The 144,179-nt window shown below is 42.5% G+C and overlaps 2 protein-coding genes and 1 long non-coding RNA gene across 11 annotated transcripts; 2 read left to right on the forward strand and 1 right to left on the reverse strand.

The window, feature by feature from the left end:
• Positions 1-6,561: 6,561 nt before the first annotated feature.
• USP54 (ubiquitin specific peptidase 54) lies at positions 6,562-78,517 on the forward strand. Of its 6 annotated transcripts, none has more exons than XM_072131188.1 (23): positions 6,563-6,864; positions 29,369-30,544; positions 42,476-42,568; positions 47,811-47,945; positions 48,277-48,390; positions 49,830-49,912; positions 51,096-51,201; positions 51,298-51,444; positions 51,571-51,720; positions 53,163-53,331; positions 54,072-54,242; positions 57,438-57,569; positions 57,691-58,071; positions 59,330-59,567; positions 60,895-61,034; positions 61,176-61,349; positions 62,791-62,910; positions 64,385-64,574; positions 66,853-68,246; positions 69,641-69,759; positions 71,838-71,978; positions 73,150-73,336; positions 76,684-78,517. In XM_072131188.1, the coding sequence occupies exons 2-23, from the start codon at positions 30,395-30,397 to the stop codon at positions 77,316-77,318; spliced, it is 5,169 nt and encodes a 1,722-aa protein (XP_071987289.1). In that variant the 5' UTR covers positions 6,563-6,864; positions 29,369-30,394; the 3' UTR covers positions 77,319-78,517. The 6 variants fall into 6 exon arrangements, with proteins under 6 accessions (XP_071987294.1, XP_071987289.1, XP_071987290.1 ...); XM_072131189.1 differs by having other exon boundaries at positions 61,179-61,349; XM_072131190.1 differs by having other exon boundaries at positions 57,438-57,554.
• Positions 78,518-129,462: 50,945 nt separating this feature from the next.
• On the reverse strand, positions 129,463-136,592 carry LOC140105842 (uncharacterized). 4 transcript variants are annotated; one of them, XR_011850655.1, is made up of 5 exons: positions 136,548-136,592; positions 135,519-135,650; positions 133,769-133,944; positions 132,584-132,736; positions 129,463-129,658 (listed from the first exon to the last, which is right to left on the reverse strand). It is a non-coding gene; the product is annotated as an uncharacterized lncRNA (long non-coding RNA). The 4 variants fall into 4 exon arrangements; XR_011850653.1 differs by having other exon boundaries at positions 134,429-135,650; XR_011850656.1 differs by having other exon boundaries at positions 132,584-132,769; positions 134,429-135,650.
• A 4,697-nt stretch (positions 136,593-141,289) lies between these two features.
• On the forward strand, positions 141,290-141,955 carry NEUROG3 (neurogenin 3). Its single transcript, XM_072130741.1, has one exon. The coding sequence runs from the start codon at positions 141,290-141,292 to the stop codon at positions 141,953-141,955; it is 666 nt and encodes a 221-aa protein (XP_071986842.1).
• The last annotated feature ends 2,224 nt before the right edge of the window (positions 141,956-144,179 follow it).

Below are 144,179 nucleotides of genomic sequence, written 5' to 3' on the forward strand. Positions count from 1 at the left end.
ATAATACTGCCCCCTATGTACAGGAATTTAACTACTATAATAATGCCCCCTATGTACAAAAATATAACTGCTATAATACTGCCCCCTATGTACAAGAATATAACTACTATATTACTGCCCCCTATGTACAAGAATATAACTACTATATTACTGCCCCCTATGTACAAGAATATAACTACTATAATACTGCCCCCTATGTACAAAAATATAAGGGCTATGGATTGTCTGGGATTTAAAAAAAAAAGATAAACCTCTTTTTTTCTGTCGGTCTCTGGGGTTTTCTTTGCAGGGGCCAGTGGTGCCGTCCTGACCGCTGCTGCGAAACTGCTACAGCTTGTATTGCAGGCTGTAGTAGTAGGCATGTGCCTGTGCTTGGGACTGGGGAAGCTGGGGAACCGGAAAGAGGTGAGTATAAGAGATTTTATATTTTTACAGCATCTCAGTCAATATATTAAAATAAAATCCTGGACAACCCCTTTAAGCTTTTTGGTGATAAATATGCCCCATTATGACTTTGTGGGGGTACCTGAAGGAAATGTTGGAAAAATATCAAAGCTCTATGCATATTCTGTTTGGGGCTGATCCCATAATTTTGGAAATATATTTCCATAAGATTTTTAGTTAAATGTCATTGGTAAATTTCTGCTCATATCACAGTCGCTGATAACTGTATAGTTGCTAATTACTACCTCGCCCTCTTACTTGAGTCTTCTTTTTCAGGCCATCAGAATGTTTTTGTGCTGCAGTTTTCCTATGCGGCTCCTCTTGGCTTCTACCTGAATTACACCTCCTCTTTTCTCTGTTTTGCTACTCACAAATAAGATTAAGTAGGAATGCTTTGAGTTATGCTGAGGATCAGGGAGGTTAGCTTTAGGTTGCACCGAGGGGGCTAGAGATAGGCCGTGAGAAAGGGCATGTTAGGATAAGGCAAGCAATCATTTGTCAGTGCCAGGATCTACGAGTAATTGTTTGGGAGCTATAAAGTACAAGCTGACAAACATCATCAAAAGCTAACCCAACATTTCACCCCATAAAACCCTATAAGCTTTAATGGATTTTGTTCTCTGCTTAGACAGTATTATTTACAAGTCTAACTACATGCTTCAGCTAATTCTGGAAATTTTCAGTGGGCACAAGCCATGTGCACAGGGTTCTGCTGTGTGTATGAGTCCAGAGGCTAAACCACACTTGTATGATGACTGATAAAACATTTTCATAGTATCTTAATGAGAGCTCAGTGCATCAATCTTTTGATCAGTCTCGGGCTACCTGCACACGAACATGGCCGAAACCGGGAAAAACTATTTTTTTCTTTTTGATTTGTATCTAGCCAACATCTGTTTTACACATATCCTCATTAACTATGGGGTTCATTTATCTTATTTCCCCCTCCTCTGCGCTCTTTTTACGCCTGTTGTGAATCTATTTTTTGCACCTCATTTGTCTTTGTTGTTTTGGCTTTTTGTCAAATGCAGGGTTTTTTGCGCCAATTTGTTGCGCAATTCCTACCCCTGTCTTTCCTAAGCATTTTCAGGACTTACATGTTATTGTGCTATTACTTCCGCCCATATAGGAGCTATAGTAAAATAAATTAGGTGCAAACATCTGTAAAGAGTCGCAATTTAATGTCAAATAGGGCGCAACAACACACAATAGGTGTGTAACATTCAAGCGCAAAATAGGTGCAAAACAGCCATTACGCAGCATGAAGGTCCCCAATGAGTAATCCGTGAAAAACGGTTCTGACCAGGACTCGCTCTCATTTTAAGGAATATTCAACCATTCAACAGACATGTGCCTGGATCGATCGAAAATTTTAGCTTTGAGTGCAACCATATGGTTAATTTTTACTGTCAAGTGCATCTAATAACCTTATTCATTTTCTTCACTGGCACACAATTTTTATTTTTTTAATTTTAGGAGGATCATATGTAACTGCCCCGATCTAACACTGCGCCTTAATTGTGCCTACAGTAAAGTGATTAGAAAGAGGCAGGAACACAACGCATCACAGATGGTTGTAGCTTGTGATAATTATGGCGCCAGAATTAAGATGCCACTTAAGCGCAGAACAGTGTTACATCTGGTGTAAGGTGTTTGGCCATTTTGTACGTAATATTGTGTATGGCCAGCATTGCCTTATGTGGTAAGTCACACAAATGTCCATATGAATAGTCTTACACATAGGGTCATGAACAATGACCGACTCAATTTACTACTGAAGCCTTTGTCCTGTACCGGCATTTTTCTCCCATTGTTTCACCTAACAGCGGTAGGATGTGACTCTTCCTGTAGATTGTGGAGGAAGCATTTCAAGTTCTTGTGAAAGAAATCTAATGGACATAGGACAGCATTGTGGGGACAAGTTACTGTTCTATAGTTGCAGCTGTAGGGCCGGGAATGGACTTTGATCATCAGTTTAGCAGGATAACTAAGAAATGTGAAAAAGTTAAAGGGGTTGTCCAAGTTTTTAATTTTTTTAGCAGATGATGAAATAAAATATACTTACCGTGTTTTTCCAGCAGTGTCTCATTGATGTCACCTGTCACAAGGCTATGGACCAAACTTACCCCACATAGGAAAGACTAATCTATTCATCAATGAATAAGGACGTCTTAGGGAAAAGTTTTTATGTGCAAAATGTATGTTTATTTCTGTTATTTTTTACAAAAATGGAGCAAAGATATTCCTTCTTTTGTTCTTTGTAACACTTGTACTGCTCTGCCTTCAGGAATAAATACGAGAATAATAGAGGAAAGTTCCTGGGAAGCTTCTATTGTGCGGATAGTCCATGACACAGCACTGGCCAGTTTCACTACAAGATATTTAACAATTGAGGCTTTTCTACCAGAAACTGTGGGAGGAGGGGAGGTCATCACTAGCCAAGGGGCACAATGTTATGGGGTAGATTAGTCAAAAGTGTTTTATTGTATTTAGACAATATTTAGGCAGATTTGGACTAGACCGTCTTATGCTGCACCAGATTTATCACGGCTGCTGGATGATAAATCTGTCACAGTATAACACTGTGGAGTTGTACTATGAGTTGGCTTAGTTTAGGCTTAGTTTATGTCAGAAACCTGCTCTAAAATTCTGTCGCTTTATCATAATTTTTGACATGAGACCAAACCCCCTTTATACAGGCCACAGCCTTTTTGTTAATACGGACGGTCCCCTACTTAAGAGACTGACTTACAGACAGCCCCTATTTAAAGACGGACTACTCTGCCCACTTTGACCTTTGGTAAAGTTCTCTGCATACTTTACTATAGTCCCAGACTGCAATGATCAGCTGTAAGGTGTCTGTAATGAAGCTTTATTGATAATCTTTGGTCCCATTACAGCAAAAAATTTTGAAACTCCAATTCTCACTGGGGCCAAACAGTTTTTTTTGTCTGGATCTACAATGATAAAATATACAGTTTTGACTTACATACAAATTCAACTTAAGAACAAACCTATGCAACTCCGGACTGCCTGTATAGTCATAAAAGAGTCTTAAACCAAACCCCCCAAAGACTGGTAAACTAACTTATCCCAATGTGATTTTTAGCTGGTGACAGGTTCCAGTAGCCTGTGCTAAGCTGGTTAGAACAATGCTTTTGTCATCATTCTGAGTATTTGTTTCACATTACCTATCTCTGTGCCAGCAGTGTGTGTTGAGTCCTGGGGAGAGGCAGATGCAGCCTTTGTGTGCCTGTGTCACTCACCTATTCTTCATCTCCTCCGCACCAATCCCCTCCCTGCCTTGCCTGCTCAATGCACATGACGGGATGTAGGGAGGGGGAGGGAGATGAATGAGTGTGAAGGAGAGGAGACTGACACAGGCACACACACGTACCCCCAGGACTCATGTTTCATCTGCATTTTTCACATTCCCATAGACTTCTACGGGAAGGCCTGAGCCGCAAACACGGGCAGGAATAGGACCTGCTCTGAGTTTTCTGCAGCGTCCACATGAATCCGTTTAGTTAAATGAATGGGCCAGATGTATCACAGTTGTGGCGCACTAGTTTTGGTTTTGAGCCTACATGAGGCGCCTTGTGGTGCCAGAATTATTACTAGCTAAAACCACCTCAATCATCATATTAACCATTTGTGAGTGCTTGCATAATTTTGCGACTGTACTATATTTAAGGCACACAATATTTACAATTCCTGGTTCTGGCACTTACATGGAAACCTATTACGAGCTTGTCTCTGCTTCTCACCCTTCACAGCAAGAAAATAACATTCACAGCAGAGCCCAGGTGTCTGACCATCTGCACCCCAATGATCCTCCTCTCACTGCTTTTCTATCCTACTACATGGGACACTTCTCTGTACTGTCTCTCCCCGATCCTTCCCTGTTTTTCTATACTGCTAGACAAGGACACTTTTCAGTACTGTCTCTCCCTGATCCCTGCTTTTCTATACTGCTACACGAGGACACTTCTCTGTACTGTCTCTCCCCGGTCCCTGCTTTTCTATACTGCTACACGAGGACACTTCTCTGTACTGTTTCTCCACCTCTCCCTGCTTTTCTATACTGCTACATGGGTCACTTCTCTGTACTGTTTCTCCACCTCTCCCTGCTTTTCTATACTGCTACATGGGTCACTTCTCTGTACTGTTTCTCCACCTCTCCCTGCTTTTCTATACTGCTACATGGGTCACTTCTCTGTATTGTCTCTCCCCCTCCCCCTGCATTTCTATAGGGCTACATGGGATGCTTCTCTGTATTGTCTCTCCCCCTCCCCCTGCATTTCTATAGGGCTACATGGGACGCTTCTCTGTACTGTAGTGATCTTAGAGTAATCTCTACCTTAGTTTGAACCTTCCATTAGCGTCTCCAAGACTTCTCCTGAGCTGCACCCAATCTATGGAATGCTCTGCCCCAGATTAACACCCAGCCTCAAAAGTTTCAAACGTGCTCTTAAAATACATCTCTTTAGGCAGGACTATCGTTCTTGCTAGCTGTATGAAATGTAAACTGTCTCTTTATAACCCATCCTATGTCCTCCTCCCGTCTGTTATACAGCAACCACCAGACACCAAGCTTCAGGCTTCTCTGCCGACCCATTCATCCTGGACTTTGTATATAAGATGGCGGCTGATGACTGGGTCAAGCAACAGCACTTCTATTCATTATATTATATTTTGTTCTATTCCAATATGAAGAATGGCTGGACCATTACGTAAGCTTTATACCTCTTGTGTCACCCCATTCTTCCTCATAGACTGTAAGCTCTTGCGAGCAGTGACCTCACTCCTTTTGTTCCATATGAATGTTTGTGCTCTGTCATGTTTTATTATGGTTGTATTTGTCCCCTATGATTTGTAAAGTGCTATGGAATATGATGGCGCTATAGAAATAAAGATTTTTATAATTATCTCTCTCCTTCACCCTGCCTTTCTATCCTGCTACATATCTCTGTACTGTCTCTCCTCCTCTGCCTGCTTTTCTATCCTGATACAAAGGACACTTCTCTGTACGGTCTCTCCCCCTCTTCTATCCTGCTACAAGGGGACACTTCTTTGTACTTTCTATCCCCCCACTCGCTGCTTTTACATCCTGCTACATGGGGACACTTCTCTGTACTGTCTATCCTCTTCCGCTGCTCTACTGTCTCTCCCTGTTTTCTATCCTGCTACACAGGACACGTCCACGTACTGTCTCTTCCCCTCTAAACCTCACTGAGTTTGATCCGAAAGTCACTGAGCTATTCTTTCAGAATGAACCATGAATCACTGAACTGAACGGACACGCAGTCATTCACGATCTGGTCCAGGAAATTTTTTTCGTACCAAACTTGTTGAAGCGTCTTTGTAGACCTAGACTGGTCTCAAATGAGTTATCATGGGTATTGTATGTCCTGCAGATGTCTGGTTCATGGTCACTGAGGGGGAATTTATCGGGCGCATTGTGCCACGTGGCAGCATGCCATGCTCCAGGAATTACTACTTTTTCAAGGCTTGTATTTGTATGTATGACGGTACAAGCCCTGATAACTCCCCTTCAGTGTTCCTGTTCATACCATGAGGTTGGGGGTCAGACAATTACAGGACTTTTCCTTCTATATGAGGAATTGGGGGTAAATGCGTGATTATTGGGCTAGTATTACTGTATTATATTACTGTGTATATTTGGACTTCTCCAATGATTCCCCATGGGCACCGATGGCTCCCAGCTTATACATATGACTGCATTAACAATTTACATGTGGTAAAGGGGCAACATTAATGACTGGGGAGTATTTTCAGCCAAAATGAGATCCATCACTCCAGTCTGGGTCCCCAAACCTTTACATTAATTGCATTTCTGCCATTTCTTATAGCCAAGAGCTGGCGAGTACATGGGAAGCATCGGGATAGCAGAAGAGGGCAATTGGTGAGGTGATTACTGGGGCATCATGGAATGACATCATGGAATTTCTGGCTATAAATCCTGACAGAAAATTCTCATTTCACACAAGTTTTTATTTTAATGAAACACAGTTTTTTTTAATTTGACTCCTCTCTGAAGCCACATCCCGGGCAGGGAGTGATGCTGAGCAGCATAGCCCGTCCTCCCGCGCCCCCTCCCTCCTCCCGCCGCACCGCTGTGTGTGCACACAGTCACACTCTCCCGCCGAGCCGCACAGGAGCCGCAGCCCCTTTAAGAAGCACAATGACCTGTGTGTGGGAGGAGGGGCCGCATCCTGACAATCAGGTGCACGTCTGAAGGAGGGGATGATGTCATCTCTGTAACGAGACCTGCCCGGGAGGGAAGGAAGGAAGGGACGGACGGACTGACGGACTGACGGACACAGCCGAGATTCCCTATAACCGCAGCCTCTTCCAGATGGGAGGATGACAAGCCGCCCCGGAACCGCAGCGCTGACGGTGAGTGTGAATTCCCGCCTGAAGGTGACACACAGCGCAGCTCCCTATCTATGGGGAACTTGTTATATAAGGAGGCCAACACTGGCACTGCCCGCCGGGCCTAGGGGCAGGGTGCCCATATATACATATATATAGCCATGTTACTAGGCGGTGCTGCAGCTCTGCCACTGCTGGATGCACAGGCCCGGGAGAAGGCCCTGCAGCATGGCACAGCATGGCATGCTGGGGGTAGTAGTGCCCCAGCTGCTGAGATATGCCCTCTGTAAATACAACTGCTCATATACATCCTTCCCTCTTCCAGGTTATATCTGTATCTGGGAAAGCTGAGTGCTCCTAATATGGTGATTACAGCACCAGCACATGAAGCAGGATGCTATCTGGGATAATCACGGCATAATGGAGTAGAATTGACAATCAGGACCCAGGGAAAGTTGGGTCATAGACTACAGGTAGATGTAGTCACAGTCCGTCACTTGTCTTTCTCAGAGGCCTGAATGGCAAAGTGTCTGTTTAAGCATCGCTATGGAATCTGGGATGTGACAAGGAGAATTGGGACAGAACTGACGGCCAGGACACTGGAAAAGTTAGGTGACTACAATGCGTATCTCATTATGGAAAAGTTGTGTGCTTATGAAGTATTGTCACTGTTAAGTCATGGGATATTGACATTGCGCCCACAATATGGTCAAGACTAGTACAATGCCAGCGTGCACCTTCACTAGGTGCTGATCAGGACCTTAGAAAAGCATGGTCCCAGTCAGCATAGATTATGTGGGTGATGTTATGTGACTATTGCCTTGGGGTAGGCGGCTGTAGTATATTCCATGGCATAATCTAGGGATTCTGCGCCACATGTGATTATTATTATTGGTGTATCTGCTTCTAGGAAAGTTGGGTGACATTGAATCTCCTTGTAGTTACTACTCCAGGAAATGTCCCTAGATGAATCCTGTAGACACTATTCTCGGACACATCACTGCTTGTCTTGACCGCTATGAAATCTTTGTTTCCTTATGTAATATATCTCTATGATCGGCAGCAGGGTCCAGGATTTATGGACCGACCGCGGACTTGGGTTTTAGTCCTAAATCCGCAAGAAAATCTGTTCAGATTTACTGTAAATTTAACCCCTCCATTGAAGGTGTCCGGGTGAGTGTTAGCCCACATCTGGATATCCTCCATGTACCCGTCCCATGTGCACAGGCACCAGGTGCATCTAGCCTCCATCCATCATAGGTTTTCAGCTCTTGTTCCTCAGAAATGCACATCATTCTTCCATCCTAATAATAACCCACAAAACATTTGGCAGATTTGGCAGCGGTGACACTTGGGTTTAGTCTCGCTGTCTATGTCAGTGTATATCTACGTGTGTCGATGCTTATGTTGCAGCAGATGTCCTCGGATCCTGCAGATGATCACCCATCGTGGTGGACGGCAGTAGGGAATCGCTCTTAGTATTTTCTACTGTTTATATTTGGGTGATGAGGATAGAAAGACATTTTGTTAGAAGCAGATGAATAAATTGGATTCCAAAACTGGATTCCAATCATGAAGTTACCATATGTTCTAATAAGGTAAATTTATCTTCCAGACTAAACACACAGTAATAAGATCCAGAAGACGCAGATCAGATCTGTTCTTAGCAGGAAGTCAATGTAGATTCTTGTATAGCGGAGTTGTAGGGTGTCTTTTACTTGGCCTTGCTGAGTGTGCATGTCCTCACATGGGACAGAGGAGTAAGCTGCTGCCATTCACCCTTTGTACACCGCTCATACATTGGACATGGTGAATTCCATCATAGAAGACGGATTAATAGGTCCTGTAAATGTACGTTTGGTGGGACTGGCAGACCAATTTCCAATGTGTATGTAATCATAGAGGACATGACAAAATTATTTTATATTTTCCATGGATTTTACTCTAAAAGGGTATATCAACAGCATTTCCAGAATGGGTGGTCCTATCCAAAATGCAGAAACTACATCTACTATTTTGAATAATTAGTTGGCCCTTTATGTGACTCTATTGAGGCTGTTTGGGCGGAAGGGCTGGAACGGGCTGCAGGTTACAATTATTGCATGAAACTTTTTAGGGGCCAAAGGGGGTGTACCAGGGTTGTGGAGAAACCTAGGATCTAGAGGCCACTGCTCTGGTTTCCGGCTTCATTTAGGAAAGGTCTTTGGGGAGGGAGTTGCCTGGAACCAACAAACCCTTCTGCCATGGCCAAAGGAAATCTACCATCAAAATCCAGCAGATAAACCTAGGACACTTAGTCAGATCCAGGCACCGTGACTGCAGTAATCTTCCTATATCTGTTATTCATGTCCTCCTTCCTTCTAAAATCAACTGTAAATTAGCATAAACATGTGCTAATCAGCCTGAAGGACTCTGGAGGTTGTTATCAGAGCCTCTCCATGCTGCAACTTCACAGCCTTTTACATGTCTCCTCTCCCCCTCCCTCTTCACTGCAGCACACTGTGGGAGGGGAAGTGCTGCTTGTACAGTGTAACAGCCTGTTAAGTTAGAACACTGAGAGGCTCTGGTAACACCCCTTAGAGCCACTCTAACTAATTAACATAGAAAATATAAGAAGATTTCTGCAGTCACGGTGGCCTGGTTCTATGAGTAGGTGTGAGTGGTTTATCATGATGGTAGATTTCCTTAAATTATAATAGAAACTTCCTAACACGGTTCTAATTACATTTCAGCCGACTATCCCATTAAAAATATGGGATAGCCCGAAAATAAATGTATTTCTGGGATTGTAGGTTTTAAAGATAATAATGAAAAAGTGAATCTGTGTATTCTCTCGATGTCTTCACATGGCAATGACATTACCCGGCACTGCATTTTTTCCCCCCTACGTTTGGCATCCATTGATAAACAAGGTTTTGGAGGTGCCCGGTGTAGAATGAGAGCGTAGGTGTTTATCCAGATGGAAACGTGGCGACGTGACGTGTGCGAATGTGCCTACTGGATCCGTGACAAGTCAGTGCTATAGGATCGGAGAACCAACCAGAATATTTGGCTCGGGTGAACGGAAAATATGTTTTGATATCGTTAGGTAATGTAATTGAGAGGTAAAAATAGAACAAGATTAGCGCAAAAACCTTTAAGGGAGAATACACAGATAAGTCGGGAATATAATGTACATTGAAATGTGACCCCATAGAGTGAGTCCTGTTTCCATGCCCCTTATACAATTGTCATCTTTTGTATCTATAAACACAAAAGGTGCAATTTCTTTATTGCAAATCTTTTCCCTGGAAATCCCCTAGAATCCATTCTGGAGCGTGGCGTCGGATCCTGCAGGTCTGACTGGTGGAGTATGTTGTGCAGAAGCCATCACGTGATTCCAGGCCCTCTCCAATATTCCCATTCGGTGACCCACTTACTGCAAAGCAAAAGGCGGCACTGTGTCTCAACTCCAGCTGCCTGCACGGTGCTGCTAATACGTTGCTGTACAAAGCTGCCAGTGTCGGAACGGCTATGGTTAATACGAGAGGAGGGGGGGGGGGGTGAGGATGCATCCTATTGGCTGACTATTTTAGGTATTAACGGCTATTGCTTGGTGTGATGCTGATAAGACTTTGAACAGAGATTCCCGTGGAGGATGCTGCACTGTATTCTAGATCACAACGAGGGGAAATCGATTGTGACAGATGTGGATTCTTCTACGTTTGTACAATGCATATTATAATACACACACATACATTTTTAATATTTTCTATATATGTAACATCTGAAAATTTGCAAAACCAAAAAAATAAATAAAAAAATAGCAAGCTAAGCTATTGGCATGTGCTGGATAGGAAAATAAAAGGCACAGGTGTCTGCGTGGCCAGGTTTGTGCGCCTGTCAGCTCGTGGGATATCGGCGTTATCATTAGCAGAGCTGTCACTTGCTTCAGCCTCGGGGACTGCAGTCCTGGGCCCCAGCGCCGCTCTCTGTCTTTATTTAGCCTGCTTTTTTTGTTTTTACTAGCAGAATAATCTTTACAGCAAATCAGGAAGATACAGCAACCAATCGGAACGCGTAGATTTAGGAATGGTTGTAAGTTGTCATGAAAACAAAGAATTTGCTTTAGCCTTGATATGCAAATGTCAATCCTTTGATATGTTCTGTCGGCTCATATGCAGCTGAGCTGGGGGGGAACCTAAATGTATAGACTGTGTGCATACACTGTATGGATGTATAGGCTGTGGGCATACACTGTATAGAGGTATAGGCTGTGTGCATACACCGTGTAGAGGTATAGGCTGTGGGCATACACCGTGTAGAGGTATAGGCTGTGGGCATACACCGTGTAGAGGTATAGGCTGTGGGCATACACCGTGTAGAGGTATAGGCTGTGGGCATACACCGTGTAGAGGTATAGGCTGTGGGCATACACCGTGTAGAGGTATAGGCTGTGGGCATACACCGTGTAGAGGTATAGGCTGTGGGCATACACCGTGTAGAGGTATAGGCTGTGGGCATACACCGTGTAGAGGTATAGGCTGTGGGCATACACCGTGTAGAGGTATAGGCTGTGGGCATACACCGTGTAGAGGTATAGGCTGTGGGCATACACCGTGTAGAGGTATAGGCTGTGGGCATACACCGTGTAGAGGTATAGGCTGTGGGCATACACCGTGTAGAGGTATAGGCTGTGGGCATACACCGTGTAGAGGTATAGGCTGTGGGCATACACCGTGTAGAGGTATAGGCTGTGGGCATACACCGTGTAGAGGTATAGGCTGTGGGCATACACCGTGTAGAGGTATAGGCTGTGGGCATACACCGTGTAGAGGTATAGGCTGTGGGCATACACCGTGTAGAGGTATAGGCTGTGGGCATACACCGTGTAGAGGTATAGGCTGTGGGCATACACCGTGTAGAGGTATAGGCTGTGGGCATACACCGTGTAGAGGTATAGGCTGTGGGCATACACCGTGTAGAGGTATAGGCTGTGGGCATACACCGTGTAGAGGTATAGGCTGTGGGCATACACCGTGTAGAGGTATAGGCTGTGGGCATACACCGTGTAGAGGTATAGGCTGTGGGCATACACCGTGTAGAGGTATAGGCTGTGGGCATACACCGTGTAGAGGTATAGGCTGTGGGCATACACCGTGTAGAGGTATAGGCTGTGGGCATACACCGTGTAGAGGTATAGGCTGTGGGCATACACCGTGTAGAGGTATAGGCTGTGGGCATACACCGTGTAGAGGTATAGGCTGTGGGCATACACCGTGTAGAGGTATAGGCTGTGGGCATACACCGTGTAGAGGTATAGGCTGTGGGCATACACCGTGTAGAGGTATAGGCTGTGGGCATACACCGTGTAGAGGTATAGGCTGTGGGCATACACCGTGTAGAGGTATAGGCTGTGGGCATACACCGTGTAGAGGTATAGGCTGTGGGCATACACCGTGTAGAGGTATAGGCTGTGGGCATACACCGTGTAGAGGTATAGGCTGTGGGCATACACCGTGTAGAGGTATAGGCTGTGGGCATACACCGTGTAGAGGTATAGGCTGTGGGCATACACCGTGTAGAGGTATAGGCTGTGGGCATACACCGTGTAGAGGTATAGGCTGTGGGCATACACCGTGTAGAGGTATAGGCTGTGGGCATACACCGTGTAGAGGTATAGGCTGTGGGCATACACCGTGTAGAGGTATAGGCTGTGGGCATACACCGTGTAGAGGTATAGGCTGTGGGCATACACCGTGTAGAGGTATAGGCTGTGGGCATACACCGTGTAGAGGTATAGGCTGTGGGCATACACCGTGTAGAGGTATAGGCTGTGGGCATACACCGTGTAGAGGTATAGGCTGTGGGCATACACCGTGTAGAGGTATAGGCTGTGGGCATACACCGTGTAGAGGTATAGGCTGTGGGCATACACCGTGTAGAGGTATAGGCTGTGGGCATACACCGTGTAGAGGTATAGGCTGTGGGCATACACCGTGTAGAGGTATAGGCTGTGGGCATACACCGTGTAGAGGTATAGGCTGTGGGCATACACCGTGTAGAGGTATAGGCTGTGGGCATACACCGTGTAGAGGTATAGGCTGTGGGCATACACCGTGTAGAGGTATAGGCTGTGGGCATACACCGTGTAGAGGTATAGGCTGTGGGCATACACCGTGTAGAGGTATAGGCTGTGGGCATACACCGTGTAGAGGTATAGGCTGTGGGCATACACCGTGTAGAGGTATAGGCTGTGGGCATACACCGTGTAGAGGTATAGGCTGTGGGCATACACCGTGTAGAGGTATAGGCTGTGGGCATACACCGTGTAGAGGTATAGGCTGTGGGCATACACCGTGTAGAGGTATAGGCTGTGGGCATACACCGTGTAGAGGTATAGGCTGTGGGCATACACCGTGTAGAGGTATAGGCTGTGGGCATACACCGTGTAGAGGTATAGGCTGTGGGCATACACCGTGTAGAGGTATAGGCTGTGGGCATACACCGTGTAGAGGTATAGGCTGTGGGCATACACCGTGTAGAGGTATAGGCTGTGGGCATACACCGTGTAGAGGTATAGGCTGTGGGCATACACCGTGTAGAGGTATAGGCTGTGGGCATACACCGTGTAGAGGTATAGGCTGTGGGCATACACCGTGTAGAGGTATAGGCTGTGGGCATACACCGTGTAGAGGTATAGGCTGTGGGCATACACCGTGTAGAGGTATAGGCTGTGGGCATACACCGTGTAGAGGTATAGGCTGTGGGCATACACCGTGTAGAGGTATAGGCTGTGGGCATACACCGTGTAGAGGTATAGGCTGTGGGCATACACCGTGTAGAGGTATAGGCTGTGGGCATACACCGTGTAGAGGTATAGGCTGTGGGCATACACCGTGTAGAGGTATAGGCTGTGGGCATACACCGTGTAGAGGTATAGGCTGTGGGCATACACCGTGTAGAGGTATAGGCTGTGGGCATACACCGTGTAGAGGTATAGGCTGTGGGCATACACCGTGTAGAGGTATAGGCTGTGGGCATACACCGTGTAGAGGTATAGGCTGCGGGCATACACCGTGTAGAGGTATAGGCCGCGGGCATACACCGTGTAGAGGTATAGGCTGCGGGCATACACCGTGTAGAGGTATAGGCCGCGGGCATACACCGTGTAGAGGTATAGGCCGCGGGCATACACCGTGTAGAGGTATAGGCCGCGGGCATACACCGTGTAGAGGTATAGGCCGCGGGCATACACCGTGTAGAGGTATAGGCCGCGGGCATACACCGTGTAGAGGTATAGGCCGCGGGCATACACCGTGTAGAGGTATAGGCCGCGGGCATACACCGTGTAGAGGTATAGGCCGCGGGCATACACCGTGTAGAGGTATAGGCCGCGGGCATACACCGTGTAGAGGTATAGGCCGCGGGCATACACCGTGTAGAGGTATAGGCCGCGGGCATACACCGTGTAGAGGTATAGGCCGCGGGCATACACCGTGTAGAGGTATAGGCCGCGGGCATACACCGTGTAGAGGTATAGGCCGCGGGCATACACCGTGTAGAGGTATAGGCCGCGGGCATACACCGTGTAGAGGTATAGGCCGCGGGCATACACCGTGTAGAGGTATAGGCCGCGGGCATACACCGTGTAGAGGTATAGGCCGCGGGCATACACCGTGTAGAGGTATAGGCCGCGGGCATACACCGTGTAGAGGTATAGGCCGCGGGCATACACCGTGTAGAGGTATAGGCCGCGGGCATACACCGTGTAGAGGTATAGGCCGCGGGCATACACCGTGTAGAGGTATAGGCCGCGGGCATACACCGTGTAGAGGTATAGGCCGCGGGCATACACCGTGTAGAGGTATAGGCCGCGGGCATACACCGTGTAGAGGTATAGGCCGCGGGCATACACCGTGTAGAGGTATAGGCCGCGGGCATACACCGTGTAGAGGTATAGGCCGCGGGCATACACTTTATGTAGGCGACATTGTGAAGGGAGACGACCTGTCAGGATTATGACACGGTGTTATGTAAATAATGGAGATTTTCTGGTTGGCTCGTCCTATTATGGAGCTGATTATTGATCAGTGAGGAAGGATCAATAAAGACAATCTGATGAGCAGAGCCTGGGGGTGGCCATCCTGTGAGCGGCGCACACCAATGCTTGCTGTCTGGTGTATACGTAAGACTAGATAAATGTGGTGGAAGTATCATTTATTATTAAATTATAAGCCCCACTTTATTTACCACTAAACTCTTTTAAAGGAAATGTCTGGCCAGATTTTACCTTATTAAATTAGTAGCCCCCTCAGGAAGGGTAGGAAACGTCCTTTCTAGTATTCCCATGATAAGTGACCCCCCACTTCCCATACACCTATAAAAATCACCCCAAGAGAGTGAAAATGAGCAGTCTCATTTTGCCTGAGATGAGTCAAGTTTAGAGGCTGCAGGGGAACAACCCTATTTTCACTTGTGTAGGTAGGATTTGGATTTTTTACTTCGGCTTGCATTTCCAACTTTGTATTTGGCTTCCTGTATTTCGTAGATCCTAGAACTGCACGTATGATGAGAATGGCATATTTCTTAATACAATATTACTGAAGATAGGATAGTCTGAAGTGGCGCTTCGATTGAAGCCTCTAAGCATGACTCGTATCATGTGAAAATGACTAATCTCTGCTTATTTTCTCATCATTTTGTGGGAGTTTTTTATTAAAAGTAAACTCCTTAAAGTGGGAATTCTAGAAATGATATTTCATCCCATAACTAAGTGAATTAGTAGTTTAATGGGGTAAATTATGATGATGGTTTACCAAAGTGTAGTCTACGCCAGAAAACTCGACACTTTGCACTGCACATCTGTGGCAGAAGTGGCGTAAACCCCATAGACACTAGCAAGGGTGACCCTCCCAACTAGCATAGCATCAAACTCACAGCGTGTACTGGCTGCAATGTCCAGAACTGGACCGACAACATGTGGGAGATGTCTTGAGGTAAAACTGAAAACCAATCAGACCTCAGCTTAAATTTTATGTACAGCTGTGGGAAAATAAAAGCTGAGCTCTGATTGGTTTCCATGGGCAACTAAAAGAGTTCTGCTCTTAGACACTCCTGATAAGTCTCCCTCATGGGGTGAGTTGAGTTCTGGTTGTCAGCGTTCGGGCCAGATGTAGCAGCTAACACGTACCGCGAGTATGTAAGGGGCCTTGCTTCTGCTGAAATATGTGACCCTCACTCCACGTGTAATGTTTTCCTATGAGGAGAGCTCCACCATGTTATCCGGTTACATATGTCGGAATGTTTGTACTGTCTCTTCTGTTTGTTGAGGGAATTCCAAGTGTTTGGGGATGGGTAACGGACGTTACTAGGGAGTGTGTGTTTATGTAAATTAAAGAGGAATTATCAGTTCTCTTGACATTTCTGTTCCAAGAAATACTTGGTATTCTACAAGGAATAACAATTCAGGCGCACCTTTTTTTTTTTTTAAATAAAAATCTGACATCTGTCAATTAATTGCGAATTGTAACCAGCATCTGTTGGGAAAGGAAGATCAATGGTGGTGACACATGTAAGGGGTTATTTATCAGGACTTCTATGCCACAGGCGTGTGTGAAGGGTGGTGCGTCAGGTAGGACTTGGCATAGAATAAAAGCACTGCACAGCCACTCGCCAGATACACCAAGAGGCCAAAGACTTTTGATGTTTCCAAATGCGGCGTGGCTATCGTATGCCGGTGCACAGTAAATAACCCCTTAGTGTGTAACATGTAGATGTATACAGTAGCAGTGTCGTGTAGCACGTTTTGGTTAAAAATGTAATTTAATCTTGCCTTGGTAAAATCACAGCATTATATGCATCAGAAACAAAAAAATTTGTCTGGTTTCTGATGGATGTGACATTACTGCTAGTCGGCTACATGTACAGATACTCTGACACCCAGTTATCTGTTTACATCTAGTTGTCACCTTAATCCGTTTTTTTTTTTTTTTTTTTTTAATTAAACAAAGCATATGTCTGAGAAAGGACGGTACGTAACAATTTTATCATAAATATAATATAAATAATGTACCGTATATACTCGAGTACAAGCTGAGTTTTTCAGCACAAAATGTGTGCTGAAAAACCCTAACTCTGCTTATACTTGAGTCTAAAAAAATAAACCCACTGTACTCGCCTTTCCGACGTCCCCCGTAGGTCCTCTTTTGCATCCGATGCTCCGCTGCCACCTCTGGTCCATCCGATCCTCTTTGGGTTCTTCCACTCCTCTTCGGGTTCCCTCGTTATGCCGGCAGCTAACAAACAATGACGTTGGCAAGCTGCTGACGTCATTTTGTGTGCTGGCTGACTGCAAAGACCCAAAGAGAATTGCTGAACTGAATGGATATTATGGGGAGGGTTTATCAAGGCTTGTAGTGGTGTACAAGTCGCCAGGAATTGCCCTCTTTCCCATGCCAAGTGGGCAGGGATGGTCATGCATCTGATATACTAACACCAGAGCCTCTTGTTTGGGGCGGGGGCCCTTGATAGATAACCCCTTGCTGTGTCCAATTCGGTGATTCTCCCTTCAGTAAAGTAAATCCTGCAGCCTCACAAAGTGAGTTTCTCCGATCAAACGTGTTTGTGAGTTCTGGACTTAAAGGGTTTGTCCAAAATTTAGAAGTTATCCCATATCCACAGTTACATTTACTGACTATGTACTTGTCGGAGATTGCCAAACGTTGTGCTTGGATAAATTGGCAATCCCATAGAATAGATTGGAGTGGCAGGGAGTAGTCATTAGTAAGAACACGACCCCTTTCTCTGGATTAATGGGGGTCCTGTTCTTGTATTTGGTAGGGGTCCTAAAAGTCAGACCCACACAGATAACCTTAATATGTCATTTCCTGTCCATAGGGGATAATCTATGAGCTGGCTGTGGCTTCCAGGTTTTAGTATTGAGTATAGAAGATGGGGCAGTTTCAAGTTGCCAGCAAACTACGGTAGCCTGCCATGTCCAACCTGCAATGATAACATGAACTAGGTGCTATACTGATGGACTACATACAGCCTTGTGTGAAGGTAGCTGGGATGGGAATGCTGGATATGTTGAAGTACATTTTATCAGATAAAACTCCATAAACACTCATACTTTGAATTTTTTCACTGAAGAATTTCCACATAAATGTTAGATATAATTGAGTGGCAATATTTTATTTTGCCATTTGTTGTGAATAGGATATAGTGATGTTGCAATGTTAGTTGTTAGTTGGAACAGAACCACCAATATGTGAATTCTTCCATTCTGACCACTGATCTGCATGTTACTTCCTTTCCTGTGATTGGTAACATTGATTATTAGAATCCGGGATTCAAGACCAATACCAAAATTTTACGTTATTAGAAAAAATAGCATGGATGTGAGCCTTTTTGTGATGTGGGCACTGTACCTGATAGTTTTGCCGCTTTTTCAAGATGTAAAGGGTACATAGAGTTAGTAAATTTAATTTTGAGTCCATTCCACTAGGCTAGGGATATTTGCCTTGTCTCCCTGGACTTTGGGAAGTTTTTTTTTCCGTGAGGCTCCAACATAGTTGGCCTGTATAATTTACCATATACAGGCAGTCCCCGGGTTACATACAAGATAGGGTCTGTAGGTTTGTTCTTAAGTTGAGTTTGTATGTAAGTCGGAACTGTATATTTTATCATTGTAATCCCAGCCAGAACTTTTTTGGTCTCTGTGAAAATTGGATTTGAAAAATGTTGTCTTGTCATAAGAATCAAGATTAACACTAAAGCTTCATTGCAGACACTGTTTCAGCTGTTTATTGTAGCCTAGGAGTAAAGTACAATAAATTACCAATATCCAGAGGTCCGTTTGTAACTAGTGGTCGTATGTAAGTCGAGTGTTCTTAACTAGGGGACCGCCTGTATACGCGAGTATAAGCAGAGTTTTTCAGCAAAATTTTTGTGCTGAAAATTCCCCACTCGGGTATATAAAAACGAATAAACTCCATACTCCATACCGACGTCTTGCGGGCCTTCGCAATGGTGAGTACTGAGTTTATTTTACGGGCTGGGCAGGCTGTATACTACTGGGGGCTGGCCAGGCTGTATACCACTGGGGGGCTGGCCAGGCTGTGGCCAATGCATTTCACACCCTTGGCTTATACTCAAGTCAATAGGTTTTTCCATTTTTTGGGTTAAAATTGGGGGTCTCCGCTTATATTTGGGTTCGCTGCTACTCTAGTATATAAGGTATAAAGAGAATGTACAGTTGCTACGGAAATATTCAGACCGTTGGACATTTTTCACTTTGTTTCGTTGCATTGGTAAGATCCAAAAAGTTTTTTTTTTTTTGCTCAATAATGTCCACTTTGTCATCATAGCATGATGCTGCCACCACCACCGTGTGTTACTGTTGGGATTATATTTGGCAGGTGATAAGCAGTCCTTGGGTTTTCTCCACACACAAACTGCCTAGAATTAACACCAAAACGTTTAATCTTTGTCTCATCAGACCACAGAATCTTATTTCTCATAGTCTGGGAGTCCCTCATGTCTTTTGCACACTGTATGTGGCTTTCATATTTCTTGCACTGAGGAGAAGCTTCCATCGCCATAAACCCGTGACTGGTGGAGGCTGCAGTGATTGGTGACTTTGTGTTACTTTCTTCTCTACTGCATCTCTGGAGTTGAGCCACAGTGATCTTGGGGTTCTTATTCACCTCTCTCACCAAGGCTCTTCTCCCATGAATGCTTGGTTTGGGTGGACAGCCATGTCGAGGAAGAGTTGTGGTCTTCCCAAACTTATTCCATTCAAGGGTTATGGAGGCCACTGTGCTCTTTGGAACCTTGAGTGCTGCAGAGGGTCTGAATACTTATGACCAAATGATATTTCAGTTTTTCTTGTTTAACAAATTAGCAAACATATGTACATTTTCTTGTTTTTTTCTCTGTCAAGGTGGGGTGCAGAGTGTACATTAATGAGCAAAAAAAAAAAAAGAAAAATATTTAAAGGGGTCTGAATACTTTTATTACCCACTGTATATCTACACATGGAGACAGCACATTATGACATTCAAACGTAGAGTAATACAGACTAGCAGATATTGCTAAAGTCTGACTTGGTCATTTATAGTGCAAAATGGCTGCAGTCTCGTCACCAATGGGATAAAAATAGCTTTTAATTAGGCTGAGCATTTAGTGTGATCAGACCATCCCAATGATTCTGGTGGATAATTATAGACTCTACATGACCCAATCAATGCTGACTATGCATATAGACAACATATACACCATACTGCTTTATTGTGTGTGTGTGTGTATATGGAGTCACTAAAACACTATTTCCGCTTCTTTTTGAGAGAGTTATCTGATGATTCCAGTGGTGGGACCTGCACCTATGTATATTAAATGGAGATTTTGTGACATACATTCAATTTAATTCTAAACCTGCGCAGCTCATGTGGAAAAAGACCCTTGGAGGTTGTGTAATGGTCACAACAGTTTCAGCTTTTTGATGGTGATCCATGGGGCAGCCCTCGGTAATCCCACAGTTTAGTGGGTGTAGTAGATCCAAGGATTGTGAGCATATAGCTCCTTGTGAAATAAATTCTGTTTGGCGCCCAAAATGAGTATAAATACTGTTTTTATTATTTCATAAAAAAATGTGCAAATGCACAGTAAAAACACTTAAAAACACATAAAAAAAAAAATGTGGCGACGCGCTTCGTGGCTCGTACCGAGCACGTCATCAGTCCAACTGGTGCACCTGTCTTTGACCAGGTCTTTATCCACATGAAGCTTCCTAGTGGATGACAACAAGCAGAGATCTAGAATAACGCTGATAAACTGATAGAGAAAGTATATTGGAAAATTGTTGACCTTTTCATTACACAAAATAATATAATATACATCCCTTTTAAATATCCAAACCGATCCCCTTCTGAATGGGAGACTTCTGTAAAGTTGGTAACAAATAATGAGGTAGCTAGACCTCTGATATCTGTGTAGAAGAGCACAGAGCCCAGGATTGGGACACTTGGTTACTCTCTGTTTTTCTATCCTCTATGTATCTCTATGTATTGCTTGTCAATGTACAAAGTGCAGGAGTAGTAAATACATAAGTACACCTGTTCTGTAAGCAAATGGAGCTGCCATAGGTACTAATGCTAAACGCTAGGAAAAGCCTTGTGTGCGGTGGGAGTCTGGGGAGGGGGTGACTGGGAAGGAGCAGGTTGGGAGTGGGTGATGGAGAAGTCATTGGAGGAAGCTGGAGCACATGGATGTAATGGAATAAATGCCCAATCTACTAGATGCAGCATATTATGCTTTCATATGCACCTGTACAGCCACGGCCTTAATCACACTTATCATACTTTATCACCTAATTCACTTGGTTTGCGATTAAATGCTTATTCACACTAGGTCATAAGATAACAAAACAGTTTCTGATAAAAAGTAGAGCTTTTCTTAATCAGAACTGTTTGTAATTGATCGCTCATAGACTGTAGTTAATGATCTGTAAAAAGCTGATGTCTGTGATCGGCTGTGAAACACGGACCTTAAAGTCCTTTGTCATGACTGATTTTTGAAACATTGAACTACAGCTTGTCTTATGCTCCATGTACACATATGGGGGACGTATATACAGCCTCAGGCTTGTGGTCGTGCATACGCCCCCCCCTCCCCCCTTTAGGCGGCAATGGCTGTGGCTGTACTCAGGACTTGTCCTATCTCTTTCCCCATCTTTTCCTGTGTTAGGGCCCCATGACACCCATGATCCACCTCTTCATGGCACCAGACACATGCCCGGCTATGCCCTGGCAAGCATACGTTCGTGTGCATGTGGCCTTAGACAGTAGAATGCAAATCAGTTTTCCAAGGTGTTACATTTAAAACAATACCTCCTTTTGCTACTGTTTTCCATTTAACACCTTGGAAAACGGATTTGCTTTCTTCCCAGAATCCCTAGTGGAGCATCTATGGCTTTAAGTCTCCACATGCCTTTAAGGTGGTCTTAATTGGCAATCTCTCCTTAAGAAGAACACCTACTGTCTGACCCTAGTCAATAGCCTCTCACACAGCCAAATCAGTCCGTGATTCATGGACCAACCACGGTTGTCTGTTTTAGCCCCAACTTTTTTCACTTGCCCCTCTGTTTCCAAATTGCGTGGGGGTGAGGGGGAGATTCAAGCAACCCTCTAACCACACCACACACTCGTCTCCACACACGACCGGGTTGAGTCTGGGAATTTCCGTCTCCCTGTCGAACGTCTTTACTTAACTAAGTTGCGAATATTTTTGTAAATTGTCGGGTTAATAATCCAGCCTGTGTGGGTGCAGAGGAAGATTGACAGATTTACTCTAAACTTGCAGACGGCAGCCGTAGGTTTCAGATTTGTGAAATGTTGGGTGATTCCTGTTTGTTTTCCTTGGTTGTGGGTTTTCATTGTCCGTCTGACATCATCGCATTAGTTATTTATAAAGCTACATTTCTCCCTGACATGTGTAATGTGTTATGTAATAGAACAGGTTGATGTATTTGTGGGATTTTCTCAGTCTTCCTGGACTGCCCTTTGGCAGCTTGTCATGAAACTAGAGATAAGAGCTCCCGGAGCTGGCCTCCAGTCTAACAATAAAGCCTTTGTAATTTTTTCCTTTTTATCCCATTTCTTTCTGTTTTGTATTAAAAATATGTTATATTTGTTGGAAGCCTTTGCCCTTTCCTTACATTGTTAATCAAAATGTTTAGATTACTGAAAAGTTGAATTTGTTTAAAATTTTTGGATATATATTCTCTTCTTCACCATAAGTAATTATTAATAATAATTCTTTAATTACATGGCACACAGATTACGCAGCACTGCACATAGCTTGTCAAATCAGTCCCCAATAAGGCTCACAATCTAATATACCTAGCAGTATCTTTTGCGGTGTGGGAGGAAAACTGAGGACCCGGAGGAAACCCACGCAAACACGGAAAGAATATAATGCAATGCTGACCACTAGGCCACCATGCTTAGATCCCATATAATAATGATATAATTTATAGCAGTCTGGTGCCGGCTGGATTTCACGGATCAACCACAGTGCAGAGGATGGCACTGCAGGGAAGCAGGGACTCTTTAGATGGTATATGACTATGATACACATATGGGGACTTTTATCATCCCCCAGTGCATTGTGTCGGATGCTTCAGAATTGCATTATGACCAGAGGGCTTCAATGGTCGCAGGCTGTAAGGAGTGTGCAGGAGCAGTGTGATAACGCTACCCACTGGCCTACTCTGCCGCCTATGGTGCCCCACTTCACGCCTCTTCATGCCTTGTGGCGTAACGGAAAAAATAATCTCAATTCTTGGCTCTTTGCAAGGAATTGTAAATATTTCAGCACTTTTATGGCAGAAAAATGATGTACAGGCTATGATAATGTCCCCCAAAGGGCTCTCCTCCTCTGCGATGGCCCGTGAAGTCTGTGTAGTGATAGTCCTGCACCACTGGCTTTACACCATGAACCAGAAGACTTTCCTTAGTCAAAGAATATTTCAAATGGATTTTCCAGAAATTACTATTGATTATTGATTGCTTATCCTTAAAGGATAAGATTAAAGCATCAGATTTACTGATGTAGACTTTCCACAATGTCATGCGCGTTACGTGGAGTAGGGGATGGCACCTTCTTTGCCTGGTTCTGAGAGAGTAAGGCGCTGAGGCTGACGTCCTTGAGCACCCCCCACGCAAATTAATATTCCCTTGTCCCCAGAGTCAGAGAAATAGAAGAATATTGAACTTTTTGGTGTTCAGTATTGGTAGTGGTATGTGTGGAGATAAACAGGCACTGCTCATCACCTGCCAAATGAAGGCAGAGACAGACGCGTGGCACCGTAATGCCACTGGGTCACCTTAGCCGTCTGTGGGGGTGTATATACATGACCGCTGTGTGAATGAAGCTTTAGTAATTTTCCATGAACATGCTTCTGCTCCCATGTCACTCTGTTCCTGTGGTTTAGTCTCTGGACCTGACCAGAAGTTCAGTAGGTAAAAGGAACAGTTTCATCCAATATTTGGACATTGAGTTTTACTCAGATCCAGGCACCATAACTGTAAAAATCCTGCCTTCTAAATTTTTTGTAAATTATGCTAATGAACCAGAAGGGCTTCTGGGGTGTTAAAAGCCCCTCAGTGCTGTAGCTTCACATGCTGTTACACTCTTGCGCTCCCCCTCTGCTCCCTCAGCGGTTGCCTGCTGGAATCTTGATGCAGTAGAGGAAGTTACAGCAGTGACATCCTGTGTCCGAGGATGAACTTGCACTTTGGTGAAGGTCGCGATGTATATGTTTGTGGCCTGACCACGTAGCCTTAAACCAAGCCAATTGGTTGTTACTGCATATACTTTGTCAGTACAATGCTGAAAAGATAATCAGCGAATAAGAAATTCCAGATAAAGCCCTTAAATTGCCCTTGTGTATGTTTAGGAGTCCAGTGGGCAGTCCTTATCAGCAGCCGCCTGCTGTTATGTTGTACATGCACTTGCCAATAATTTGTCTTGCGAATAAAAAAGCATTTTAACATTCAGTTGTGCTGAATTTCTTTCTATAAAACCTATATATTAATCTACTCATTTCCTCCTGATCTGTAATCTGACGCTGACAGATTAGACTACACATGCATTCTGAATGTTTTATAATGGCTTGGATTATTTTTATGTACTGTATCCAGTTTTATTAGATGTTTCTGTGCGGAGGACTGGGTGATCTAACCGCTAAGCTGTCACTGGATGTTGTGTAACGGCTGAAGCATGTAACGTAATCCTCTTAGTGTTTTTTTCCAAATGTAGACAAAGCTGTTGAAACTAAAAGGTTACCTGTAACTTAAAAAATAAATCACTAAAGCTGCCCATACCCATTAGACGCATACACATTCAGCTGAATACTTTCCCAATCCCTCCCATATACTAGTGCCCTCAGCTCGACTATCTGTTCTTAAAGGGAACCTGTCACCAGGAACCTTATTTTCACTAAAGACAGGTTGCCGAATAGGACAATGGAAATGCTTAGAGAAGGCAGAAAGGCATACAAGGTGCAATGCAGGTGTGATTGGCTTCTGCAACATGTTCTCTTTAATTGGGAAGCAGAGCAGAAGCTGTACATGTGAGTTATACACAGCAGATAACATGTGCCAGGGAACCCCAGACAACCAAGACTCCAAATTCCAAAAAAGATACAATGTGGAAATCGTGTTTCTGAAAATGTGGCAAAAATGGCATCTTATTTTATGACTAAGAATATATGTGGTTAAGCATTTCTCATGCACAGAGGTGCCCATAGCCTTTAAGCGGCTGCTGGTAATACTTTTCTGCCTGTGCCAGTAAATGTGAGTCCTGAAGACAATCCTGGTCATGGCTGTTTTCACTCTTTCATGATAGCACCTCTTGCCCTTTTGCATGGCAAAAGATGGGACTCCATTGACTTTCATTGGATTGTACACCCTGTAGTGTCTGGTACTGCTTGTAGCTCTGTCCCTTTCACTTATTAGAGGCTGAGCTGCAGTACTATACACAACCACCATAGGATGTATGACACTGTACATTTAATGGTTACCTGTCACCAGGGACCTCATTTTCACTAAGAACTGAGTGTAAAAGCCCATGACACCTGCATTGCATATCTAAAGGTTCCCTTTAATCAGTATTGACCTCCCATTGGCTGTCCTGAGGATCGGTCATCGGTATTGAGGTCCTAGACATTCTCCCTTTTTTTTAAATATGATTAAGGATTTTATGTGACAAACATTTGGACATTTTGCTTCCTTGCAGAAATAATACACCTACCTATATAACAAGAGAGGCAGCGATCAAGATAATTACTACAGCAACGTTGTTAATGTCACTACAGACTGAAAATACCAAAAGCCATGTTAGGCCCCACAGCCGCTAATGAGGGAAGCAATTACAGCGAGGAAACATTCACTGATTTTACTAAGAAGAAATCTTGGTTTCTGCATGTGGCTGGGTTTTGGCTCCATATGAAGTCTTTCAAATAGTTCCTTCACACTTCTTATATTTCATACCAAGTTCTGGCCCAAATCAGAGACGTATAAAGATGAGTATTATGGCTATTATGTGTAGTTGCAGTGTTATGGCTAATTACCATCATGTGTATGAACCTTTATCCAAGGATCTCACTCCATGCACTTTTGTGATTTGCTGGACCCAACCTAGAATCGCTAAACAGAACCCAGTATGTCCGTTTAGTTCGGAGATTTGAGGTTTCAGTGTGGGAAATCAAGCAAGTTTCTCCGACTAAACTTGTCCGTGGGCAGTGGACTTCAGGCTGACTTTATGGTTGCCAAAGCAAGTGTAGCACTTATCAGCAGGTACTGTACCCACTGCTATGTGTTGCACTGTCCATGTGGCCATTAAGGGGTTAAAAAGTTGCCCAATGTTCTTCTAGCCATAGAAGTCTTATTGTTTGGGAGATGAAAGACTTGGAGAACTCTTCTCCTGGGCTGCTGTAATGTCACAAACGGTAAGTGTTAAGTAAATGAAAGATGCCTAATTGTAATAATTGTCTTTCATGAGCCAACTTTGACCTCTAATAACAATAGGTGGTTGACCTCTAGACCCTTGTGACCTTTTGTCAGTTCTTCTGTTACTTAACGTTATGCGATAGTTGCTATGAGGTCAAAATGTAAAGGAATACTTAAAGGATGTGCTATACTTTTGCCTATGGTTATATCTGTCTTGCAATCTTTTTTTCATACATGTCCCGACACCTTTTTGGGCAGCCAAAGTTTGGAAAACCCTGATTGAGTTACAAATGTCTCCCTAACCTCTTTATATCTAGCAGACAGGACCCACTAGTTTTATAGTAAATGGATCAGTTCTTCCCATTCCAAATCCCTTTTCCGGGATAATTCCCGCCAGCTTCTCTGTGCTTGGTAGGGGCATAAGATAAGCTGAGATCTTGTATTGTATCCACATGATGCGGAGAATGGGGTCAGGGACATAATTTTTGGAATAGTCATACAGGTGGATTGTGAAATATTATATAATGTGACATAATTGTTGCTACATTTACGAGGTAATTACAATAAAGTGTCTGCATGTATCTTCCTTCTCCTGTGTTCTATTTTGGTTAAGCTGGAAATCTCATTATAACGTGGCACCTAGATTGTCCTCCTTTATGCATAGCGTGAACAAGTAGCGGGACACTGGGATGACTGTGCCGCTCGTGCCCTGTTCTCAGACGTGTACCATGCTCTACACAGCTCGGCACTCGCCACACAGAACCCTCTTTGTGTCCGGAGACTCGCACACCTGCTGTTTGACTTGTCACATGGAGACCGGGGGGCTCTCATCTTATATGACCCTCATGGTAATGTAGGTCTGTGTGCACTTGGTGTAAATATTATTAGATTTGTAGAATTTAGGAAGAGGTTATAAAATTAAAACTTTAGCATTGCTCTTCTCATTTCAGCTGTGTATTGGTTATAGGGTATAAACTCCATAATCTTTGTCTGCCAATTGTGTCCAATTATTCTACTACTTTTCATCCAACTTATATTGAAAAATGCTTCTTGTGTGTTTCTTATAGGCCAGTGATGGCAAACCTTTTAGAGGCCGAGTGCCCAAACTACAACAAAGACCCACTTATTTATCGTAAAGTGCCAACACAGAAATTTAATTTGTGATTTATACTCCCTTCTCTGTCACAGCTTTCATTCATACCATCACTCCGAGGACACCAATAAAGCAGAAAATAGTCCCAGGTAGAGCTGTCACTCTAAAATACCTCTGTGCACAGCAAGTCCTGGGCTGTCTGGGACTGCAGGAAGATGCCTGGAGTCATCTCTGGTGATGGCCTGAGTGCCCACAGAAAGGGCTCTGAGTGCCACCTCTGGCACCCGTGCCATAGGTTAGCCATCACTGTTATAGGCCATACACATCTACAGCCAGTGTTGGGTATTGTCCCTGGAGATCTGTGTAGCAATACCTTTGTATCTGGTGTTAGTAGCAGCAGGACTGAGAAAAATGTGTTTAGCTGCACAACCCCTCCAGAAGCAGGAGGCTCCTGGTTAGATATTACAGCAGAGGGGAGGGGCTGGGGAGCAGGTTTGTGCGTCTTGCTTTTGCATCTTGCTATAGGATTCAACATTGTCAGGGGGGCACAATTTGACAACAAACACCAGTGTGAAGGAAGTTTCAGCAAATCTGTAACACTGTATTCAGGATAATCGTACATGAACATTGCTGTAATAACAGTAATACACCGCAGACTGAGCTTTACTATCTAACTTCTACTCCTGCTGTATACAATAAACGCAGTGTGAACATAGCCTTACCATGGCGTGTGAAGAAAATGCTATTCTACACACATAAACTGTATTAACTTTGGGTGGGTCAAAGTTGTGGGTGTAAAAGATACTTTTAAATCTTTTAGTGACACATTTTGGTGGAGTAGATGAGAATGTGACAGGGCTGGGAGTATTTGGGTGAGACTGGCTTATTACATACTTCTCTATGTGCATTGTGAAGGTAAACCATGTGTGCGAACTCTAGGACCTGCTGCTATCATCAAGTGATTATGGCTAAGTATAGATTCATGTAGGGTGGGGGCTAGATCATTGCAGTTGCATCAGTTTTCTGTATTCAAAATATCTGTTGTCACCATTTTGGGGTAAACTGCACCCCCCCTTCCTTCCCTTATGCTGTATTGCTTATACCGCCCTATAACAATCAATGATCAGGCATGGCGGAATTGGTGGGCCTTATAATATACTGTATTGTCCAATGATATATTGGTTATGCCATATTATTTTGTGGTATACTGATGTGCATCAGCCGGATGAAGGTTACACACAGACTTTTAACCCCTACCTGGCAATGGACATGAGTTGGGAGCACTGAAAGGAAACCTACCATTTGATTTGATGCATTATGAACCAAACATACCTTGAGAATGCTGTAGCTACACTGATGCAGAAACATATCTTGTTTAATCCCTGAGCTGAGTGGTTTTGCTGAAAAAACAATTATGATAATGAAGCTCTGTTGCTTCTGTGCTGGGGCTTTTCCTTGTACAATAGTTATGCACTGCGAGAGAGGATGATTTAATCACTGTTCTCCCTGCTAGGCAGAATAATCAATTAATGCACAATTCCCCTGCTGTGTATGAGTGATGCAGCTCAGGTTGATTAGTTCTGTCTTGGCTGTCCAGAAAGCTTGTGTGTAATGTGGATACAGCTTTCCAAAGGTCCTGAATTTTATAACTGGTGAGTGGTTTTGCTGAAAAACCAATTATAAAATTCAGGACCTTGGGAAAGTTGTATCCATCCATTGATCGTCAAAATGTGGGGGAGTGATAAAGATTTTTGGGTGGAGATGTATTTTATGACCTTCAGCTCTTCAGTAATTGCTGGTTTCCTCTAAGGTGAGAGAGGCACTTGATGTGTGTACAAGTTATATAACACCGGGTGTAGTCAGACTCTTTCTAACTTGTACAAACGTGTTTTTCGTCTGTTACGTCCTCTGTATTAACCTCTTATTTATCTCCGTTTACTAGGTGCCTTACATCTGGAAGATGCTCTGTAAGAGACTGAAACCTTCATTTACCATCTTTCAACTTGCAGCGTTGGACATCAGACCTGTTCTTTGAGGGCATGTGTTCACCCGTGGGAAGATCCCAGAGAATCATGGCGAGCTTTTATGACCGCATCACGTTGGACCAGCCATCCAGTTCAGTAAAGTGAGCACCGTGGTGGATTATTTGGACACCGAGAAAGTATGATCAGCGTCTGATTCCAGTTGTGTTCCCTTGCCCTTCCTGAAGCATTCCCAGTCTTCCTGGTCCCTTCTTTCTCCTCTCGGCTGTTTGCTGTGGGAGGTGAGGTTTGCCAGACTTGGCAGCGCACCACAAAACAATGCAGCTCAGTAATTAAATGACGCAACCCTTTGCATTTTTCCCTGTCTCATATAAACCTCTCGGCTGCTTAGGATTTCCATTTCTAAAGGATCTGGGCTGGGATGAGCATCTCCTAGAGCTTGGATTTCTGAAAAGCTTTTATTAGGAGTGTCTAAAGCAAAACCAACAAAAGATTCCTTCAGTATCGTGCTGCAACCTGCTGAAGTTGTCTGCTGCTCCCGCTTGTACTTCCCAGGGGGCAGCGAGTCATGTGAGGTTCTGGAGCTGTGTTTTGCTTCCAGCTTTTTTCCTCTCCTGGTATTTTTTTGTACGTTCATCCTTGGAGGGAACAGGAGCGGATTAAGACACATCCACTTGCTGGACACTTGTAAACACGTAGCCTGGACTGCCAATAGAAAACCTCTGCTTCTGATTCCTCATTGTTCTTTTTCTTTAGAGGATTAACTGCTTCAAGTTTTTTCCTTAATTTCAGCAAGATCTTTGTACTCCAGCAACGACATCACTTGTGTTCTTGGTTCATTCTTATGGCTGGAATTATTCCTTTATTTATTCCTGTTAATCTGCTGTAAACCATTGATCCTGGTAGAGGATCTGGGGTCTCTGATATTGGGTTGAACCCTCCTTGTTTGCTCCTGTTTATTGACATTTACTTTTGCACTGGATTCAATGATGTCTTGGAAGAGAAACTATTTTTCTACGGGTCGAGGAGGGGTACAGGAGATGTTTACTCCACGCAACTCCATATCTATCGCTCCAAGCAAGGGCCTGATCAATGAACCCGGACAAAATAGCTGCTTCCTCAACAGTGCACTGCAGGTAAGGAGGTGCTAGCCTTGTAGACCGCTTCATGTCCTTTCATTGACCTTGTCACTTTTATTACGCTTTACAGAACTATCGGGCTGTATATAAGATTGTGGGTAAGGAATATGCAAATATGTTAACCCAGCTGGGGTAAAGACAACTTGAATAAAGCAGCTTTGTCCTCTTTATTGGTAACTGTAGAGATTATAGTACACCATACTGTGGATAATATCAGTATTTAGTTTCACTCTCTCTCCTTTTAGGCGTGTTAATCATTTTATAGAACCTTTTTTAGCTTCTCTTGATGTTTTACATTGAAGCATCTGGATTCAGTGGTTAGTAAAACCCTGTTTGTCAAAAGGTTGTCAAAATTGTGATGGTGTGGAAGTTATCCACATAGTCAAAAGCAGTGAGGCCGCGTTCACCCGCCGCGAACACTTCCCCCAACTATAAAAGAAATTCTGTTGCAAAATGTGAACATGGCCTCTGCTTATACTTGAAACAAAGTGAAGAATTTCAGGAAAAAACTAATCTTTGTTTCTTGTGGTATAAACTTTTCCTAGGTCAAAGAAACCAAAAACTTGGAACACACGTACACACGTACACACACACACACACACGTACACACAAACACACACGTACACACACACACGTACGTACACACACACACGTACGTACACACACGTGTACACACACACACACACACGTACACACACACACGTACACACACGTGTACACACACACACACACACGTACACACACACACGTACACACACACGTACACACACACGTACACACACACGTACACACGTACACACACACACGTACACACACACACACGTACACACACACACACGTACACACACACACGCGCACACACACGCGTGCACACACGCGTGCACACACATGCGTACACACACATGCGTGCACACACATGCGTACACACACATGCGTGCACACACATGCGTGCACACACATGCGTGCACACACACGCGTGCACACACACGCGTGCACACATGTACACACACACGTACACATGTACACACACGTACACGTACACACACGTACACACACGTACACACACACACGTACACGCGTACACACACACACGTACACGCGTACACACACACACGTACACGCGTACACACACGCGTACACACACGCGTACACGCACGCGTACACGCACGCGTACACGCACGCGTACACGCACGCGTACACGCACACACGCACGCGCACACACACACGCACACGTACACACACACGCACACGTACACACACACGCACGCACACGTACGCACACGCACGTACACGTACACGTACGTACACACACACACACGTACACACACGTACACGTACACACACACACGTACACGTACACACACACACACACACACACACTCTGGTTGTTTTATCTCTAGACTGTCAATTGTGTACAGCACAGAAAGTTGATTTACTCCCAACTGCTTAAAAAAAATCTACCATTGAAATCAAGCATGATAAACCAGGGGCACTTGGTATACCAAGGCACTGTTATCTTTTGACTATTATCAACGACTGTAATGGCTGTATTTGTGGTCCATATTTTGCGGTCTGTGTGTAATCCAGGTTTTCCAGGAAACCAGTGGCTGAGCTGGGCCAAGCCCATTAGAGTCAGCACGAAAACAGTCATAAAGCCTAATACAGCCATGTGCAATGTTCTTTTTTTTTTTTTTTCTTTTCTTCACAGCACTATATGACTTCTATGGGACTATTTGAGCCACAGACACAGATTAGAATAGGACATGCTCTCAGCCTAGTGCCTGTGGTGCAGAGGAATTCTTAGCAATGAGCATAAGTCCACAGTAATACATGGAGCTGTGAGACAGCCGCAAAACAGGGCCAGATGATATGAGGGGTCCTGGGGCACACACACCACTTTGCTTCTACAGGGGGTCCCCAAACAATTGTTTACAACTATACCTATGCCGAACTGCTAGAAACCCAGACGCCAGATTTGGGTTTATAGCAGAGCAAGGGAAGTTCCCTGCTCTGCCTTTAACGTTTGAGCGCAGTGCATAGGTAGTTAGTTACTGGGAACTGTATGTAGTTAATGCTGGGGGGGGGAGCTGTATATAATAATGCTGGGGGGGAGCTATATATAGTTAATGCTGGGGGGGAGCTATATATAGTTAATGCTGGGGGGGAGCTATATATAGTTAATGCTGGGGGGGAGCTATATATAGTTAATGCTGGGGGGGAGCTATATATAGTTAATGCTGGGGGGAGCTATATATAGTTAATGCTGGGGGGGCTAACTGTATATAGTTAATGCTGGGGGGGGAGCTGTATATAGTTAATGCTGGGGGGGGGGAGCTGTATATAGTTAATGCTGGGGGGGGGGAGCTGTATATAGTTAATGCTGGGGGGGAGCTATATATAGTTAATGCTGGGGGGGAGCTATATATAGTTAATGCTGGGGGGGAGCTATATATAGTTAATGCTGGGGGGGCTAACTGTATATAGTTAATGCTGGGGGGGGAGCTGTATATAGTTAATGCTGGGGGGGGGGAGCTGTATATAGTTAATGCTGGGGGGGAGCTATATATAGTTAATGCTGGGGGGGAGCTATATATAGTTAATGCTGGGGGGGAGCTATATATAGTTAATGCTGGGGGGGAGCTATATATAGTTAATGCTGGGGGGGAGCTATATATAGTTAATGCTGGGGGGGAGCTATATATAGTTAATGCTGGGGGGGCTAACTGTATATAGTTAATGCTGGGGGGGAGCTGTATATAGTTAATGCTGGGGGGGGGGAGCTGTATATAGTTAATGCTGGGGGGGGGAGCTGTATATAGTTAATGCTGGGGGGGAGCTGTATATAGTTAATGCTGGGGGGGAGCTGTATATAGTTAATGCTGGGGGGGAGCTATATATAGTTAATGCTGGGGGGGCTAACTGTATATAGTTAATGCTGGGGGGGCTAACTGTATATAGTTAATGCTGGGGGGGGGAGCTGTATATAGTTAATGCTGGGGGGGGGAGCTGTATATAGTTAATGCTGGGGGGGGGAGCTGTATATAGTTAATGCTGGGGGGGAGCTGTATATAGTTAATGCTGGGGGGGGAGCTGTATATAGTTAATGCTGGGGGGGGGACTGTATATAGTTAATCCTGGGGGGGGCTGTATATAGTTAATGCTGGGGGGGACTGTATATAGTTAATCCTGGGGGGGGGGCTGTATATAGTTAATCCTGGGGGGAGTACTGTATATAGTTAATGCTGGGGGGGCGTGGTATATAGTTAATGCTGGGGGGGCGTGGTATATAGTTAATGCTGGGGGGGGAGCTGTATACAGTCGACCCGAGTAGAAGCCGAGGCCCCTAATTTTTCCACAAAAACTGGGAAAACCCAGTTAACTGCCGCTGCCGGACCAAAGAAGAGAAGACCTGCAGGTGGCTCCAGAAAGGTGAGTTTTGACTTGATTATAAGCTTAGTTTCAGTTTTTCAGCACGTTTTTTCTGATGAAAAACTTGGCTTATAATCAAGTATATACTGGGGCAGATTTACTTACTCGGTCCATTCGCGATCCAGCGGCGCGTTCTCTGCGCTGGATTCGGGTCCGGACGGGATTCATTAAGGCAGTTCCTCCGACGTCCACCAGGTGGCACTGCTGCGCTGAAGAGCATCGGAACGCATCAAGTTCACCGGCCTATTCCTAGTGAAGGTAAGTGCAAGCTCCGCGACACTTTTTTTTTTTTTTTTTTTTTTATGGGGCCTTTTTTTCCGAATCCGTCGGGTTTACGTTCGGCTACGTCCCCGATTTCCGTCACGTGCATGCCAGCGCCGATGTGCCAAAATCCCGGGGCAATTCAGGGGAAATCGGCGCATATCAGAAATATTCGGGTAACACATTGGGAAAACGCGAATCGGGCACTTAGTAAATGACCCCCACTGTGTATATATATTTGTTCTGGGATTACATTCCAAGATCCTGGATGCTTTGGATAATAACACATTCATAGCATAGAATAGGGAGATGTATGCAGTGCGTTAAAGCCGTATCACATAAGCATAACCTGTAATGTAAAGCTCATAATTGCCACTGATTAACTCCTGCTTGTGGTACCGGATAGAGCAGTAATAGACTCCTGAGTCTTTCCTTCAATTCTAGAAAAAAAGGATTTTATTTATTATTCACTAAACTGGAGACATATCTTTGAATGAGAACAAAATAGACGCAATCCCCTCCAGCCTATCCCAGCCTTCCAATTTTACAGAAAAGGTTAAAAACTGTCCTGCAAAAAGATATTTAGCATAAAAGCTCCTCCTGCTCTGTAACATGCTGCCTGTAATCAGCCCCTTTTACACTGCATAGTTTGGGGGCTCCTTGGTCTGACTCAAATCTACTTGGAGGATCCCTTTAAGCCCTCAGAGCCTTTTTGTTTATTCTTGCAAATCTGGGAATTCCTGCTAGCCACACACCTTCCTCGTCACTTGCCTATCTTGCTTGAACATTTTTTTTACCCAAGATGAACAGAAAATGAGCAAAGTGTCACTTTTTGCCTGGGATGAGTCAAGATAAGAGTCTACAGGGGGGTTGTCACTTAAGCTCCCCCCCATATTTTTGGTTCTACAGTACTTAGAAGCATGTTAATTGTTCTGTGAACTACAGATCCAGAGAAAAGGGCATGAATTGGATGTACTGGTATATCCGCAGCTCAAATTTTTTGCTATGTAGATGCCTTCCTGTATCTCCCGTTCTGTAGCTCACAGAACCACAAGCCTCATGTGATCTGAAAGATGAGATTCTTATCTTTAATATGACACCAGTACTATGTGCTGCAGAACAAAGAATTGAGTCTTCTTTGGGGGATATTTTTTTTTTTTGGTATGAATTTGGAGAAGAAAAGCATGTTAATAGTTTCCTATTGTTTCTGGGTTTTCCCCTGCAGCCTCTGAACTTATCTCGTCTCTTTCTTTGTTTACAAATTTGGAGATGATATACGGTATATATATTTTTTTAATACATAAATGAGTGAGATTTCACATTAAATACGGAAAGGGTATTTAATTCTACCCTACCTGAGTGGGCTACTAATTTAATGGGATAAAATCTGACGACCAAGACCTTTTTAGGGCCACCTATAATGAAGTCATTATACTGGAAAACATTTCTCTAATATACCATAAGACTGAATAAGAATTTTTATTTGATAAACCCTTTATTGCAAGTCATATGTATTTGGATTTTGCTTAATGTATATATAGGGCATGTAATACAACATTGTTCAAGGGGAAGATCTTTGACATTCTGCTGTCATCTCGATAGGTAACATTATACTATTGTTTATCACAATTACTATATCTGATATTCACTGTGTGTGAATTCATTGCCTTAAAGGGAACCTGTTATTAGAAAGTGACCAAATAAACTATTACCAGCTTCTAGATGATGTTTCATTCATGGTCCAGCTTAGTGGCATCATCCAGAAAATCAACTTTGAAGTGATATGCTAGCCGGTGGTATAAAGTCAGGGAGGCAGAGACTTTAACACTAAAGTCAAGCTCTTCCTGCCTCTGGACACCTCCTTCCTTGTGATTGACATTATGTGCTGGGCTTCAGGAGATCTGGTCAATGATGTCCCTGGGCGCAGGACCATCACTTAGTCAAGTGCACTTTGTGAGGCAGGGGGAGCTTGACATCAATGTTAAAGTCTCCACCTCCTTGACTTCATAAAATTAAATTGTAGATGTAAATTGAAGGGGTTTTCCTACAAAGAAAAGTTAGGCCCTGTCCACTTGATCGGTCCCAGCTTGCTGATCAGTGGGGGGGGTCTCAGTTCTGAGAACCCCACAGATCACAGATCCGTCGGACCCCTCGTCGCTCTGTCAGATTAATGGAGCAGATGGCCGCGCATGACCGTCCTACTCCATTAATCTTTATGGAGCTGACAGAGATCGCTGAGCGTAGTGATGAGACCCCCACTGATCAGCAAGTTTTCAGCGTACTTTACTTTGTGGGAAAACCTCTTCAAAGTTGATTTTCTAGTGCAGGGGTAGGGAACCTATTGTGGCTCTTTTGTTGGCTGCATCTGGCTCTCAGACAGATCTTTAATAAATAGTGATGGCTGCTGTGTGTCTCTTAGACTGATCCCTGGACACAGGCAGAAATGTTACCGCTGCCTATATCCTCTGTACAGCCCAGGTGCCATGGCCACCATTGTCTAAGCTTGGGTTAAAGAGAAGAGCGTGGGAGCAATGAGGAGCTGGCTGCAGGGAGCGTTTTTTTTTTCTGTGGCTGCCTATCTACTGGGAGGCATGTGCTGGGACTGCCTATCTACTGGGAGGCATGTGCTCGGACTGCCTATCTACTGGGAGGCATGTGCTGGGACTGCCTATCTACTGGGAGGCATGTGCTGGGACTGCCTATCTACTGGGAGGCATGTGCTGGGACTGCCTATCTACTGGGAGGCATGTGCTGGGACTGCCTATCTACTGGGAGGCATGTGCTGGGACTGCCTATCTACTGGGAGGCATGTGGTGGGTGTCAGGATTTGGAGTAGTGAACCCCCTGGACCACCGCGGCAATGATGTAATCAGACACCTCGGACAGGAATGTAAGTGGCACCCAGTCTTCACCAGAGCCCACCACAAAGCAGGATGGTCTTGAAGCAGTGTTGGACCACCAGGTCGTTCCACAGGTGTGACCTGTCGACGGTGGCAGCCAAGGTCGAGGTACAGGATCACTAGGCAGTCTCGTGGTCAGGAAGAGGCAGACGGTCAAGGTAATGATGTGAGGTCGGGGACGGAGAAGAGGTCAGGGCTGGCAGCGAAAGAGCAGTGTCAGGAACAGGTCTGGGGTCACAACGGGAGGTCAACACTTGGGAAGAATACACTGTGGAAAGCTTCCTTAAAGGCATGAAGCACTAAGATCCATCAGGGAACATGAAGAGGTGATTGAGCTCGGAAAGAGGCGCCGCCACAGAGTGGGGCATGGGTTTGCCTGCGATCTGAGACATAGATTGCAGGGGCACCCGTGACACTGAGACTACCTATCTACTGAGGGGCATGTGCATATTGTACGGCTCTTACGGAATAACATTTTAAGATACATAAGGCGCACCGGAATAGAAGGTGCACCTGATTTTAAGGATGAATGATCAGCAGATGGCAGACCTGTTCACAGTTCAAGGCAGCTGTTGTCTGTAAGTACGGTTCATATACACTTACCGGCCACTTTATTAGGTACACCATGCTAGTAACGGGTTGGACCCCCTTTTGCCTTCAGAACTGCCTCAATTCTTCGTGGCATAGATACAACAAGGTGCTGGAAGCATTCCTTAGAGATTTTGGTCCATTGACATGATGGCATCACACAGTTGACGCAGATTTGTCGGCTGCACATCCATGATGCGAATCTCCCGTTCCACCACATCCCAAAGATGCTCTATTGGATTGAGATCTGGTGACTGTGGAGGCCATTTGAGTACAGTGAACTCATTGTCATGTTCAAGAAACCAGTCTGAGATGATTCCAGCTTTATGACATGGCGCATTATCCTGCTGAAAGTAATCATCAGATGTTGGGTACATTGTGGTCATAAAGGGATGGACATGGTCAGCAACAATACTCAGGTAGGCTGTGGCGTTGTACCAAGGGGCCCAAAGAGTGCCAAGAAAATATTCCCCACACCATGACACCACCACCACCAGCCTGAACCGTTGATACAAGGCAGGATGGATCCATGCTTTCATGTTGTTGACGCCAAATTCTCACCCTACCATCCGAATGTCGCTGCAGAAATCGAGACTCATTAGACCAGGCAACGTTTTTCCAATCTTCTACTGTCCAATTTCGATGAGCTTGTGCAAATTGTAGCCTCAGTTTCCTGTTCTTAGCTGAAAGGAGTGGCACCCGGTGTGGTCTTCTGCTGCTGTAGCCCATCTGCCTCAAAGTTCGACGTACTGTGCGTTCAGAGATGCTCTTCTGCCTACCTTGGTTGTAACGGGTGGCGATTTGAGTCACTGTTGCCTTTCTATCAGCTCGAACCAGTCTGCCCATTCTCCTCTGACCTCTGGCATCAACAAGGCATTTCCGCCCACAGAACTGCCGCTCACTGGATGTTTTTTCTATTTCGGACCATTCTCTGTAAACCCTAGAGATGGTTGTGCGTGAAAATCCCAGTAGATCAGCAGTTTCTGAAATACTCAGACCAGCCCTTCTGGCACCAACAACCATGCCACGTTCAAAGGCATCAAATCACCTTTCTTCCCCATACTGATGCTCGGTTTGCACTGCAGGAGATTGTCTTGAACATGTCTACATGCCTAAATGCACTGAGTTGCCGCCATGTGATTGGCTGATTAGAAATTAAGTGTTAACGAGCAGTTGGACAGGTGTACCTAATAAATTGGCCGGTGAGTGTATAAGGCGCACTGCACTATAAGGCGCACCTTTGATTTCTGAGAAAATCGAAGGATTTTTAGTGCGCCTTATAGTCCGAAAAATACGGGTATGTGGCGTTCATGGCTCTCTCATTCAAAAAGGTTCCTGACCACTGTTCTAGATGGTTCTACCACATCAGGCTATGAAAGTAATATGATCTAGAAACTGTTCAGCTGCTTGACAACATACTGGTAGGGGTTTATTAGGCCAAATTCTGATGACAGGTTCCCTTAAAATAGAACCTATCACAAGATTTTACTAGAATTTTTGGAATTCTCTTTTATGTGAAATCTCACCTATCTAGTAGAATGATTCTTCTCGCAAAATTTTCACACGAGTTTAGTTTAGTGGTTGCAGGGATAGTATCACTTCAGAAGCCCCTGTCAGTTTATGGTTTTGTGAACTACCGAACTGGACAGAAACTGGATCTTTATCCAAAGCTTGTATTTCCAACTATGTATTTAGCTGCCTGTATCTCCGGTTGTGTAGCTCACAAATCCGTAAACCTGTGAGGTGATCTGAAAGATGAGATGATTCTCTTTAATATGACACCTGTACCATGTGCTACAGAACAGAGAATTGAGGCTTCTGAAGTGAAACTACTTCTGCAACGTCTAAACCTGACTCGTCTCATGTGAAAATGAGTTGAGAAGAGTCATATTTGCCTGACTTTGGCTGATATTTTTTTTATATGTAGAAGGAGGAGATTTCACATAACAGAGGGAATTCTAGAAAGAACATTTCACCCCTACCCGAGGGGACTAGTAGTTTAGTGGGGTAAAACCTGGTGACGGGTTCCCTTTAAGGTCTGATCTCTCAGGCTGTATAATGTACATGTGTCTCTAGTCCCTGTAGGAGCTGCTGTTTCTAAGCAGAATCCGGTCATATAAATTTTTGATGCCGGCGTTGCCTCGCATGTTGTATTTTTCTTGATTCACTGTCATGGAATCTGAAATGATTGGGCTGTGCCGAGGTTCTGGTATTAATTCTTAATGTCACTGCTATTTTAATAACCTGAGATAATTTCCTTCACGCCGTCGACTGGGGTGTTGCCTTCATGGCTGTCTGACTAAGACGATAATTACCATCTCTGCTGCGGCTCCTATTTACATAGCTTTCAGCTTTACTGGGTCGGAGCAGAGGATCACTTGGCCACTCGCAGGGTAACCTTGGAGAGAGGCTTGGAGACGAGCTGTTCTCTCCACACTCCCTGCTATCCAAAAATATTGTTCCAGCTTGTGGGAACCGGCTCCCCTAGAAGCGCTGCGTACTTAGTGTTATAAGGAAAATATTTACTATGGGAATGTTTCCGGGTCCATTTATTCCCTTAAAGGGACTCTGTCACCACATTTACCCCATTGAACTACCGCCCCCCTCAGGTAGGGTTTGAAATGAAATGTCCTTTCTAGAATTCCCTCTTTTTAATACAAAATTTCCCTGTTTCTACCTTTTAACCCCTTCCCGCAAAAGCCCTTTTTTCGTTTTTGCACTTTCATTTTTCACTCCCCACCTTCAAAAATCTAACTTTTTTCATTTTTCTATGTACAGAGCTGTGTTATGGCTTATTTTCTGCAAAACAAATTACACTTCATAGTGATGGTATTTAATATTCCATGCCGTGTACTGGGAAGCGTGAAAAAAAAAATCCAAATGCAGTGAAATTGGTAAAATAACACATTTGCTACGTATTCTTGTGGGCTTGGATTTTACGCCCAAAATGACTTGTCTACTTTATTTTTTGGGTCGGTATAATAACGGGGATACCAAATTTGTATAGGTTTTTATAATGTTTTCATACATAAAACCTGTACAAACAGAGGTCGCACTAACATTTTTCCAGAAGGGTAAAAATACTCCTCTCACCATTTTTGAGGAGAATTTTTTACCCGAGGAGGAGTATGAAAATTTCGGTAATACACAACACACACACTCGCCGCACACAACACACACACACACACACACACACACCACACCACACCACACCACACTCACTCACAGCACACACTCAAAGCACACAACACCGCACACAACTCACAGCACATAACACACACTCACACTGCACACACTCACAACACAGCACACACTACACTCACCCGGCACTGCTCTTAAACCCCGTCGATCACAAACGCGGGCAGGTAGAGATGGAGCAGGACCGGGAGCAGCAGCTTCGTGGCTTACATGTCTCCCCTGGGGCGGGTGCTCTCACTCTGGCCCGCCTAGTCACTTGTCCTGCTGAGCGGTCCAGCGCTACAGGGAATAATTGCCAAGCGTAACTTTACGCATGGCAATTATTTTGGGGGGTAATGGCGACCTCTGTGTACAACTTTTTTTTTTTTTTTTGGGGGGGGGGGGGATTTTGCCATCTTCTGGCGCTAATAACTTTTTCATACTTTGGTGTACGGGGCTGTGGTTGGTGTCACTTTTTTGTGACTTTTGATGACCTTTTCAATGTTAACATTTTTAGGACTGTACAACCTTTTTTGATCACTTTTTACAGACTTTTTCAAAAATATTTTTTAAAATGACAAAAAAGTGCCATTTTCGGACGCGGCGATACCTAATTTTTATGTTTTTAAACTTTTTTTCATTTTTACACTAGGGTGTCTGATCGATCCCATCATAAACTGCCATATTACAGTACAGTATGGCAGTATATAGGGATTTTCCTCCTTATTCATTACAATGTGCTGATGGGTTAAACCGAGACCCGAGGCTGTCATGGCGACGGATCATCGCTCAACAATGACGTCAGGGGGAGCGTCGATCTTCACCAGGATGGTGGCGCCCATGCGCCGCCAGCGGCGATCAGCGGGTGTAACCTGTAAGTCTTTGCTGCAATATGCAGCAAAGACTTACCGGCTATGGAGAGGGCTCTCTATGCACTAGCTGTGAGCCCTCTCTATGCACTTGCACCCGGCATGTGACGTCCTACTATGTCACCTGTCAATAAGGGGTTGAAAAAAATCTTAAGTGAAAAGTTATATTTTAGCGGAGTTGAATCAAGTAGCACCTAGAAACATGCTTTTGGTGTCATATTAAAGATGCAAATTTTTGATCTTTCTTGATATACAGAAACGGCGATAACTAACCATTCTTCTTGTTAAGGGTCCCACAGAATAGGGGATCATTTTCTAATGGGTCAGGGGAACCCCCCCCCCCCCCCCCCCAATCACAGGAACGAAACCCCCAGCATTGCCGATCCCACAGAACTGATTGTAGCGGTAGTACACATGGTCGGCACAGAACAGGATCCCCATACTCCTAGTTGCTGGGGTTCAGTTATGATCATGGGGAGTCCCTCCTATCAGACACCAACGATGAAGTGACCTCTTGTCCTCTGGGTTGTATTTGTATAATTTCCACAGTTCTAACAACCTATTTATGAAACCATATTAAGGTGAATTTATAACGATTATTATAGTATTTTCAGTTTTTTTATGTGTGAACCACTATACATGGTTGTTACTGAGCCCCTTGTTTGCATTTCATTAACCTGTGTGTGTCTGCTCTTTATTTGCAGGTTTTGTGGCACCTTGATATTTTCCGCCGAAGCTTCCGCCAGTTAACAACACACAAATGTATGGGAGACTCCTGCATCTTCTGTGCACTCAAGGTACATCCTACTACATCGAGATTACAAGAAGGCTATTCCTTACACTTTTTTTTGGGGGGGGATCACAATACATAATAATAATGTCTTTATATTTCAAATTCTATTGTTATTGGATTCTAGAAAGATCCTGTTATGTTTCTGTGTGATAACAGTACAGTACAGCTATGATAACTTGTGCGCTAAGAAGAAGCCGCCATCATGGGTTCCATCAATAGTCATTCCAGGCATCAGGCACTTCCATTTTTATTTCTTGAGGTCCCAACTGAGCAGAGCAACGCTCTTATAGATTGTCAGCATGGCTTATATTATGTAATATTTTATCTACAGGCTATATGTTATGGAACTGGCATAAATGTATAAAAGTGATAAACAACAAAAAGTTGGGCATTTCATGCTAAACTATATATCAATCTGCGTATCTTCTGCTGTTCTATAACATACTGCCTAATGGTAAGACACTGGCAGAATTTTGGAGTAATTTTTCACCTAAAATGGGGTTAACAGCCTTTTTTGCAGTTTTCCAGCTGGTCTGGAAAGGGGTCATGACCTTGGAACAAAGTTCCAAAATTTTGTGGGTGCGCTACAAAACTCAGCCAGAAACTAAGCCAGCTAATACTTGGCCAAAGTATAAACTACTCCAGATAAATCGTCCAGCATGTCTAGCACTGCACAGGTCTAGTCACCAACACTTTCCTAAATCTCCCCCACTGTGTACAATCTGCTCAGCTCATCCTGCTATATAACAAGCTTCCTGCAGATAGGACACTAAGTGCAATCTGCTCAGCCCTTCCTACTCATGCATGTTCCTCTATCAGTCTGCTTGTAGGGACACTAGACATCTGCACCTCACTGACTTTTAGTGGACTTTTTTCCTCCCACACTGCTAGGACCAAAATGTATTTCCAAAATAGTCTTGGCATTCCTTCTATAAAAGGCATATCTGCCTAATAATGCTTCTTAGTATTTACAAAATGCATTTTGGAAGCTTTAGGCTATATTCACACGAACGTATGGGGGACGTATATACGGCCGATATACGTCCCCCATACACTCCTATGGGCGCACGGCACCCTACGGGAAAAAGGGAAAAAGATAGGACCTGTGCTATCTTTTCCCGTAATACGGGGCCGTGCGCCATAGGTTGCTATGGAGAGGGGCAGGGGTGAGCTGCACTCACCTCCTCCTCCTCTCCCCGTACACTGCCGTTGCCCGGTACGGTACGGGCGGGCAACGGCAGTGTGAATATAGCCTTAGTAAGCTGGCCCTATACAATAGATGTATGTCTGGAGTCTAGTGATTCTCCCTTAGTGGCTGATGTTGAAGTATTGGATTGGATTTCCGATCCATTTGTGTTCATCTGAGTGAACCTTCTACATGACGTGTGTGTAATAAAGGTCTCTCAACTCTCCCCTGATGGCTCATGTTGATGGAAATAATTATTGGACAAGCTGAAGATGTCTGGTAGCTTCTTCCATCCCTCACCCAATGCCGTGCTATAAGTGCTTTATTCATAAGCTCCTACTGTGGAGGTGGTTACACATGACCCTGGTCCAGTAATATGAGGACATGCTTGCACTAGTTATTATTATTTTCCTATAGAGGAAGGGTTTAGGAGATGGCTGATCAGGAGATTTTGTGAACTGCTTTCCCATCTAATAAAAATAATTCATTGTGTTGCTTTGACCTACTTCTTCCAGTCAGATTGCCCTAAGAACTAATCATCACGAAACGTAAACATTAGGAAGTTTTTATTTGGAAGGAATAGGTTTTAACAGTATTTTATCAGATACAAGAGATCCCTTTTTTAGGTCACCCTTCTAAGAGTGGGAAGAGATTTGAGCAGGATCTTGGTCACGGCCTTGACTAATGGCACATCCAGAGCACTAGATGTTTAGCTGATCCCATAATGAAGTCACTATGCGGAAAATGCAGCCGGGCCGCTGCTGGAATGTAACTCGGCTTATAGACGGAGATTTATGAGAATTAAAGATAATTGTACTGTGACGTGTTCAGCTGCTACATCATAATTATATCTCTGGCGCTTGTGCCTCGCTACTTATAGATTTAAAGAGACTTTCTCAGAAAGCTGTGACTCCGGGTCCTCGGCAATGTGGATGTATGTTTATAACTTTCATATTTCTAAAGTCTATTGCATGAAAATTGTATTGTTTTCAGCAGGCAGCATGTTATAGAACAGGAGGAGCTGAGCAGGTTGTACATAGTGTCCTATGTGTAGGCAGCATGTTATAGAGCAGGAGGAGCTAAGCAGATTATACATAGTGTCCTATGTGTAGGCAGCATGTTATAGAGCAGGAGGAGCTGAGCAGATTGTACATGGCGTCCTATCGGCAGGAAGCATGTTATAGAGCAGGAGGAGCTGAGCAGATTGTACATAGTGTCCTATCTGCAGGCAGCATGTTATAGAGCAGGAGGAGCTGAGCAGGTTGTACATAGTGTCCTATCTGCAGGCAGAACGTTATAGAGCAGGAGGAGTTGAGCAGATTGTAGAGCGTCCTATGGAGCTGAGCATATTATACATAGTTACTAGTACCACAGACATGTGAGCGTTGTGGTCTCTTTATTTCAATAGTCTTAGGCAAAAATCAAAGGGGTTGTCATTTTCATACTTATTGGCTTGCTACTAATTTAAAATGGTCTGTAACTCCAAACCTCCCCCCTCCTTCATACTATTCAGAGTTCAGAGGTGAATGTGACCCCCAGGTCCTACATGGAGATCTCTCATTGCATTTATTTTTTTGCTGGGTGTTAATTAAAATGTGGCGACAGACTAATCCTGGCGTCTTCCTTAAGATGTAAGACAATGGCTGAAGGAATGTGCGACGTGTACACACTCCATTTCTGAATGGATGATTGTGCAGAGGTAAATTCTCTGCCATTAAGATGACTTATTCACGTGCACACACACATTATGTAAAAAGAAAAGTTATTAAATAAAACCATTGTCATTGTAGCAGTAGCTACCCCCCCCCCCCCCGCTTTTATACATGGAGAAGATTGAAGTCCCACAAACTATACAAGTGTAACTAAACCTTTGAAGCTATTTTATTTTTTTTTTCCCAGAAATAATATAGGTATGTTTCATTAAAAAAAGCAGCTTCCTTGTTGCTTTTTTTTCCTCCTCTTTCTCCTGCAGTGAGCAGTGTGTCTGAAAGGTGACTTATTACATTGCCTATAGTGAGCATTTGGCAGCATGTGAGGCCTTGTTCACACCCCTGACGGAGCTTTCTGTCACAGTTTACATTTAAGAAGATCGTAATGGAAAGTGAACGGAAATTTTTAACTCTGTCAGGGAAAGGTGCAGGCTTCTGCCCTGTGTTTTTTTTTTTCTTCTATTAATAACGGAAAGGTGAACTTGCCAAGCGCATGTGTGAACATGACCTTCTAGAACAGGAGCAGCCATACATCATTTTGTAGGAAAGATTTAGACTTCGGGCTTAATAACATATTAATTTTTTTTTTCCCTGTCAATCACAAAGTAAGTACGCCCACTGGACTCCCTCTTCACTACAGCACAGATTAAGTGGAGATTTAAATTATTAAAACCCCTTTAAAATAAAAGAATTACTAATAACATTTTTTTGATATGTGAAAGAAATGCACAGCTCCTCCTGCTCTATAACATGCTGCCTGTATACAGGACATCATATATACTGTGCTCAGCACCTCTTATACATGAAATAATGTACATTCATGCAGTAAAGGTGGAAGAGGTTCAGTATCAGCAGGAAGAAGTGCTGCTACATTGGAAATGTATTGGCAGTAGGAAGCAGTTGATAAATGTGAGATAGAGGTCCTGTGAGTAAAGCTTTTGCCCCCTCCCAGTACCTGCAGTGTAGGGAGTCATTGTTGACGTGGAGTCATTGTTGAACAGTAGAGGAATGAAAGCTTCATTTGTTCTGGTAACAGATCCCCCTTGTCCTTCTACACAGACCTCATCTATGCCAAAATGCATGGCCCATCCTACAAGATGAGCTGTGCTTATGTGTCCCTGCTGCATGATCCCAAAGAAATCTGAACAATATTTTCATTTCTGTCCATTTTGCCTCAATTTTAATTGACAGGTTTTACTGGAAATTCTAATTTGTGGTGTAGAGGTGCTACAGGCAGATACTGGAGGCTCGTAATGAGATGGTTTCTCATTTCCTTCTTGATTTATATAGATTTTTTTGGCATATTAAGATAATTGCCCCCCATTTTTGTGGTTAAAATGTTTGGAGGCCTGCGGACACTGATTTTATTATTATTATTATTTTTATTATTATTTTTTTTTAATTATAGCTTATTTCTAGTCTTTTGAGCTGATCTGAATAAGTAAGAAATCTTATTGTTAATTTTTAATATAGTTGTTGATGGTGCTCTTGTGATTGTTGCCACATGGCTTTATTCTCTTCTCAGAGTTATGTCTACAAAAGTGATGGTAATGCAAGAAAGTCTACATTCACACTTCAATGAACAAATATGTTCAGTGTATATAATCCAGGCAAGCTCCCTGCATATACACTGAATGTGTATCAGTTCCATATACTGGCAAGTGGACGCCTCCTGTTTACACGGTACATGTCACATACTGCCGGAAACGCGTGATGTATACGCTAAGCATGGCCATAATAGTCTATTGGGTATGGATGCTACTACACTGCATCCATCCCCAACCTCCGCTGATTGTTTTCTCTTTGAAGTCGCTCTTGATGTCATGGTCCATACAAGGACAGTTACATCAGTGGGGAAACAATTAGCCAATCCCTGGCTGCTGACTCCTTTCACTCCTAAAGATGTTGCATCCCACTGTATAAGCAGCGTTTATGATGAATTGTAGTTAAGTTATGCAACATTCAAAGTAAAGTTTTATATCTGTGATCCGATCCACATTTCAGGGTTTACATTCTACCATTCTGTTATTTATTAGGGAAAAAAAATATTTTTTAGAGGACATCTACCACCAGAGTGAAATACTGTATGCAAATGAGCCTGAGGGGCTCCATTAACACCTATAGAGTCTGGGGCTGTATCATTTAATACAGTCTTGTCATCCATCCTTACAGAGGAACCGTACCACAGAAATGGGTACATGTGAAATGAGCACAATGTCAACTTCGCTTTAGTTGTTCCTTGTTTAATTGGTGTGAGATCATAAGATTCTGTAGAATTGTGTATTTTATGTGTTTTATGGTCTGAGTCTCAATGCTGTGTAATAATGGCTTCTGTTATGTCCTCTACACAGGGAATATTCAACCAGTTTCAGTGTAGCAGTGAGAAGGTGTTACCGTCTGATGCCCTCCGCAGTGCCCTTGCCAAGACCTTTCAAGATGAACAACGTTTCCAGCTGGGCATCATGGATGATGCAGCAGAATGTTTTGTACGTAACTTTGCTTTGTCTTGTGTTTTTTCTTTTTTTTTTTTGTCCCTTTTTTTTGTTTGTTTGATTCCCTCAGTGCAATGAATTACAAGAAATAGAGCATATTGGAATAAAAGTGCCTTGTTCAACTAGCAGCAAGTCTTGGAGAGCTAGTTTTTCCTCCCCAAAAATTATTTTGACCACAAAAAGTACCTCTACTATGCCTTTTAGGAAGACTGTGTATGACGAGTGTATTCTACATAAATAACATTTTTCCGCTTGCTAAAATAATCACATTTGGCTTCTAAATTTGTCATATTAACGTAACTTTTTTTTAAAAAAAATTTTTCAGGAAAATCTTCTGATCCGCCTCCACATCCACATTGCAGATGAATCCAAAGAAGATATCTGCACCGCCCAGCATTGTATTCCTCATCAGAAGTTTGCCATGACCTTATTTGAACAGGTATCACAGTGTTAGCATTGAGCGGGTTTGGGTTTTTATATGAAAGAGGTTTCTTTATCCCCTTCTGGCCCATGCCCTTTTTCAATTTAGCATTTCAGTTTTTTTCTCCCCTTCTTGAAAAATGCCTAAATTATTTATGTCCATGTGCAAAGCTTTATATACGCTTGTTTTCTACGTAACCTATTGTACTTCCTAGCGGCAGTATTTAATTTTCCATTTCGTGTATTGGGACTCTGTGGGAAAAAAATTACAAATGCAAACTGGATGAAAAAGACGATCATGTGCTCCAAGTGACACCTCCCCTTTTTATTCTTAGGGTCAGTGTGATTACATGGATACCAAATTTTATATAGATTTTATTTGGTTTTTAATCGGTTTTAAAAAATTAAAACCTTTTGTACAAAATAATATATATTTTTTTTCATCTTGCTAGATAATCTTTTCATATTTTGTGTGATGTGTAATTTTTTACACCTGATGATGGACATGATGACATTTGCATTGCTGCTGTTTTCACAACTATTCAACATTTTGATCTCTTTATTAAATTTTTTATGTTGTTGTAAAATGACAAAAAAAGGCGTTTCAGACATTTAGGCATTATTTTCTGTGACTGGGTTTACTTCTGTGCAGAGGTCGCATTAAAGCCTCACTGCGAGTCATTACCCCCCAAAATAATTGCCATGCGTAAAGTTAAGCTGGACAATTATTCCCTGTAGCGCGCAGGCTATGCTGTGCGCACTGCAAAAGAGGGAAAAAGTCAGCAGCGCAATCACAGCGTGCGTCGGGCCGCTCAGCAAGATGCAGCGATCTTTGGGAGCTACTTGAGCATTGGCCCAAGGGGAGACATGTGGGCTGCGAAGCTGCTGCTGCTCCTCATCCTGTTCCAACACTCCCTGCCCGCAGCGGCCAGTGTTTATGTGATCGCGATGGGACCTGAGAGCAGTGCCGGGTGAGTGTGTGCCGTGTAACTCTACTGGATCTGTAAAAGAGCCTCTTTTACAGATCCTGTTATGACCACTATGGAGCCCTGTGTTAGAGTCCTGGCTGCCATAGTAATTGTCCGAAACCCACCAATGACAAACATGACATGCACACGGACTGGTGCAGTCTCTGGCAGGCTGCAAAGAACAGACCCGCGACCCATTGTTTGCTGCTCTTGTGTCATCGGGCAAAAGTCTTGCCAAGTAGCAAACACGAATAGGAAAAGGGCCTGCTCTAAAATCTACGGCTCGAACAGTCACTGGAATGTACAGCCCTGTGTATGACCTCATTGTCCATTTACTATCCGTGTCATTTTTTTTCTCATTATTTAGATTTCTCTTCTTACTTGCATATAACATTAGATTCCTGTACAGCGCCTCGTCTGCTTTGTCTATTTTGAGTCTGCTCAACCCAAAACTGAGATGTTTGACGACAAACAACTTCTTCTTTCATAGTGTGTCTGTACCAGCTGTGGTGCCACATCAGACCCTCTGCCTTTCATTCAGATGGTGCATTATATCTCTACCACTGCTCTCTGGTAAAGTGAATCTTTTTTTTTTTTTCCCTTCTATTTCTAGCAGATGTCTAATTTGTTCATAAATTGTCACATTGAACAACATTGCACAGCGGGGCAGAAACGCTCTGTGAGTGAAACATATGCGTGACCACCCAAATCTCTCTAGACGTTTGCTTCAATGTATCAATTTGCAGCTCACAAGGCACGTATGGGCTCAGCCGAGGCAATAGAAGCTTATAGTGAGCGGATACAGAGTAATTGCATCCCTTCTCCAGGCTCCTCCTGGGGGGATCCAGTGATGTCACTGTCCATATATGGATAGTGACCTCACCAGGGAAACGCCCCCAAACATCATTGTGCATCTCTGAAACCCCGCGCCTTCAGGAGGAAGGACAACATATGCCCCTGTATAGTTGTACAGAGGGATACGTGGGTGCCATACGTTGTAATAACACATTGGGCCCCTTCCCCCAGGTGTCATCATAATGTATGGCAAATAAAGTAATGTGAATCCAGCATTAGGCTACATTCACACAATGTTTTTTGGAAACGATCAGCATATGTACCAGGAAATCTCCCAACATGTATGCTAAGCTTATACCTAGACACATACGGGCTGATGAGTTCATAAAAAAGCAAATAAGAAACAAAGTACATGTATTTTATATGGTATGAAATCGTGAAAAAGGCAAGACCATTAAAGGGAACCTTTATAATAACTCCTCGAATGAATCAGACTATATAAGATATGGTTAGTGATGGAGAGCTTGACTTCAGTACTAAACTCTCTGCCTCCATGGGTTCATTAAACCAATTTACATCTCATTTCATAATTGAGTTTTTTTTTAGATGATCCCACATCACAGGGTCATGACGTGGCATGTGTTATCCTGTCTGGCAGCATGCTGGTATTAGTTTATTAGGTCAGTTTCTGCCGACTGCTTCTCTTTAATTTAAAGTAATCATTTAGGTATTGCTCCGTACGGCCTCCATCATGTTTGTAGTGGCCTCTATCGAGAGCAGGAGACCATCTGCTTACAGCGCTTTATTCTCGCTTTATATTAATGGGCTGTCCTGCAGATAGTTCTTCCTGGACACTGCCTGTGAGAGAAATCCATAACTTATCACATTATAGGATATGGAACATTATAGAGATACATTTGCATAGAATCATTTCTTTATCTCTGTTCTCTTTCACCTGTAGCAACCAGGCAATATGTATGTTGGAAAGAAGAGAAAAACCAACCCCTGATATGTTCGGAGAACTTCTGCAAAAAGCTAGTACAATGGGAGACTTGAGGAACTGTCCTGTGAGTACTCGGCACCAAGATCCGCATCTATTTGTTGTGTTTGACTTCTCTTTTTAGACTTCTCTTTATACTAAAGTAATACAATTGCATTCACAGAGCAATTGTGGTGAGAAAATCCGCATCCGCCGAGTGCTCATGAACGCCCCTCAGATCATTACCATAGGCCTGGTGTGGGACTCGGATCATTCGGATCTTGCCGAGGATGTTATTCACAGCCTAGGCACCTGTCTGAAGCTTGGAGATGTAAGTGTCCTGCTGCTATATGTTGTTCTATTTCCTGAAATTACATTGTCCTCTCATCTCCTGTTAGAATTTTAAGCTGTAGCTAATAATCGTGTGATGTCTGCTTAGAGAATGTTTTCTTCCCAGTTATTTTATAGGGTTACAGATGACCGGGCGAAACACTCCGAGCTCTATTTGGTTGGAATGATCTGTTACTATGGCAAACATTATTCCACCTTCTTCTTTCAAACCAAGATACGCAAGTGGATGTATTTTGATGATGCTCATGTAAAAGAGGTAAGGATCTGACTGAAAACAAACCAACATGTAAAATCCTCGTACAAGATGATTCCTCCGGAGGAAAACTAAACTTCGTTGGATGTAAACTTCACACTTTGTATATTCTGTCATCTCACTTTGTGACTTTTTTTTTCAGCAAATCTTTTTTATTTTTTTATTTTTATACATCGATCTCTCATAAAAAAAAGACCCACAGGTGGTATAATCTATATTGTGTGTGTCTGTCACTAGTATTAGGGGTTGTTCCAACATTTAAAGGGGTTGGCCACTTTCCATTAAATCTCTTCCATGAGACATATCTCTGCACATATATGTACCTGTACATTTAGCATTTCCTTGCTCTCCCCATGCTGGCCTATGCATATATGCACAGCTTCTCTCTCACCGCTCCAGTCAGTCCTCATGTCTTTTCACTGTCCATCCTCACTGACAGAGACAAGAAGAGGGGGGGGGGGGAGGATGAGTCATAACTCTGCTGCTACAACTCCTCCTATTCAGCAGAGCTAAGCCATGTAAACAAAGAATAACAGAGTCTGCAGACAGCAAAAAAGTAAGTAATTGATGGAAGTAGAAGTAATTGATAGAGACACAAATCGGCATGCATCAGTCTGCTCTATCCAATAGAATGGGAGTGAGGGAATTTGCCAAGCACAGCATTAGGATCTGGCACCCTGATTCACTGCTTATGAGCATTCTGGCGATAACCCAGCGCTATGCATGCCAATTTCCAACATGTCCTTACAATTGAATAGAGTGGCAGGTCACATGCTCGTCTTGCTGAGCAACCCATTGGTGAGAATTTGACCCCTGCTCTCTGGAGCACTGAGGTCCCATTCTCCTCTTCAGTGTGGTTCCTAGGGTTTTTACTTTTATCGATAAGTTTGTAATTGCCTGTCAAGCTGCTCCACAACCACTTCTGTGAATTGTAAGTCCAAAAATATAGGGGTTTGTGGAGCAGCTGCCTGCAGAGCACTTCAGGTCAGGGTACCACCCACTGGACTCTTGTGAAATGTGTTTGCAAGTCATTTGGAGACTACAACAGTGAGTTTCTTTGCATACTGAATTGAAGGACTTTGTTGTTCTTCTTTCCCTGACTATTGACTGTGAAGGGTGAAACTCCTTGAATTCTTATTTCTATTGAGCCATTGTTTCCCTAATCTGTGAGAATCAAATGGCACATTCCGCTTCCTTATGCGAGAACCACCGTCCTGTAATTGTATGTTTAGATGGAAAATACTTCACATTAGAAATTGTTACAGAACAAAGAACATTTTATTAATTTTTTTTTAACAATTCTTACATTGTGTTTTTTTTAAACTTTTTTAAATGGGTTCTTGTACTTATCTTCTAGCTTATACTAAGTTAAATACTGCTGCATGTAGTGGAAGAAAAGGGTTTGTATCTCTGCCAAGGCAAATCTATTTCCTTTTTTTTTCTAGATTGGTCCAAAATGGAAAGATGTAGTGACAAAATGCATAAAGGGGCACTACCAGCCATTGCTGCTCCTGTATGCTGATCCCAGAGGTACTCCGGTATCTGTCCCCGATGTCTTGTCTCAGATGGATATTCGGCAGTATAGCAGGACGTGCTATGATAGCGAAGACTCTGGTAATTGTTTCACACTTGTTCATTTCATGTCGCCTATTCCTAATATCATAAAACCAAACTCTTGTTTGTATCAAAATTCTTGTGATTATACCGTTAATTGCCAGATTGGTTGAAAGGTGTAAGGATGTTCCTATGCAGTGAAAGAAAGTTGGTTCAAGGGATAATATACTGAGATAAGCGTTTTTGGGTTTCCTCTTATTGCTGCCCTCCTTTTAAAAATTCAAAACTTATTCATAACTTTAAAATTTTTATGTGTAACAAATTGTACTTCCTAGTGATAGTATTTTATATTCCATGCCATGTACTGGGAAAAAATGTAAAACTTGGTGAAGTTAAACACTTGCTTTCTCCCCAAGTAAAGAATGTAAAGAGTTGATGTTGTCGGAGGTGGTGAAAGGTTCTCCATAGCCTCTGATAACGCATGCACACATTAAGCTGGGCATGCACGTGTACAAGGAGGAATAGCAGCTGACTGGTTAACATTACTGAACGTCCATGTAAAGTGATTGCACAGTCATCAATGCATTCCCATTTGCATCTGTTTGCCCCTTTATCTTGAGTAAGAAAGATGGCAGTATCCTATACATGGCGCAATAGGTGTTCTGTAAAGCTTTGAGTATAATGTAAATGCAGGATTGTATTGTTGAGTTATTGCCCTCAATTTATTTTCAGTCTTTGTTGCTTTCTTATCTATGAGCTGCATGACTTGTCACGGCTGTGACTTATGTGTTGTATCTTAGGCAGGGAGCCCTCTATCTCCAGTGACACCAGGACCGACTCCTCCACTGACAGCTATCACTACAAACATTCCCATCATGAATCTGTGGTGAGCCACTTCTCCTCTGACTCCCAAGGCACCGTCATCTACAACCTGGAGAACGATGCCGGGTCACAGAGCAGTAGAGATACAGGTACCAGAACGCGCGTGTTCATGCATTTATAATTATATCTAATATTATAATATAATCTGCAAATTACAAATAATAATAGTGGATATGTGTCATTCAGGTTATTAATTCTGCAATCTTTAAATACGCAAGGACTAATTAAGGAGTATGTTTGTTATCCTTGGTTCAATAAAACCACACAAATGGCTGCAGAGTGTTAAACAGCTTGTACATGTAAAAGTCACAACACAACAGCTACATGTGAACCACAGTGTAAAATAAAACCTAGCGCTGCTTGTCCTATCACTCTGACTTCTTCTTTCCCTCCATGTTTGAGTCATTAGATGTGTTTACATTTGTTCTTTAAAGGGTTTGTCTAGAAATGAAGTTGATGGTCTGACTACACCTGAAAAGATAAATGTTGAGTGTACTGTCAGTCCTGTACGCTTATGATGGAGGCGGCAATTGTAGCAGGCTAGGGATGAGTATTCTCCTCTGGATATTCACATTTAATTTGATTCATCTGACATATCCAAACATTTCTTTAATTGCATGTTATTAAACTTAATTGTGTGAAGTTGATGTCCCGTAAATGTAGCCATGTGGTCCCTTAGAAACTAGATAGCTGTTCTTGGATATGACCAGCCCCAAACTCTGGCAGTAGTGGCTACACATGAGCTATTAAGGCGCCCTGAATGCAGGGTTTATTACCACAGGACGGCTGTGGTTGTGCAGTCCTGGGTATTTCATATGCAAAAACCTATGTTTCTTGTGCAATAACTTTAGCAGCGGTGGTTGTATCCAAGGACAATCTTGATTCTAAGGCACTACATGGCTACATTAATGGGAAATTTATCTAAAAAAAATAACATGCAATCGAAAAAATGATTGTATATGGCTGATGAATGAAATGGGAATATGTAGGTGAGAATACTTTTTTAATACGCCATCTGGGGGGAGGAGTGGTTTTCGGCAAAGTTGGTCCACTGGATTAAGAAGTTGCTGTTCTTTCAGCCACAGTAGATTTGCTGAAGATTTACTGATATCCTCACACCCACGCCACTTTCATCAAAACAAAAATAACACTCCATGTAGTGATCACTCTCCCCTGCATATAATACTGATGGAAATTGACAGGTAATGCCAATTTCAGGATCTGCAGCTTGTCCGTGGATCTGATCCAGTTCTATTTAAAACCCAAAAATAATTATTCTATACAATGAATGTTGGTTTAACAGGAAAAAAAATAGGTTCCTTTTGTTAATTTTACACTATGTGTAAAATAGCTTCCCAGAGCAATGGAATAATAGTACAAGATATTTTTCACATAATGTAAGAAATAGAATTTGTCCTCAAGATAACAAGTCCCAATATATCTCTGTATACGGGAAAAAAGTAAAAAATAATGAGCACAAAAACCCTCTGCAACGTTAAACGGGGTACACTAGCTTTGTGTCAACAGTTAAGATTAGAGATGGGTGAATCAATTCTAAGGAAGTGGAATTTGTTTAGAATTTCAGGAAAACTTTGGTTCTGCACAAAACCGAAGTTTACGGAGAACAATTCGCCCAAGGTGTTTTATCGGGCAAAGAACTCTGGGAAGAAAGGAACACCCTCGATTTCATGTGCAGACATGTAAGCCAATCAGCGACCAGCAGGCTTATGTGATGTCACAGCCCTATAAAAATAGACGGCCATTTGCAATCCCGTCATTTCACACTGCATGTGCTGTCTCTAGTGTCTAGCTGCTTGTACTCAGTAGCTGATGGAGTTATTTTTGCTCAAAGTCCAGGGTGTCCGTTTTGGGGGATCTGTATACCCCAAATTTCAATTAATTTTTGGTTGCTAAAGTAGATATAAGAAATTTTCCACCTACCTCCAAACTCTGTCATTTTGCCACTTTCTGGCCTGCTGCTGCGGCCACCTCCATAATTTGTCATTCTGCCACTCTGCGACCTATTCCTGCTGCTGCCAACTGACCGCTGTCTCCCTGGAACACCCTGTGATTTCCATAATGCTGTTTTCACCCTCCATCGCTCTATGACGTTGCCACTATGTTTAGTCTTCCCCTTCATTTAATCTGTCAGAAGGAATGAAAAGCCTCAGGATTGATAGCCAAAAGCAGGAGTGCGTACAGAACACAGAGGACATGCAAATATCCCATTTAATGGTCATCTCTGTTTTGGATCCACTTCTGTTTGTTTTTGGCTTTAGCAATACTGATGGATTATTGACTAATTGAAAGCAGACACTGACGGATGAAAAGAAATGCCTGGTTTTTTAAACGTGATTCGCCATAATTCGATTCGGCGAACTTGCCGAATTGAATTTTTGAAAAATTCCCCTTTAGTTAAGATGTAATGTGAATCGACCCCTTGGGACTGGACTGATCAAATTCAAGCAAAATATTTTATTTTTAAAGGAAATCTACCATCAAAATCCATCATGATAAACCAGGGTCACTTACTCATAGATCCAGGCACCGTGACTGTGGTAACCGTACAATGACCCCTAGAATAGGTTTTGCTGAAGGGCCCTAGACCCCATCAAACACTTTCACCAGCTGATCCCTGTGCGAATAGGCCATCAAGTTAATTTCTAGACAACCCCTTTAATTGGAAAACTATTAAAATGAAATGTATGTATTATTAGATTTGTGTTTCTTTTTGCTTTTGGTCACAATATACATTTTGGACCCTTGGTGGCCTTACCCGCTCTACTTTTTACTCTTGAAAAGCTAATAAATAAAATGACAACATTGTACGCAACATAATTTGTGTTTTTAACATATCAAAATTGGTGCAAATCAAATAATCCCCTCGTGTGTCTCTTTTTCGCTGTGTGTGTCTTTCTCTGAATGGCGATTTTCTTTAAATATATATTTTATACAAATGGTCATGAGAGAGAAATAAAGGTGATTGCTGATGTTGTGATCTGAAATGGATGTAAATATTCTTCTTTCCCCTTCAATGTAACCAAATCATTACCATTGCAATTGTATTGCGTGCAAACCAATTCAGAGATGAGCTGTTAATACCCCCATGAGTCTCCCATTTGTGGGAATCTTATGCCTCAGTTACTCTGAAGAAAGCCGACGTGTGGTATCACATGAGGTATTTCGCGGTTTCCATGGTATACATATTTCTGTTGAGGTCATTTTAGGTTGCTGTGCAGGTATCCTGATTTCTAGGGTTTTATGGTGTACTTTCTTGTATACAGGACACCTGACAGATAGTGAGTGTAGTCAGAGACATTTTTCAAGGAAGGGACCCTTAACTGACCGAAAACGAAGTTCCAGTCGGCCTCGGAGAAAAGGAGATGAGTCCCAATCTTCAGGTTATCACAGTGAAGGTCTGACCTGCACTTTTACTAGTGGTCCTGCTTGATATCACTTTTTCCTTTCTTTGAATAAGTTTTTCTTCCTTTACGTTAACACTTGGCTTTCTCTTGAACTGCTTCTTCGTTGCATTAGGTGAGACGCTGAAGGAGAAGCAGGCGCCACGGGCAGGTCTCAAGCTGTCCAGCAGTTCCAGTAGGTTGAGAGACTTTAAAACCACTGTTAGCAATATGATTCACAGTAGACCATCGCAAGCATCACAAACCACGCCGAGCATACATCATGTTGGGAGTGCCGTGGATCACACGGAGATCAAGCCACCCTCCAGCTTAGCAGTAAGACCCCGGGACTGGGAAATGGAAAATGGCAGCAACGAGATGAAATCTGGCTTAACCAACAGATATCGGCCCACTTGGCGCCCAACACGTGAGCCATTAAATGTTGATAGTATTTTCAGGAACGAAAAGAGGAAAAACACAGGATACAGTCCGCTCAGTCCCTTCTCTGAAGACTCTGGTAAGGGGGTGTCCTTTTAAATATGTCTATTTAAATCTACTATTCTTCTCCTTGTAAGGGTAAACCCCCTTTTGAAGGGTTTTTTTTTAAAGAATTTATATAAAAATAAATATATATCCTTTGGATACACCGATGGCTCTCCAGTTCTAATGGTCCAAATATACCAAAAGTAATCCATATCCACACTGTACAAGGGATATCCAAGTCCATTCCTGGCCTTAGGCATTTCTCACTAGTTAACTTTTACTGTCCAATTGTCATGGGAAGGGATGCAACACCTTTTAGAATTTTATGGATTGTGTTCCTTAGAAGGAATAACCCAAGGATTTCGGCATCTATGCTCTGGTGGCCGCTATTGGGGTTTGCTTTTTTTCGCGTTTGTACATCCACATGGCTTTTGCATCCATCTGTAGCCTCAGTTGTCATGTGCCATAATTGTCAACACTGCCGCTAAATTAATAGTATGCAAATATCGTAAAAAAACCACTTTGAGTAGACAACCCAATTTTGAACAGAATTTTATTCTTTTTAAAGGGTAACCATCATTTCGTATCATTTTTAATATTTGCGTGTGTGGGGCATGTTGCGTTCTGCTTTTAGTTTGTAAAACAATCAAGCTACTCCCTCCCATAGAGATCCATATTCCAGTCTGTATATCTATAGAGGCTGCATTAGCTCACAAATTCTCTCCCTGTGCTTGGTTAAGCATACTATAGCCAGGTAGAGAGCAGGAAGGGTTAACACTCACAGCTGTGTAACAAACAGAAGTGAGACAGATCCCTCTTCAATCCTGTAGACAGATTTGCCCTAGCAACTTAGAAGTAACATTGTAACTAAGGGGCACATTGCAGACTTTTTTTTTTTTAAAGCTAATAAGAATTTGTTTTTAATGAATTATATTAGAAAAATATTCACAAGACTCTCCCATTAAATGACTGTTAATCTTTAAAGGGGTTACCTACTCATAGTGGGGGGCAGCTTCCATTGAAGGAGGGGGAGGGTGCAGAACTTACACTGAAAAATGGGTTGGGGGGGGGGGGTTTATTCTGGAGAGTTTTCACTCTACTACCATATTTGTTGTAAGTGGTGTTTATGGCATGATGTCCCGCTCTCGAGTCACCACATTAATTTGTCACGTACACATGGACAGTGGTCTTCATAGTAGAGAATGGACTTGTATCAAGACTTCATGTGGGTTTAGTGAGACATTGAAAGGGATCTCTAATGAAGAATCCATTTTGTTTTCCCCTTTTAAAAGCAAAGGAACTCTCTGTCATTGATCGGAGGGAAACCACCAACCCAGATACGAAGGAGAAGCATCCGTGTGTCAAATATAGGAGCTGGGGTGTTGGACGTGGTACTCCTCCTCACCTTGTGGATCAGCAGCAGCCTCGTCTTATTCAGAGGATGGAGTCTGGCTATGAGAGTAGTGAAAGGAACAGCAATAGTCCCATCAGCATGGACTTGCCTTTATCTGAGAATTGCAGTGCTTTCCGGTAGATACTTTATATCATTATTACTAATAAGCAATCTGTTAAAACAAACACATGTAATATGAACTAGATGGCTCCGCAAAGGGGACCTTATCTGCATACAATCCTTCTGGTTTCAATCCATGTACATGTCAGAATAAGCTACAAGTTCTGTGTCTTTTAGTATTGACCTAATCTTAACTAGTGTCACATGTATGGAGCAGGCCTCATCTCTTACTGTTATTTCTTTTTTTAGCAACCTGCCCCCTGGCTTTTGCTTCTGTGCCTGCTCCTCTAATTTGCAGTCTTTCTGCAGCTGTGTGCACTGTAATCCCACACAAGCTTGTCTGTATTTTAAAGCTTAAAGGGAAACTGTCACCAGCAATGTGATTTCAAACTGGTGACTGGTTCCTATAGCCTATGCTGTGCTGGTTTTAAAAATGCCTTTGTCAGGAGTAAATTCAGTGCTTAATAATAGTTTAATTCACATTACGTGGCTCCCTACCAGCAGTGTATGGCGAGTCCCAGAGGAAGAGGAGTGGCAGCTGCATCCTGTGTGTGCCTGGACAGTCTCCTCTCCTCCACATTCATCCAGTTCCTTCTCCCCTCCCCACTTCCTGTCATGTGGATTGAGCAGGCAGGGGAGGGAGGGGGATGGTGTGGAGGATGGGAAGAATTCATGACTCGGGCTGCACCCCACCACCCGGGACTCACCACATGCTACTACCAGGGAGCCAGGCAATGTAAATCGAAACTATAATAAACTACTCAAATGATTAAGAATGCTGATTGGTATTTTTAATATCAGCATAGCCTAGGTTATTGGAACCTGTTACCGGCTTAAAATCAGATCCTTGGTATATATGAAGTTATAAAGGAATAGAGCAGGCGATAATAGAAAACGTTAACTTAATGAAGTATATTACAAACCGTGTGTCTCTTGTTTGCTCTTTCTCCTGTAATGAGCAGTGTATTTGTATGCCGAGTGTACAGAGCTGCTACTACATTATGTGCAGATTTGTCTAAAATTGACTTTAATTGTTAAAAAAAGTTTTAAAGTCTAAAAACGGATGCCAACTTATGCGATGGATACAACATAAACGACGTATCAATAAAACTGTAGACGTATGAAGAAAAATGCATCTGCTTTGGTCAATTTTTAGACGTATACGTCGCAGCATATGTCTTATAGATCCAAAACACTAGATGTGAACCTGGCCGAATGTGTACCTATTATTTTTATGGCGTGTTTTTTTTTTTTTTTTGGTCCAGATTTAAAAATTAGACCATCTTTTCGGTAGACAATCTGACAAAGCACCTAATGCAGAATTTTTTTTTCTTTACTTTTAAGGGAATATCACTCAAGGAAAAGTCCTGGTACAGCTCCAGCTCCTACCTGGCGAAACATCCCAAAGTCTCAGAGCAGCAGTGCACTAGATATGGCCGATTCCGCCTCAAGTGTCTGGGTTAAGGTCCATCCCTCTCATGTTGGTAAGATATCCTTCAGTCTTTCATTCCTAAAGAGACACAAACGGGCATCACTTTCTGGTTGTTTTTGCCTATTTTCTTCAGTTGCATAAGCCCCCTCTTCTAATCCTGTGGTTATTCAGCATGTATCTGTGTTGTGTGTAGCAGCAGAGAGCCCAGGTTCCATGAAAAGTGAATTGGATGAACTTCAAGAGGAAGTTGCAAGGAGAGCGAGAGAGCAGGAGATTCGCTGGAAGCGCGAAAAAGAGATTGAGGCTGCCATGGGATTCAACCCACGACCTCGGCGGTTTTTGGATTTGGACGAATTACAAAACCAGGGTATGTTTTTTTCCCCCCTCAATTAACGTTAGCACCTGGATCTTTGCTGGATCTTTTAAAGCAGATCAACCGGTTAAAAAAACAAAAACTGCTCATCCCCGCTCCTCTTCATCTTGATCCTGGCGCTGTCCTTTGCTAAGCTTGACACCCCGGGATCACCTAGAAAGCAGACTTGTAATTAGCAGGAGGGAGCGCAAGGACAAGATGTCTGGCACTCCGGGCTACTATTTATGCATGTCCTTACATCTCCCTCTCCCATGCTGGGAGTCACGTGAGAGGCTGAATCCCCAGGAAGGCGGTGTGGGTGTGCATAATTAGCAGCCCGGAACGACGGACAACTTGCTTCCTTGCCTCTTTGCTTCTAGGTGATTCCGGTGTGTCAAGACTAGCAAAGGACAGCGCCAGGATCAGGGGTGAGTATCTTTAGCAGTTTTTTTTTTTTTTAACTGGTTGATTTCCTTTTAAGTTCAAGTAAGAAAACTATTGACAGTACAATAAAGAGTAAGTCTGAATAGTGAACTTTAAGAAAAGCAGCTTCTCTCTGTCTTTTACAGCTTCTTTTTCCTGTAGTGAGCAGTGTATCTGAGGTCCCTATACTTCAGACATATGAGAATAAAGATTGAATCTATCCATACCTTGAGTCAATAGACACATTGGTTTCCTTCCTCTCTCAGCTGTCAGTGGATTAAAAGCAGATTTACACAAACTGCGTTATACCCGTTAATATATTCATTTGTGCAATTTTGTTGAATTTTTTAGCTCCACTATATTTCTCAAGTTGAGCAGATTGATGAATCAAGTAATGGGAAAGAATTGTGTAGAAACCCTTGTGTTTGGCAGTTCTGTATATCCACAGGAAGATTGGACCTCCTGTTCGACTTCTAAGCCCAGAATTGGCAGTAATGTAATTCATGAATGACAAGTAATACACATTTGTTGCCTGCAAACCGATAGATCAGTCTGTTCATCTTATCCTGCTCTATAAGACACTACATTTATCGTGGCAGGTTATCTTTGAACCTTTTCTAGAATTGTTATAAATATGTCGGGACTGAGTTGAAATAAGTACAAATCTCTGTGGAAACCCTTCCATACTGAAAGGTGGTACACGACGGCACGTTTGCCATGTGACCCAGGTGACGGCAGCCTTTTCAGACCATGGCAGGGGATGTCCTGGGATTTCTATGCCGCATTCACGAGAGCCATGTGTTTTGTTTAGTAGATGTTACACCACAATACTGAGTGTCAGCACGACTTGGCAGCCGTCGTAATCTATTGTGACTGGCACAAGCTCCTCTGAAAACATTGGTGTAGTTGCTATGCGGTAGCCAGGGTGGCTTTTAGAAGCTCCTTGGTGGCCATAGAAACTGTGAAGGGGCTGATGGATGGTGTAGATTTTGATGCGTATTAAGAAATGGCTGATAATGTGTGGCTATTACAGGACGGAGTGACAGCTTTGAGCGATCCATACAGGAGGCAGACTCTGTCTTTGAGCAATCGCTGAGGCTGGAGCAGAAAGGAGATTACACTACAGCTTTGGCCCTGTGTAATGAAGCTATTTGTAAGTAACTCATAACCAGTGCTTTACTCTATTGTGTAACGTGGCATGCGTAACATTGTGTGGCTCAGCTATTGGCTGTGGAAGGTGACCTTTGTCTCTCTATTTCTACAGAATCTTGCAAATTGCCTTTTAACTCAAATTGAAAAAAAAAATACTTCATTGCTTTATTTCAGCTTTTGTTGCTTTGGCCACATTTTTACAAAAGAGGCTTTGCAGTGTGGAAACAGCGCTCTTGGCTCCAATACATTTTTTATGTGTGACCTGTATAAGAAAAAACCTGTCATCTAAGTTTAGTGTGGATCAGAATAGACTCCGCAGGCCATGCATTGTTCAGATTTCTGGCCACATTCCTCAGGATATTGAGCTCATAGTGACATTATGTCCTATACGTTAGGATCCTATACTCTAAATATGTAGATATGTTATTCCCAGCACTTTCCTTTTATCGGTGGGTATTGGAATAATATGTGGCCCTACCGTTCTGTTAGTAACTTATTTCAAGGATGAAACATTCACAATTCCAAGAGCTGCCTTTAGGGAAAGGGGAGAAAACCTTCATACACACCCCAGTAAGTTATCTGTCAGGCTGAACCAGCTATTGTCTTGCAGTTATGGGCAGCACTTATGACTGGCCATGACTTTATTTTCGTAGTGTCCGAAGGGACAAATAAAGCCGCGTTATGTATCGCAAAGCAAAAGCAGCTAGGGTGTTACACTGAAACACTTTCTATCAGGATAGAGGACCATGTGTTTTGCATGTAACCTATGGAAAACCTGTGGTTACAATGAAATGCTTGCAATCGAGAAACACATAAGCGATCGGGCCTAGCTCCAACCCAAGTGCAGGAAGAGGCCTGACCGTGCCACTCGTCTGGGCTGATTAAAGGTAAGTTGTTGTTTGTCCCCCCCCCAATGTATTTTCCTATGGGCACTGTAGACTGTAAAGGTGCTCCCAAACTCAAGATGGTTAAGTAGGATGGTGGGTGGTGCTCATACTAATATACTAATGAAGAGGCAGGACACAAAACTAAGGAGAGGGCTCTAACTGTTGTTGGGTAGGGGACTTCAGAGGATTGAAATGAAACATTCGGGAGAAGGCACAAAACTGCATTAAGGTAAGTATTTGTATTTTATGTTTTTGGCAGTTTTCCAGACAAACCCTTTTAAATCTACCATAAAATTTTGCAATGGAGCAGACCGTTCTCGTGGAGGTATGTGCTGAAGTCACGGAGGAGCCTGTTCCTGCTGCCAGTCTTTCCATGCCAGTTGTGTTGGCTCAGTTAACATGCTCAGGGCGCATTGCTTACATACTGTATGTGTGCATTGTTGATAACTTTTAGGATGCATTATGATTTATTTTTTTCCCCTCCTGTATTGCATGATTCCATGTTATGCTCTTTTTTGCATCCTATTTTTCATTATTTTGGTTTGTGTGCGTGCATTTGTTTCTGCTATGTTTTCTTTTGCATTTTAGCTAAATTCAGACTTGCCATGCATGATGCCAGATCTAGCACACACTGCAGAGCCCTAGCAGATAAGAAGTTGCAAATGTGTTTACGAAAGGCACGGACTCTTCAGGACCGCATGCTGCTGCCGACAATTCCTCAACCGCTGCCACCAGCTTACCCCTCTCCACAGGGGGGAGCTATAAACCAATCTACAAGGTAGCTGCCATGAAACTTCCTTAACTAGGAATGAACTAGACAATTGTTGCTCTTAACATGACTTAGAAATCATTCAAAGGAATACTATACATAAAATATAAACTGAATGTATATGGATAACGATGGGTCTTCTTTTAGCACCACCATGTTTGGACTGTCTATTGACAACGCATTTTTTGCATATTTTTCTACAATGTAGCCTGTCTTTTTCTTATTTTGGCCTTTAGGCGGTTTTCACTAAAATCTGCAACCAGACTTGCCTATAACTCTGAAGAATTATCCCCCTAAAAATGGTTAAATAATATATGAATTTGTGAGAGTGCCATATAATTTGTTAAAATAAAGAACTGTATAAAAAAACCTTTTTAAGGTAACATTCGCTTAGTAAATAATCTTAAATTTTTTTGTAATGCAGCACTCTTAAGGAGGGCCTTTCACCACCTCGCACACATGAAGATAAACATTTCATTCTATAGGAGCTGCCACACAGATTCAGGGGAACTTTGAATTTTCTTTGTAGCCCCTAAAGTTACTGAGATATCAGCCCAGATATCTGACCATTATAATACTCTACTGTCAGAGATGAGGTGCTGGGAGGGGGGTGGGAGCGGGAGTGTTACGGTAATAATAAGATAAGCAGAACACATGCCCCCTCCTCCTGCTCCAGCTCATCCTCTCTGAGGATTACAATGGTCAGATATCTGGACTGATATCTCAGCAACTGTTGGGGTAAAAATCAAAGTGCTCTGTAGAATGGTATGTCCATCACCACAAGCACTAGGAAGTGAAAGGTCCTCTTTAAGTCCTGTCCTATTGTGCTGTATTACTCTATTACATCTGTGTACTTCTTGCTTATATATGCAAAGGCACATTAAAGCATTTTCCTTGTGCTTTAAAGGAGTTTTGCCAAGTTTGCAAATAATCAACTTTCTGAAGTAGAGGGAATCACAAGCTGAACGTTAATGGTCCGACTGCTGAATGCTGTGCTCCTTGATTTTTGATACTCCCATACTATTGAATGGAGCAGCAGGACACATGACATGGGCCCCTGGAGGTCGGTCCCTCACTGAATTGTTTTTTTGCCCCTATCCTGTGGATGGGTGATAACTTGGTACAACCCATTTAAAGGAAATCTACCATTTACTTGTATGAATTATGAACCAAACCTACGTTAAGAATGCTGTAGCTACACTAATTCAGAAACATATCTTATTTAATTCTCCAACTGAGTGGTTTTACTGAACAGAACAATTATGATAATGTGGCTCTGTCGCTCTTGTGGCTGGCTCAGCCCCTCTCCTCTTACCCCAATTATGCACTGCTTCAGAGAACGCTGTATCCACTGTGTTGTCCCTGACAGGCAGAAGTGATTAATCACTGCACCACCCCCAGCTGCTGTGTATGAGTGATCCAGCTGAGGTTGATTAATCCTGCCTGGACAGTTCAGGAAGCCCCGTGTGTGTGTGGAATTAATGTGTTAGCCAGTGTGCACCCAGCTTTCCCAAGGTCCTGATTTTTATAATTATTTTTTGAGCAAATATGGGATTAAAGCGATGCCCCCACTGATAGATTTCCCAGGTCAATATTAAATTATTAAAACTACTTTAACGTGAAGTAGGGAACAGATGTATTTTTAAAGGATCAAAATTTACATTAGCCAAGAAAAGTTGTCTACATTTTTTTCCCCTCAAATTCAATGATAAAACATCGTAGTGATCATTATACATCCAGTGTATTTTATGTTGTTCTAGATATATAGTCTTCCTTTGAGTGGAAACGTCTTGGTTGGACAGAAAAGCACATTACTAAAAGCACTTTAGCCACAAGTAATGGAAATAAATGAATGTATAGTGAGAGTTTTTCTGCTACAAGAGACCTGAAGCCTTCCAAGCTAATACATTGGAGAAGTTCATTGTTGTTCTTCTGCATTAATTCCATTGCGGCTTAGTCACGTTATGTTACTTGCATTTGTTGATTTGTAAGAGCTTTTACTGACCTTACATTTGTGACGTTCTATCATGTCCTTTTTTTTTTAATTTTTTTTTATTAACTTGAAGTCTGAAATATGGAAAATATATATTTTGCAGACATTTTTGCAAAACATTTAAATGAAAAAATGAAACATCACGCTGATCTAAATGTCATTAATTTGTGACGTTTCCAAGGTTCGTTTGTAGCGTCGGCAGATGTCTATAAAATATATTTTTTCGTTATTGGCTTTGATTCCCTTCAATTAATTTTCAAGTAATGTGGCAAATGATATCTCGCCTCCTTGCAGTGACCAGGCTATCTCGGACAAAGTTTCAGTGAACCATCAGGTAACGGCAGAGACGACCACAAAGGAGGACTTCACATCCACTCCATTACCACACCCATTTGCTTCTAGCCATGAGTTGCTTCCATCGTCTGCTGAGTCTTCCAGCTTGTCAGCTCCTGAACATTGCCCATGTAGCAAAGCGTTTTCTAACTACCGTGCTCCTTCAGGTCCTAATTCCCCAGAGAGTGCCTCAACTTGTACACAGAGCACGGTTGATAAAATTATAAGAGCGGACAATTGTAGCCCAGACCTACAATTTAAAAACCCAAAAAGTGATCAAGCTACCAATGGAAGCCCTACGAACGGTAAGACGATCGAGGAACATGAAGCTAAAGATGGTCCTCTACCTCTGCGGAAGATGAAACTCAACGGCATCAAATCTGGTTCTTTACCATCGTTGTTATTTCCATGGGCACGCAGAGCACAGGCTCCGTCTCCAGACAGAAACAACCAGCCCACACATTGCAACAAATCTGTCAGTACAGAAATTCATACAAGTGAAGATCGGGTCGGTTCTTGCTTTGTCCCACCAGTTTCTCCAACAGTTGCAAATAATTTCAGTGTTCATACAGCTAATGTCTCCACCAAAACCAACAGCCAGGACAACATATTAGATAAACAGAGCGATTTCAATACCTTTGAAACTAGCAAGGTTGAGGCACCGAAGAGCAAAGGGTTGGTACGTTCTCTCGCAGAACAGTTCCAAAGGCTACAAGGGGGCTCGCCAAAAAGAAGCAGCTTTGGTGTTAATTTTACTGGAATAGACAGCTCTGAACAGAAGTCTTCATCTGGGTTGCAAACGCAGGATTCATTGAACCTTTTGGATACAGAATGTGGTCCACAGCCTCTAGTTGTGCACGAGAATAAATCTGTCAGCACGGATCAAGCGAGTACTTCTCCAGATTCGGAGGATGGCTCGTGTAACATAACGGAATCCAGTATACACCATCAGCACAGCCATCGTGCACTGCCACATAAGGAAGCAGGAGACATGGCCGACAGTGGCAAGCTTTACTACAAAGCTGAGAAAAAGGTCAAATTTGGAAGCGCAGTGCATCTGCCAGCCTCTGTGCCTACCAACCAATGGGTTGATAGTGTCAGCAGATATTACAATGCCCAAGTGGATGATAGTGATGCAGAACACCATGCTCGCCCAAGTTTCTCCTCCAGTCGAAAGTCTGTAAGGTATGGATTGTCAAAGAGCTCGATTGATCTCCGGCAGGAGTGGAAGCAGGATTGTGAGCGTGACGTCTCGGAGTTGAATACCTTGTATAACGCCAGCCTTCAGGCTTGTCCAGGCAACAGGACTATGCAGTGGAGATCTGAGCACTCCAGACAGACGTTTGGAAAACCATGTAAGTGTAATCTGTGAAATGCTGAATATTCTGTGTACAGCAAGGGAACCTCTCTAATTTTTTCGGTGCAAAGGTGGCTTATTTCATTAAAGGAAATCTACCATCAAAATCATGCATGGTAAAACAGGGACACTTGCTCCCTAGATCCAGGCACCATGACTGTGATAATCTACTTATTTGTTAAACATTCTCCTTTCTAAAATCAACTTCTAAAATTATTCTTATCAGTCTGGAGAGCATTACCAGAGCCCCTTTGTGTTGTAGCTTCACTTTCCCTTCTCACTATGTGCTAAAACTTCCTCTACTGAAGTGCTATTACTTCAGACAGAAGGAGGAGGAAGTGCAGCAGTGATGGGCTCTGGGTGCTGTAGTTTCACAGGCTTTTACACTGTCCCCCCTGACAATGTAAAAGCCTGTGAAACTACAGCACCCAGAGCCCATCCCTGCTGCAGATTCCCAGGCTGTTACTTTGTCTTTCTCGCCATTTGCTCCCTCAGTATTCCTGCTCCCAATTACCTACTGAAATTGAGATGCTGTATAGCCTTGATGGCGAACATTTTGGAGATAAGGTGCCCAAGCTACAACCAAATTCTACTTGTATGTCGCAAAGTGCCAACATGACAATTTAAGCAGTAACTTATTGATCCCTGCTGTATCACAGGTTTTAATCATATTGGTGTCCTGAGTTCACCAAAACAATAGAAAGATGATGGAGAAATTTGGATTGTAGCTTTCCTCCATGGTCCCCCGAAGAGTAAGGATCAGGGGACCCAGAGCAAGAGCTCAAATGACAATCCATCTTTATCCAGCCCTTCCCGCTCCTCCTGTAGTTCTGGTAGCCAAGGATGTTGCTTTAAAATGTATTGTATTGGCTGTATTGGACCACAGGAGGAAGCCTCGAGTCCTAAATGGCAAAATCTGTGTTGGGGTGAAGGTCTGGGTGCCCACAGAAAGGGCCACCTCTGGCACCCGTGCTGTAGAGTTTCAGCACACAGTGGGGGGGGGGGGGTTGCGCCTGCATAGTGTAACAGCCTGTGAATCTGCAGCATAGATGGCTTCTATTGCATTCCCATTCTTCAGGCTCATTAGTATGATTTTAGAAGTTTATTTTATTCTTGATGGCCTCTTTCTTTCTAAATATAAAAAGATTATGCCTGGATCTATGAGCAAGTGTCTCTGGTTTATCACGATGGATTTGTGATGGTAGATTTTCTTTCATAAAGCAAAATTGCCGATTCTATTTTACATTTATTAGGTCAACGAAATGTACACCAGGAAAGCACAGTTTAATATATAACAAGAACAAAATATCAAGTTTCTGTAAATATGCATTGTAGTGACTATTTTGTTTTTTTATTTCTTTTTTTATTTCTTTTTTTTTCCTGGCCCAAAAGTTTTGGACAACACATCTACAAGAAAAATGCATAATGCTGCTGGTAGAGGTCTGTCCAGAACGCCAACAGCCGAGATAGAACGCAGTCTCTGTGGAACCACGCGTTCACCTGTGTCTAAGGTATGCTCAGAGCCGCCTGATATATTTTAATGGAAGTATTCACTAGTATCAAAATATACTGATCTTATATCGGTGGGAACCACCTCTACCCGTCGACTCGTTAAAGCAGTCGTGTCCTTCGGTCACGTGGCCTAGGTGCCGATCAGTCCTATCCAATTATAATGTTTTGATGTTGTTGTTGAGCAGTGAAGTCTGAATGCTGCAGTCAATTTACACAGCTGATTGTAAAGGTGTCGACTCTTTTGTGCAAACCATGTTATTAAAGTGATTTATTGATAGAGAAAAGAAATCCTACATAGATTTGTGATACTGGGGTTCCTTCAGCTGCTGCAGAAATACTATGGGCAGTCTCAAAGTAAGTATTGTATGAAGTGCAGTGATGTCGCAGCAGGTCTTGCTGGCAGTTTTCCACATCCTCCCTAATTTCTTTTACACACTATTTCTTCTCTATATGAATGAATATAGAGAACGCATTTGCCTCTTTACTGCACCAAGCTTTTATTCTTGCATTAACCCTTAATCCATGATAGACGGGATTTACTAGGTAATTGAGTTTATATATAAAAATATAAAATATGATCTAATCCCCAAAATGAGTTGTGATTATGTTTTGCTTAGCATAAATTGGGGAAACTCCTAAAACAAAATTATGGAGATTGCCTATGGTTGTATTTTAATGGCCTGTTCACAAGGCCATGATTGTGCGATCAATGTGGCCGATCCCATTGAGATGAAATGTTCCCAAAACTGGTTACAGCTCCTCGCCACTACGAAGAGCATAGTCATCTACACGACATCCCAGGGCCCAACAGAAGATCATGGTGAATGCCAGCGGTGACACCCCCTACCCCCAAAGTGATCAGAAACTAGTTTACCTCCTTAGCATAGGCCATGATGAAAACATAACCTTTCTTGATCCAAAAAAAAAAGTCTCATGCTTTTCCTCTTAGTTGTGTGTTATGAAATTCTCAAAAATATTGTAGAAAACCCCTTTAAAGGAAACCTGCCACTTGTAGTGGCAGGTTTAGATGGAAATACCGAGCACCAGGGTGCTTATTTTTGTTAGTGTTTTAAACCGCTGTATTGCGGTTTAAAACACTTTTTAAACTGTATAGCCGGCGCAGGCAGGTACGCGCTCGGCGCTTACCGTGCGCGCGGCTACATAGGAAGTGAAGGAGAGCCGCTCGCATGGTAAGCGCCGAGCGTGTACTTCCCTGCGCCGGCCATAAAGTTTAAAAAGTGTTTTAAACCGCAATACAGCGGTTTAAAACACTAACAAAAATAAGCTCCGGCATCAGCTCACCCTGACCTGGTGCTCGGTATTTCCATCTAAACCTGCCACTTCAAGTGGTATGTTTCCTTTAACAGGGCTTGTACAATGTTTCAAGGCACCATGCAAAGGCTTAGTATCTAATGTGCGGAGCATTGATCTCTGTAGTGCAATGGGGGTGTTGGCTTTAGGGACGTTATTTTCCTCTCACTGGTGTCCCAGTCATTTTGGACATTTTCCTGAAAGATTGGGAGAAGTTAAAGGGTTTGGGCACTTTTCTTCATGTTTTTGTAATGTGTGTGGGGGGCAGGATATTAGGCTGTTTTACCAATATACATCTATTAACAGTTCTGCTCCTCTTCCAGTCTTTTACGTCATCAGCCAGACATTCCTGATCATAAATTGGCCACATGTGATCTCTGACTGTCCATGAGCAATCAGCCTGCCAGGACCTTAGTTTTATATTGAATACCATCATAATGTCGTGGCAGGGCAATTGTTCATGTACAGATAGAGATCACATGACCCTCCATCTGTGGCCATTTTCTGGTCAGGAATCTCTGGCTGATAAAGTAAAAGACAGGAGGCTTCTCTTTACATATTAAGAAAATGATGCAGAACATCCTAATTGATGTGTATATAATATTTTGCACCCCCCCAAACTTACAAACCCCTTACAAAATACTTGATGTAAAGTGGCCAACCCCTTTAACCTTGGTATATGAGTGTCAGGTGTAATGCACAATGCTCACAATACGATATAGAGCATATTGTGAGCATTCCAGGCAAATTGTATGTGCACCTGCAGGTCGCTCACGGCAGGGACCAGATCAGGAAGTCTGAGGAAGACGAGCTGTACAGCGCAGAGAATTTCCGGCGGCTGGCAAGGAGCCTCAGTGGGACTGTCATCTCTAGCAGAGAAGAGACCCTGGTCTCTTCTCACAGTTTTGTAAGTAGCTACAACTTGAATGACATGTTTGACAACATTAAGATAAGTTAACGAACAATAAGATAACGGGTGTAGAATGTGGAACTATGTCAAAATCATGGATGGTTCTTATGGCGTTACTAACTTCTACGCTTATGTGTTCTCTCTCACAATATCTTCATTCCTCTTTGTTGAAGCTGTAAGGAATTTTCTATTGCATCATTGGTTTTTTCCCCAGCACTTTGCAGATTATGGCTGGATTGGATCTCCAGTGCTGAAAGGCAATGTAGCTATCCCTATAGCCACCATTCTGTCCTGTAACATTTCTGGCATATTATGGCGGCACATGAGGATTAGCACGGGGCCATGCAATGACAAAAGCCAATAAGACACTGAGCTGCAAGTATGGATTAACTGTATTAAAGGGGTTGCACCAGCTATTAAAGTTTTCCCCTATCCACAGGAGCTAGGGACTCCCACCAAGAATCTGGAGAATAGGGGTCTCCTCACTAATCGATGTTGTGGCAGGACGAGCTAGCGTCTTGTCGCTCTATTCAATTGTATGGTATTGGAAGAAATTGCCGAGAACAGCGCTCTGGTATCTCTTGCACACCCATTCGTTGTTACAGGGAGTGCTGGAGAGCGCTGTGCTTGGCACTTTCCAACTTCCCTATACAATTGAGTGGAAGGACACGTTTCACCTGCTCCTCCATCAATTGGTGTTCTCTGGATGGCTTGGGGTCCGACTCTCATGTTCGGTGGGGGTCCCAGCAATTGGAGCCCAACCAATCGGCATGTTATCCCCTATCCTGTGTATAGGGGATATCTTAAATAGTTGGTACAACCACCCTGACAATCCTAAGGCTTCTGTTAGCAGTTTTGCTGACTTATCAGTGACTGTTACTAATACAATCTACAATCCTATCACATAGATGGAGGCAGGAGGGGCGTTGTATGGTAAGACGGTGGTCAGTAGGCCAAGCGATCTGGAACTGTAAGGTTTTGCTGATGGTCATTATTATTGGTGTGCCAAGCTGTATGGCTGCATTGTGGATGCTCGTGTGTGGATATTACTCGATGTTGTCCCGCACTAGTAAGTGTTCTCTGACAAAATGTTCTCCTGTTTCACGATGACCATCTTGTTTATGGGTGTATTTATTTCTTTATTTTTTCTGTTTCATTTGTTTAAAAGGAGGCATCCAATGAGAGGAAAGCGCTTGTGGACAGCAGTCATCGCTCTCACAGCTCCTCCTCCTACCCTTACACCCACAATCCTTCTGTCTTATCCTATGAACCCCAGCACTACCCAACCCAGATGCAGCACCCATCTCATGAGGTCCTGGCGCCCAGCATGGTGGGTGAGGCACACAGGCCACCAGGTAATGGCACACCACCCTCCTGCATGCTTTATTTAGCTTGTGTATCTTATGGTTTTACTTCATTGGAAGCCACTTGCTTTTTCCCCTTATATCCTTTGTGTGCTGTGTTTAGTTTGCTGCTTCTCATGTATATTGTGCATTCAGTGAGAGGTGTGCTTGGATGCTTCTATACCTAGGACACTGCCTCCTTACGCCTTTGCAGCCATTTTCACTTACATATCTGGAAACCGAGAGGACCTGTAGACACACCATTGTGTTAAGTCATTTATGAAGTGACGGTAGTTTTCTTTATAGTGAGCTGGGAAAAAAATGGATGCGAACCTGAAGATATTATAGTCAAGGTGAACGTACACAGTTAGATTTATTTACAGCCATCTTTACAGCACACTAAGCAAATAATTGATATTGTTTGTGTAATGAAAAGTTATACAATTCTCCAATATACTTTTTGTATCAATTCCTCACGGTATTCTAGATCTCTGCTTGCTGTCATTCTATAGAAAGCTTGGTTGTGTACTTCCTGTGGAAAAAGACTGATCCGTGGTCATGTGATGTCACACAGCTGAACTGAACTGTGTGACATCACATGACCAGGGACCGGTCTTTATCCACAGGAAGTATAGAAGCTTCCTATAGAATGACAGCAAGCAGTGATCTAGAAAACCTTGAGGAATTGCTACAGAAAGTATACTAGGAAACTGCATAACTTTTCAAATCACAAACAATATAAAATATTTTCTGAAAATGGCCAACCCCTTTAATACATAAAAAAATGCTTTAAAAATATGACATTTTCTGGTCACCACTTTAAACATATATTTTGAGGGTTTTTTTTTAAATGTTTCTTATTATTATGTATAACTAATAGAAAGTGCCATATCCTGCAATATTTTACACTCCCCCCCCCCCCCCCCCCCTTTATTATTAGACTTGCATTTGCTAATGCTGTAGGGGTTATCTATACAGCAGTCACAACAATATATGACAGTAAAAGATGACACTGCTGCAGAAAATATTATATCCTCCACTACTGATAATGGACGATGTCACAGCGTATCTGCACCTCTTCATACATCTCCATGAGTCCGATTCAGACCATTGCTGCATATGACCACAAGACACTTGTAGAGCTACTCACTAATAGAGACGAGAGGGCAGCTCCCATAATCGTGGAAAATAGAAACAGAAAATACAAGAAAAAAAATTACAATCCAGTATTCGGATTAGAAAAAAAGTGCTGGGTTCATCTTCTTTTGATTAATATTATTAATCAGCGAAGTTTGAACTTGGTGTAATCTTCACAGGCTTTATTTGTAGATTTTCCAATGTTTTTTACACTAAGGTGGTACAATTGTGTTGTGCAATTACTACAGCTAAGGCCAAATTATGCAGGAACTTGTGTTATGATTTTCCACTCTATTCCATATATTGAGGGAAACGTAGGGTGACCAGAAGGCTATAAGAAGTTATAGAAGAGAGTAATGGAAATGGAAGTATAAAGATAATGATACATGATTTTGTTAATTAAAATACTGAAAGTTGTGCACATACATATCATCCCCTGCACAATACCCCTAAATAAAATATTGGTGTCCAATAACCTTTAGAAGGCACCTTATTAGAAAAATTACCTACAGATGTTGTCTTTTTACCGTATATACTCAAGTATAAGCAGAGTTTGGTTTTTCAGCACATTTTTTTTGTGCTGAAAAACTAGGCTTATACTCGAGTATATATGGTAAGTATAACTACAGATGTTTTGTGAAGGCCTCAGAGGTTTGTTAGAGAACAATGGTGTACAAACAACTTCATGAAAACCAAATTATTTTCTTTACACTTCACAAATACTAAATACTTTGTGTTACAGTAAAGTTTGTGGCTGTAACGTTTAAAGGGCATCTACCATCACATTTAGGGGTGTTAGACTGTCACCAAATGCATGCTCATTACCTGAGGGTTTAATTGGGAATCCTCCTGGCACTTTCCGGGACGTCTGCTACCCCAAAATATCCACTTTATAACTTTATCGAAATGAGCCGGAGGTGACCACAACTCTGTGAGCCGAGCGCCTCCTCGCTCCGTCGGAAGTTAATTTATTCACACACCCTCATTGTTCTAACCTCACGCATGAACGTGAGCAGCCTTGTGCAGTCGGCCGTGGAAGGACCTCGGAGGTACCTCTGGAGGTAAGCTCACACACATGTGCAAGGTCAGCAGACAAACGGGTGGGGAACATCAACGAGGGGACGTAAATAAATTGTCCTCTGACGGAGCTAGGAGGCTCTTGGCTTCGGCTCATTTCCATAAAGTGGATATTTTGGGGTAGCAGACGTGCCAGGAGGACTCCCAATTAAAAAGAAAAATGTCCGGTCCGCTCACCTAATCACCTGTGTGGGCCTCCAGGTGCATGCTATCACGTCCTCAACTCCACGACCAAAATTGCAAAATGAAATAAGAAGCGGCACTCAAGATTTCCACACTACAGCTATCTTGTCATTATAGGGTACAACATACATAAGACACAAAATATGGATTGACTCGTTTCAACGCTTATAGCGGCGTAATCATAATTTTGGGATTGTGATTGACGCTATAAGCGTCGAAACGCGTCAATCCATATTTTGTGTCTTATGTATGTTGTACCCTATGATGAAAAGACAGCTGTAGTGTGGAAATTTTGAGTGCCGCTTCTTACATAATTTTGCGACTCCCAATTAACCCCTGAAGTAACGTGCATGCGTTTGGTGACAGTCTAGCACCCTTTGATGTGGTGGTAGATGTCCTTTAAAACGGAGGTAAAGTTTAAGTAAAATGAATATTTCTGCAAGCAGAAACCTTACTAGTGAATGGTGACCCACCCTGGTAGTCCTAATTATTGAAGGGCAATAAAGCGGCCCTTGTTCCCCTGTACCTGACTATTTGGCAGGATTACAAGGAATCTGACTCCCTGCGAAAGCAAAAGTAGTAGTGGTGTACTAGATGGGCTACACGAGGAGCAGTTGCTCTCCTCCTAACTTCCCTGTAAGCCAACGTTTTAGAGTAATGTATTATAGGATGCTGCTGCTAATGGGAGATTCCTTACTGTATGACGTGGGCATATGCCAGTGATAAGTTATGGGAGATACTATAACTGCTTGTCATTGGTCACATCCAAAATTTTACTTAAATTGAATCTATTGGCTCAGCTGGTTTTTTAAAATTTATTTATTATTATTTTTATTTTTTTTCCCCTTTAAACACTTAACTAATTCCCTATTATATGCGAATAATTGATTGTATTTTTACTGAGTCAACTGTTCAAAATTCAATTTCTCACGGTTTGTTTGTTCTTTCCCTTTTAACTTAAGGAGAGCCGACTGTCCAAAAGCTTTTGGTTGTGCCTGACAGGAGTGAAAGTGTCCGTGTTACCGAACACTCAAATATGGCAGTGAGCTATGCAACTCTCCCCAGGGCACCCAAGATCAGTTCCAATATCTACTCCACACAAAGGTCTTCACCCGTGTCTTGGCAAAACCCCGGAGTTGTGGAACATAACATTCCTATCTACCACCAGTGGTCAGGTCACACAGTGCAGGCAAACGGACCTGACCAAAACGTGGTGAATCCTGTTTTATTGGGCTCACCGGGCAGAAGGCTACAAAATGGTCTGTTTCAGCCAGAAGGAGGTTATAGGGGCCATGAGACCTATCAGATGAATCGGAAACCATCACCAGAGTATTGCACCTTGAGTATGCCACGTAGCTCTTCCATGGGTAGAGATGTGTTGGTGCCAGGTTTTGCTCCACAGCCTAGAATCCAGGGTCCTAGGAGAGTAGACATGCCACCGGAGGAAGACTGGAGGCAGAACAGTTATTCCCCTCAAATAAGCGGATGGAGGCAGCATCCAGCGTATTCCCCACATCGGACCTTTTCGTCTGCCTCCGACACGTACGGTACAGGCAGCTGGAGGGCTACTTCTGCCTTTTCCAGAAACGGGAGGTAAACGTTGTATAGCTGTCCAGGACGCCTACATACAGAAGCCGCCAGATTTGCTTCTTACACCCTCGATCCAAGCCTTGTAAAGGCAAAGGTTATTTGTTTGTAGTGTGATCGCCAGTCTTGTCTTAACACCTTTAAAGCCTGTGGAAAGTCCCTTTGTGCTAGATGTTTGGTCAAGATTTGGAATTGTTATTTACTATTTTAGATTTGCCCAACCGGTGCAGGAGGGCTTTGCAATGACAAAGTAACATCGGAGCTAGCAGACGTCCATACTCTACGAGCTCACCGCTCCTTCAGGTGTGTGAATTGCTGACAAATCATTCTTCCACTTAGCAGACCACGAGAACAATGGCTGAATTCCTACCTTGTCAGTATGGTGCTCGACTAGCAATAATCTGCTTACAAAGAGAGCGTTCACGTGTACAGGGTGTTATCGACTACTCAGTCAAGGAGTACAAACTAAGTATTTTGGATACCATTGCCTTTGCTCTTTCAGACCCTGCTTCAGTTAGCAATAGTTATGTTGCAGTGGTGATACTTAGAGTAACCTAACCGTTTTTTCGTTATGTGTTGGTTTCCTTTGGGTGTCTACGCGACCAAAGGATCATATCCGTTTAAGTTACCCATGCACTGAAGTTCTACAGGGTGTATAGTATATAGTTGGTCCTTCCGCAAATTGTACCTTAAAAGCTCTTGCTGCCAGATTAGGACCCGTGAACCACTGGCCGAGAGAAACCTTATCCAGAAGACCCTTTGTTGGCCTTCCAGTGGCACTCGACAATAAACCAGCGTGCAGTCAAGGGACTGGAAGTATTAGTAGAAAAGCAAACCCAGCATTACCATGCAGATAGTTAAGCACAAACCTTGACTACTGTAAGGGAGGTGGGAGAGTAGGGGGGGCAATGCCACGGTTGTCGATGTATGCCCTGCCTACCCCTTTTTCCTTCTCTCCAGTAATTGTAGCAAGTTCCTAGCAGATGACTGTTATCACTGCATGCTTCAACCCACTGATGTTAACAGCTAGAGGAGAAATTAAATATTTTAGTGTCAAAACATTTTGCTTTTGTAAGTATTTTTCAAATAAATATATAAAATAGTTCTATTAAACCAAATCTCTTCCCTTGTTTTTATTTTATTGCTTAATATAACTTGAAAAATGATGTTCATTTTTATCTGAAAAGTATTAAAAGAACATTTAAAGAATAGGTTGTGACTGTCTGCGTTTGTATGGATGGACCAGAACCTTCTATAGCAGTGGTGGCGGACCTTAGGCACGGGTGCCAGAGGCGGCACTCAGAGCCCTTTCTGTGGGCACCCAGGCCATCGCCCCAGCAGATCAGACAGGACTCAAAGAATCTTCCTGCAGTTGCAAGCCACTTAAAAGATGCTGCTTTCAGTCATATTTTGATAATTCTCTGCTTAGAACTGTAGGAAGAGGGAGAATGTGTAGACAGGGCTGAATTATCTTTGGAGGATTCTCTGTGTACATAGGGACCATGGAGAGAAGCTAAAGTGATGCAAATTTTCCATCTTTCTACTGTGTTGGTGTCTTCAGGAGGCCAATATGATTGAAAGTTGTTGAAGGACAGGGAGCAATAAGTTACTGCTTTAATTTTGTGAAAATGGTGAAAAAACACATTTGCGACGTTTTCTTGTGGGCTTGGATTTTACAGCTTTCACTGTGCGCCCCAAATGACAGGTCTACTTTATTCTTTGGGTCGGTACGATTAAGGGGATACCAAATTTGTATAGGTTTTATACTGTTTTCATACATTTAAAAAAAATTAAAACCTCCTGTACAAAATATATATAACTTTTTCATACTTTGGTGTACGGAGCTGAGGGTAGTGTCATTTTTTGCGAATTTCGATGACGTTTTCATTGCTATAATTTTTGGGACTGTGCGACCTTTTGATCACTTTTTATGAATTTTTTTATTTTCGACTTTGGACGCTATTTTCCATTTACGGGGTTAAACGCAGTGAAAAAACTTTATTATATTTTGATAGATCAGGCATTTTCGGACGTGTCGATACCCAATGTGTTTATGATTTTTTCTGTTTATTTATATTTATATCAGTTCTAGGGAAAGGGGGGTGATTAGAATTTTTAGGTTTTTTTTTATTATAATTTTTTATTTTTACTTTTACTATTTTTCAGACTCCTTAGGGTAGTCTAACCCTAGGTAGTCTGATTCATCCTATCATATACTGCCATACTACTGTATGGCAGTATATGTGGATTTTACTCCCCATGCATTACAATGTGCAATTAGCACATTGTAATGCATGGGTTAAAACGAAGTAGCCTCGGTATTCGGAACACCCGAGGCTACCATGGTGACGGATCGCTGCTCCCCGTGACGTCATCGGGGAGCGGCGATGCTAGCACCAATCACGAGTGTTACCGGTAAGCCTTTGCTGCAATATGCAGCAAAGACTTACAGGCTATGGAGAGGGCTCGGCCCGCGAGCCCTCTCCATGCACAGGGCTCGTACGTAAATATACTCAGGATAACAAAATAACACATTCTCCAATTCACTGTTATATCGGTGAAATGCTGTATTTTTGTTAATAAGTCCAACCTGTCTATCGGTCCTGGTGTATACAATTTCGATTACAATCTTCTGATTTTTATGGTTGGCAGGGCAGATTAGTCTCATGAATAGCTTCTCATGTCTGCACACTGCAGTGCTCTCTGCCTCCTCCCCCGCATAACAAGACCAGCTCAGACACTTACTTCCAGCAAGCAGCATTGTCAGCTCACATCTCACAGCAGAGAGGGATTAGGAAGTGTCTGGTTGGAGAGTCAATCACTGAGTTCTAGCTAAAACAGCAATAATACAGAGTAAAATTGTAAACTAAGGGGTTAAAGGAAACCTACCACTTGTAGTGGCAGGTTTCTGATGGAAATACCGGACACCAGCTCAGGGTGAGCTGGTGCCGGAGCTTATTTTCGTTAGTGTTTTAAACAGCGGTATCGCGGTTTAAAACACTTTTTCAACTTTATAGCCGGCGCAGGCAGGTATGCGCTCGGCGCGTACCGTGCGCGTGGCTACATAGGAAGTGAATGAGAGCCGCGCGCATGGTAAGCGTCGAGCGCGTACCTGCCTGCGCCGGCTATAAAGTTTAAAAAGTGTTTTAAACCGCGATACCGCGGTTTAAAACACTAACGAAAATAAGCTCCGGCACCAGCTCACCCTGACCTGGTGCTCGGTATTTCCATCAGAAACCTGCCACTACAAGTGGTAGGTTTCCTTTAAAAACATCACTAGGGGTTTGCAATTTGAGAACTTTCTTTCATGGGAAAACACCTTTAAGAAATTTGATTTACAAAGCAATTACTTTTACATTTTAGATGGCTGGTACCACTATGGAAGCGAAATTTGACCCATTTTATGCTAATGTGTAGATGGCTGCCTAAGAGAAAGAGTGCATCTTTAGTAATGACCCCTATGTTACACATATAGAAGCCTATTAACACAATATTGATGATATACTGATGTGGGTTTTGTTTTTACGTCTTTCACTATGTGTTCCAAAAGACCTTCTTCTTTGGGTCGCCATCTTATTCAAAGAGAGTCCGCTTTGAAATCAACTTTTGGAACCAGCCCGCTATGAAAAATAAGCTTCCTGATGACCACTTACCTTAAAAAAAAAAAAAAAAAAAAAAAAAAGTGGTTCTCCATCACAAGGGGGCGTGAGTGTAAAGTATGGGATCCGTTGGAAAACACAGCCATGTGTGCTAGCCTATTAGATACATCCGGCCGTGGGCTAGCCCACGTTCATGTGTCATTACTGTAGCCTTACTGTGTGCCTGTTACAATATTAGGTTTGTGGTGTGTATATGCAGAAGCGACAAGACAATTAAGGCTACATTCGCACACTGTGTTTTGAATTGCATTTTGGTGGGGCTTTCCCCAATCACATATTCCTTGAAGGGATATTCCAGGATTAAGTAGAATTCATATTCAAATGGGTCATTAAAATACAAGCTGATATGTAATTAGTTAAAATTTTGCTCCGCTTTGTGGCCTTACACTTATGGAGCCTGGCCCTTTTAATCAGTCCTGTGACTTTGTCCCTATGGAGGAGACACAGGACAGAAGATGGCTGCTTGTCACATGGCAACACATGTCCTCCACCATCCTGGGTAGTTCATGTGATTATTACTATGTTTGGCTGTAGTCGGATGGTTGCATGGCATCTCGTATGGCCAGTGATGGCAGTTAAACACATCATTACTATGGTAACAGGACAGCACATACCGTTAGATCATCGTTGAGAGCAGAGTATGAAGGGAGGAGCTGTTACTGAAAACTGAGGGATCATGGAAGTTGTAGTATACTGTGGTGGCCTTCTGGAGACAACTGAACCTACTTTAAAGAGGTCATTAAAATTTTGTGAATCATAAAAGCAAGCAATTTAAGCTCCATTTCCACCACGTCCGCCATGATGGCCACCTGGAGGATGCCCTTTGACCTCTGTGGGAACAGGAAGGAGAGAGGATAAAAGTTCACTCCCAGCATCCTCCCACCAGTGTTCTTCCTCTTCCCATAGGGTCAGGATGGAGAGAAAGGTTGTCCCTTGCATCATCCAGGTGTAAGTGGGGAGGGGGGGGCGGTAACACCGCCATGTGATCCTCGACCAAGCCACGCAGGTGTCGGTCCCACGGGCGGCTCCGGCCCTCCCTGGACTTCCCTGTGCGGCCTAAACCACCGATCATCGGGTGTTCGCACGGAGGCAGGTGATGTCTTCCGGCATGAACCGGAAGTGACGCTTCGATGCCAGGTCTCGGAACATGAACGCCTTGAACAGGGGGATGTGCTCCCCTAGAAGGTATTTAAGATCCTAGTATTGCGGGTACACGTTGATTTGAGGTCTAAGTTCAAAGTTTGTTCTGGACTCTTGTGCAGCCGTGTGTTATTGTTCCCTGCCGTCACAGCCATGTCTGAAGAGGCAGATGCAGGCTCTCTCCACCCGCTGGTACCTGTAAGTGTGTCCTCCACTTGAGATATATATATGTTTAATTATGGTCTGCTGCAACAAAACTTTCTCCTCCTTCCCTTCCAGGAGGAATCTGGTGGAAGGGAGAAAGGCAAGGAGGAAAAGCAGGAGAAAGGGGGAAAAGTGGCAAAATCTAAATCCAAATCATCTGATGCTCAGAGTTACAGAAGATGTAATATGTGCCTTAACAAACTACCTGATACACATAAAAAAACAGTATGTTAATTTTGCATAGATAAGCTATTGAGAGATGAAAAAAAACTCTTTTACGGATGAGATTAAAGAGTTTATTGAAGAGAAGTTCATATCTCTTGCTACAACCTCTCAGGTTCTCCCCTAAAAGAGCCTGTGTGGATTTAGATCTACCCACTCCTGCGTCAGATTCGGATGTCTCAGAATCTCCGTCTTGTTCCTATAAAGACTCAGAAACAACGCATTCTTATTTACAGGACTCCGAAACCAGGGACTTGTTTCCAATTGAAGAAATGGTGAAACTGCTTAAAGGAAACCTACCACTTGTAGTGGCAGGTTTCCGATGGCAATATCGGGCACCAGCTCAGGGTGAGCTGGTGCCGGAGCTTATTTTAGTTAGTGTTTTAAACCGCGGTATCGCGGTTTAAAACACTTTTTAAACGTTGTAGCCGGCGCAGGCAGGTACGCGCTCGGCGCTTACCATGCGCGCGGCTCTCATTCACTTCCTATGTAGCCGCGCGCACGGTAAGCGCCGAGCGCGTACCTGCCTGCGCCGGCTACAACGTTTAAAAAGTGTTTTAAACCGCGATACCGCAGTTTAAAACACCAACTAAAATAAGCTCCGGCACCAGCTCACCCTGAGCTGGTGCCCGATATTGCCATCGGAAACCTGCCACTACAAGTGGTAGGTTTCCTTTAAAGCAGTAAGGGATACTCTAAATATCGAGGACGTAATCCCTCCTAGATCAGTAGAAGAGGACCTCTTCGGAGGCCTGAGAAGCAAAAAAAGAAGGGTCTTTCCTGCAAACGACGCCCTTAAAGATCTGATTGCGGCAGAATGGCAAGAACCTGAAAAGAAGATAACTGTCTCCAAAAATTTCAGGAAACGGTTACTGTTAGAACCTAATGATTTGAAGGTTTGGGATGCATGTCCTAAAGTTGCCATACAGGTTTCTAAAGTGTCTAAAAAGATGGATTTACAGTTTGAAGATGCAGGCCAGCTTCGAGATCCCATTGATCGGAAATCTGAAGCACTACTTAAGAAAGCATGGGATACATCTATGCTGAATCTGAAGACTAACCTTATGGCTACCTCTGTAGCCAGAACACTACTCTTCTGGCTGAAGGAGCTGAAAAATCATGTCAAGGAACATACTCCCAGAGAAATAATCTTAGAAAATATTCCTCTCCTTAAACTGGCAGACGCTTTTCTGGCCGATGCCTCAGCAGAATCTATCAGATTCTCAGCCAAAGAAGGGGCCCTATCTAACTCATCCAGGAGAGTGCTCTGGCTAAAGCAATGGGAAGGAGACATCCGTTCCAAGACGAAACAGAAAATGGGATTTCCGAAAAACAAATCTGATACCAAAAAGAGGTTTTTTTCGTGGCCCCAAGGACCAAAGGGAGACCTTTAGAGGAAAGGGCAAACAAGGCCGCTGGAGTTACCCCAAGGGAGGCAGAGGTCATGGCTTCTTGTTCTCCTCAAACAACGACCCATCAAAAAGTAAGAAGCAGTGACACCAGGGTCGGGGGAAGACTCACATTTTATGCCTCACAGTGGGAGAAGATAACATCAAATCTCTGGGCAAGAGACATTGTAAAAAATGAATTCAGGATAGAATCCCCCCCCCCCCCCAAAGATTTCTCAATTCATCACCATCGTCTCCTAAAACACAGGTCATCATGTGGCAAGAAGTCCAGAACCTACTACAACTGGGGGCATCCTAAGAGTTCCTATCAATCAAGAAAAACGGGGTTCTACTCCCCTCTGTTTACAGTTAAAAAAAAAAAAAAAACCAACAGATGGAACAGTCTCATAATAAATTTGAAAGGATTGAATCACTTCATCATATACAGACGCTTCAAGATGGAGTCAGTAAGATCTGCTATACACCTCATCCACCGAAACTCCCTTATGTGCACCATAGATCTAAAGGACGCTTATTATCACGTTTCTATTCACCCTTCCTCTCAGGAATATTTAAGATTTTCTGTCCTATCCTTGGAAGGGGAAACTCTGCACTTTCAATTTTGTGCACTACCCTTAGGAATCTCTTCTGCTCCCAGGGTATTCTCCAAACTGATGATAGAGGTGGTTGCTTTCCTAAGGGATCAGAACGTGTCTGTCGTTCTCTACCTAGACGACTTCCTGATTATAGCCAGTACCAGTCTAGACCTAATAAGGTCTTGGGAATTTACAATTTCTACACTCACTTGGTTGGAGTGGATCATCAACTTTCAAAAGTCAAATCTTTCCCCCCTTGCTGAGATAAAATTCTTGGGAGTAATTCTAGATTCATGTTGTCAAACCTCTTCTCTTCCGCAGGACAAGAAGGACAACATCAGACACCTCATACTATCCTTCAGAAGGAAGCCAAGGGTTTCGATCCAGACAGCTATGAAGCTCTTAGGGCAGATGACAGCCAGTATCCCAGGGGTATCGTGGTGCCAAAATCATACCAGGATGTTACAAACCTGGATCCTCTCATCCTGGGACAGGTCATCAAGAGGTCTAGAGAAGAAAGTCCAAAGAAAGTCCACAAAGAATCTAGGAAAGGGAGTCCCATGGATCCAATAGCCAGCGATTACCATCCGGACGGATGCAAGCAAGTCAGGTTGGGGCGCTTGTTTCCAGGATCAGTTAGTACAGGGTCAATGGACACAAGATCAGTACCAGATCCTCGAATTTCAGAGTTACAAGCGGTATGGGAGACATTGAGATCCAACAAGACTCACCTAAAGAACGCACACCTCCTGATACTATCCGACAATATCCCCACAGTATCATATTTGAAGAGACAAGGAGGAACCTTTATCCCAAAAAATCTTCAGATGGGCAGAAGACAATTGCCTATCCCTATCTGCAACTCATCTTCGCGGGAAAGAGAATATAACAGCCAATTTTCTGAGCAGGAAACACTCTTTCCAAACAAGTGGTGCCTAAAGCAGGAGATATACGATCAACTGATCACCCTATGGGGGCATCCACTCATAAATCTGTTTGCCACAAGAGAAAACGCGAAATGAAATCTTTTTTTATTCTCTAGACACAAGAGAACCATTCTCGAATCTGGACGCGTTCAGCCATACTTGGGACCAGCCATTAGCCTATGCCTTTCCCCTAATTCCCCTGATTTCAAAGGTGCTACGCAAGATCTACCTAGACAGGGCCAGGGTGATACTAATCTGCCCCACTTGGAGGAAAAAGAGTTGGTATCCTCTCCTGAGATCCATGGCTCTTCAGGAACCCATCATACTTCCTCCGGAGAACGACCTTCTATTTCAAGGCCCAGTCCTTCATCCAAGACCGAGCTACTTCGACCTATCGGCATGGATCCTGAAAGGGAACTCCTGTTAAGGAAAGGTCTTTCCTCAAAGGTGGTGAACACTTTGCAGGCAAGTAGAAAACCTGTGACATTTGCCATATATCATAAAATATGGGAAAAAATTGTATCCTTTTGTGGGGATAAACCTCCATCACAAGATAACCCTAATATCTTTCAGGTGTTGGAGTTTCTACAAGCAGGACTAGAAAAGGGACTATCCACAAGCACCTTAAAAGTGCAGGTGTCTGCCTTAGGTGCTTTTCACGACTGCTGCTTTATGGACAATAGGTGGTTAAAAAGATTCATATCCGCCTCTTCTAGAATCCGTCCTCAGGTCCTTACCAGAATCCCTACCTGGGATCTTACCTTGGTTCTCAATGCCTTAACTAAAGGTCCATTTGAACCAATAGAAAGATCTGATATCAGAAACCTGTCCTTAAAGACAGTTTTTCTGATAGCTATAACCTCAGCCCGAAGACTAGGAGAACTTCAAGCCATCTCTATACAAGAGCCTTACCTAAGAATTCTAGATGACAGAATTATTATAACTCTTGTTTCTGCTTTTCTTCCTAAGGTGGTCTCGGACTTCAGGAGATTGTCCAGCCATCTTTTTGCAATAATCCAACATCCTCTAAGGAGGCTGAATGGCACACGCTTGATGTAAGGCGCATTGTATTAAAATACCTTCAACATGGCGAGTAGATAATAACCTCTTCATTCAATTCAAGGGACCCAACATGATGGCTCAAGATGACAATTTCAAACTGCTACAGTCTCCAGAATACGCCAGTACCATCAAACATAAGGGCTCCCTCCACAACAGCTATGTCTACATCGTGAGCAGAAAGAAGGGGAGCTACACTAGACCAAATCTGCAGGGCAGCAACTTGGGCTTCCCAGAATACGTTCTCAAAACATTACAAACTGGACATTCCAAAGAATAAAGATCTGGCCTTCGGAAGGAAGGCGCAACAATCGGTTATCCCGCCCTAATTTATCATCTCATTTGATAAGTCTCCAGGTGGCCGTCATGGGGGACGTGGTGGATTCAGATTTAGTTTCCTCTAGTCCACCATGACAGCCTATTTATTCCCTCCCTAAAATGTATTGTTTTCTATTGTATTCTTGTGTGTGACTTAACATACTAAATAAATACAGTTGCATCCATTCCAGGTGTGGTTATTTGGTAGACACTGGTGGGAGGATGCTGGGAGGGGACTTTTAACCTCTCTCCTTTCTGTGCCCACAGAGGTCAAAGGGCATCCTCCAGGTGGCCGTCATGGTGGTCTAGTGGAAACTGATTTACCGGTAGGTTCTAAATCTGAATTTTGTGATGAGTAGTAAGTGAAAAATTAAAATATTGCTGTTGCCTTCTTAGAATTTACTTATGAGTTCATATAAGGAAAGGATATTTCTGCACTAAACTGTCTTCTACCTGATTTGTTATACACGACCTCAGGGTTCATTCACATGGCCGTCTGTATGGACGTACATGCGGCCGCATGTATGTCCCCATAGACGGCAATAGCGGCCTGGCGGGGATACGGTGCCACACATGTGTGGCACCAATCCGGGCCGCACACCGCAAAAAGATAGAGCATGCTCTATCTTTTGGCGAGTGTGCTGCTGTGCGCCGCTGTTTTCTATGGAGGGAGAAGGGGTCACCTCCTCCTCACCTCTAGCGCGCGACGGTATGCCAGCACGCCAGGCATACCGTGTGTGAATGAGCCCTTGGGCTCAATAATACAGTGCACCAAATACTGGTATAAAGACCAACTGGTAGCATATGGAAGAGAATAATACAGGCGGTCCCCGACTCACAGACAAATCTCTCCTACCGCTGTGACCTCTGATGAAGCTCTACTGCCTGTATTTACTGCCTGCTTTACTATAGTCCCAGGCTGCACTGATCAGCTGTAAGGGGTCTGCAATGATGACCTTAAACAGGGTTACACTTACAAATATCCTTCCTCCTTAAATACAAATTCAACATAAGTAAAAACCTACAGAACCTGTCAGTATTTATAAAGACGTGCAGCATGGGCCCCTGTCACATATTTCTAACTAGTACGCTAATAAAAATTCCCTTGCTTTTCTGCTTACGTCGTTGCACTGTAATTTCTATAGTTTACCAGTAGGTGGCACATCAGCCCCAAATAATAAGGAATAAACAACAGAAGACAAGAAAAGATCAAAAGAAAAGTGATATTTTATGCACATACTAGTATTAGACTAGTAACTAGACTTTTTTTCAGATGCAGTATATGGCTTCTTTACTGTCCAGACAAGTAAGATTCTTTACATCTTGTAATCTAAAGAAGGTTTAGAGATGTAAAAACAGGTATATAAATACAATGTACAAAAAGACCCACACAGCCACTTTCTATGGATATAGGGAGCAGCCTAAAGAGAAAGCGACCGGCAAGTGTGCGACCAGTGGTCATCCAGGCTGTAACTAAGTCACTTATGGCTATTAAAATTAAATACTTTTACTTACAGAAAAACCACTTGTATAGGATCTTTTGTCCTAAAAATGTGAATGAATTAAAAATTGCCACTGACTTTTTCCCCAAGAAACACGTTCGGCTGATTGTGGGGGTCTCAGTGAAGAGATCACAAGAACGGGGGGGGGGGGGGGGGGTCAAGCTACCTCCTTTGGACCCCTCATCTCTTTCCAAATGAGCGAGGAGATTGCTGAGTGCCACATGTGAGCAGGAGTAACATGGTAGTAGCTTCATTACTGAATATACAGCACTAACATATAGTACACTAATATATAGTACACCTCCCTATGTCTCGCCCTCCTTTCCCCTCTTAACTTTAGGGGCACAATTACAGTTTATAGGCCCCATAGGAAAAGAGAACCTACCTTTAACTGTATGAAAACGGTCGTATGCTACCAGTACCATACAGTTTTTTACGGGTTAAATTTATATAAGTAGTGTGGGTCCGGTATCTCATTCACTATCCGCAGCTTGGCAGAGCGGGGGGGGGGGGGGGGGGGGGGGTTGGGAACTTGCTGTTTGCTCTGCCACATCTTTCTGTATATTTAGCAATCCTGAGGACACCTATTCTGTTGACGGAAGGATGGATAGTGACGGCCCTCAAACAGTGAGAATCGTGGACCACGAGCCCAATTTATAATCTCACCCTGTTCACACATCCTCCTGCAGTCCCAGGCACCCAAGGATATTGCATTTTGGAATGGTGCTGGATGTGCCATGTCCTGGGCTGCTGGTACTGCAGGAGGATGGGACAGTGGCTCCAAAAAGATGGTTCTGAATCTGAACCTCTCACCCACCGGCGCTGGCATACGTGCTGGAGTTTCGCCACCCATGTCCTACAGAATTTGTAAAGTAAAAATAATACTTATAGAGTAGCAGGGTAGTATACAAACAGGCCGCCAGTGACGGGTGGCTCTAAGGGACCGAGAAGAGAGAAATGTAACTCCTGAACAACCCCTGTAATGTAAATGTTGAGGTGTGTTATTACTATTGAAGAAATAATAGGGACACATTTCGGGTATTTTTATGAATGTGCTGGAAAAGTGAGGCGTGAGGCACTTGTGCAGGTAAATTCTGCAGAAGGATGAAGGACTCCAATCAGACAATACATCACCTGTGAGTCACTGAAGGTAGGTGCTTTTTGTGCGCTTTACATCATCTGATAGCACTATACATGTCATTTTTCCTGGGGAACTCAAATCTGCAATAAAAAAAAGAGGGTTCCCATTTAAGATTTTCAAGTTGCCCCAATCTAAAATATATGTTTGTGTTTGCGCTGTTGTATATCTGTACAGAGCCCGGTTTGAGTGCTGTATTTTTGTATAGAGTTCAATTCTGGTGCTGATTTTATGACTTGAGTGAGATTCTGGTGCTTTATATACTGAGCTTGGTTCTGTATCTATGTGCTAAGCTTGTTTCTGGTTCTGTATTTCTAAATGCAGCTAAGTTCTGGTCCTGTATTTCTGTATGGAGTTTGGTTCCGGTGTGGTGTTTTGTGTACTGAGCTTGGTTCTGGTTATGTATTAATATACTCAGCTTATTTACTGAGCATATTTATCTATGGTCTAAGCTTGGTTCTGATGCTATATACATGCACTGCTCTTTTATAATCATGGCAAGAACTTAATCATTATTTGAGGGACAATGTACGTATTTTGAATTAAAGAGGGATGGATTATTTAATAATTGTTTTATAATTGAGGGCAATTTTTTATATTATAATGACTTTGGGAGGTGTTTTGTTAAGGTTCGCCTAGTTTACCAATTACCAATAGTTTATCAATTTACCTAGAAACTGCTCTGGCTCTGGTGGAGTTTACCATACAAGTCCTTTGTTAAATTGTAATAGTGTTTTAGAGAGCCTAATTAGCATGGTTTCAGGGGTTTTATTAATTAATATCCAATGGGGCGGCACGGTGGCTGAGTGAGTAGCGCTTCTGCCTTGCAGCACTGGGGTCCTAGGTTCGAATCCGACCAAGGTCAACATCTGCAAAGAGTTTGTATGTTCTCTCCGTGTTTGCGTGGGTTTCCTCCGGGTACTCCGGTTTCCTCCCACACTCCAAAAACATACTGTTAGGTTGTTTAGATTGTGAGCCCCATGGGGACAGGGACCAATTTGACATGCTTTGTGCAGCGCTGCGTAATCTGTGTGCGCTATATAAATAAAGAATTATTATTATTGTTATTAATGTTCTTTGTGCTGTCAGATGGGTTACCCTGAATGGAGCGGACAGCCTGGTTCCACCCATCTTACAATAAATAAACAAAAATAATCACCTTGACTACTAGGGGAATGATGGTTGCTAAAAATGCAAAAAACACCAAATTCTGTGGAGCAGCACCTATTCAAGGATACAAAAATGTAAAATGATGGAGGCCATGTGTAAGTTAATGTAAGATTTTTAGTCTATCTTTCTGTCTGCTCCTGACCTGCATATAATGTATAGTACGGGCATGTGATAATAATACCCTTTTTTATGTGGACACAATGTACAAAACTACTTCTATCCTACATGGGCACAGTACTATTTTTCTTATCCAGTATATATGAGTATAGCACAGTTATGTTCTGTGAGAGATATCATATTTCTCTCCAGATGCCATTTTGTTCAGCCAGACGCCATCCTGTTCACTGTCTGCCATCTCCTGATTCAGACAACATGTTGTGTAATCTGTTTAGAGATGGTATTTATCCCTGACTCTTGTTGTTTTCTGCAGCTACTGCCTGAATGTTTTGACTTCTGAGGAGCCTTCACAATAACATTAAGTTTTAACATTCTGACTCCCTTGAGAAGTAGTGCTTTCTGCAAGAAACGAAACCTAGAGTTAATTTTTGGAAAACCGCTTAAGGGGAGGTTCTGGTATATTCAAGCTAACCTATAGCATTTCAGTATTTTATCACTTTATCATGCCCTTTGCAAAGCATTTTCTGGTTTCTATATACATGACTGCGCACCCTAAATAAAGTGTTATTTTGAGTGCAGCTTATGACCAGGTGTCTGTGTCTCTATGTGCTTCATCCTGGTATGTGCTATGTGCTTCAGCCATCTTATTTTCCCCTTTAATGATTAATTTGGAGATCTCCTTACAACTGTAGGAGGGTTGTTGGAGCCCTGGATATCCTACATACTGTATAGGGACAAAGAACAGTACTACTGTTCCTATCCTAAATTTACATGAGCACAGCACAGTACTACTCCTACTCTACATATACTTGTGCACAGCAAACTACTGCTAATCTTCTCCAGCATATAAAGCCACAGTCCTCCAGTGTTGGTGTCACACTATTGTCTTTAAGCCGGGTTTTTGCCATCCATAATGACAACAGATAACAAAAATACAAATTTTACAGCTTTAAACCTAAGGCTTTTTTCCTATCCATCGTGATTTTTTTTAGGAGCCAAATATGTTTCCAAATATATATTTTCAATCTTTACTGATTCAGAATGTAGATAATGTGTCCATGGGGACCCTTATTAGATGAATGAGACGTGAATGACAGACATGTCCTAAATGTCAGACATGTCCTATATAATTCACCCCATGTTCTTTTGTTTGGAACTTGTATCTAATGTTTCAATTTAAAATGTTGAGGCCTCTTTTGGACATTCTAAAGTTTGAGGGTTGCAATAGGGAAAAATCCTAAGGCATAGGGGCCAGAATGGGGATTAGTGTAAAGTGAAAGAACATTTAAATGTGTGGGCCACAATCCGGGTACACTGGGGGGGGGGTGCATTATTTAGCATATTGGGCATTTTACAGTGTGATGGTTACATTAGGGAATATTTTACAGGGTTGGGACCACAATGGGTGGTATATAATGGGGACAACTCTACTGTATGCAAATTTTACTGTTTATGGGCTACGAGGGGCTTGGTGACATTATACCATGTCTTGACCAAAAGAGGACATATTATGTTGACAGGCAGTCACACTGTGCTGGAGCACAGCACTGTGAAGCTGCAACATGGATGGGCTCTGGTAAACCCCCCCAGGGGCCATTCAGCATAATTTTCAAAGTTGAGTTTAGAAGGAAGGAGGCCATGGATAGCAAATATAAGAAGATGACCACAGATTACCACATTGCCTGGATATATGAGTAAGTGTCCCTGGTTTATCATGATGCATTTTGATGGTAGATTTCCTCTAAGCAGAAGTAAATGAATTAACAAATTGACAAATTAACAAATATATAGTATAACAAAAGATAAGGGAAAAAACAACAATAGCCCATATGAGAAATACTGTTATTTTTAATCCTTTTTTAGAAAAATGTGAGAAAAATCTTAATCCATCATGTTAACAGTGTTTGGTATTTTGTGCTGCATATCTGGATATATCACACCTCTATTCTCTGTACAGAGCTTAATTGAGAATGGTGTATGAGAGAAGGAGAAGAAACCGTAAATACCACTTCTGTCTTTTCTCCAACTTCAACTAAAAACGTAGCTGGGGACCAGGGTCACGTCCGCCGTGAGGCGTAATGACAATCCCACCTCATGCAGCAGATAATGGGGCCCAGAGAGGGCGTATAATTGTGGTTTATAATGTGGGCTATTGGGAAGCTGCCTGAATCGGCCTCTGGTAAGCTCATATAATGTGAGGGATATCCATGACATCTGTATCTTTAGGACACAGATTCTATTGATATGCAGACCTGTTTCTCCGGAGAACTTTGGAGGTGCGCTGCTGGTAGCTGGTACACACACCATGACATGATAGTATACTATATACTGGGGGCATTTCCAGCTGGCTATATACTAGGGGGCATGGGCAGGATGGGTATATACTAGGGGGCAGGGGCTGGCTATATACCGGGGGGTATGGGCAGGCTGGCTATATACTATGGCGCAGGGGGGGAAGGTCTATATACTAGGTGGATTCAACTGGCTGGCTATATACTGGGGGGGGGCATGGGCAGGCTGTCTATACACTAGGGGCAGGGGCTGGCAGGCTATATACTTGGGGGATATGGGCTGGCTATATAGTAGGGGGCATGGGCTGGCAGGCTATATACTTAGGGGGCAGGGGCTGGCTATATACTGGGGGATATGGGCTGGCTGGCTAAATACTGGGGGGCATGGGCTGGGCTTCCTTGCCATGTACTGGGGGGGGGGGGCTGTGACAAATGCATTTCCCACCCTAGGCTTATACTCAAGTATATACGGTAAATAACTTTCATGTATGTGTTTGGTTACGTGTTTTGTGCAACATGATTTTTTAGATTTAAGACACCATTTAAATGTATTATATGAACGCAGCCCAAGGGTTGTTCTATATTAATCAATTAAGTGTTCTGTATACAATATATGTAATAATTAATTAAGGGGTACTGTATGTAATCAGTTTAAGGGGATACAGTATATATAATAAGGGCCGTGCTGTAAATACTATAATTTATTCTGGTTGACTCTATGTAGGATAATGAATTTTTTAAGCCCTGTACAATATCATAATTTATTGAAGGGGAATATAGTATATAATACATTAGGAGGGCCACACACCGTATATTTCATATATGCGGGGGACAGTGTGGTCAGTTATGTTGTGAGGGATGAGGGGTATTTAAAGCATTGTTATATTATATTCTAAGTGACTGTGGTATTTTATGGACGCAGTGTGGAGACGAGAACTGACTATATCTGTTGTGAACATTGATAAACCATGGCTAGGAGAAGTAGTAAAGAAGTCCTGATCATTGTCACCTGTAAGGCACTAGACGCAACTTCTGCCTGTGTCTGTGACTAATTGTTGTTAGTAAAGCTGTCAGCATTTTTTGATCATGCGTAGAAGCTTTTAAATATTTTCTGTATATTCAGTTGGCCAAACATAGCAAGGGATCAGGGGTTATTTTTTGGGTGGGCAAGTCATTTGTTTTTGCCTCAGGCAGCATAAAGGCTAGAATCAGCCCTAATGGAGATCAACCCACAATGTATATATACTATGGCGCATGTACAGTGGGCAGTCCTTAACCAATAAATGTAAATGCCAGAGAAGCATCATTACTATGGGGACTGCTTTATTTGTAAGGCACTATTCATTTAAGTGGGTCTCTCTTTGTTTTACTGTAGTATTTGGGGCACCACAAGTATGAGCCTTTTAGAGGATGATAAGAAAGTCGGTGTAGCAAACTCCACCGGGACGATGTGTGACTGGTAAAAGAGACACAGTGGTCATGGGCCTAATGGGGCTGGCAGGCTATATACTAGGGGGCAGGGGCTGGCTGGCTATATACTGGGAGATATGAGCTGGCTGGCTCAATACTGGGGGCATGGGCTTCCTTGCTGTGACCAATGCATTTCCCACCCTAGGCTTATACTCAAGTCAATAAGTTTTCCTATTTTTTTTTGTTCAAAGTGGGTACCTCGGCTTATACTTGGTTCAGCTTATACTCAAGTATATACAGTCAATAACTTTCATGTATGTGTTTGGTTACATGTTTTGTGCAATATAATTTTTTAGATTTATGAAGAAGAAGATGAGCAATGAGAACAACCACCATCCCAGGATATGTCACCCGCAGTCACTGGATGTAATTGGGTGTTTACTGTAGTTGCACATAACAACTGTTGTCCTGGATCTTTTATGCCCAAGCAATACCCCCGATATCTACCCAAAGACTTCATACTAACTCAAACAGTTTTGGAGCCACAGGACTTGGGCTTCTTGTTTGTTTTGCTTGACTGCTTTTTTGCCCAGAAAATTACAGTAATCGTTTTCCCTATTTAGGGTTTGTCAGCATCTCTTGAAATCTTTGTTATATTTATAGCCACTATCACTTTATAATCCAGCCCCCGCACCAAAACTGCAACAAAGGTATTGCTTTCTTCACTGAAGAAGAAGAAATGAAAAAACCTCTGTCATTTCCCATGGCACTCAGTTTATTTGTTTAATGAAAGAAGAGTTTGCTATCAGATATGAATGTCTCTCTAGTGCTTGGCGTTGTATGGTTGAATTATCTAAGGCGGTTGCTGCAATTTTTCTATAGCGGCTCCTCTTCTGTCTTGTAGGGATGGCCAACTGTTGACAAGAGCCTCCAGCAGGCCAATGTAAAGAGCTGATTATCACTGGGTGTCAAAATAAAAAGGGGAGGAAAGAATAAGACGGGATGTGAATGAGACACTTTAGTGGTCCTTTCATTTCTTCTTTGCAGGAAGTTAGAAAAGCAGATGCCTCAATACCTCATTAAGAGAATGTTCTGTGTTTTCCACAGAAACAAAATCGCTTAAAGTAGCCACAAGTGTCTGTTCACAATAGTCTCTTTCACATAGAAACATATGGTGGAGAGTTTGTTTAAAGAAACACAGAATAGGATATAGATGAAAAATAAAGAAAAACCTAAATAATGTTGGGAACAAAACGGAAAGAGTTGCAAAGACATGGTGGAAAACAAACACTCAAAATTGGTGAAGAGTTTAATCCTGCTTTATAGCTTCACCCGTCTCAGAGCTACATCCTGCTTTACAGCTTTAACCTACGTCGGAGCCTGGGTAAAATTTGGCCTGGGTAAAACTTGCTCCAGACATCATGTCACTTCAGTTCCGTGATTCTAGGTACAGTTCAGGAAAACCAGCAAGTGCACGGAGTGGGTTTCTCAGATAGAACTTGGTTGTGGGCGCCAGGCTTTAGTCTCACAGTTCTCCTAGGACAAAAACCAACCTCTACCCCAGGTATGAAGAAAATGAGACCTAGAGGACTTCACGACTGCATTTCAGGCTACCTGCGCATGACTTCAGATCGTGTACCAGCCAATATTATATTATATTTCTAGAGCTAGTGCACATTCTAATTCAATGCCATGGACCCATGCATGAGCCGACTGGCTGAGACTTCTTCACTGTCCATCAGGTGTTCAGAACTGTTTTGACTAGATAAAGAAGGTGTTGTAGATAAGATGATTTGACAAAACAACATTAGGGCCAGCTTACAGCTCCGTCGTTTCATTTTTTTCTTTTTTTTTTTGCATCAGTTTAGCTAGAACAGTGATGGCTAACCATTTAGAGCCTCAGTGCCCAAACTTCAACTGAAAGCCACTTATTTATTGCAAAGTGCCAGCACAGCAATTTAAGCAGTAATTTATTTCTCCTTGTTCTTTGACAACTTTCAATCGTTCAACCTCCTAAGGACACCAACACAGTTGAAAGGAGGAGGGCAAATTTGTCTATCATTGAAGATTCTGCAGGAAGATTCTTTGAGTCCTGTCTGGTGAACTTCATTCTGGGGTGAGGGCCTGGGTGCAGAGAGGGCTCTGAGTGCCGCCTCTGACACCCGTGCCATAGGTTCGCCACCACTGAGCTAGAAGTAGGTGACACTGGTCACAGGCCATACAGAGACTAGATTTTATGGATCGACAACTGGAGTTTTTGTTGCACTCTGCTGCCGCAGAGGGGGCAGGGAGGTGGGAGGGCAGAGGGAGCAGGGAGGTGGTTCCCTGTGCAAAAAGGACATTTATAAACTACGTGATGGTGATATCTCCTGAACCTTGGCACCAAGAAACACAATTCCAGTTTCATATTAAACACTAGAATCTCCTCTTTTATATATGGTTTTAATATGGATGCTTCACTGAATTGGAGAAATACTGTTAAAGTTGTAAAAAAGTTAGATTTTCATATACAGCTTTCTATTTCAGAGAGTTCTTATTGCAACTTTAACAGTGGATATCTCCATATCTATGAAGCATCCACACACAATCCATCATATTAAAGGGGAGATTCTTCTGTTTAATATGACACCAGATTTGTGTTTCTCTGTGCCAGGGTTTAAGAGATACAGCCATATGAAACTGCCCCCCTCCAGCCTATCAGCTAAAGGCAGATAACATATTTTAGTAAACAAGCACAAATGAAAAACTGTCTGCTCACCCAATCACATTTTTCCTCCTCAAGATAGATAGTGACGTGTAAATGGTGCACGCTCCTTGGATCCTCGACCTCCAGATCAAATTAAGTTAAAAGCACGGTTTGGCAGCACTTTCGATACATCCACACGTAAGTTCCGTTAAAATTCTTCTTTATTTTCAACACACATATAAAGAATGGACAAAACAAATGATCTACGTGTTTCGACGCGTCAGCATCCTATCATGATACTAATATGCAGCAAAGACTTACCGGCTATGGAGAGGGCTCAGCCGGTGAGCCCTCTCCATGCACCCGGCATGTGACGTAGTATTACATCACATGTCGGTAAGGGGTTAAAAGCAAAGGCGCCCCTAAAACCTATATATTTTTTGAAAGCAGACAACCAGGTGATTGCATTTGCCTTGATTAACTGTTGAGAACCCGGACCACCCTCATGTAACTTTGAGACAAACACAAATTATTAAACAAAACGTGCATTGAAAATGCCATGAAAACATATGTTTTTACATAAAACTCACATCAAAGCGAAGAATTACGCACAAATAGGGATTTAAAAATAATAACACAAAGTGAGCAGATTTATATATACCACAATACACAACATCAAGAATTTACAATCCCAAAAATGCTAAAACAAAAACTGTGACATATTTGGTTGCTTTCCACAAATGTGTTTAAAAATATATAACACACAAAATAAAAAGCTCCAATTCTGTAAAAATCTATATTTTTCCATAAATCACCATGTAAACAAGAATAACTTTTGAATTTATTTACAAATCCAGAATACTTGTATAAAACAGTAAGGTGTGAGGATTCATACGTACCACACAAATGTTTATTTGCTTTTGCCAAAATATTGTAGCAAAAGGAAGTTAAACATTTTTTTGCAGAAAATTGCACTGAGCTTCACATAGATCTATCATTGTTTGCTCCCTTACACAATGGCAGGGGCGGACTGGCCATAAGACCCACCGGGAGAAATCCGGATGGGCCGACTAGTTCAGGACCGGTCTGGGACTGGTGGAGCCGGTGGAAAAATAAAAACCATGAATCTCACCTTTCCTACGCTCCCCCGCTGGATCCATTCCGGCCGTGGTGACAGCTCCATACGCCCCGGCGTATGGAGCTGTCATTGTGGCCGAACTGGATCAAGTAGTGGAGCACCAGGAGAGCATCGGAAAGGTGAGATTAATGTTTTTTAATCTTTATGTACTGTGTTGGAGAGGGGCTGGCTGTATACCAAGGGAGGTGGCTAAATACAGGGGGGGAGGGGGCTGTATATAGGGGTGACTGGCTGTCAGTGTAAAAGGGGAAGAATGACTGCATACTGGGGGGGGCTGGCTGACTATATATAAGGGGGAATGCTTGCTTTATACATGGGGGGGCTGTTTGGCTGTATTCTGTAGGGGCTGGCAATATACTGGGGGGACTGGCCGGCTGTATACTGTGGGGCTGGCTATATACTACAGTGAGTTGACTGTATACTGGGGAGGCTGGCTGGCTATATACTGGGGGAGCTGGCTGGCTATATATTGGGGGGCTGGCTGGATACTAGTAATAGTAGTTATATTCTTGTACATAGGGGGCAGTATTATAGTAGTTATATTCCTGTACATAGGGGGCAGTATTATAGTAGTTATATTCTTGTACATAGGGGCAGTATTATAGTAGTTAGATTCTTGTACATAGGGGGCAGTATTATAGTAGTTATATTCTTGTACATAGGAGGCAGTATTATAGTAGTTATATTCTTGTACATAGGGGGCAGTATTATAGTAGTTATATTCTTGTACATAGGGGCAGTATTATAGTAGTTGTATTCTTGTACATAGGGGGCAGTATTATAGTAGTTATATTCTTGTACATAGGGGGCAGTATTATAGTAGTTATATTCTTGTACATAGGGGGAAGTATTATAGTAGTTATATTCTTGTACATAGGGGGCAGTATTATAGTAGTTATATTCTTGTACATAGGGGAAAGTATTATAGTAGTTATATTCTTGTACATAGGGGGCAGTATTATAGTAGTTATATTCTTGTACATAGGGGCAGTATTATAGTAGTTGTATTCTTGTACATAGGGGGCAGTATTATAGTAGTTATATTCTTGTACATAGGGGGCAGTATTATAGTAGTTGTATTCTTGTACATAGGGGGCAGTATTATAGTAGTTATATTCTTGTACAAAGGGGGAAGTATTATAATAGTTATATTCTTGTACATAGGGGGCAGTATTATAGTAGTTATATTCTTGTACATAGGGGAAAGTATTATAGTAGTTATATTCTTGTACATAGGGGCAGTAGTATAGTAGTTATATTCCTGTACATAGGGGGCAGTATTATAGTAGTTATATTCTTGTACATAGGGGGCAGTATTATAGTAGTTACATTCTTGTTTATCGGAGTAGGTATTGTAGTATGTTTTTAGTGTACAGTCATGGCCATAAGTTTTGAGAATGACACAAATATTATATTTTCATATGATCTGTTCCCCTCTGCTTTTTATGTATGTCAGATGTTTTTATCACATACAGAAATACAAGTGCAATCATATTATGAGTAACAAAAGCTTTTAGTGACAGTTAGAATGAGTTACTGCAGCAAGTCAATATTTGCAGTGTTTACCCTTCTTCGGGACCTCTGCAATTCTCCCTGGCAGCTCTCAATCAACTTCTTGACCAAATCCTGACTGATAGCCGTCCATTCTTGCACAATCAATGCTTGCATTTTGTCACAATTTGTTGGTTGTTGTTTGTCCACCCGTCTCTTGATGATTGACCACAAGTTCTCAATGGGATAAGATCTGGGGAGTTTCCAGGCCATGGACCCAAAATCTCTATGTTTTGTTCCCTAAGCCATTTAGTTATCTCCTCTGCTTTATGGCAAGGTGCCCCATCATGCTGGAAAAGGCATTGTTCATCACCAAACTGCTCTTGGACGGTTGGGAGAAGTTACTCTTGGAGGACATTCTGGTCCCATTCTTTATTCCTGGATGTGTTTTTAGGCAAGACTGTGAGAGAGCCAATTCCCTTGAGCTGAGAAGCCGCCCCACACATGAATGGTTGCAGGATGCTTACAGTTGGCATGAGACAAGACTGGTGGTATCGCTCACCTTGTCTTCTCCGAACAAACTGTTTTCCAGATGTTCCAAACAATGGGAAAGGGGATTCATCAGAGAAAATGACTTTACCCCAGTCCTCAGGAGTCCACTCCCTGTACCACTAGCAGAATATCAGTCTGTCCCTGATGTTTTTTCTAGAGAGAAGTGGCTTCTTTGCTGCCCTCCTTGACACCAGGCCTTGCTCCAAGAGTCTCCACCTCACAGTGCATGCAGATGCCCTCACACCTGCCTGCTGCCATTCCTGAGCAAGCTCTGCACTGCTGGTAGCCCGATCCCGAAGCTGAAACACTTTTAAGAGAGGGTCCTAGTGTTTGCTGGTCCTTTTTGGGCGCCCTGGAGCCTTTTTGGCAGCAGTGGAACCTCTCTCCTTGAATTCCTTGATGATGCGATAGATTATTCACTGAGGTGCAATCTTTTTAGCTGTAATACTCTTCCCTGTCAGGCCAGTTTCGTGCAGTGCAATGATGACTGCACGTGTTTCTTTAGAGATAACCATGGTTAACAGTAAAGAAACAATGACGCCAAGCACCAGCCTCCTTTTCCAGTGTCCAGTGGTGTGATTCTTCCTTAATCATGACAGATTGATCTCCAGCCCTGTCCTCATCAGCACCCACACCTGTGTTAATGGAGCAATTACAGAAACGATGTTAGCTGCTCCTTTTAAGGCAGGCCTGCAATGAAGCTGAAATGTGTTTTGGGGGAAAAAGTTCATTTTCTAGGCAAATGTTGACTTTTCATTAACTGATCACTCTCTATAACATTCTGGAGTATATGCAAATTGCCATTATAAAACCTTATGCAGTAAACTTTGTAAAAATTAACATTTGTATCATTCTAACAACTTTTGGCCATGACTGTATATATAAGTCAGTATTAAGTTGTGTGCTCTAAAAAAAGAAGCTTTATTCCTGTACAAGGGAGGCAGTATGAGTCTCTTTCTCTGCGGTGTACAAGTCGATTTAGACCTTCTATAAACAGTTTGTATAAATTTTAGTAACTCCACCCACATCACAAGGCCACGCCTACATGTTATGACCCCTCCCATGTATGGGACCTTTTGAAAAAATTTTTCCAGGGCCACTTTAAATTCCCAGTCTGTCCCTGCACAATGGTAACCCAAATAAATAACTATATATCCATAAACCAAGCTAATGAGATAATAAAAGTCACTTTTAGATGTGTATTAGCCACACAATAACAGACCCCTGTTACAGAACAGAAAAGGTATAAATAATGGAGGGATAAAAACTTTATTCCGGAACGTGTGTTTTTGGTATTGCATATAGCTTTATGGACATGTTCTGGGTTGTGGTGTTAATATGTAGCCACATTAGGCAATGAGGATCAAATGTTCATCGCATCGCCCAATTTTTGCAACTAAAAAAAGGCAATCCGAGAGAAAGTGTGTTCTTAGATAGTTCTGGATAGGAGAAAGTTCCAAACATGAACATTTAGTTGATATTATCCCTTATCAGAATGTAGTAACATATAAAGTGAATATTTCCATTATCTGTGAGGTGCAGCAGCTCCTGTGTGCAGCAAATTCTCCCTGCAGCCTGATGGCTAAGAATCTGGAGGGGGGAACTTCAGAGGGCTGTATCTCTGGCTCTGTGACACCTAGAATCTCACTTCTTTTTTTCCTATGAAAGAGGAGAGTTTCCTCATTTATATTTGTGTTTCTAGGTGTCAGGAAAACTGAGATATTAACTGTTAAAGTGCCGTCTGTAGTGATTTTTGTATATATCTTAAATTCTCACTTTAAATGTGAATATTTCAGGATCCATGGCACTTAGAAACACAATTCATCTGAAAGAAGAGATCCTCCTCTTTCAGGGGACCCTGGGCAAATGCCCAGTTTGCCCACCCATAACGCCGGCCCTGCAAATGAAGCACCGTGCACAAGATGTTTTAAGATCTAGCACACCGCCCATGTATTTCTATTTTCAGTGCCTCGTGTGTGAGCTGATTGTACATGCTGCAAAGTTTTTGTTTTCTTCTCTTGTCATCTTTTACTATTGGGACACTGACTGTTTCACGTCGTGGTATGTACTAGATAAAGGCTGTCTGAGGGTGGACATTGGGGCACTGGGATATGGACATACATGTACAGTATACTAATGGGGAGGTGTCCACGATAGATCCCTATCAAAGGCTTGGTTGACCACTAGCAGATTTTTGGACTGAAGGGCAATTACAATGTACGCATTGTGCACAGGAGATTGTTGGCATTTAAATTCAGGGGATCTTCCCATCCACATTACTTTGCAGACTACTTCTGCACTGTTGTTAGAATATTGGCAAATTCCCCTTTCTTATAATTTACATGATTTGTTACATAGGATGCCTAGAAGTCACCAGCGCCGTGTGGGTCATTGTGTGTTAAATACAAATGACGGCGGCTATTCTTTGCTTCACGTGATATATATTTGTGTGCTGCGAAATGTCAACACTGGTCTTATTGTGCTGAATAATCTTTTGTCTATATGACCATGTGAGCTGTTTGTGTAGAGATTTATAAGCTTGTGGTCAGAGGAAGTTCGGCTTTAAAGTCATGAAAACACAAGACTGATTCGCACAACAAAAGTGATTCCTTACAAACACAAAAGTGCGGTCACATTGATACTGAACTAAAGGTTGTCATTAATCGAATTTATGTATATTACAAAACAAGACACTATACGAACCTGCCATGTCTCTTAGGATGAATAAAAATATCTGACTCTTTCTAGGAAACAGCGCCCCTCTTGTCCAGGGACAGTGTCTGGTATTGCAGCTTAATTACTTTAAAAGAGAACCTGTCATCAGCAATTGATATAATAAACTGCTACTAGTATATTGTCAAGCAGCATAACACCTTCTAGATTTTGTTTCTTTCATGGACCAGTGTGGTGGCCTCATCCAGAAAATCAACTTTGAAGTGAGATGTAAATTGGTTGTGTAAAGTCAAGGAGGAGGAGAGTTTAACACTGAAATCAAGGTGAGGAACTCTGAACACATACTCCTCATGACATCATACATCAGGAGTTCAGGAGATCTGGTTAGAGATGTCTCTGGATGTAGAAGCATCAATTACACAGTAAAGGGGGCTTTATGAGGAAGAGAGAGCTTGACTTGAGTGGTGAAACTCTGCCTCCTTGACTTTATACAAGCAGTGTACATATCACTTCAAAGTTGATTTTCTGAATGATGGTTCAGCTGCTTGGCAAAATACTGGTAGTGTTTTATTAGGTTAATTTGTGATGACAGATTCCCTTTAAGTGAATTAAATATACACAGCCTTAATCCAGTATATGTCTTAGCAAAAGTTGGGATGCAGAATTTACCCACCAGTAGTTTTTCAGCCATTCTGCAAGCATCAGAGACAAACAAAATCATTGTTGTTCCTTGATTTTGGAACGATGGGGTGGGGTAGACAAAGAAAAACCTTTGATTTGCAGTGGTTGAATTCTGAACAGTGATGCCCAACAAATCATATGTATCCAATACGGAAAACCTTTTCTGCTGAATTTTTTTTGTGTACGTATAGGTTTTTGCCAAATCTCATACACAATACTGCTACTGCATTAGGCCTAATGCACATTTGGGGTCATGTGTTGGCCATTGTTTCAACAGCTAGCACACATCTCATGTATTTATATGGGCTTATACAGACACCCATGACTTCACACACAGACCATGGGACTGTTGTTTGCTTCCCATAATATGCACACGAGTACATGTTCGTATTCATGAGGCCTTTGACACAGTTTTTTCCATACAGAAATTATGCATGGAAATTTTTTGTATACTATTGTACGTACGTGAGTGCCCTTAACCCCTTATGACCGACACTAGTCAAATCTGCCCTGTGTCACGATAATTGGTTATAACTTATGAACACATTAACATATGGGGGTGATTTTGAGAATGTTTTCTCATGACACATTGTACTTCATGTTAGTTGTAAAATTGAAGTGATAAGTTGTGCATTTCAGTCTGAAAGCCAAAAGGTGGAAAATGTAAAAAAAAAAAAAAAAGATAGTCATTTTATAATAATATTTTAATATATAAAATAAAAGTTACTTTTTTACATTTTCCACCTTTTGGCTTGAACAAAAGTTCATCCGATTGCTTGTTCAAGCCTTTACACAGTGCACATGCTCAGTTACTTACAGCCGGGTCCTGCCAGGAGGTGGAACCCGGCAGGGAGAGAAGCCGGCAACCTCGGGGCAATCGCCAGACCCCAGGGCTGTGGCAGAAGGGATCGGATCCCCCAGTAAGCACACCAGGGGGGTCCGATCCACGATGGGGACACTTAAACGCCGCGGTCATGCTTGACCGCGGCATATAAGGGGTTAAACACCCAGGAACTGAGTTTTTCTGATCCCGGTTGTTAGTGCTGGGTCTGGGCTGTGTTATCACAGGCCGACACCGGCACTAGACTGACCTGATGTCCCTAAAAGTATCTAGACTGACCTGAAGTACCCTTAATGACCGCTGTAAAAAGCCGATAAGGCGGTCATTAAGGGGTTAAAGGGCGCAAACTGGTGGGTGCCCTTCCAACGATGTTTTTTCAATAAAGTCAATGTTGCTCAAGGGAAATAATAATGGTTCTCCAGAAATCCCAGATAAGGGTGCGGACACAAGTGAAACGCATGCAACCGAGTAGTATATAGCCACAAAATAATTAAACTATATAATTACCTTACCTTCCTTTCCTAGTTATTCTACGACAGTGCAGCCTCTTTCTCTCATTTGTTGGGCAGCATATGTGAAGACACAGCTGCCATTGGTGGGGGAGATCACTGATGCACTGTTTTGGCGGCAGCATGTAGTGATGGGATGTCACCGGCATCTCCCTCATTGATGCCATCTGTGATCCTTGTGCGCGATATGGGCAGCAGCGGGCCGCTGCACATCTCACCTATAGACAGACAGTCCGAAACTCAGCTCCGCTGGCTCACTGACTAACTGGTGGGAGACCCTTCAAAAATTAAATGGTAGAGGCCCAGGGGTACACGCCCTAGGGGCCCCTCCTTTAATACAGCCCTGAGGTTTACAGGTCTTTACAGGTTTTCATGGGAATATACACTCACCGGCCACTTTATTAGGTACACCATGCTAGTAACGGGTTGGACCTCATTTTGCCTTCAGAACTGCCTCAATTCTTCGTGGCATAGATTCAACAAGGTGCTGGAAGCATTCCTCAGAGATTTTGGTCCATATTGACATGATGGCATCACACAGTTGCCGCAGATTTGTTGGCTGCACATTCATGATGCGAATCTCCTGTTCCACCACATCCCAAAGATGCTCTATTGGATTGAGATCTGGTGACTGTGGAGGCCATTTGAGTACAGTGAACTCATTGTCATGTTCAAGAAACCAGTCTGAGATGATTCCAGCTTTATGACATGGCGCATTATACTGCTGAAAGTAGCCATCAGATGTTGGGTACATTGTGGTCATAAAGGGATGGACATGGTCAGCAACAATACTCAGGTAGGCTGTGGCGTTGCAACGATGCTCAATTGGTACCAAGGGGCCAAAGAGTGCCAAGAAAATATTCCCCACAACACCACCACCAGCCTGAACCGTTGATACAAGGCAGGATGGATCCATGCTTTCATGTTGTTGACGCCAAATTCTGACCCTACCATCCGAATGTCGCAGCAGAAATCGACACTCATCAGACCAGGCAACGTTTTTCCAATCTTCTACTGTCCAATTTCGATGAGCTTGTGCAAATTGTAGCCTCAGTTTCCTGTTCTTAGCTGAAAGGAGTGGCACCCGGTGTGGTCTTCTGCTGCTGTAGCCCATCTGCCTCAAAGTTCGACGTACTGTGCGTTCAGAGATGCTCTTCTGCCTACCTTGGTTGTAACGGGTGGCGATATGAGTCACTGTTGCCTTTCTATCAGCTAGAACCAGTCTGTCCATTCTCCTCTGACCTCTGGCATCAAGAAGGCATTTCCGCCCACAGAACTGCCGCTCACTGGATGTTTTTCTTTTTCGGACCATTCTCTGTAAACCCTAGAGATGGTTGTGCGTGAAAATCCCAGTAGATCAGCAGTTTCTGAAATACTCAGACCAGCCCTTCTGGCACCAACAACCATGCCACGTTCAAAGGCACTCAAATCACCTTTCTTCCCCATACTGATGCTCGGTTTGAACTGCAGGAGATTGTCTTGACCATGTCTACATGCCTAAATGCACTGAGTTTCCGCCATGTGATTGGCTGATTAGAAATTAAGTGTTAACGAGCAGTTGGACAGGTGTACCTAATAAAGTGGCCGGTGAGTGTAGGTCAGAAACCATAAAATGTGTGGGGCATAATGTTTCTATAAACACCATAGTTTAGCAGACCTACAAAATGTCACTATCCAAAACTTGTCTTTGTGCCTATTACAATCAATCACCGCCTAGGTTGTCAGATTCTGGGATCCAAGTCTGCATCTAACAACATGTTCAGATGGTATATTTTATCATTTCCAATATGTTTAATGTAGGTGTCTTTGTGTATGATTTTTTATGATTATAATGCCCATTTTGTCATTTGATAGGTAATAAAAAGAATGGGGTCCCCGCTCTCCTGCTCTTCAGATCGATATTGTACAAATGGAGGATGATACTGTTACATCCCTGTGTAAGGGATCATGCACACAAACATTGTTTTTGTCTGTGAGCTAGCCATTATTTCAATAGCTAGGACATCTTCCCATGTATTTCTATGGACATACGCGGGGCTTGAGATGCTGTGTTTTTAAATTGGACAGTCCTGTCTACTGTCATCAGTGGGTAAGCGGACCTCAGACAATGATAACACACGGCCCACAAACAATGGAAAATAAGTCTGTTGTTTGAGATCTGATTGTACACATTTGTCTGCAGGTTTTAGCAATATAATTCAATTCAACCTAGGATTGAAAATTAGAGTATTTTTTTTTTTTAAGAAAAAAACTTATGACTAGAGATGTGTGTATATATATATATATGTATTGGCCCTTAGGTCTTTATATATTGGGCAGGTGGGTGTGTGCCATTTGCACTTGAGAAAGACCTCCGTGAGGGTGGTGTATTGGCAAGTCTTCAATAAATCACTTACATTTTGCCTGAGATGCTTGCAGAGAACTTCATTTGAGGATGACATTTATACAGAACCATGCTCAACACATCATACTCAACAATTAGCTAACCACTAGAGATGAGCGAACACTAAAATGCTCGGGTACTCGTTATTCGAGACGAACTTTTCCCGATGCTCGAGTGCTCGTCTCGAATAACGAACCCCATTGAAGTCAATGGGAGACTCGAGCATTTTTCAAGGGGACCAAGGCTCTGCACAGGGAAGCTTGGCCAAACACCTGGGAACCTCAGAAAAGGATGGAAACACCACGGAAATGGACAGGAAACAGCAGGGGCAGCATGCATGGATGCCTCTGAGGCTGCATAATCGCACCATTATGCCAAAATTATGGGCAACAGCATGGCCATGACAGAGTGACAGAATGAAGCTAGATAGCATCTAAAACATCCAATAATTGACCCTGACACTATAGGGGACGGCATGCAGAGGCAGCGGCAGCAGCGGCAGGCATGGCAACATACCCTAAATGGACTCAGGCTTCAAACCAATGGGTAGCAGAGAGGAACCAAAGGAGGTGAGCAAGAAGCGCTCAAATAATATCGGTACATGATAAAAGTTTGCCAGTATATTTTGTGGATTACACAGCAGGGTGGCGACAAAGTTAACATGGAAGCCATGAAAACAACCCAAAATTCTGCCTGACACAGCTCGTTTGATAAGGGGACCATGTATGGAGGCAGTGAACTAGTAGTAGATTAAAGGTGCTGCAGTTAAAACTATGTTAGTTGGATCTTGGCATGGAGCTGGCGCTCCGCTGCCAGGCGAGCTTTCGCCAATCCAAGCCCCTGTCTCTAGGCTACTCCCCAAACAGCACTTCTAAGAACCTTTTGTATAAGATCAAGTGTAGTAGCGTTCTTATAAGTTTAGGATATGCCGGGTGAGGGGAATGTAAACAGATGCGCAAGAAGCGCTGAAATAATATCCCTAAATGGTAAAAGTTTGCAAGTATATTTTGGGGATTACACAGCAGGGTGGCGACAAAGTTAACAACTTTGATGTGGAATGCCCTGTAATAGCTCTTGGGCGGTGTGCCTTTTATCGCCTAGGCTCAGCAGTTTCAGCACCGCCTGCTGTCGCTTAGCGACGGCACTGCTGCTGTGCCTAGAGCTACCGACTGATGGCGCCATGCCCACGGATGGTAATTCGGAGGAGGAGGAGGTGGAGGAGGGGTGGGAGGAGGTATAGTAGGCCTTTGAGACCTGGACCGAGGTAGGCCCCGCAATTCTCTGCGTCGGCAGTATATGACCAGCCCCAGGGTCAGACTCGGTCCCAGCCTGCACCAAGTTAAGTGTAGTAGCGTTCTTATAAGTTTGGGATATGGCGGGTGAGGGGAATGTAAACAGATGCGCAAGAAGCGCATGATGCGCATGGAGCTGGCGCTCCGCTGCCAGGCGAGCTTTCGCCAATGCAAGCCCCTGTCTCTAGGCTACTCCCCAAACAGCACTTCTAAGAACCTTTTGTATAAGATCAAGTGTAGTAGCGTTCTTATAAGTTTAGGATATGCCGGGTGAGGGGAATGTAAACAGATGCGCAAGAAGCGCATGATGCGCATGGAGCTGGCGCTCCGCTGCCAGGCGAGCTTTCGCCAATTCAAGCCCCTGTCTCTAGGCTACTCCCCAAACAGCACTTCTAAGAACCTTTTGTATAAGATCAAGTGTAGTAGCGTTCTTATAAGTTTAGGATATGCCGGGTGAGGGGAATGTAAACAGATGCGCAAGAAGCGCATGATGCGCATGGAGCTGGCGCTCCGCTGCCAGGCGAGCTTTCGCCAATTCAAGCCCCTGTCTCTAGGCTACTCCCCAAACAGCACTTCTAAGAACCTTTTGTATAAGATCAAGTGTAGTAGCGTTCTTATAAGTTTAGGATATGCCGGGTGAGGGGAATGTAAACAGATGCGCAAGAAGCGCATGATGCGCATGGAGCTGGCGCTCCGCTGCCAGGCGAGCTTTCGCCAATTCAAGCCCCTGTCTCTAGGCTACTCCCCAAACAGCACTTCTAAGAACCTTTTGTATAAGATCAAGTGTAGTAGCGTTCTTATAAGTTTAGGATATGCCGGGTGAGGGGAATGTAAACAGATGCGCAAGAAGCGCTGAAATAATATCCCTAAATGGTAAAAGTTTGCAAGTATATTTTGGGGATTACACAGCAGGGTGGCGACAAAGTTAACAACTTTGATGTGGAATGCCCTGTAATAGCTCTTGGGCGGTGTGCCTTTTATCGCCTAGGCTCAGCAGTTTCAGCACCGCCTGCTGTCGCTTAGCAACGGCACTGCTGCTGTGCCTAGAGCTACCGACTGATGGCGCCATGCCCACGGATGGTAATTCGGAGGAGGAGGAGGTGGAGGAGGGGTGGGAGGAGGTATAGTAGGCCTTTGAGACCTGGACCGAGGTAGGCCCCGCAATTCTCTGCGTCGGCAGTATATGACCAGCCCCAGGGTCAGACTCGGTCCCAGCCTGCACCAAGTTAAGTGTAGTAGCGTTCTCATAAGTTTGGGATATGGCGGGTGAGGGGAATGTAAACAGATGCGCAAGAAGCGCATGATGCGCATGGAGCTGGCGTTCCGCTGCCAGGCGAGCTTTCGCCAATCCAAGCCCCTGTCTCTAGGCTACTCCCCAAACAGCACTTCTAAGAACCTTTTGTATAAGATCAAGTGTAGTAGCGTTCTTATAAGTTTAGGATATGCCGGGTGAGGGGAATGTAAACAGATGCGCAAGAAGCGCTGAAATAATATCCCTAAATGGTAAAAGTTTGCCAGTATATTTTGGGGATTACACAGCAGGGTGGCGACAAAGTTAACAACTTTGATGTGGAATCCATGAAAACAACCCAAATTTCTGCCTGACACACCTCGTTTGATAAAGGGACGATGTATGGAGGCAGCTATATGGACGACTTTTGGAGGTAGCAATGGAGACAACGTGTGGAGGCTGCTATGGAGACAATTTAATTTGGATAGTGCCTGTATGTGGCAGTCCCAAACATTTTTCAAACCAGAGGAGCAGGTAGGTGGCCCTGCAGTAAAATGGAATAGATTGAGTGCCTGTATGTGGCAGTCCCAAAAATTGTTCAAACCAGAGGAGCAGGTAGGTGGCCCTGCAGTAAAATGGAATAGATTGAGTGCCTGTATGTGGCAGTCCCAAAAATGTTTCAAACCAGAGGAGCAGGTAGGTGGCCCTCCAGTAAAATGTAATAGATTGAGTGCCTGTATGTGGCAGTCCCAAAAATGTTTCAAACCAGAGGAGCAGGTAGGTGGCCCTGCAGTAAAATGGAATAGATTGAGTGCCTGTATGTGGCAGTCCCAAAAATGTTTCAAACCAGAGGAGCAGGTAGGTGGCCCTCCAGTAAAATGGAATAGATTGAGTGCCTGTATGTGGCAGTCCCAAAAATGTTTCAAACCAGAGGAGCAGGTAGGTGGCCCTCCAGTAAAATGGAATAGATTGAGTGCCTGTATGTGGCAGTCCCAAAAATTGTTCAAACCAGAGGAGCAGGTAGGTGGCCCTGCAGTAAAATGGAATAGATTGAGTGCCTGTATGTGGCAGTCCCAAAAATTGTTCAAACCAGAGGAGCAGGTAGGTGGCCCTGCAGTAAAATGGAATAGATTGAGTGCCTGTATGTGGCAGTCCCAAAAATGTTTCAAACCAGAGGAGCAGGTAGGTGGCCCTCCAGTAAAATGGAATAGATTGAGTGCCTGTATGTGGCAGTCCCAAAAATGTTTCAAACCAGAGGAGCAGGTAGGTGGCCCTGCAGTAAAATGGAATAGATTGAGTGCCTGTATGTGGCAGTCCCAAAAATGTTTCAAACCAGAGGAGCAGGTAGGTGGCCCTCCAGTAAAATGGAATAGATTGAGTGCCTGTATGTGGCAGTCCCAAAAATGTTTCAAACCAGAGGAGCAGGTAGGTGGCCCTGCAGTAAAATGGAATAGATTGAGTGCCTGTATGTGGCAGTCCCAAAAATGTTTCAAACCAGAGGAGCAGGTAGGTGGCCCTCCAGTAAAATGGAATAGATTGAGTGCCTGTATGTGGCAGTCCCAAAAATGTTTCAAACCAGAGGAGCAGGTAGGTGGCCCTCCAGTAAAATGGAATAGATTGAGTGCCTGTATGTGGCAGTCCCAAAAATTGTTCAAACCAGAGGAGCAGGTAGGTGGCCCTGCAGTAAAATGGAATAGATTGAGTGCCTGTATGTGGCAGTCCCAAAAATTGTTCAAACCAGAGGAGCAGGTAGGTGGCCCTGCAGTAAAATGGAATAGATTGAGTGCCTGTATGTGGCAGTCCCAAAAATGTTTCAAACCAGAGGAGCAGGTAGGTGGCCCTCCAGTAAAATGGAATAGATTGAGTGCCTGTATGTGGCAGTCCCAAAAATGTTTCAAACCAGAGGAGCAGGTAGGTGGCCCTGCAGTAAAATGGAATAGATTGAGTGCCTGTATGTGGCAGTCCCAAAAATGTTTCAAACCAGAGGAGCAGGTAGGTGGCCCTCCAGTAAAATGGAATAGATTGAGTGCCTGTATGTGGCAGTCCCAAAAATTGTTCAAACCAGAGGAGCAGGTAGGTGGCCCTGCAGTAAAATGGAATAGATTGAGTGCCTGTATGTGGCAGTCCCAAAAATTTTTTAAAACAGAGGACCGGGTAGGTGGCCCTCCAGAAAAATGGAATAGATTGAGTGCCTGTATGTGGCACTCACAAAAATTGTTTCAAACAGAGGACCGGGTAGGTGGCCCTCCAGAAAAATTAAATGCATGAAGTACTATAGCAAGAGCCAGTGGGCCCTGTCAAAAAATAGCCATTTTCCTCTGCTTTACTGTACAAAGAGGAGGAGAAGGAGGAAAATGAGGAGGAGGAGGAGGAGTGGATCAATTATTCAGGTTGAGCTTCCTTCACCTGGTGGAGATTGGAAATTCTGAGAAATCCAGCCTTTATTCATTTTAATAAGCGTCAGCCTGTCAGCGCTGTCAGTCGACAGGCGTGTACGCTTATCGGTGATGATGCCACCAGCTGCACTGAAAACCCGCTCGGACAAGACGCTAGCGGCAGGGCAGGCAAGAACCTCCAAGGCGTACAGCGCCAGTTCGTGCCACATGTCCAGCTTTGAAACCCAGTAGTTGTAGGGAGCTGTGTGATCATTTAGGACGATGGTATGGTCAGCTACGTACTCCCTCACCATCTTTCTGTAAAGATCAGCCCTACTCTGCCGAGACTGGGGACAGGTGACAGTGTCTTGCTGGGGTGACATAAAGCTGGCAAAAGCCTTGTAAAGCGTACCCTTGCCAGTGCTGGACAAGCTGCCTGCTCGCCTACTCTCCCTCGCTACTTGTCCCGCAGAACTACGCACTCTGCCGCTAGCGCTGTCAGAAGGGAAATACTGTTTCAGCTTGTGCACCAGGGCCTGCTGGTATTCATGCATTCTCACACTCCTTTCCTCTCCAGGGATGAGAGTGGGAAGATTTTGCTTGTACCGTGGGTCCAGGAGAGTGAACACCCAGTAATCGGTGCTGGAATAAATTCTTTGAACGCGAGGGTCACGGGATAGGCAGCCTAGCATGAAATCTGCCATATGCGCCAGAGTACCAACGCGTAAGAATTCACTCCCCTCACTGGCCTGACTGTCCATTTCCTCCTCCTCCAACTCCTCCAACTCCTCTTCTTCTGCCCATACACGCTGAACAGTGAAGGACTCAACAATGGTCCCCTCTTGTGTCTCGCCAACATTCTCCTCCTCTTCCTCCTCATCCTCCTCCACCTCCACCTCCTCCGATATGCGCTGAGAAACAGACCTCAGGGTGCTTTGGCTATCAACAAGGGAATATTCTTCCCCCGTCTCTTGTGACGAGCGCAAAGCTTCCGACTTCATGCTGACCAGAGAGTTTTTCAACAGGCCAAGCAGCGGGATGGTGAGGCTGATGATGGCGGCATCGCCACTGACCATCTGTGTTGACTCCTCAAAGTTACTCAGCACCTGACAGATATCAGACATCCACGTCCACTCCTCATTGTAGACTTGAGGAAGCTGACTGACCTGACTACCAGTTCTGGTGGAAGTTGACATCTGGCAGTCTACAATCGCTCTGCGCTGCTGGTAAACTCTGGATAACATGGTCAGTGTTGAATTCCACCTCGTGGGCACGTCGCACAACAGTCGGTGAGCGGGCAGTTGGAGGCGGCGCTGCGCTGCCCTGAGAGTGGCAGCATCTGGGCTGGACTTCCTGAAATGCGCACAGATGCGGCGCACCTTCGTGAGCAAATCAGACAGATTGGGGTATGTCTTGAGGAAACGCTGCACTATCAGATTTAACACATGGGCCAGGCATGGCACATGTGTCAGTCTGCCGAGTTGCAGAGCCGCCACCAGGTTACGGCCGTTGTCACACACAACCATTCCCGGCTTGAGGTTCAGCGGTGCCAGCCACAGATCAGTCTGCGCCGTGATGCCCTGTAATAGCTCTTGGGCGGTGTGCCTTTTGTCGCCTAGGCTCAGCAGTTTGAGCACCGCCTGCTGTCGCTTAGCGACGGCACTGCTGCTGTGCCTAGAGCTACCGACTGATGGCGCCGTGCCCACGGATGGTAGTTCGGAGGAGGAGGTGGAGGAGGGGTGGGAGGAGGAGGAGGCATAGTAGGCCTGAAACACCTGGACCGAGGTAGGCCCCGCAATCCTCGGCGTCGGCAGTATATGAGCAGCCCCAGGGTCAGACTCGGTCCCAGCCTCCACCAAGTTAACCCAATGTGCCGTCAGCGATATATAGTGGCCCTGCCCGCCAGCACTCGTCCACGTGTCCGTGGTCAGGTGGACCTTGTCAGAAACGGCGTTGGTCAGGGCACGGATGATGTTGTCTGACACGTGCTGGTGCAGGGCTGGGACGGCACATCGGGAAAAGTAGTGGCGGCTGGGGACCGAATACCGAGGGGCGGCCGCCGCCATGAGGTTGCGAAAGGCCTCGGTCTCTACTAGCCTATAGGGCAGCATCTCCAGGCTAAGCAATCTGGAGATGTGCACATTAAGGGCTTGGGCGTGCGGGTGGGTTGCACTATATTTGCGTTTCCGCTCCAGCGTCTGGGGTATGGAGAGCTGAACGCTGGTGGATGCTGTGGAGGATCGTGGAGGCGACGATGGGGTTTTTGTGGCAGGGTCCTGGGCAGGGGGCTGACTAGCAGCTGACACAGGGGAAGGAGCAGTGGTGTGCACGGCCGGAGGTGAACGGGCTTGTTGCCACTGAGTGGGGTGCTTAGCATTCATATGCCTGCGCATACTGGTGGTAGTTAAGCTAGTAGTGGTGGAACCCCTGCTGAGCCTGGTTTGGCAAATGTTGCACACCACAGTCCGTCGGTCATCCGGTGTTTCCTTAAAGAACCTCCACACTTCTGAAGATCTAGCCCTCGCCGCAAGAGCCCTCACCACGGGAGCTTCACTAGTTGACAGTGGCGCTGATGCACCAGCTCTGGCCCTGCCTCTCCGTCTGGCCCCACCACTGCCTCTTCCAACCTGTTCAGGTCGAGGACTCTCCTCCGTCTCAGAAGCACTGTGTTCACCCGGCCTCTCAACCCAGCTTGGGTCTGTCACCTCATCATCCTCCGATCCCTCAGTCTGCTCCCCCCTCGGACTTCCTGCCCTGACAACAACTTCCCCACTGTCTGACAACCGTGTCTCCTCATCGTCGGACACCTCTTTACACACTTCCACTACGTCAAGAAGGTCATCATCACCCACAGACTGTGACTGGTGGAAAACCTGGGCATCGGAAAATTGCTCAGCAGCAACCGGACAAGTGGTTTGTGACTGTGGGAAGGGTCCAGAAAACAGTTCCTCAGAGTATGCCGGTTCAAATGCCAAATTTTCCTGGGAGGGGGCAGACTGGGGGGGAGGAGGCTGAGGTGCAGGAGCTGGAGGAGTGGCGATTTCGGTGACATGGGTGGACTGCGTGGAAGACTGACTGGTGGTGGACAAATTGCTCGAAGCATTGTCAGCAATCCACGACATCACCTGTTCGCACTGTTCTGGCCTCAACAGTGCTCTACCACGAGTCCCAGTAACTTCAGACATGAACCTAGGGAGTGTAGCTCTGCGGCGTTCCCCTGCTCCCTCATCAGCAGGTGGTGTCTCACCCCGCCCAGGACCACGGCCTCTGACCCCTGCAGTAGTTGGACGCCCACGTCCCCGCCCTCGTCCTCTACCCCTAGCCCTCGGGTTAAACATTTTTAAAATGAGAGTTATAACTTTATTTTTTTTTTTACTTTTTTTTGTTTTTTTTTGTGTTTTTTTTTTTTTTTGAGTTTTTAAAACCAAACAATGCTATCCTATTGCTATGGCTATTTTCTAGCCAAGTATCAAAGGAAGCACAGTACTATGCCAGATGAGATGACACTGAGTTATTGCCTAATAGAAATCCAACCCCTACTGAATTTTGCCACTTCAGCCTTTGCTATGGATATGTGCGCCACTAAGCGCAGAACACAGCGGTCGCAAGTCCCACTACAAATTGCTCAGAATTGGCAAGTACATGCACTGCAGAAACTACAGTCACCAGCAGATCAACCAGAAATCAAATATATAGAACGCTACTGTAGGCTTCAAGAAGCTGTTTGTATTCTCCTATGGCTATTTTCTAGCCAAGTATCAAAGGAAGCACAGTACTATGCCAGATGAGATGACACTGAGTTATTGCCTAATAGAAATCCAACCCCTACTGAATTTTGCCACTTCGGCCTTTGCTATGGATATGTGCGCCACTAAGCGCAGAACACAGCGGTCGCAAGTCCCACTACAAATTGCTCAGAATTGGCAAGTACATGCACTGCAGAAACTACAGTCACCAGCAGATCAACCAGAAATCAAATATATAGAACGCTACTGTAGGCTTCAAGAAGCTGTTTGTATTCTCCTATGGCTATTTTCTAGCCAAGTATCAAAGGAAGCACAGTACTATGCCAGATGAGATGACACTGAGTTATTGCCTAATAGAAATCCAACCCCTACTGAATTTTGCCACTTCAGCCTTTGCTATGGATATGTGCGCCACTAAGCGCAGAACACAGCGGTCGCAAGTCCCACTACAAATTGCTCAGAATTGGCAAGTACATGCACTGCAGAAACTACAGTCACCAGCAGATCAACCAGAAATCAAATATATAGAACGCTACTGTAGGCTTCAAGAAGCTGTTTGTATTCTCCTATGGCTATTTTCTAGCCAAGTATCAAAGGAAGCACAGTACTATGCCAGATGAGATGACACTGAGTTATTGCCTAATAGAAATCCAACCCCTACTGAATTTTGCCACTTCAGCCTTTGCTATGGATATGTGCGCCACTAAGCGCAGAACACAGCGGTCGCAAGTCCCACTACAAATTGCTCAGAATTGGCAAGTACATGCACTGCAGAAACTACAGTCACCAGCAGATCAACCAGAAATCAAATATATAGAACGCTACTGTAGGCTTCAAGAAGCTGTTTGTATTCTCCTATGGCTATTTTCTAGCCAAGTATCAAAGGAAGCACAGTACTATGCCAGATGAGATGACACTGAGTTATTGCCTAATAGAAATCCAACCCCTACTGAATTTTGCCACTTCAGCCTTTGCTATGGATATGTGCGCCACTAAGCGCAGAACACAGCGGTCGCAAGTCTCACTACAAATTGCTCAGAATTGGCAAGTACATGCACTGCAGAAACTACAGTCACCAGCAGATCAACCAGAAATCAAATATATAGAACGCTACTGTAGGCTTCAAGAAGCTGTTTGTATTCTCCTATGGCTATTTTCTAGCCAAGTATCAAAGGAAGCACAGTACTATGCCAGATGAGATGACACTGAGTTATTGCCTAATAGAAATCCAACCCCTACTGAATTTTGCCACTTCAGCCTTTGCTATGGATATGTGCGCCACTAAGCGCAGAACACAGCGGTCGCAAGTCCCACTACAAATTGCTCAGAATTGGCAAGTACATGCACTGCAGAAACTACAGTCACCAGCAGATCAACCAGAAATCAAATATATAGAACGCTACTGTAGGCTTCAAGAAGCTGTTTGTATTCTCCTATGGCTATTTTCTAGCCAAGTATCAAAGGAAGCACAGTACTATGCCAGATGAGATGACACTGAGTTATTGCCTAATAGAAATCCAACCCCTACTGAATTTTGCCACTTCAGCCTTTGCTATGGATATGTGCGCCACTAAGCGCAGAACACAGCGGTCGCAAGTCCCACTACAAATTGCTCAGAATTGGCAAGTACATGCACTGCAGAAACTACAGTCACCAGCAGATCAACCAGAAATCAAATATATAGAACGCTACTGTAGGCTTCAAGAAGCTGTTTGTATTCTCCTATGGCTATTTTCTAGCCAAGTATCAAAGGAAGCACAGTACTATGCCAGATGAGATGACACTGAGTTATTGCCTAATAGAAATCCAACCCCTACTGAATTTTCCCACTTCGGTCTTTGCTATGGATATGTGTGCCACTAAGAGCTAAACACAACGGTAGCAAGTCCCCCTGCTAATTCCTCACAAAATGGTAAAAGATGCAAATTAAAATAAAAAAAGTAGAACGTTATTGTAGCCCTAAGAAGGGCTGTTGGGTTCTTTGAGAATCACTCCTGCCTAACAGTAAGCTAATAGAACACCCTAACGCTTTCCCTGAGCAGCAGCAGCTCTCTCCCTAGCGGCATCCAGAGACAGAATGATCCGAGCAGCGCGGCCAGCGGCTAGTCTATCCCAGGGTCACCTGATCTGGCCAGCCAACCACTGCTATCGACGTGTAAGGGTACCACGTCATGCTGGGTGGAGTGCAGAGTCTCCTGGCTTGTGATTGGCTCTGTTTCTGGCCGCCAAAAAGCAAAACGGCGGGAGCTGCCATTTTCTCGAGCGGGCGAAGTATTCGTCCGAGTAACGAGCAGTTTCGAGTACCCTAATGCTCGACCGAGCATCAAGCTCGGACGAGCATGTTCGCTCATCTCTACTAACCACCATTCAATGACTGAACATCACTGGATTGTGACCAAATCATACTGCCAGGAGGTAAAATAAAGCGAACTTGTTTTAGCTGCTCATATCAACCAATCAGAGCCCAGCTCATTTTATAAACTGATTTTGGGAAAATGAAAGCTGAGCTCTGATTGGTTGCCATAAACACCTCGAACAGTTTTGTTCTCCAACACTTCTAATAAATATTCATGTTTTTGATGTTAAAAGAAATCTACTACTCCCAAAAACTAAAAAAAACCCTACACATACTCACCTGTCTGCTTCTTAATCCCGATCCCAGTGCTTGCTTTCATTAATCTTGATGCGCCGGGATCACCTGAAAAAGAGAGTTTTACATTGCATCCTCGTACTCCAACCTGATTTTTACAACTCTTTTTTTTTCAGGTGAACCTGGCGTGTCAAAATCGGAGAAGACAAGCACCAGGCTCGGGATGAAGAGGAGGACAGGTTAGGTTTTTTTTTAACTTTTTGGGAGTGGTAGATTTCCTTTAAGTAATATAACCACAACATATCAAAACTAGCCTAATAGTGGGTGAATAATGCTGTCTTCCCATACACAACAGACTATGCCTGGCATTCACCATCCTTGATGCCAGTAGTACCATTCTATCCTCCTTTTGTGTGAGGGGCATAAGTTGATAGGCAGATAAACTTTCCCCTAGCAACTCATTGATTCCGTAGAGGTGTCCAATAGACAGTAGAGTAGAGGTGTCCAATTTAACTTTTATTGTAGGGTAGGGTGAAAGATAGAAAGATAGTATACTTGGTAATCCATGCAGGCATGTAGGAACACACTATAATACAGAATTTGCAAACACATACATGTTCATTAAAAGTACATACAATACAACAGTGAGGATGAACATCCATAGATACAAGACATGCTGGTGTCCTATATATAACCAGCATGAAATTATGAGAAATACTAATAGAATTATATGCATTAAGATATGAACTACAAGACTGGATGGGAACTAAAAATGTACCAGCCATGCTACTGTAGACTGGAGGATAGCCAAAATGCTACCATCTCTACTGCAGGTTCTTCAGAAAATGGCTCATGTATAGCAGAATTATGATGTCAGCAAGTTAAGGGTGAAAACTACAGTGGTTCTCGTGGAACAAAATTGGTATTTTATAGACATTGGGGCACATTTACTTACCCGTCCTGTCCCGATCCACAAGGTACGTTGTCCGACGAGGATTCAAGTCTGCCGCAATTCCCTAAGATTGTGCGTCCAATTTCATGCATGACCCCGCTGAGGTCCGCCGGAGTTCACCTTCTTCTTCCCGATGCATGTGAGTGCTGATCTTGCAACACAATTTCGTTTTTAAATTCTGCGGTTTGTCCAAATTAGTCGGGTTGTCCGACGTCCATGCCCGCGATTTGTGTCGCATGGAAGCCAAAAACCTGGGGCAATTCAGGGCAAAATGATAAAAAGTAGGGAAACCAGACGAAAATGCGGTGTTCAGACCCTTAGTAAATGTGCCCCATTATGAACAAAGAAGGCTACTAGATGACGCTATCACAATTTCCGTATAGGAGTCGTACCACACACCTTCAGTTTGTAGGGTCAGGGGCTCTCGATAGGGTCCCAATCCTAAACGTAAATAAAGTACGAAATACTGATTTTGACTTTACAAAAGTGAATGATTTTTTTTTTTTTTGCAAACAAATCTAATTGTGACATTTCGGTCAATCTCTGAGCTTCATCAGACACAGTTTGCTGTGGAAAACGAGTACAGGCGGTCCCCTACTTAAGGACACCCGACTTACAGACAACCCATAGTTACAGACAGACCCCTCTGACCTCTGGTGAAGTCTCTGACTGCTTTACTATAGTCCCAGGCTGCAATAATCAGCTGTAAGGTGCCTGTAATGAAGCTTTACTGATAATCCTTGGTCACATTACAGCAAAAAATTTTTAAACTCCAATTGTCACTGGGGCCATTTTTTTTTGTCTGGATCTACAATTTTAAAATATACAGTTTCGACTTACATACAAATTCAACTTAAGTGCAAACCTCCAGACCCTATCTTGTACGTAACCCGGGGACTGCCTGTATAATGGCTGCTGTGCAGGCGCTCTGTAGTGTGTAAACCCTATCACAATTATCAGATAATGCATATTAAATTAACATGACAAAGTAGCTGAAGGCATGACAAGTACCGACAATCATACCACCATATTGGTAGTACTGTTTCCATGCAGCAAAGCCATAAAAGACATAGTACTTAACACACAGGACATTAATATTTAACATGAACCTGTCAGAAACCCCAAACTGTATCTTATTGACTGCTCTAGGTACAGAATTTATCCAAAACTGACTTTTATTCAAGTCCTGTTTCCTCTGAGATCGGGTCAAAGAGGCGAGTGAGTTCAACCATGCAGTCAAGCTACCCCGCCTCCTCCAGGCTGTTTTGGCTCCTGCCCTTTTCTAGGACATCACTGTCCTTCTAGGCTTGATTTTCATGGAGGTGCAGCGCAGCTCTAAGTTCTGTACTGACCCTGCGTGTACCCAGCTAGCGTTATGCACCAGTCACAACGCACATTGCAGGAGCGGAGGATGGCGTCTGTATGGTGCGTCTCTGCAGTCAATAAATTTCTGATGTGAATGGTTCCCTTTAAAAATTTTCAGACATGAGAGGTTGTGTAAGAAAACAATATGTACAAACTGTACAGTCACAATGTAAATCTCAAGTAATATTATCTTACAGAGGAGCCATAAGGAAACGATAAAATCAATGAATGAGCCCAGACGGTTACAATCTGTCACCTTCCTCTACACATGGACAATTCTATAAGTTTGTATTAAGCGCAGCACAATGTATACTGCATGTGTATACTGTAGTGCTCAGATACTTAGTACATAGAAAATACTGAATATCTGAGCATAGAGACAGAAATGCTGACCCAAAATACAGGGGAGATAAAATAATCAGTCTCATCTATGGACTCATGCCTCGAAGAAGGAAGGAATAGGAATAGATTTACATGTGTAAATGGGCTGTTATCCTTTAAGGTAAAGGTCTTTTGGCAAGTTATCACCTATACAGGCGGTCCCCTACTTAAGAACCATCGACTTACATACGACCCCTAGTTACAAACCGACCTCTGGATATTGGTAATTTATTGTACTTTAGTCCTAGGCTACAATAAACAGCTAGAGCAGTTAGCAAATGTGTCTGTAATGAAGCTTTAGTGTTAATATTGATTCTTATAACAACCCAACATTTTTAAAATCCAATTGTCACAGAGACCAAAAAAGTTCTGGCTGGGATTACAATGATAAAATATACAGTTCCAACTTACATACAAATTCAACTTAAGAACAAACCTACAGACCCTATCTTGTATGTAACCCGGGGACTGCCTGTATACAGAATGGGGATACCAAGGTGATGGGAAAGCGTCTGACTGCTGCCGGCACCGCCTGCCCTTTTCTAGGCTTTTTCCTGCCTCAATAGAAAATGTAAATGCTGCCCCACCCCAGTGTGCGAACGTGCTCCTACCTCCATCCCGCAAATTATACTTGAGAATGCATATACGGTATATATACACATATGTTAACATAGCATCTTATATACTGTACACACATACGCCATATACAGTATATTGAACACAAACAAAAACAAATATGCTAAATACACAGATATACCATATATAATAAAAACAAATATAGGTGCACATAAATATACACCCAATATACAAAAGCCACATATCAGACGTCTTCAGCTGCTTGAATCACATCTCTCTTAAAAACACAACAGTCACTTAAAATAAAACGTCACCTGAATAAAAATGATATACGGCACCCGCTAATTTTTATATATCAACAACATTTCTTAATTATGTACCAGTCCCCCCTCATTAATTTATAAGCAGTGCTAGCACCCCCATTTATTAATATGAAACAGCACAGCAGCCTTTCATTTATTAAGGTTATGGAACCGCATCCCCTCACAAATTTATATGTAGTCAGCAGAGACTGTTATTAATTTGTTACAGTCCCCATTATTAAATACCATCAAGCAGCAGACATCCTTATTAAATATAGTGTCCAGAAGCAGCACACTCCCTTATTAAATATAGTGTCCAGAAGCAGCACACTCCCTTATTAAATATAGTGTCCAGAAGCAGCACACTCCCTTATTAATATAGTGTCCAGAAGCAGCACACTCCCTTATTAATATAGTGTCCAGAAGCAGCACACTCCCTTATTAATATAGTGTCCAGAAGCAGCACACTCCCTTATTAATATAGTGTCCAGAAGCAGCACACTCCCTTATTAATATAGTGTCCAGAAGCAGCACACTCCCTTATTAAATATAGTGTCCAGAAGCAGCACACTCCCTTATTATTTTTAGTGTCCAGAAGCAGCAAACTCCCTTATTAATATAGTGTCCAGAAGTAACAAACTCCATTATTAATATAGTGTCCAGAAGTAACAAACTCCCTTATTAATATAGTGTTCACCAAACCAGATTATCAGCACAGAAAAGAAAAACAGTTTATATCTTAAATAACTAGAACCCACTCCATTAAAGACTCAACTCACTTTCAAAGATTGCAAATAGGTCCACCTTTATTTCACCAACACATGATTAAAAATATAAATGATTTTATTAAAGATAGTCTTGATAGTCTTCCTGAAGGTCCATCTAATTCATCACCGCATCAATAAACATATATATTCACATCAGCATCTCAATCTTCCCAATAAAGTGTTAATGCTAGTGCAAGGTTAATTTTTAATTGCAATTTGCCTTATATGTAAAGTGCCAAGGCATCAAAACAAACCATGATTCTAAAGTGCAATAAGGTAACAGATAGGATTTCCTACTAATCTCATTATGACTATATTTTTAGGTTAGCTTACCCATGGTATATGTCTTTAGTGTGCGCAGATGTAGTACCCCAACGCACGTTTCGCATGCCACCGCTTCCTCAGGAGGCCTGTGTCAACACAATATATCTTTGCAAGTGAGTTTAATAGAGTGTCCTACAGTAGCACGCTCCCTTATTAAAATAGTGTCCAGTAGCAGCACACTCCCTAATTAATATAGTGTCCAGCAGCAGCACACTCCCTTATTAATATAGTGTCCAGCAGCAGCACACACCCTTATTAATATAGTGTCCAGCAGCAGCACACTCCCTTAATAATATAGTGTCCAGCAGCAGCACACTCCCTTATTAATATAGTGTCCAGCAACAGCACACTCCCTTAATAATATAGTGTCCAGCAGCAGCACACTCCCTTAATAATATAGTGTCCAGCAGCAGCACACTCCCTTAATAATATAGTGTCCAGCAGCAGCACACTCCCTTAATAATATAGTGTCCAGCAGCAGCACACTCCCTTATTCATATAGTGTCCAGCAGCAGCACACTCCCTTATTCATATAGTGTTCAGCAGCAGCACACTCCCTTAATAATATAGTGTCCAGCAGCAGCACACTCCCTTAATAATATAGTGTCCAGCAGCAGCACACTCCCTTATTCATATAGTGTTCAGCAGCAGCACACTCCCTTAATAATATAGTGTCCAGCAGCAGCACACTCCCTTATTCATATAGTGTCCAGCAGCAGCAGTCCACCTTAATAATATAGTTTCTCACATACAATTGATAATTTCCCCTGCCATGGACTCGCGAGTCTCAGAGTCTAGATGAAAATGACAGATGTACCTTGGCGCCTCTAGAGATGTACCAATTGAGAGTCTGGTTCTCACTAATAGGTGGAGCGGCAGGACAGGCATGCATCTTGCCATTAAATTAAGTTATTGGAAAGTTTTGTAAACCTGTGACTAGGGGATAGCTTGGTATAGCTTGCAACTTGGTATAACTTCTTGAACGTTGGTTAGAATATCTGGCATGGCTTCTATTATAGAAATACAATAAAAATCAGAAGCCCACCATGTGTTGATGGACAGATAATGCTGCCAGAAATTTTTTTAAACCATAATAGGGTCTGGCAAGCTTCAATAATTTGCTGGACAAAATATCTGTAGGATTTTTTTAGTCTGTACTGAATCAGTGATGGGGGCTCCTAAAAGATATCTGAGTCTACTTAACCTCAAGAATTAAAGACTCTAGAGAATTATTACTCTACCTATACGCTTATTCCTCCCATAAGGAATCTGACAAATTTAATACAATCAAGAACACTGAACTGAAATATTGTTGGAGAAGCAAGTAGATTTGGCATTTTAGGAAAGAAAGGCCAGTAATACGCTGGCTTCAGGTATTATATTATGGGTAGGTATAATAGTGGTGGGAAACTCTGCTCCGTGTTGTGTATTCCTGAATATTCACAGAACATATGTCATCACAAATCACAGTCTCTATTAATACAGCTTGTCCACATCCTGGCCTGGGAAAGCCACCGCTCTCAGGGAAGGAAGCTAACAGGTGTCCTGCCTCTAAGCAATGCACCTTTTCAGCTCTGCTCTTCTTGGATCCCACTTTGTGTTGAGTTTGTTCTCCATTGTTCTGGGGAGAAAATTTTTGGATGTGTAAATAAAGACTGTGACCATTTTGGAGAGTCCAGTGTGTTTTTCATTCTCTCATTGTCTCTCCTAGGACAAGTGTTTAGCTGTGCGCCTAAGGTGGCATATGGTCCCCTCTCCACAATCTATCCAGGACGGTACCCAGGCTGCTTTTCTAAGAATCTGTGCTGCGTTATGTCTTATTATTTTACAGTTTAAGTGTGTGGGGGACAGAATAGGTAAGTGTTATCTTAAGCAAACTGGCCTTCTCCAAATTAAACAGCACCATGTGTCGACAGCAGCCTGCGAGCCAGTGCCTGATTGCAAAACCTGCCCATTGCTGGCAGATGAAGCACAGGATAGAGTTCAGCTGGTTACCATATGTTTTCAATAAAATAAGACAAATAAGACAAGGAGATATGGATTGCAGTAAACCTGTTATAAAGTAATATAAAATAATCCAATGTAAACTGTGTGTGGCCCATTTAATGCCAATTCTATAACGAATCTGAACGGACAGGTGTGTGTATAAACCTAACAGTTTTTGCTTTATACATTTTATCAGGTTTGTGGTATTTTTGTGCTTGCTATGCTAACTATGAGTAAATACAAGTGTCCAATCATTGTGGAATTATCAGAGAGAGTAGTTGTGTGAAGGTGATTTAACAATAAACTTGCCTTGTGTAGGAGCAGGTGATACCTGCCCCGGGCCTGGTGATTAATGCTGTCCAGGGCACTCCACTTTGCAATCTCTTGTAATTATTTATTAAGCAAAATCTATTTATTATTATTTTAGCAAACAGTGGTACCAGGTGGGGCTTTCTTCTCATCTTCAGCTTTTGTTTGAAGGACGAATGAAGTGGTTAGTCCAGGCTTTGGAAAACTCGCTCACCAGATTTTGTAGTCCATCCAATTGTGCAAGAAAGAAAAACTTCCAAGCCCTGGCTATTCATTTTTTTCACTTCATATAAATGGAAAAAGGGCACAGAAAATAAGAATAGAGAGAAAAAGTTCCGCTGGTGAAGATGTAGAGAAATAAAGGCCTCTCCACTGTCCCTATTTTCCTCCCTAAACTGTTGCAACTGAGCAGATGCTTCTTTTGGAAAGGTGTAAGTTGGCCCACTCATTCCTCTGCTTTTACGAGTGCATAGAGGACATAGGGGCTGCCTCATATTAAACATATTACCTGATGTAACAGAGCTAACTAAGAGTTTCTTGGATGACAGAAAACAAGCCTGATATTGAGCCATTTCACCACCAATGATATTTAAGGAATATATTTGGCGTTACATCCAAAATGTATTTATGCAAGTATTTTACTTGTTGGAAGAAGATGTTGCATGTGTTAAAATAGGTTTTACTCCAAATATTAAAACATAAACCTTTGCAAATGATCCAAATATATGTCACAGTTGTAAGACTGTATTCAATGCTGAAGGAAATGTATTAGGTATCTTTCAGTACTTTGTGAGACAAAATAAACCATATGTGACTTTGAGGAGTATCAGATGTAGTGGCAAAAGTCCTGTATCCAGCTACTCCAAAGCGAATTATACTTTTGAGTATCAGTACGGAGCCATTAACAGTAGAATGCAATGTCCAAGAGTTGATGGAAGGTAAGCTTGTAGGTTATTATACCAGGGCGTTCACCACATGAATGCAGTATAATACACCAAGCACACTTACACACTGGTGTGTGTCCCCTGAAACAGGATCCGTTCTTCCTTTATCTTTTAATGGCTTTGTTTTAGAGAAAAAGTGTCTTTTAAAATTATGCAAATGAGCCTCAGGGGCTTCTGTCTGCATTACAGAAGCCCCTTCTGGCTCTGTCGTCTGCTTATTATAATGTCACCGGCTCTGTGGCTTTGGCGGGCAGTAATGCTGTACAGAGGTGTGTACAATTAGCAGAAGACTGAGCTAGGAGGGGTTTCTGTGATGTATACAGGAGCCCCTGAGGATCATTTGCATAATTTTAAAAGACCATTTTCTCTAAAACTAGACCATTAAAAGATAAAGTAAGAACATATCCTATTTCAGGAGGCACACACAACCATGTATGTGTGCTTGGTGTACAATACTGCATCCATGTGGTAGATTATCATCTGCAAAGATGATATTGGAAAATTTGAGGAATTGGACTTAATATTTATTCATGTCATATACTGTATAGTTGAGAGCAATCCCATTTTGCTATGCACTTGATTATGACAGAGTCAAGATGGTCAATATTGAAGGTAATAATGTCAAGAATGTCTGAAGGTATAGTGACAAGGGGAGAGGAGTGAGTTTTTAAATCATGTAGCTCATAAGCTTCTTAAAAACTTCCTTTAATCTATCAGCATTGTGTTTCAAACCCGGTTGGGCTGAGCAGAACGTTTTAATTTTTAGGCTGTTTATGTGCCATCATTGATTCTTCCCTATATCAGTATGCATAAACTAGTGGATGTTCCAAAAATTATTAGGCCTAGGAAACGTATTTATTAATTAATGCAAGGTATTTGAAGTCTTTTCCCATATATTTATTTATATGGTCCGTTGCCTGGTCCTTATTGAGCTTGCACCCACCATTTTGGACTATTGTTTGTGCTGCTGGATTTCTTCCCGTTGTGTATATATATATATAATATAAAATTATGAACAGCTCATCTGAATGATGCAGATTGGTATCCAGGCGGTCCACGGTTTACGGACAGCTGACTTACAGACAACCCCTAGTTACAGACGGACCCCTCTGCCCACTGTGACCCAGACTGGGGGATCAGATGTAAGGTGTCTGCAATGAAGTTTTATTGATAATCCTTGGTCCCATGACCAAAAAAATCCAATTGTCACTGGGCAAAAAAAAACATTTTGTCTGGAGTGACAATTATAAAATATACCTGTTCTGACTTACATTCAAACCCAACTTAACAAACCTAAACAAGCTATCTTGTACATAACCTTGAGGTTGTCTGTATACGCTTTCATTTCCTATGTAGGGATGGGGATTTTATGAGAAAGCTTCCTCAATCAATAAAGTTATAATCTCCCCCAGAATCTTTGAATATAAAGGATAATAAAAGAGGTCTGTTAAAGAGCAAGCCCTTAGGTGTTAAAGCAAGGAAAAACTAAGCTTGTGGTGGAAGCTACTTGGTCATATGGAAGGGAAACCTTTGCGTGATTGAAGGGAGACAGTTCCAAGGATTGGACACGTTCCGGCGGCTTGGTGGGTCCCCTGGCATCCCACTTCGACACATTGAAATAAAAGAACTAAGGAAGGGACTTTCTTGAAATATTTATTCTGCTTCCAGGTATGGGAATTCGTATTTAAGTCAGAGTCCTGGAGAATAAGTTTTATTTAAAAAAGCTATCAAGCTGGAGTGTTAAGTAAATGCACATTTACGGAAATCAAGAAACAACTAATACAAGGGCTTGTTGAGAATACCAGTTTCACAGGAATAACTGTATCATGTTAGCAGGCTGAGCATTTGTTTTTTCAGCTTTAGAATTTTTTTGTAGCTCTTTTTGCCCATGGGATGTGGGAGGGTATATTATTGTATATGGTGACAAATGCAGGCAGTCCCCAATTTAAGAGCACCCAAATTACAGATGACTCCTAGTTACAAATGGACCTCTGGATGCTGCCCCAGATTACAAAGGTTGACTATAAGATTTAAAAAAAGGGTCTTCAATAAAACTTTATTGCTAAAAACCCAAAATTGTGAAAATCCAGGTGTCAAATGGACAAAAAAAACTGGAGTTATACTTACAAAATATACCTGTTCCGACTTACAAATTAAACTTAAGAACAAACCTACAGAACCTAGTATGTAACAAGGGACTGCCTGTATTAGATTTTTCTCTCTGTATATTGTTTTGTGTACCTATTGTGTTATGGTCATCGTTTTATGTATAAAAGAATGAAAATAACTATTAACTGTTTTTCATATTACTAAAAAAAGAAACTGTATACAGGGGCAGTATACAGCAGGGTGCAGACAAGCCACAATGTTACATATAACAATGTTGAAAAATATTGATGAACATCCACCCACTTACTATTCATTCAGGGAGTGGCTACATCGTATTAAAATTGAAGACACATAAAACATTTATAAGGGGCCAATCAATGCCGGCTAGGAGCCAGGCTCTGGGTACCGTTCTGATGGCCTTTGGGAAGAAGGTTTCTGCTCTCTGAGGAATCTAATACTAAGTAGGTATTTCTGGTTTTGTGGCAAACCCCAAGAAATTCTGGTAAAATTTCGGAAAGTTTGCAACATTTGTTCTGTGGTTAATCTCAAATCGACAAAACACTTGTCATGTTTAGTGTGGGTGAAAGTGCAAAAGGGCTACTTAACATAGGAAACCACTTTAACCCTTTGTCAAATCTTCTCCACTTCAATCTATAGAGGAAACTCACTAGCAAAATATTCAGTCAGAAATGGGGCAATTATTTACCTGGAGAAACATCATATTATACTACTCCCACTGTGGTACCTGTTCTGATATCTATAGATGTGGTCTAAGATCGCTTGGATAACATAGGGTGGCAAAGGGGGTGAATAACTTTTTAGGAATTTTATTTTGCCCTTATTAGGTTTGCAGCAGAAATAGTTTCCCCAGCAGCTTCAGGAGGAGAAGAGAGAAGAGTAGTGAGGGGAATCTTTGGATTACTTCTCGTCCATGGTGCTGGAAGTTGTACATGCAGATCATTCTTCAACCACAAAGTTCTACACAGCAATAAGGAAGTAATGGCTGCCTGTGAAGACAAGGTAGGAAATGCATGATAGGCCAAGTTCTTGGCAAGATGTACTAAGTGAATTTAGTTTTTATGCAGTGAAAAAAGCATCCAGGCTGCTTTAAAGGACTCATAGACAGCTTTAAGCTAATGGATAGCACCACAGTGCAAAAGGTATGAAAAGTACGTCTACCTAAAATTGTTTTGGGTTTAACTCTTATGGCCATTAATACCCCCTCAACTGCTCTTCTAATACAATATGCAGAAATGTCTGCACTCATTATTTCTTTAACTAAACCCACAACTTTTTCAGCACCTTTGTAAAACTTGTATCAATATGGATTCCTGGAATGAACAGATGACACTTTTCACATGAAAAAAATATTAAGAATAATGTTGAAAAGAATTTAGTTTAGTATCCAGCTAAACTGCAGAACGTTCAGGTTCAAATTTGATGAAACAGCTGAAAAAAGAAATTGTGCATTTCGATCCAAATTGTCTATATAGGAGTTGTGATGATATACAGTGAATGTTTTTCCTATAGACGTCAGTTTATCTTTCCATTTTACTTTGGGCTACATTTACAGAATGAGTACATTTTAGTTTTTTTTTTAGCTATTATTGTAAGTACAAAAAAATTGATTTATTAGTGGATTTATATTATTCACCTTTGCATGAACAATAATACATGTTGTGCATATTTTAGGGCAATTGTTCCAAAGTACCAATTGTGCAAGGTTGAAGAGCTACAAAAGTTCAGTCTTAAGTTAATCTTTTTTCCCCTCCTTGATACCACACAGCTAAATGGGCAGCTCCTAGATGCATGTACATATTAAGTGTAAGGATCATTTATGGAGGGGTGGGGGTTCATTGCTCTCCCTCCCACTTGGCCCTTTGTTGGGATTCCAGCTGTGTCTGGCAGTGGGGAGGCTCGCGTGTCATTGATGATTCTGATTGGCCACTTCCCAGGTTGTAATGAGCCCGGCACACTCCATGTAAGACTGATAAGATAAAGTGTGCCAGGGGGGCACACTTTGTATTGATCTGCATTGTTTCACAATGGTATATATATGCCTGGGAGTTAGTTGTGTGCCTGTTGCACATCCTTCATACATCCTTCAACTGAAGCTCCTCTAACATACAAGACCTAGAGGTCCAGGGAAGGAAAACCCCCCACATCTCCTAATGTCTTCTCTCTGCTCTCATCAAGAACCTGGAGAAATTCAGTCTGAGAGTCCACAAGGTAAGTGTCAAGTTTTGCATTCTTTCTTGTGTACCATAGTTTAATTTAGTAGTTGTATGTGTTTTAGACCTCTTACAAGTGGTTGTAGGATTTTGTGCCATCTTATCCATCAATGACATCTTAGCTACCTAGATGGAAGATGCACGTTTTCGAGAAAGCTCCGGGTTTTACTTCGGGCATTGAATAGTACTATTTTGATTATTAAACATCTTGGAAACATGAGCATTATTATATTAATGATGTAAATTTAATGTTCTATAAATCCATCAAATAAAATTTGGACTGGAAGTTCTGTGTAACAATTACACCTTAATTGTCTTTTCCAGAATATCCTGAAAACTGTTGAAAGCAACAGAAACCTTTGATGTGATGTTTTTTGATGAGGAAGGCCATTCCACTTCTCGCTTAATGCTTAAATGGGGAGTACAACATACAGCATTTTGTAGTATATAAATGTCCAGCAATATTATACCTTTGTTCTTCGACTGTCACGAGTCTTCACAAATGTATATACAATTTCTGGAACCATCAGTGTGGAATAATTGAGGAATCATTGGATTGTCTTTGCCCTGCCTGTGCATGTCCATAATGCTTAGTTTACATGGGAGAACTGAACTATGGCACTTTGTGATGAACTGACCTCCTCCTCAACATCTGTACAGTACAATGAGAGCTGTGCATCCACCTCTACCACATATTTGAGCTATAAAAAGGAATGTTTTGTTTCATGTATGGCACAAAAAATAAAAACTCTATGGCATCACATTGTAACATTGTAGAGCTGAATCTATTTTTGAATTTTCTACATGAAAATCTATAAAATGAGAAGAAAAATAAAGATTCTTTTTCTTAACTTTACTTTGGCCATGTGAAATAAGGTAAGTATAAAAAAGTACAAAATGTTATCACATCAGAAGCTAAAGGTAAAATTAAAAGCATTTACTATGTAGTCACTGCATGTTCCCTAGGTTTTATTTATTTTTTTTACATTTTTTTTAAATTTAGAACTGATTATAACAATGGGTAAAGCATTAATGTATAATATAAGTCTTACTTTAGTTTTGAACTTTAATGGTTGTCCCAGGATGCGGCACCACCTACTGATATGTATGTGAAAAGCATTATTACTAGCAGCTGTAGCATTTGATGATAAATTGTCGCACTGGACAACATGCATCACATCATTATGTGCTGCATCTCGAAAAAATAGATTTAATGTAGTCTAAAAATGGGAGGCTGATGGCTGAACATGGGTTAGTTTAGTGATCACCTGTTGCTTTTGAATTCTACTTGAAAAATCAAGATTGATTTTTAAAAAAAATATGTTAGATAAAATTGCATAATATAAAAAAATGAATTTTTGGGTTCATCTGCTAACTTTATTATATTGTAATAACATTTATATTGTAATGTTCAAGTGTAATGGGTCAAGACTCGAGGATTTGTGGACACAGAAGAGACGATTTTTGTGTTTTGCACCACTATACAAGTCATTAAGAGCAGTTTCCAGTCTCCTCAACCAATCCTGAAAACAAAGGCATACCAATACTCAAGGGTGAGGATCCAATGATTAGGCTTTTGTAACAATTTTCTGTCTCTATTTTTGGGGTGGGGTGGGGCAATATTCAGGAAAGGATGTGATTAGGAATAAATACAATACAATTAGTCAATGTTGTAGAAGGTCTGGTAAGGCTGGCACTCACAGTCACTCTGCTTTGAGGTTAATGGACACCCACAACATGATTAAATGTCTCGATGGATTTCAGGTCAGATAACCTTCAGGAGATGATCCATTGTATTTTACTTAAGTTCTCCAACAGCTTGGTCTGTAGCTCCACTCTCTGACATTTTCTTATCTGAAGGATTTAACATTGAATAAACTGAGCAGCCTGTAATGGGTGTACAAGACAAATAATAGAACAAATGTTTTAATAAAAGCAAAAAACAAAAAGTATTTTTAGCCAACCCATAGTTCAAACTTGCATCTTTCAGGGGAAAATGTCTCTAGTTCAGTACATTCAGTTTTCCTTTGTACTTTACTACTTTCATTTATTAATGTTTATGGTGGTGGGGGGAAGGGTAGATGGGGGACAATTTTCAATTGTATGAAAACACAGATGGCAATATATACAACCCTTCTCGAAGGACAAATTAGAATTTTGTTGCAACCAAATACTATGGTAAAAGCAAAGAAAAAACAGTGGAAATTCTGAAACTACTCTCAATAATGCCTGAAATTCTTCGGCACCCAGCTTGTGGGATCAAGAAGAGCCGGAGATGCTCAGCTTTCAACTATCAGGGTCGTACATAGCACAAGATCAAGGGCAGCACTCACCAATGTCTCTTTAAAAATGTGAAGCTTTATTCAGTGCATGCAGGATTAGAGGACGTTGACATACAACGGGCTCATAGCTTCAGCCGCATGTCGGCATCCTGTAATCCTAAATGCACGGAATAAAACTTTGAGTTTTTAGAAGGACGTCGGTGAGTGCCGCATTTCGTAGCATTCTTCTGCTACGTAATACTATGGAGTGAAAAAAATTGTCCTATGTAGACATAGTGGTGAACAATGCTGAGAGAAGGTTGATTTCCTAGGCAACAACAATTTTTCAAAACCACTCAAAAATAATAAAAATGGGTATTATTTTAAGAACATGCTCATGGCATTCATTTCCATTACAGGAGAGAGATAGTAGCTAAATGATATATGTTCTAGAATAAAAGTGATATATTAAAAAGAGAAAAAAATTGCATAATGTTAAAGATAGTGATAATGACAGATTGCTGCAATAAAAGTGTAAAAAAAAGTACTTGAAGTAAATTATGTGGTTTAGCATTATCTTAACTATAAGCTTTGAGGACAGGCACAGTGAACAATTGTGCGATACCTTCTGCCGAATCCTAAGCACAAGGTCCCTAAATGTTTCCAAATTGTGTCTCCATGGGCTTTCCTTTATGCCCAGAAGGCATCCAGCAGCGTTCTACTACACTGCGTGATTAACATGCGGACTGTGGTCGGTGCATTCTTCTAGATTTCCAGAATCAGCTTTCTCAATCTCCTTCACTGTGCGAAAAAACAAGTTTCAAGCCAACAAAGGACTAGATATATAGCTAATGGAAAGCTCTTTCCAGCACTTCATTTACTACTTGTTCCCAAACAAAATATATTGTTTGACTTAGTTTGCTTTTACAAAGACGGCATATGTGCACCTTGAGCCTGGCATATGGATTGCTTGTATCTCAACAGCTTGTTTGTGTGCATTGGGAACAAGTGTGCATCTATTAAATTTGACCATAAAGTCACAAAATGGGGCCATTGTCAGTAAGATTAGTGGGCCTGGCATGTTAAAAAGAAAGGACAAGTGAGATGCTGGCTGCAGGTATTATGTTAGGGTAGGTATGATAGCAGTGGGAACATCTGCTCCCTGTTGTGTATTCCTAAATATTCACTGAATCTCTATTAATACAGCTTGTCTACATCCTGGCCTGGGAAAGCCACCGCTCTCAGGGAAGGAACCTAACAGGTGTCCTGCCTCTAAGCAATGCACCTTTTCAGCTCTGCTCTTCTTGGATCCCACTTTACTGGCATCAAGAGTTTGTTCTCCATTGTTCTAGGGAGAAAATTTTTGGATGTGTAAATAAAGACTGTGACCATTTTGGAGAGTCCAGTGTGTTTTTCATTCTCTCATTGTCTCTCCTAGGACAAGTGTTTAGCTGTGCGCCTAAGGTGGCATATGGTCCCCTCTCCACAATCTATCCAGGACGGTACCCAGGCTGCTTTTCTAAGAATCTGTGCTGCGTTATGTCTTATTATTTTACAGTTTAAGTGTGTGGGGGACAGAATAGGTAAGTGTTATCTTAAGCAAACTGGCCTTCTCCAAATTAAACAGCACCATGTGTCGACAGCAGCCTGCGAGCCAGTGCCTGATTGCAAAACCTGCCCATTGCTGGCAGATGAAGCACAGGATAGAGTTCAGCTGGTTACCATATGTTTTCAATAAAATAAGACAAATAAGACAAGGAGATATGGACTGCAGTAAACCTGTTATAAAGTAATATAAAATAATCCAATGTAAACTGTGTGTGGTCCATTAAGTGTTGAGTCTATAGTAAAGCGGAACAGACAGGTGTGTGTATAAACCTAACAGTTCTCTACCTTATATATTTTATCAGGTTTGTGGTTATTTTGTGCTTGCTATGCTAACTATGAGTAAACAGAAGCGTGAAGTCATTGTGGAAATACCAGAGTTATCAGAGAGAGTAGTTGTGTGAAGGTGATTTAACAATAAACTTGCCTTGTGTAGGAGCAGGTGATACCTGCCCCGGGCCTGGTGATTAATGCTGTCCAGGGCACTCCACTTTGCAATCTCTTATTTATTAAATGAAATGTATTTATTATTATTTTAGCAAACAGTGGTACCAGGTGGGGCTTTCTTCTCATCTTTAGCCTTTGTTTGAAGGGCGATTGAAGTGGTTAGTCCAGGCTTTGGAAACTCGCTCACCAGATTTTTTTAGTCCATCCAATTGTGCATGGAAAAAAAAAAACCTGCCAAGCCCTGGCTATTCATTTTTTTCACTTGATATAAATGCAAAAAGGGCACAGAAAATAAGAAAAGAGAAAAAAAGTTCTGGCCATACAGAGAAAACAAGCTTTTCTACTTAACTGTCCTTTCTCCCTTGAACTGTAGCCACTAAACAGATGCCTCTATTGGAAAGGTTGATTTTGTCCCAGTCATTCCTGCGCTACTGCAAGAAACTTATCAGGAGCACCTGTAACAGAGCACATCACCTGCCGGATGAGATGAGAAGCCAAGAAGCCCATGTACGGAGCTGTTTCAGCACCACCTCTTCAAAATAAACTGAAACCTTCCAAAAAGATTTCTTGTTGGATAATCCACATCAATTAGTAGAAATATATTTGTGACTCTAAAAATAATAATAAAATTAAGGTTCTATAATTATCCACATTGTCATGTATACACACAGGATTTGAGATTAGTTATTTTAGGGTTCACTACTGGTGTGTACAAGAATCAATTTTGTGCACAAAAGGAATGTATCCATAATTTGTAGCGATTTGTTTTATACTGACATATGTTGCCTCTCCGCCAACAGTAATGTTTTAATTGAATTAATAAAAAAGAAGTTGTATGACCAGGGGCATAACTTGACTTGGCTTGTAGAGGATGCGGTCGCAACCCGGCACAAGAGGCCCAGGTGGTGAAGAAGACTAATAATATAAACACTACTTCGTAATTGGGGGCACATATTTTGCACCGGGGCCCGACAGCTTCAAGTTACACCACTGGGTTTGACTACACATGTCTCACTATTAGACGTACTATCAGCAGAATCTTAGAGGGGTTGGGTCCATCTCAAAGGGTTATTAAGTAGTGAATGTCTTGGAGCTTATAGTAAGTCAACTTTGATGTCAATACAACAACACTGAGGTAGGAAAACATTATTGATGAAAAATGGTTATGGAATGGATTTTGGCCCTCAATGGAGAATGATCTTTGAGAGAGAGAAGCAAAACTTTAGGTGTCTAAAAAGTGGAGCAGGAAGTAAAGCAATTTAGGATCATTGTATGGAGTGATATAAGAAGTCATGGATGTCTGGGACACTTAATAGCGATTCTATAAAGGTGCAGTTAAACCTCTCAATGACCTCCTCTTTTATTCTGATGCATTTCCTGTGCCAGGCATTCTGTTCTACTATATGTTATTATAGACTACCTATTGTTGCTCTATATGGGCATGTTGTCATGACGATGGGTACTAAGAAGAAGGTTGAAATAAATATTGGGCATGAGTTGAAAGGTGTTTTGCATTGATCGTAAAGCTGGATTGAACTGAAGTTAAAGAATACAACACCCTTTTAAGGTTGTAAATGGTGATAAGAATGGTAAAATTGATTATCGAACCTTTGGCTGTGATACATATTTTGAAGTCTTCAGCAAGTGTAGGAAAAACCAAATATAAATTCAGGTAATAGTCACATACATCTTCAAAAGCTTTTGACAGAACACATATTTGACCTGCTTGTAGTCCATACTAACTGCATAAACATGTAATCTGAATGTGTCAGACTGAGCCCCACCTTCCATACTTTCAAACCCACCTGTCAAGAACTGTCATGCTGTAATCTAGTGTTTCCATACCGTCCTTATAACAAATTAGTGTAGGCTTGTGTCTTTTGTTCTTACATGTCATGAATGTGAACTCCTAAGCGAATGTACCATGGAACGAATGGTTTGGGAGAGGCCCTCAAGGAGAGGTATATAAGGAACGTATAAGTAACTTGAATAGTTATAAGAGAAATATAAATGTCACTGCCTACTTGTGCTTCCCTCAACATCTGGTAAACAAAAAAAGAGAGTGTTATGTGGAATATCACCTGTTATAAGAGAAATGATCTAAACACACTACATACAGTATACAGCATCATAGAAGGAGTCATTAACAGAAAAAAGAATAAAAATACACACTCTATGTTGTGGGTGCTGGTAGCTCATATGGAAACTGCCTGGATTAAAGATTATACATGGCTAGTTCCTGGGGTATCGGTATGCCAGTCTAAACTTTATATGAATTGAATTCTCCAAAACCTTTTTCAGAGTATTCTCATTCTTAGTTGGGAGAAACAGCTTTGAGGGTACATCAATGTTTTCTCAGAAGGCCAATTGGTAAAGATGACAGTATACAGCTCATTCCTTAGTATGGTAACCAGAAGGGCATGATTGTTATGGTTTAGATAAAAAGCAATGGCCCTTAATGGGGTCAGAGACCCCCACGATGAGTAATTTAGGCCCTATCTTGTGGATAGGGCCTAACTTGTTTTCCTGGAAAACACCTTTAAGAGACAAAAATATATACTGATAAAGATCACCTCTTTAAGAAACCACTCTTTAATCGAGACAAAATTTCCAGGTTGAGATTTTCAGTTCTGCCACCCATTATGCATACTGGAAATCTTTACAAATTTGCGTAATTATTTCTGAGTTGGTTTCACAGACTTATACACTAAATGCCCTTCATTATTCCTAGATGATTTTGTATTTATTTCAGTGTCTATATGCCACACACATTTGTTTTTGGCTTTGGTCAAGTGCACCTTGTTTGTAATTTGGTAGATGTGGTATATTCCTTGAGGGAATAGCTTTGGTCAAGTGCACCTTGTTTGTAATTTGGTAGATGTGGTATATTCCTTGAGGGAATAGCTTTGGTCAAGTGCACCTTGTTTGTAATTTGGTAGATGTGGTATATTCCTTGAGGGAGCAGCTTTGGTCAAGTTGGTGAGAAGAACATACTGGCTCAGCCGTAAAGATTCACACAGGTGGTTTGTGGTTTGAAATTAGGCTTCTTACACAGACATTAAAACAAAACTGGCATGAATTAACTTTAAAACACTTTTCAAATGGCTTTGACCCATTGAGGCACCAAATGACCCATCATGATGGTTCCAAACCAGGTATGGAGTGAGAAAGTAGAAACTTTCAATTATATTTTTTCTATGGCCTACAACCCATACTGCAGGTTTCCCGTCGTATCTTTAACTGGCGCCAACATATTGTGCAACACTTTAGTGAACATGGGGTATACATATAAACTGAGTAATAAAATGGTCAAATAAGACAATAAGAATATGGGGGCTGTTCACATGCGCTTTAAAATGTTTTGGGGAAATTTATCAGGCCGGTTTTCTGGCATACAAGCCTTGAAAGAAAAGCAATGCCAGGCAATGTGATTATTATTCCGTTTACAACAGCTTCAGGTTAAGGGTGCATGGAACGGTGCAAAGCGAGGCGTGGCCGGAGGCAGAATGAGCCGGCACACCTGACACACTTGCCGGCACAATCAAGCTGAATGGTTGGTTTTTCAAAGTGGAAATCAATGCCAGGCAGGGCCTGGTGTAGTTTTTTTATGCCAGTGGAGTCTGTCCGACTTATGATAAATCCTCCCCATATATTCTAAACAAGGAATCCAGCTAAAACAGTTATAGGGTCTGAAACTGGACGTCTCTTTATTATACCTTTTTGTCCATGGGCATTCCATTGATTCAATGGATATCCCACAAACAAATTAATTTCAAAGGGCTCACACACACTCTAGTGATTTCTATGGCCCCTTGATGAGTCGACTGTGCAAACTGCAAAACCCAGATCAGGTGCTATTCCTACAAGTGGTTAGGCAGTCTTTACACCCATCATCGGTATGTGAGTAGATGACACACAGGCCACAGTTTTATGGTCCAAGAATGACAGTGTTCCTGTGAAGGTGGGATAACACTTATTATTGTCTCATGAAGATCTCACAGTGACGGAGTAAAGATTTATTTGCCATTAACCACTATTACATCCTGTCCATTCAAATGAAAGATCTACAGTATGAAGGATGTAAATGGACCTCTCTGACCACTGTGACCTCTGCTTAAGCTCTCTGGGTGCTCTACTTTAGTCCCAGGCTGCAATGATCAACTGTAAGGAGTCTGTAATGAAGCTTTATTGATAATCCTTGGTCCAATGACAGCACAAAATTTTGAAAATCCAATTGTGATTGGGGCAAAAAAAAAAGCTTTATTTGGAGCTACAATTCTAAATATATAATCCCAACTTACATACAAATTCAACTTAAGAACAGACCTATGGAACCTATTTAGTACAGAACCCGGGGACTGTCTGACTGCATTTACAGCTCATATTTAAAATATGTTTTTGGAGTTGTCTTATATATTCTAACTATTTCTTTTATACATAGATTTTGTATTTTGGCATAAGATATCGGGTATTAAAACTGTCAAGATAGGCCTGAAGCTGAAAGATGCAGTTATTTAAACAGCAGTCGGGGAATTATGAAGGGTTCTATATCTCGCTGTTCAAAGTATACATAATTTTGGAAACTGAGGAGTGGTTAGTGTCTGCCTAGACTTCTTTTGCTTTGTTAAGTGGCTACTCGGTCTTGCCTTCACAACAGAGAGAGACCAGTTGCTCTGTATGTAAATGTACATACTATCCATACTTATCAAGCTGTAATATCTGGTTTTTAGGAAGTGTATCCCTAGCAACTGAGCTGGACTAGAACGATTGTTAAAGAGCATGATGCCAGCAGACAGGCCGTTACTATTCCTTATGCTTTGCTTCAGTGGGCAAACTAAATTTAGGTGAAGAAAGTCTTTCCATAATGATTTGTTAAGTTAAGCTTTATTAAATTGGTAGTCGATTTTCATGCTTTCAGTTTATATAAACGCACAGACTTTGCCAAGGCCTAACGTACCCAAAAGTTGTATATACTTTATAATGAAAGGTGTCGTTAAAGGACATTGATGGATGGAAAGACAGACTACTACCCAAACTTTCAGTACTAATTCACTTTTATACAAAAAAGTATAATATAAAAAATCATATGGAAAATTAGACAAAACCGTTCAGATGTCCAAATGTTCTGCATAATGTAAGTGTAAGATACTAAAAAAAAAACTAAATTCCATTTACCTGGACAGTCCTCCTCCCAATATTATGTCCGGATAAAATCCTTTGGTAATATTTCACGAAGCAGAGTAAAGTTTACTCTTAACAAATAATCCTATTCTTAAGGAAAAAGGTGTGCCACTTACTCACCCACCTAAAAAAAATATGTATTTTTATACATTGTCTATAGTATATAGCGGATCCCTATGGATAAAACATTTTTAGGGTAATTGTTCCAAAGTACCAATTGTGCAAGGTTGAAGAGCTACAAAAGTTCAGTCTTAAGTTAATCTTTTCTCCCCTCCTTGATACCACAGAGCTAAATGGGCAGCTCCTAGATGCATGTACATATTAAGTGTAAGGATCATTTATGGAGGGGTGGGGGTTCATTGCTCTCCCTCCCACTTGGCCCTTTGTTGGGATTCCAGCTGTGTCTGGCAGTGGGGAGGCTCGCGTGTCATTGATGATTCTGATTGGCCACTTCCCAGGTTGTAATGAGCCCGGCACACTCCATGTAAGACTGATAAGATAAAGTGTGCCAGGGGGGCACACTTTGTATTGATCTGCATTGTTTCACAATGGTATATATATGCCTGGGAGCTAGTCGTGTGCCTGTTGCACATCCTTCACACATCCTTCAACTGAAGCTCCTCTAACATACAAGACCTAGAGGTCCAGGGAAGGATAACAGCCCACATCTCCTGGTGTCTTCTTCCTGCTCTCATCAAGAACATAGAGCAAATCAGCCAGAGAATCTACAAGGTATGTTTTGGGTTTTTTTTTGCAATTCCTTTTTTGTAAACTCTTACATTGTGTGTATCATTTACTCATGTTCTTCATATTTAGAGTCTTCATCAAGCATAATACCCATATAGTTACACATGTTATGTATATATATATTTTCTGCATAGCTCACACATATTTCTGGTTGCATTTTTTCAGAATGTCTCCAAAAACAGAGAGCAGCCATAGCAGAAGCGAGAGATACCTTTACTATGATGTCTCTGATGAGGAGGACCATTCTCTATCCCTGCCCTGTTCTCCAGCCCCCTCAGCTGGGAGTGAAGGTTGTTCAGTGGGAGAAAAATTTCCCCTTTCTGACTGCAGGGAGTCACAGAGTAAAAGACAAAAAGGGAGAAGAAGATCACAAGTCAAGAATGAAGTAACAGTCATTAAACAAAAGAAGAATCGCAGGATCAAAGCTAATGATAGAGAAAGGAACCGCATGCACAACCTCAACTCAGCCTTGGATGCCCTGAGGAGTGTACTACCTACCTTTCCAGATGATGCCAAGCTGACCAAGATTGAAACCCTGAGGTTTGCTCACAATTATATTTGGGCTTTGTCTGAGACTCTGCGGATGGCTGACCATAGCCTATTTAATATGACACAACAGGGTATAGCAGACTCATTTGAAAAGTTATCTAAGACTTGTTTAATGGTGGATCTCACTAGTCCAAATAGTAGCTGCAGTTCCTCAAGTGACTGGGACTCTCTCTATTCTCCAGGGTCGCAAAGCAGCAGTCATAGCCCGACAGAAATGGATGACTTAAGGTCTAAATCTACATCTTCCCTGAAATACACTGATACCTTCTCAGAGTTCATATGACATTTTTAGTGTCCTCATCACTGGGTGTACCTGTTTTCACATTCACTCTTCTGAATGGATGAATGAGTGAATCTCATCCCCACTGCATTCCCTTGTCTACTGTATATTTATGTATCTCTCTGTTGTAAATGCTTTATTTCCTACAAGTCTTGCTTTTTCTTCTTATGGTATATGGGGAAGACAAAACATTTTGCACTTTTCTTGTAAAGGAAAACCACTCTCTCTACTAGCTCTTAAAATCAACACTTAATTCTTTACCATTGTGTATATTGTAATATTGATTTTTAAAGTATATTCAGCGTTGGGTTCTATGGTTATTGATTTTCAGCTATTTGCATTGTTTAAACTATATGGTCTCTAATAATTTGTATTTATTGATTGTATTGATTCTATATAAATATAGAGTGTACAGATATATTTTTGCAACATGTTGAGCAATTGTTCTTCAGAGTACTTTTGCAATAAAATATTTCACAATATTATATATATTGTATATATTTCTTACCATCTTTACCATACAAGAAGGAATACCTATTATAACTTGTGATTGAAGGATATTTAATATGTCAAAATCAAGTTAACTTTGTGTGGGCGTATATATGATTTTTCATTGCGGCTCATTTGTATCATTGCGGCTGACAACTGGCAAACACTGTAGCAAAATTAAGCAGATTAAACAGATGAATGGATAAAAAGGAAAGTGCTACAAAGTAATTACGATCCGGATGGAGGAAGGAAGTAAAAAGGTGGAGCGTCACACTTCTTCTGATACAATCTACTAAGGAAAGATTAATGGCCTCTTAGTAGCTGCTTTCATATAGTCCAGTGCCATGGGTTACCTAGTCTGTACTGCACCTGTTAAGCTCTAGACTCACCTGTAAATTTACAAAGACCCAGTGTATAGAAGATTCAGAATTCTGGTATAGAATGAATGCCAAAAGTATTCCATAACACAATCACTGAATAGATAACTCAATAATTCATGTATTGCTTACTTTTTTATTACAAGTTTATGCACTTCTTTTGGGAATTTTACACAACCATTCGTTTTATCTACCGTGGTCTCTTAGTATTCATCTTATTCTTCATGTTTCTACTCCATCTGCCATTTTTCTCATACATTTCTATGTTACACCTTTTACTGTTTAAGGAGAGTCCTCAGCACACTCTTTATCCCATGTACACTATCCCTACACTAGCTTACTTCCTCCCTTTCTTTCCTTTGTTCCTTTTCATTTCCTCATTCTGTCTTTTCCAGCCTTGCCTTCTTTAAATATTAAAGACAATATCTCATAGTTACTGACGTGTTAAAACTTTTAACTACTTTTGGTGGAAAAAAAGGCTGAAAAATAATTTCTATTTCTTTAGAATTAAATAGTCCAAAAGTCTGAAGTTTCACTCCTGCGATCAGTCAGCAGAAAGTAGTAAATGCTTTACTGCTGAAATCTGGTTGTTTTGTGCGTGGAGGGTGAACATTGGGCTGGAATGCTAATGTGAATGTAGATCAAGCGTCCACACAATCAATTTGTAGTAGTTAGATTTATATCATCTTCCTTTCACTGTGGCCTCTAAAGAGAGGCATTCTCTCACTGCCCCCATTGCAATGTGTCTTGATGACAAAGAGATGCTTATGTGCCAAACGATGATTGTCATGCTAATACCTGGCAGTTGAATTCATTTAATGGAAGCAAAAAGGGGATGCTATTGAAGCAATTTGTAAAACAAAAGAAATTTGGCACTTCAGCGCATGATGTTCAACATATCCACGCAAACAGATCAAATGTAAGTCTTCAAGGATTGTTTACTGTCACTCAGTTACTAATAGTCCAGGTTCAGTGACCCAATGACTTAGTAGCCCAATGAATGTAAGAAAAAAAAATACAGACCTAACTATAATAACATTTGATATCAAATGTGGGCTAATGCTGCTCCAAACTGCAGAACTCAAATTGTGTTCCAGTTACCATATTTGTTGGCTTTTACATGCTATAAAGTGTAACTCTTTATTAAATCTTTTGCCTTGTTGAGTAGAGATGAGCAAATGATTCAGGATTTGTTTAGCTGTATTATTTTGGTAAATTTGATTTGGGTCTCAATCTATTCGGTCCAAACCAATGTTACATTAATTGTCCTGGAAACTGGAATATAACACCTTCTGGTCCTCTAAAACACCAGTTTTGTTCATGGAAATATCCTATCTGGTTTTGTTAATTTTAAAAGATTT

This window comes from Engystomops pustulosus, chromosome 11, assembly GCF_040894005.1.
Source record: "Engystomops pustulosus chromosome 11, aEngPut4.maternal, whole genome shotgun sequence".
NCBI lineage: Eukaryota > Metazoa > Chordata > Amphibia > Anura > Leptodactylidae > Engystomops > Engystomops pustulosus.

What these genes read in the sequence shown, in the direction of transcription:
- NEUROG3 (XM_072130741.1), top strand. Translation starts at nt 141,290, where the DNA reads ATGTCTCCAAAAACAGAGAGCAGCCATAGCAGAAGCGAGAGATACCTT.
- USP54 (XM_072131188.1), top strand. Translation starts at nt 30,395, where the DNA reads ATGATGTCTTGGAAGAGAAACTATTTTTCTACGGGTCGAGGAGGGGTA. An exon ending in ATGATGCAGCAGAATGTTTT is followed by an intron (nt 47,946 to 48,276) that starts GTACGTAACTTT and finishes AAAATTTTTCAG; the next exon opens with GAAAATCTTCTGATCCGCCT. An exon ending in TTCAGGTTATCACAGTGAAG is followed by an intron (nt 57,570 to 57,690) that starts GTCTGACCTGCA and finishes TCGTTGCATTAG; the next exon opens with GTGAGACGCTGAAGGAGAAG.